Source organism: Staurois parvus, unplaced genomic scaffold (assembly GCF_062004578.1).
Source record: "Staurois parvus isolate SC_StPar_1 unplaced genomic scaffold, SC_StPar_1.0 ptg000131l, whole genome shotgun sequence".
Lineage (NCBI taxonomy): Eukaryota > Metazoa > Chordata > Amphibia > Anura > Ranidae > Staurois > Staurois parvus.
Genome location: NW_028317927.1, coordinates 7,977,386 through 8,121,564, shown reverse-complemented (window position 1 = coordinate 8,121,564; position 144,179 = coordinate 7,977,386).

The following is a 144,179-nucleotide window of genomic DNA, read 5'->3' as shown; positions in this document are numbered from 1 at the left end:
AGCAGTGGGGGCTAGCAGTGGGGGGCTTGGATGAGTATTAGGGGGGCTGGAAGGGATGCTGCACAGAGAAGCTTTTTTACCTTCATGCATAGAATGCATGAAAGTAAAAAACCTTGAGCCTTTACAGCCACTTTAAGTACCATTTACAGTAGTTGAAAAACACAGGGGGAGATTTACTAAAGCTGGTTCACTAAGAATCTGATGCAGCTGTGCATGGTAGACAATTAGCTTCTAACCTCAGCTCATTCCATTAAGCTTTGACAATAAAACCTAGAAGCTGATTGGTTTCTATGCAGAAGTGCACCAAATTTTGCACTCTCCAGCTATTGTCAATAAACCCCACAGTATGAATAATGTATACCTTGACTATTTTCTGTCAAAAGCTTAGAGACCCTTTTGCACCAGTGGTTGGGTTAAGCTACTGGTATATTTTGGTGTTGCGGGAGGACACCAAAATATCTAAACCTTGTAGGCAATTAACACAAAATGTGAAGTGCATACAACCTCCTTAAAGATCCTAATTTGGTGGATTTTAGGCCGAGGTCCCAAACACTGTAAGACAAGACTGCCAACCACATATCTATTGTGCTATTGTTGTAGCTTAGCAGATGACTTAACCTAGAGACAGTAATACATCAGTGTGTGTATTACAGCCTGTAATGCATAAGTAAACAATCAACCTTTAGTTTTTGTTTTACATGGTGGTCATATCGGAAAATTATAAACTGCCAAAGTTTGCAGTGCCATTGTAAACCTCCAATTTAAACAATGTATCTTCCATAAAACAGTTAATATTCATTAACCAAGTCTTTCTTTCAATTCTGCATTTTCAATTATCAGTTTATTTAAATTGGTCAGTGAAATAAAGTGTTTGGACTCATTGGCGAATAAAATTTTCCAAGGCAGCAATCCAGACTAATGGCCAAGAGTAAATCTGAAAACACTGAAGGCAGTGCCATTGATCTTGACCCAAGGTTGAAGTTTTTGCTCCTCCTACGTAAATTTTATTAATCTTATTCTTCATTGCTACAAAGCTTATTAGCTAAACAGCTAGCATATTTTACAATATATGTAATATGTTTTGGGCAAACTTTTGTTTTATTTTCTCTAATTGATAATTAAGCAGTTAGGAAATCATAAACGAGTAACAATGTGAACCGTCATTTGCAGTATACTTGGTCAACGCTGCTGAGGAACTCTGTAGGAGTCACAACCCCTCTGACTAGTTGATCAAACTCAGGATAATCTAAGGTTTGATATTTTTGTATAATTTTAGGCTCAAACAAGTCATTATAAACAACACATACAATAACCTAGCAGTGTATTGGTTCATTTCTAAATGGCAATGAGCACTTGCAAGTGCTCATTATCACAGCGATTTTCTAACACATTGTTTTGCTTTACTGCAGCACAGAAAATGTGCAACCTCATATTTCAAATAAAAATATATTTTTTATTACTTCGTAGATGGTTGTTATAAGCTACTGAGAGGGAATGGTTAACCAGTCCCCCAAGTTCAACTCTCAGCACTTTACATGTCATTTGAATTAAGCTTTTCACATGAAATAGTTTAAATGTTTCTTGCAAATTCAATCCTGCATTTTAAACAGAGCAGCATTCAGTCTGTGGGACACAGAGTAGAGTTTATAAAAATAAGCACAGTGCACCACGGTCCACAAATCTCATTTCAAAGAATTTTGGATTCCTAGAAATGTGCCGCTTCTTACCTACAAAAAACAGCATCATATTAAGAGCAGAACTGACACTGCTTTAACTTCAACAGCAGCAGAACAGAAAGGTGTTGTTCTCATGGGTCATGTTAAATATGACAGCTCTCCATAAAACCAGCTTCCTACTTGCCAATCGCTTAGCACAACTGCATATAAATGTTCAGGATTCTATGGTTTTGGAAGTGAAGAAAACCTATGCATTTGGTTGAAAATGCTTGTAATTCTAAGGGCCATTTATTTTGATGAATGAAGGTCTTAGGTTACAACATATTCCACATTCCAGGCATATGATCAAATGGAATACAGCTCAGGTTTCACTGAAGCTATCTTTAAAGAATTTTATAAATGGTTGCAGCCCTCCCCTGTGTTTGCAAATGACCACTAATTCAGCTCCTGAAAGTGGTTAAATACTGTGGATGCAATTTAAATATTTTTTCATTAAATTGATCATTTGCCGCCCTTATGGAAGGTTATTTAAGGTATTTTCATAGCAGTTTCTTTTTGGTGATTTGTTTACTTAGATATGTTTTAGCCATAGACTTCAAACCTAAATTTTTAGTGAATGGAAAAAACAGATGACCGCTTAAAAAGGTACAAAGCCTCCTATACCATAACTTTATATGATTACAATGTGTGCCTGTAAATCATGAATACTTCTGCCAGACCCATCCACCTTACTAACCATTCAGTGTCTCCTACTTTTCTCTGCCACTCACCCCACAAAAATAATTTAAAATACAAACAACAGCTTAAAAATCCATCCACGGCTCTGATCCCAGCTACATCACTAAGGCAGCCCCTAGATGGATCAGTTTTTTTTTCCGTTCAACCAGCAGATTGAATGAAAAAAAACTGACCTGCTTCCCCCGTCCATACATTTGAGGTGTATGGGGGATTCCTCCCCTCTGCTACATTGCATTCTGACAGCGGGGACACTTCCCCACTATCAGAATACACAGATCAGCATTGCAGGCTGCGCGCTGACCAAGCATGGAAAATCCAGCAGGGTAGTTGTATTGAAATCGATCAGTAGATCGACTTTTGTACACCCACAGTGCGCATACATGGATCGAAATTCATCTGGTCCCTGTTGAACTGGTGAATTTTGATTTATCTATGGGCCTTGTCTCAAAATACCAACCAAACTGTTCTCTTTGCTCCTTCCAAAACCTCCTGCTTTCTAGTTCCCTCATCACTTCTTCTCATGCTCGCCTAAATGACTTCTCCAGAGCTTCTCCCATCCTCTGGATCTCCTTACCCCAATTGGTCTGACTAATTCCTGCTCCAGCCACCTTTAGTTGATCCTTGAAAACCCATCTCTTTAGAAAAGTCTATCCCTCCTCCACCTAACAAATACATTTTTTATTTTCTCCATCAGCATTTCCCCCACAGTTTTTGCCTTTTATAGTATATCACCAAGCCCTCCCTTTTTATATTTCAATGTTTTTATTTTGTGAATAGTAAAATGAGAACAGAAAAAATACTCTTACCAGAGCACAGAATGTACAAGGTGTACACCAAATTGAAACATGTTCAGTGTGTACAGTTTTTGTTATGCCTTGCATAATCAGATCAGCAAAATTAAGTCCAGGAGCAATATCTGTACATTTAGGCAGTGATATAATTCTTATAGAAAGAAATTTCTAAAGCCCCACCGCAGCCAAGGGGGGCTGGTAACAGCCCCCCCCCCCAATCAGCAGAGGGGCAGAATGTATTCCATAGGAAATCTACTAAATTTGTTTCCCAGTGAAGAGGTGGCCAAATTTGGAGCCAACAATTAGTGAACCATGTAATTGCACAGTATGATATTCTGGGTTTAGAGAACAGAGAAGAAAAAAAGAAAAGAAGTAGTAAGGAAAGGAAGATATAAGACATTTTAAAGGGTGTTCCCATGACTGCTTTAATCTATTGACAAGGTTTCTATGTCCTATCAAATTTGGTTTGGTTATTGTGAAGGGTGCACATGATCTTGTCATCGATCATAATCCAGTTTTGTTTTTTTTTTTTACAAAATCAAGTGCACCTTGCAATAGCAAATAGTAGTATCATAGTAATAGCAATAGTATCATATAACCGATCAGTCTTTTAGCTTTCTTCAGAATTTCAAAAGGCAATTTAAAAAAAAAAAGCAATGTCTGATGATCTTGGAACCTTTACCTCTGTTGCCAATCAAATCAGACAGAATCTGAAGACTTTGGGGCATTGCCACAAAAGATGGTACATGGTGCCAATATGGCCACATGTTCTAGAGCAAATGGATGTTGACGGATCCATTTTCGCAATCTTTGTAGTCACCAGGTACCACCTCAATAATGGTTTCAGCTCAATCAAAGCAGTGTTAATAGATATTCTAGATAGGTTGTTCACTGTTTCCTGCCAATCAGAGAGCTCAAATCAGACACATGTGTCCAATTCCCATTGTTGCATGTATGGAAGTTTATGACTCGGGTCCGTCAACAAGTTATATAGAATAGAGATGCAGCCTTTGGTCAAGTCTTTAGATTTGCAGGATAGTTCAAACAACATAAGTAGTATTGGGCCTTTCCAAAGTGTAATTTTATTTCTAATATAGGATGTGATCTGATTATATCAAAATAGTTAAGTTGAGGGTATTCACAACTTCTTTGTGAAAATGATCAGGGGAGTACAGTTTGTTGCCATTAAGAAAATCTCCTATCCTTAAGGGGCCTTTTTTGCTACCAATAGAATTTGTTTGAAGTTAAGCTTGGAGTAAATTCTGGATTGTTAAGGATAGGAGCCAAAGGAGTTTGAGGAGAAGAGAGTGATCTCCTAGCTCTTTGTCGGTCCCAAACAGCCAATAAATAGGAAAGTGTGGACAAAGGATGGGCGGATGTAACCTGTCAGGAATCCACATCAAAGCTCCAACAGCAAAGAAGGGCACGAGAGAGCTTCTATAGAAACCCACTGGGGACAGGGTTCTATTATAGATGTGTAGCCAAATTGAGTAATTTGGACTGCCTGATGATACGCCAGAAGGTTAGGGAGTCCTAAACTTTTCAGAGCATATAATGTCACCCTATTTATTCAAGGATGTTTTTGAGCCCAGATAAATTGGTTGAGGTTGTTTTGTAAGCATAACATCTCTTGTCCAGGATCTGCAATGGGAATAGTTCTAGTTGTAAAGTAGTCTTGGCAATCGATTCAATTTGATAGAGTCAATTCTACCAAACCATGAAAGTGAAAGGTTGGACCACCTAGGTAAATCTTGTGTAACATGTTTTAAGAGGGGTGGGGAATTTGCAGAATCTGCCCCTAAAGGTGGAATCAAATTAGTCCCAAGGTAAGGTAAAGATTTGGGAGCACATTGAAAATCAAAATTACTTTGCAGTAAGTCAACTGTGGCTTGGGTTCAGTTAATATTAAGAGCAACAATTTTATTTAAGTTTAGCAACTGGTCAGAGAGTCTTGAGAACTTGTGCAGCAATCATATTAGGTTGGGTAGTCTTATGAGAGAAGAGGAAATATACAATGGCATTGGCTAAAAGACACATTTATGCTCACGATGACCATAGATTATTCCTCGAATATCTGAATTTTTGCTTATTGAAGTAGCCAGGAGTTCCATGGCTTTTGTGAAAAGTAACGGGGATCATAGGCAGCCTTGTTGGTTGCCTCTCTGGACAGAAATTGATGGAGATTTGTGCGCTCTAGTATATACACATGCATGGGGCAGATGATAAAGGGTGCGCAAAGCTTGGAGAAAGGATGTACCAAAAGCCATGTGTTCCAGTACATATAATAGATAATACTAAGACAAGATATCAAAAGTTGTGTGTAAATCTAACACAAATTGTTGGTGCTATATAAATATTGTATTATATTATATACTGTATATATATATCCTATAGTTAATTTTTGGGGGGTTATGGTAAATGGCCCTCAGTAATCTAAACAAAGTAACTTGGAGCAGAAGAACTACTACAGCCAGCATAAAACATTAACCATATGTTTGTAGATGCACACCAGTATAGAAATAATACAAGCTTTATATCAATGAGAACAATAATATTACAAACATTCAATGTACAAAAAGGTATTATCAGCAAAGGTCTCATAGGGGTAGTGGTGGAATTGTGCACATATAGTATATCTGGATATATACTGTATACACAGTAGTTATTAATAGAGAAACCCCCAGAAGAATGTTGCAGCAAAGTCCAGTTGCAGGAGTGCCTGAGGATAATGCGGTATATGTCTGTGTCAGAGACCTGAAGACAAGATCAGCTCTCACAGAGTATCCTTCAACTGTTGTCCAACCAGCCTGAAATGGAGCTTCTCACTGACAGGAACTACAGTGTGGCACTGTTCATGTAGGATAAGAACAATAGGACAGAGACACGTCTGTCACTAGAATTCCGAAATACACTCAAGAAGCTATTGGCAGCTGCTTTTAAACTATTAGAATGTAGGAATGCTTGCATGATAGTCACCACTTGTAATCTGGGAGAAAATACAGTAGCAGGTGCAGCCCATGTGTTAGTAAGGCAATGTGGCTCAGTTCTCTGCCTCTCTTCACTTTCTCCTTCTGGGGTTTTCAAAGTCCCTCCCTGAGACAGACACTGTGATATTAGAAACAGTAGAGGTTAATGGATCCCTACATACAGTATATATAACTAAAATCCTAAATCAGTTTTATTATAAGCATTTATATAGTGCAGCACTTACCTACTGTACATTCATATCAGTCTCTGCCCTCAAGGAGCTTACAATCTAAGGTCCATGTTTTACATATTCGCATACACACACACACCTCAATTTAGTCAGGAACCAATTAACCTTTCAGCATGCATGGAGTGTGGAAGGAAACCAGTGTATCTTGAGGAAACTCACACAAGCACAGGGAGAACATGCAATCTCTATACAGGCTACAAATGGCCATTACAACACACATTATGCAAGCATGGTTCTCTATTGTCACCAGCAGAAATACATACCGAGAAATGCAATACAAACATCACTGGAGTGCATGCATTTAGTCAGAAATTAGCTGCAGTTGATCAGACTTACTGACATAAAAAAGGATAAAAAAGGTGATTATTTTTATTTAAAGACATATTGTATGATTATGAATCATAGAGTTTCATTAAAGTGCTTTAGTAAAACAAATTTCATTCAATTAAGGTTTACATGCTGCTCTTGTTTTAGATCATCGGTGGTAAACTTTAGTGATACAGAGGCCATCGTATGCCACTCCTAACTGGGCTGTACACAATATTCAGTGAGTGTAGTATTTTTGCAAACTGTCAGAAACTGCAGACATGCAACAGGAAATTGTCAAAGACTGCAGGCATGGTACAGGAGATGGTCTGAGACTATAACCATGTTATAGGCGTTGTTAGAGACTAGGGACATCCATCAAGAGACATTCACAAATTGGAGACATTACATGAGATTGCTAGTGATCACTGTTGTTGCGGTCTCTTTACAAACCCATTCTTTCACATTTGTGCTCCCTACAGCCTAACTTAAAAATACATGCCGTAGCAAGATCAAGATTATACAAGATTAGAGGGAGAAAAAAGAAATAAAGTAAAGGATGGACAGCACAGAAAAAAGTAAGGCAGTGTGAAATAAACCAAACTATTTTACTTCTGGACGAAACTACTGTTTAGGACAGGTAGTGGGGCTATTTTACCTTAGAGAGAATGTATTAAGGTAAGAAATGTTTAATCTTTAGTACTACTTCAATATAAAATATAACATTGCAGAGTCAGCCTCCCAATTTTCCACTGCCATTTTTTAATTCAGTCTTTAAGTGTCAGCACTTTTAGCTATGAGGTGTAGTTTTGGCATAGTTCCTTTTTTAAAGTGTTGCTACTGTATAAATGTATTTTTGACCTTTGTAGCTTCCTTCCTATTGTCAGTTAAAGCTGACCCGAGTTCTTGAGAAACAATGTTCTTTTTATAATTAAAGTGATATTTCAGCTTTGCAGATACAACAGACACCCCTATTGGGACTTCTGAACTATTTTGAAATAAGATGCTCTACGGGTAGTATAGGTTCCTCTTCAAAACACATCTTCCATATTCCCCCCATGCCAATCACATTGTGCTCTTTATGCTCTCACCTTAAATTCTGACCCATTCTGGAGGGGAAAGCTTTATATGACATATGGGTCAGCATTAAAGGTGAGAGTATAAATGTACAGTATGACTGGCATGAGGGGAATATGGAAGAGGTTTAGAATTTAGAATTATATTCAAGACAAAAGTGGAACACTATTAACTGCTTCTCATCTGCCCATAGCCTGTAAACAGTGGATGGGAAGCAGTGCCGATACGGACTAACGTACCTGTATGTCAGCCTGCATCAGAGTGTGCACCCAGCAGCCCGACAATCCGTGCAGGCCCAAACTGGCCATAGGGCACACTGGGCATTTGCAGTCTGTGAGTATGCTGGTATGTCAGTGATCAGGGAGCTGGTGTGGTGTATGGTAGAGATCAAGGCGCTGGTATGGCATATGGCGATGAACAAGGCGCTAGTATGGAGTATGGCAGTTTTCAGGACATTGGTATGGTGGTGATCAGGAGATTGATATAGTGTATGGCAGTGATATTGTGAGTACTGGGACAAGTGACAGGTGCTGGCTGCATTATTTGTTATGACTACACTGGAGCAGTGATCAGGGACACTGGGGCAGTAAACAGGGACACTGGGGCAGTAATCAGGGACACTGGGGCAGGCTATCACTACAGTCTGTGAGTGTATATGTAGCCTGACAGGCTGCTGTACACTCACATGCTGCAGCATTCGTTCTCTCTGCTCTCACAGTGAGAACAGAGAAAACAGATGCTTACTTTCACAATTAAACAATTATAAAATGAAAGTAAGCATCAGTTTTAAAGTGGTTAAAAACATTTTTTTTTTTCTGTTTGCTGATATAATTTTGATGTTGGAACTAGATATATACAAAGAATGGTAATTTTAAGTAGTGCCACACTGACATACAGTTTGCCCAAGATTGGCAGGTCCTTATATGGGATCCAGAATTCAGAGGCTCATAGAGCCTCCAACTCTGATTACATGGACTTTTATCCTAACTAAGTAACCCACCTGTTGAGGCCTTGAAAAGAACAGGAGGGATTCGGCATGTGTCTGTAAGGTAGAGAGGAACAGGACACAGCTAGGTGATCAATGTGGACTGGCTAGTGACAGAGAAAATATCTCTTTTGGGACTTCTAAATCATGTGGGAATGTTCAAAACCCTATTAAGGAACACGTTTTATGGACAGTGAGCCAAATCTTAATTTTTATGTAACAGAAATTGATAGACTGTTTAGTTTGTTTTTTTCTCGTGATGAGCATAAGCTGTTTTCTGTTTGCCTGTTGTGAAAATAAAAGGACAGCTGGGTTTTAGGCTAAGTTTAGATGTGTGGTTGGAGGGCGGTAATAATGCATGGTTGGGCCATATTTTTAACCACCCTCCAACCACTCACCATTAAGCAGCAATAGGCAGGGGACAAGGTGTTTACATACCATGATTGTGGTGCTTCATGCTCGCAATAAAATCAACCCAGAATGTAGCAATCAGTGGGTGGTAAGCCCCCTGAATGCAACACATTCAGCCAAAAGGGGAAGCACTGCAAATGCCCTGCAACCACATGCGATGCACCTCATTCCTTTAAAACCGAACACATTAATTACGCAGATTCTGTGGCTGATTAAGGGGGTTAATAAACTCACTTAGTGCCTGGTGTGCATTAACTTAGCCTCAGAACCTGTGTAATTAATATGTGTTCAGTTTTGAAGGGATGGGGTGGCAACCCTGTGCAGGAGAAGAGTTTTCTTAGCTGGTGTCACAAGCCAAGACCGGTCACAAGAGAAGGTTGATTCCAAGTAGTAATAATGGTAGCTCAAGGCTGCGGATAGAAATACTGAGAGGAGCACAATAATCTGGCAACAGGAAGTGCAGAGGCATGGCTTAAATAAGGAAGTGCATAGGAGGTGAAAAGAGTTCAAGGTTCAAGACAAAACAAGGTTCAAGACAGGATCATTCAATGATTTGTTCAGAGAGCTGTCCATCATTCCAGGCGGCTCAACAAGAAGAGATCCTGGGTTCAAATCCAATCCTTGACAAGAGGTAACTTCCCTACTACAAGTTGTGGCCAGTAGGAATAAGGGGGATTGTTCCTCTAATCCCATGCATCCGGATGTGGAAGAGTCAAGGGGTGCATTTAGTACTTCCCAAATGTGGGACCCCCACATTAAAAAATTTCCGAGAAAGAGTCAAAGTGGTTAATGGGATATCACAAGTGCCTGGGGCCAAGAAAAGGTTTCAAAATTTTGTGGTCAATGGTGAGTTGCTATATCAAGTCACCAAAGTCCAGGGTGAGGTGTTCAACCAGTTACTGGTCCCCCAACCTTTTAGAAGCATGGCCCTTAACTTGGCTGACACTGATGCATTGGGAGTTCACCTGGGGGCTGAGAAAACAGAAGCACAAATAACAGACCAGATCGACTGGGTGGAAATCACTGCTGAGGTGAAAAGATATTGTAGCTTATGTCCCACTTGTTAGCTGAATGAGGAAAGAACAAACAGAGGGCGCACAGGCCTACTGCATTACCATAAAAAATGTTTAATAAGAAATAAAGTAGATATTGTACTCACAAACAACAATAAAGTCAAGGCACATCATAAAAGAACAGCTGGGTCAACACCGCGCTGAGTAACAGTCCGCAATAGGGAGTGTAGACATCCAATAGGCTGACGCGTTTCGACGACTTGCCTCTTCCTCAGAGCCACTGAGAGTGGCTTTTGGCCTGTGCACCCTCTGTTTGTTCTTTCCTCATTCAGTATATTTGGATTCCCCTGGTCTATTTGAGGGCAGCAAGGTGTGCATGTTCTAGGACATTCTTAATGTGGTTGTAGCCTGCATTGAGTCCATCCCCAAGTGCAGGAGCATTTGTGTTCGCTGGTTCTTTGTCCACTTGTTAGCTAACTGCTCCAGTTTTGCATTTTAGGAACCCTTTGATGCCTCTGCCTAATACTGAGGTGCTCAAGGGTTATTTAACATGTTCTCAAGAACTGTGTTTCCTAAAGAGATCTTGATGTACCAAATCACTCCGTCATGTGAAAGGTGATGGCAGACCTATACAAGTTGTTCGAGATTAAGTAAATGAGTACTTTGGTCTATCACCCGCAGACGGATGGACTGGTCAAAAGGTTCAATAAAACCATAAAATCTATGCTCAAGAGAGTGGTACAAAAGAATGGAGAGGACTGTGACAACTTATTGCCAGTGCTTATCTTTGCCACCAGGGAGGTACCTCAAGCATCTAAAGGGTTTTGAATTGGTGTATGGGTGAAGACTGCAGGGTTTGCTAGACCTGGTTAAGTCAACCTGGGAAAGTAAATCTTCCTTATATAAAGCAATGGTAGAGCATATCACACAAATGAGAGAGAGAGTATTGATAAGGTAATGTATCTGGTAAAGGAGCATTTACAGAAGGCTCAAGAAGCACAGAGAAGGGTTGGGGACCGGATGGCTGCAATTATACCCACAGTGGTAGAGCAAGTTCCTGACCAGGTTGCAGGGTCATTGGAAATGGTAGAAAAAGCAGGCGAGGTAAATTAAATTCCCATCTGGGAAGTGAAAGCCTTACCAAATCTACCTTGTGCATTTATTAAAATCCTGGAAAGACCGAGAGCAGATAGCTGCCCTAGCTGAGGTTAATCAGATTCCTCTGTAGGGTTGGACCTAGTCCCAGTTGCCACCACCCTATCCAAGCTAATAAATTATTTATTGTCAAAATGAATGTCTCCAGCAAAGGCTTACTTGGTGTCATCCATTACTGCAAATATTTATTAGTTACATGTTGTTATGCAGCAAATTACACACTAACATGTTTGGGCCATAGCCTTACTCTTGGGAGCCATTCTGTCTCAAAAGACACCCCATAGTCTTTCTTTGTATAATGTTGACAGCTAATGAGAGAAAGTACGCCACAGTGGAGCAAGAGTGCTTGGCCATTAAGTGGGCTTTAGCACTCTCTACACTATTTTCTGCTTGACAGGACATTTTGTCTGTTATCGGACCATGCCCCACTAACCTGGTGCTGAACGGGAGATATGTGTCCCCACTTTTTTGGTTATGGTACCTTTCAGGGAAATGATTTGAATGCAGTTTGAAGTACTCAGGGATTCTCACCCATGCAGGGTGAGGGGTTCCTGTTGGAGAGGGGTAAATTGACTTACAGTTTGCCTGAGATTGGTAAGTCCTTATATGGGAGTCGGAATTCGGAGCCTCTGAGAGATTTTGGGTGGAAAAGAGCCTAAAACCCTGATTACAGGGACTTTGGTCCTGAAAGGGTTGACTGCTTGCAGGAGAGCCCTGAAAAGGAACAAGAAGGTGTCAGCACATGTCTGTGAGGTGCAATGGAGCAGGACAAAGCTGGGTGATCAGTGTGGACTGGCTAGTGACTGACACACGGTTGCTAAACTTGTGGAAATTATTATTATTATACAGGATTTATATAGCGTCAACATTTTGCGCAGCGCTTTACAATATAAGGGAGACAGTACAATTACAATACATTTCAGTACAGAAGGAATAGGAGGGCCCTGCTCGTGGAGCTTACAATCTAAAGGAAGGGGGAGGTGATACAAAAGGTGATAGTTTGGGGGGGCGGAGGTGATTCAAGTACAGTTCTTAGGTGGAGGTGGGGTAGGATTCCCTAAAGAAGTGAGTTTTCAAAGATCGCCTAAAGGCAGGCAGGGTGAGGGCTGACTGGACATGCTGTGGTAAGGAGTTGCAGAGGATGGGAGAGGCTCTGGAGAAGTCCTGGAAGCGAGCGTGTGAGGAGGTGATGAGGGAGCTAGAAAGGAGGATATCATGGGAAGAGCGGAGTGGGCGATTTGGGCGGTATCTGTGGATGAGGTTGGTGATGTAGCTGGGGGCAATGTTGTGGATGGCTTTGTAAGCGGAGGTTAGTATTTTGAATTTTATACGTTGGGTTAGTGGAAGCCAGTGGAGGGATTGGCAGAGAGGAGCAGCAGTCGCTGATAGGTTGGTAAGGTGTATGAGTCTAGCAGCAGCATTCATAACAGACTGAAGGGGGGATAGCCTGTGTAACGGTAGACCAGTGAGGAGGGAGTTGCAATAATCGAGGCGGGATATAACCAAGGCGTGGATAAGTTGTTTTGTGGTGTCATTGGTCAGGAAGGGGCAGATTTTGGAAATGTTCCGGAGGTTGAGGCGGCAGGATTTAGCCAGGGAGTGGATGTGGGGCCCAAAGGAGAGGTCAGAGTCTAGGATTATGCCTAGCACCCTGGCATGAGGGGAAGGACCAATGGTTGTGCTGTTGATCTTAATGGTGAAGTTGTGAGTGGAGGATCGGGAGGAGGAAATATTACAAGCTCTGTTTTTGAAAGATTGAAGTAGTGATGTGACATCCACGCTGATATGTCGCTTAGTAGATTTGTGATACGTGAGGAAATTGAGAGGGTGAGCTGGGGAGTGGAGAGATAGATCTGGGTGTCATCAGCATAGAGGTAGTATTGGAAGCCATGGGAGGTTATCAGTTGGCCCAGGGAGGAGATATAGAGAGAGAAAAGGAGGGGTCCAAGAACAGAACCTTGGGGTAAGCCAACAGAAAGAGGAAGCGGAGGAGGAGGACTTGTATGTGAAACTGAAAGTGCGCTGAGAAAGGTAAGAGGAGAACCAGGAGAGAGCAGAGTCATGGAGGCCGATGGAGTGGAGTTTACTGAGGAGGAGCGGGTGGTCGACTGTGTCAAAGGCAGCGGAAAGGTCAAGGATTTCTCCTTTTTGGGATCCCTGAGGCTGGTAAGAACACTCAATATCCTGTTAAGAGACAAGTTTTACGAGCAGTTAGCTGAGCCTTTATTTTGTGTACCTGAAATTCAAGGATTATTTTGTTTTATGTATTCAGACCCTTTATTCAGTACTTTGTTGAAGCACCTTTGGCAGCAATTACAGCCTCGAGTTTTTTTGGGTATGACACAACAAGATTTGCTTACCTGCGTTGGGGAATTTTCTGCCATTCTTCTTTGCACATCCTCTCTAGCTGAGTCAGGTTGTATGGGGACTGTCGTGGACAGCCATTTTCAGGTCTCTACAGAGATGTTCAATACGTTCCAAATCAGGGCTCAGGCTGGGCCACTGTATGACATTCACAAAGTTGTCTGTAAGCCACTCCTGTGTTGTCTTGGCTGTGTGTAGGATCATTGTCATGTTGGAAGGTGAACAGTCGGCCTAGTCTGAGATCCTGAATGCTGGTGAAAAGGTGAATTGAGGATATTTCTGTAATTTGTTTCATTTAGCTTTTCCTCAACCCCAAGCAGTCTCCCAATCCCTGCTGCTGAATAACACCCACACAATATGATGTTGCCACCACCATGCTTCACTGTTGAGAGGGTATTGGGCAGGTGATGAACGGTGCCTGGTTTCCTCCAGAAAAAAAACGTTTAGAATTGAGGCCAAACAGTTCAATCTTGGTTTATTATCAGACCAAAGAATCTTGTTCCTCACATTGTGAGAGTCCTTCAGGTTCTTTTTTGCAAATCTCCAAGCAGGCTTTCAGGAGAGGCTTCCATCTAGCCACTCTGCCATAAAGCCCAGGGCTGAAATGATGATTGTCCTTCTGGAACTTTGCGTCATTTCCACACAGGATCTCAGGAGCGAAGTCATAGTGACCATCGACAGCTCAGTTTGTCCGGGCGACCAATTCTTGGAAGAGTCCTGGTTGTGCCAAACTTCTTCCATTTGAGAATTATGGAGGCTACTGTGCTCCTGGGAGCTTTCAATGCAGCAGACATTTTGTTGTAGCCTTCCTCAGATCTGTGCCTTGCAATATTCCTGTCTTTGAGCTCTGCAGGCAGTTCCTTTGACCTAATGACTTTTTTTTCTGATACAGTATGCATTGTCAGCTGTGAGGCCTTTTATAGAGAGATGTGTGCCTTTCTAAATCATGTCCAATCAACTTACTACAGCTGGACTTCAATCAAGGTGTAGAAACATCTCAGCAACAATCAAGAAAAACAGAAGGCACCTGAGCTAAATTTCAAGTGTTGTTGCAAAAGGTCTGAATACTTATGCCAGTTTTTCCTTTTTTCATACATGTGCAAACATTTCTAAAATTCTGTTTTCACTTTGTCATTATGCTGTACTGAATGTAGATTAAAGAGAGAAAAAAAGAATTTAAACAACTGTAGTATCAGGATGCAAAATAACAAAATTGAAAAAAGTGAAGGGGGTCTGAATACGTTTTGAATGCACTATATATATATATATATGCTGATGAGACACAAAAAACTAAAACTGAGCTCATACTGTTTCCTCCAGCCCGTGCCCCCTCCCCTGACTTCTCCATCAAGATCAATAATACAACCATCAGTCCCTCCCTTCCTGCCAGGGTACTAGGTGTAATCCTGGACTCCCATCTGTCCTTTCATCCCCAAATCCAATCACTGACCAAAACTTGCAGACTTCACCTCCGCAACATCTCCAAGATACGCCCCTTTTTAACCACTGAAGCAACTATTCACTCCCTTGTTGTCGCTCGCCTTGACTATTGTAACTCTCTGATCATTAGCCTAATAATCGTAGGCTATCTCCTCTTCAGTCTATCATGAATGCTTCTGCCAGACTCATCCCCCTTACCAACTGTTCCATATCTGCCATCGTTCTCTGCCAATCCCTCCACTGGCTTCCCATTACCAACGAATGAAAATCAAAACATTAACAATAACATATAAAGCCATTTACAACTCTGTCCCAAATTACATCACCAATCTTGTCTCCAAATATCACCCAAACCGTCCTCTCTGCTCCTCCCATGACCTCCTGCTCTCTAGCTCCCTAGACAGCCTTCCGTACCAGGTTTGGACATTTTGAGTATTTGGTCATGCCCTTCGGTCTGTGCAATGCCCCAGCCACCTTTCAACACTTCATCAATGATGTGTTCAGAGATTTTGTGGTCATCTATCTAGATGACATCCTGATTTTCTCTGCGTCCCTGGAGGAGCATAGAGGTCATGTTAGAAGCGTGTTGGGGTGGCTCCGTCAGCATGGGCTGTACGCAAAGGCAGAGAAATGCAGCTTTGAACAACGCAGCATCTCCTTCCTGGGACTAATCATCTCTACTACGGGAGTAGCCATGGACCCCCAAAAGATCTCTGCTATTTTGGAATGGCCGGTGCCGGCTGACCAGAAGGGTGTGCAGCGATTCATTGGCTTTGCCAATTTTTATAGAAAATTTATCAAGAACTTTTCAGGCCTCATGTCCCTTATCACCCAACTCACCAGACAAGGGGTCCGTTTAAGGTGGACACCTGAGGCACAGATGGCCTTTGAGTCCTTGAAGAGGTTGTTCACCGAGGCCCCCATAAGGAGCCACCCGGATTCCTCGATACCCTACATTCTGGAAGTGGACGCGTCTGAGAACGCGGTAGGGGCTGTGCTTTCCCAGAGGAAGGGCGTTAAGGAACTGATGCACCCTTGGCCTTCTTCTCCAGAAAACTCTCATCTGTGGAGAGGAATTATGATATTGGGGACCGGGAACTTCTGGCCATCAAGGCAGCATTAGAAAAGTGGAGGTACCTGCTGGAAGGAGCCACACACCCAATCCTGATCTTCACTGACCACAAGAATCTGGAATATCTGAGGACGGCGAAGCGCTTGAGGCCACGTCAGGCTAGATGGGCACTCTTTTTCTCAAGCTTTGTGTTCCATATCACATACAGGCCAGGATCAAAGAACACAAAACCCGACGCACTCTCACGTATGTTTGAAGACCCTGAAGAAACCCACAAACCAGACACCATCCTGTCTACAGGGAATTTCCTTGTTCTACAGACCGAGCTACGATCCCAGCTACAGGCTGTGTCCGTAGGGATGCCAAGTCCACCCGGGGTTTCTTTACAAAGTAAGGAAGGACTTTTGTGGAAGGAGGGACAGATCATGGTGCCCAAAGAAACCCGTACCGCAGTCTTGGGCCACTGCCATGATCACCCTCTGGCTGGCCACCTCGGGGTACGGAAGACCTTGGAACTGCTGCAACGTGTGTTCTGGTGGCCAAGCATGACTAAAGATTGTGAAGCGTACGTGAAGATCTGTGCGATCTTCCAGAGGAACAAGCCCACCAGGAGCAAGGCCTGGGGTCTGCTACGACCCTTACCAATACCTAACAGGACATGGGAGATGATTTCCATCGACTTCATCATGGAGCTTCCACCATCCCAAGATCACACTGCCATTTTCGTGATTGTGGACCGCCTGTCCAAGATGGCCCACTTCCTGCCCCTGAGAAACACGTCATCGGCTGCGGAGACAGCACAAGTCTTCGTGAGGGAAGTGGTGAGACTTCATGGGGTCCCAAAGGACATTGTCTCAGATAGAGGGGTCCAGTTCACTTCTAAATTCTGGAAAGCACTGTGCAAGACCCTGGGAATCAAGCTGTCGTTATCATCGGCATATCATCCACAGACCAACGGGCAGACGGAACGCACAAACCAGACTCTGGAGCAGTATCTCAGGTGCTACACCTCCTTTCTTCAGGATGATTGGCTGAATCTCCTGCCACTGGCCAAATTCACATACAACAATGCGAATCACTCTGCTACCCAACAATCTCCGTTCTTCGCCAATTTCGGATTCCATCCCACATTTCTACCCGACACGATTCCGGAAAGTCCAGTGCCAGCTACACAGGATATGCTACAGTTTTTCTCAGCAAACAACAAGGTCTTACAAGAAGCTATCACAAAGGCCCAAGAAGATAATAAAAAGGCCTTCGACAAGAGGAGGAGAGGCAAACTCGTTCTGCACCCTGGGGACCAGGTCGGGCTAGCCACAACAAATCTGAAAATGTCTTGCCCATCAAGAAAATTAGGACCAAAATTCATGGGTCCATTCAGGGTGGCCATAACCATTGACGAGGAAGTAGAATTTGAAGTAGAGGCAATCATAGATTGCAGGAAAAGGGGCGGGCAGACAATTCCTGATTAAGTGGAAGGGTTATGGTCCAGAAGAGAACTCATGGGAGCCAGCCCAAAACGTTCACGCCCCTATACTTGTCCAAGAGTTTTTTCGCAGCCACCCACAGAGGAGAGAGATCGGTTGAGCAGCCAGTGGCTGCCCGTAGGGGGGGGGCAATGTCAGGGATCCCTTAGACACTTAGACCCCACGCCCTGAGGAACCCCGCGCTGTGGGTTGCTAGAGACTCGCCAGGCGGTGCTTGACACCCATGCTCATCTCCAAGACTTCTCCAGAGCCTCCCCATCCTCTGGAACTCTCTACCCCAATCTATATGTCTATCACTTACTCTGCCCACTTTTGGGTGATCTCTGAAACCCTATCTCTTCATGGAAGTCTATCCTGCCTTTAGCTAGTAACCGAATCTTCTATCTCTCCTATCAGTTCATTCCCCACATTATTACCTTTTGTACCACCAGCCCCTCCCTCTTAGATTGTAAGCTCCAAGGAGCAGGGCCCTCCTAACCCTTGTGTATTGAACTGTATCATTGCTGTATAGTCTCCCTTTATATTGTAAAGCGCTGAGCAAACTGTTGACGCTATAGAAAGCCTGTATAATAATAATAATAATATTGCCAAAAGTATTGGAACGCCTGCCTTTACACGCACATGAACTTTAATGGCATCCCAGACTTAGTCCATAGGGTTCAATATTGAGTTGGCCCACCCTTTGCAGCTATAACAGCTTCAACTCTTCTGGGAAGGCTGTCCACAATGTTTAGGTCTGTCACCAAAAATCCATTATCTCCTGTGCTCAAAGAATCAGATCAAACCGGCGATAGTAACATCCGCTGGTGATCAGAGGTTGTGCAGCTCAATCATGAAGCTGGGGAAGCTATGTTTAGGAGTGTATCTATGGGAATGTTTGACCGTTCTTCCAAAAGTGCATTTGTGAGGTCAGGCACTGATGTCAGACAAGAAGTCCTGGCTCTCAGTCTCCACTCTAATTCATTCCAAAGATGTTCTGTTGGGTTGAGGTCAGGACTCTGTGCAAGCCAGTCAAGTTCCTCCACCCCAAAATCGCTCATCAATGTCTTTATGGACTTTGCTTTGTGAACTGGTGTGCAGTCATGTTGGAACAGGAAGGAGCCACCCCCAAACTGTTCCCACAAAGTTGGGAGCATTAAATGTCTTGGTATGCTGACGCCTTAAGAGTTCCCTTCACTGGAACTAAGGGGCCAAGCCCAACTTCTGAAAAACAAGCCTACACCATAATCCCCCCTCCACGAAGCTTTACACTTTGCACAATGCACTCAGGCAAGTACCATTCTCCTGGTAACTGCCAAACCCAAACACATCCACTGGATTGTCAGACAGAGAAGCGGGATTCGTCACTCCAGAGAACACTTCTTCACTGCTCTAGAGTCTATTGCTTTACACCACTGCATCCGATGCTTTGCATTGCACTTGGTGATGTAAGGCTTGAATGCAGCTGCTTGACATGGAACCCCATTCCATGAAGCTCTCTACACACTGTTGTTGTGCTAATCTGAAGGCCACACAACATTTGAAGGTATTTAGCTATTGACTCTGCAGACAGTTGGCCACTTCTGCTCACTGTCAATTTACTCTGGCCTACTATTTCGCGGCTGAGTTGCTGTTGCTCCCAGTTGCTTCCACTTTGTTATAATACCACTAATATTTGACCTTGGAATATTTAGTAGCAAGGAAATTTCACGGATGGACTTATTGCACAGGTGGCAGCCTATCACGGCACCACACTTGAATTAATTGAGCTCCGGAGAGTGACCTATTCTTTCATAAATGTTTGTAGAAGCAGTCTGCATGCCTAGGTGCTTGATTTTATACAACTGTGGCCATGGAGGTGATTGGAACACCTGAATCCAATGATTTGGAGGGGTGTCCCAATACTTTTGGCAATATAGTGTGTGTGTATATATATATATATATATATATATATATATATACACACATACATATACAGGCAATGTTATTCCCTTGTAACAGTAGCCACCTCCCTTTTGCCATGCTGCTGCTGCTGCTAAGGTAGGATGCAAATGTGAGGGGTGTTCTGAGGACCCAAATGTGAAAAAGCAGTGAGGACTTTGGGTTAGAGATGCTCTGAGGGCACTGATTTGAGGGGAGCTCTAAGGACTCTAGTTTGAAGGGGCTCTGAGGAAAATGGTGTGAGGGGGAACTCTAAAGACACTCTCTGGTGTAAAGGTGCTCTGAGAACTGAGGGGAGGGGAGCAGTGAGGTCTTTGATATGAGGAAGGCTCAGAGGACTCTTATGTGAAGGGGGCTGCTGATGAAAAGCCAGGACTCTGATGTTAAAGTGGGTCGCCTAATGTAAAATCGGATGCTGATGTGAAAGGGGGGCTTTGATGTGAAGGGACTCCTGGTATGAACATGGGGATAACTTACAGAGACTTCAGAGACAGAGGAGAGCATAAGCATTGCTAAGGCAAGATCGTTGAGTAACTGCACACAGTGCAGCTTAGATTAGACTGCACTTACAGTGCGCTGTGTTGGAGAATCATCCACTCTCTAGTATTGATATATTGTTAAAATAAAAGGTTAATGGTTTTGATTTACGTTTCAGTTGATGGTAAAGCTATCTAATATACAGATGTCAGAAGTTTAAACAGAGGCTTGAATTCAGTGCTTGTCATAGGAGCTCTTTTCTTGGAATATTTCTATTCATTCCTATACAAAAGCGTGGAGCTTGTTAATGAAACATCCTCTAAAAGCTGCTACCTTTTTTCATAACCATTAACAGTTACAGATGAAACAAAATCCAGTTCAACTACCCAAAAATATTCCCATCTTTCACTGCCCACCAAATGCAGTTCAATAGCTTTTTTATTAATACATTTCTTTCTGTGCCTGTATGATATTGCACTGACAGTTTCCTTCCAGATTGAATGTTTTTTTTCATAATTGCCACACAATGCTCATTCTTTCAGATTCTAAATAACTATTTTCCACATTGTGAAGTGATGATGAACAATTTAAAAGGTGAACATTTGTCTTTATGTACTGGCAACAACAGCCAAATTCAATTATTTAATTGCAAACAAGAGTCAAAAGACCTCAATTTGTGCATGTGGATTTGCTGAAAGGTCTTGTAGAGTTCTTTTTGCATACCAGTGTGGCCTAGGAAAGATGCCTTGTCCTGTTGGTAAATAGTAGAAACCAGTGATTTTTTTTTTAAAGGATAGTATTTTAATAGAAAGAACATTAAAAGTTTATGGGGTTTAGGGCCAGAAATGGCTAGTTTTAGGGAATTACTACATTTTGGGATAACCTATTTTATCTCAGGTTTATGTCAGGGAAAATTGTCAACATATACTGTATACTTTATATTTCTTCTTGGTTAATTAAAAGTACTCCAGTGAGACTGAAGGCCTGGTTACCTAGCAGCTCACTACGTTTCATTTGACATCTTTTGTAGGAGTCTAAGATTTGCATTATGCTGTCCTTTTAAATGCATCTAGAATATTTTCTTTGTAAAAAATTAAAGCATTGCTTGACATCATTGATCTCCAGACTTAACGGACAGCCTGTATAAAGGGACTTTAGTGGAAGCATATGATAAAGTATGGACACAGAATCTTCTTTTTCTTCCTGTTCAGGCTACACTTTTAATTTAAAGGGAAAGGCTGTTTCTAATAAGCATACATTTGAGCTAGTAGTACTTCCAACTGGAATGTTTCGAGTAAATATGGAAAAATACCTTTCTGTGTTTCTCACACTGTCTTCCTTCCTACCTTCCTAGTAAATCTCACATGGTCACCAAAAAGCCCAAGCCACAATTGCTGAAATGAGGATCTGCTAGCTTGGTGATGTTATTGTGTTTAGGAGTAATGTTACATTATTATTATACAGGATTTATACATTAACCTAAACTTTTGGTTGAACTCAATGGACATCTGTTTTTTTTCAGCCTGACAAACTGTGTAACTTTAGGAGCACAACAATATCATTGTGGACATCTGAAATATCTGCATAAACGCATATGAACTTATAATGAATATATAATTCAGTAGTACTATGCATACATTAGCATGTGAAAATAATGAAAAAAAATTTATAAAAATTACCTTGTTCAATGTATTCTTTCAAACATTAACATTATTCTCTGAAAGACAATTGGTGTTACAGCACCAATGTTTAGTAGAAAAATAGACTCCTCAGAGCAAACTGACCAACATATACACTCACTGGCCACTTTATTAGGTACACCTTGCTAGTGCCTAGAAAATATCCCCTACGCCATTACACCACCACTACCAGCCTCAACTGTTGATAAAAGGCAGGATTGATCCATGATTTCATGTTGTTTACACCAAATTCTGACCCTACCATCTGAATGTTGCAACAACCAGTCTGCCCATTCTCCTCTGACCTCTAACATCAACAAGGCATTTTCGTCCACACATCTTTGGCTCACTGGATATTTTCTCTTTTTTGTACCATTCTCTGTAAACCCTAGAGATGGTTGTGCGTGAAAATCCCAGTAGATCAGCAGTTTTTTAAATACCCAGACCAGCCCGTCTGGCACCAACAACCATGCCACGTTCAAAGTCACTTAAATCCCCTTTCTTGTCCATTTTGATGTTCAGTTTGAACTTCAGCAAGTCATGTTTACCATGTCTACACGGCTAAATGTATTGAGTTGCTGCCATATGATTGGCTGATTTGGCAATTTGTGTTACCAAGCAATTAAACAGGTATACTTAATAAAGTGGCTGGTGAGTGCATTTAGGTAATAAAGCACTTGCAAAAGCTGCCATTCTAACTCTGAAACAGTATCATGCAGCACCCTTCAAATAGCTTGCCATACTCAAGGTCCAGCTGGAAGAGATCACACACTTACGACTCCAAAAGGAACATATGCTTACATTTGTAAAACCTCCCATTGGAGCAATCAATGTGAAAAAGAGAATAACCAGACCATCATGTGATAGGTTAATTAAAAACTAGCACATTAAGATTATAGCTAAAAATTATACATGTACAACAGAACAGAAAAAGTGGCACGCTTATGCATTTCATCTGGTGTCTGCATGATGTTCATTAACTTTTTGATATAAGATGGGTTAATGGATGCCATAGAGACCATCTCTGATAAAGTCACAGGATGAAACACATAAGCATATCACTACTGCTGGTCTCCTGTGCATGTGCAATTTTATGGATATACTTTTAGGTGTGCCTCTACAGACATTCTCTATTGCACATGAAATTCTCTGGATATGCTAGTTTTTAATAAACGTATTGCAAGAAGAGCTGGTTGTACTCCCTTTTTCTCCTTGGTTGCACCTTTGGGAGATATTCCAAACTTGGAAGTGTATCTCCCTCTTGAGTTCAGTGCTTGACTTGCTTCAGCTGGGCCATGATCATGGCGAGCCAGAAAAGTGGTTCCACAGGAAGATACAGAGCCCTGTGTTGTGATGTTAGGCTGCTTTCAAAAGTGCCTGATGACCTAACTTAATGCTGGTCACATTGTTCTAGGAGGGGGTTGTTTTTCTGCTAGGCATTACAAGAAAGTTATTGGTGTCACTACAATAATTGTGTTACTTTGTATATAAGCTATACTGTAAGTGAGGTTAAAAACCCAGAACTGTCAAGGAGCAAAGTTATGATTGGCATTTTTAAGACATGAAGAAACCTGATGTTACATTACACTAGTCTGGATTAGTTGTTACAGTAGGTGTAGTCTACCAAGGACAAGGGAAGCCACCATTTAACAAGTGTAGACATGGGTTATTTAACTTTAGTAGGATATAGAAAAAGTTAAATGCTGATAAATGAGTAACAGATGATGCAGTGATTGCAGTGGATGTAAAATGGCCAAGGAACCAGTCATGTAAGGCTTTCAAATATATACACAAACAACTATAGTACAGGAAAGTACAACTGATTAGACTAATACACTAATTTAGACATCTGAAAACACTTTACTCTGATGTACCTGTGCTCTGAAAATATCATTATCACAAGTTTTTAATCTTCATATTGTTAAAGTTACAGAGCATAAGTCCAAGCAGATCAGTCTAGCCTTTCCTCCCACTTTAAATAGACTTCCTGGTGGATGCTAAGATATTATCAGGGCAGCTAATGGATTCTAACTCTGCATTCACACTTGAGTGTTTTGTAGCTTGAAGCTCCAAAAACGTTCAAACTTAGAAAATCAATTGTTCTCTATGGTGCATGTTCGAGCAATCAGGTGTGAACAGGCCCTATAAAGAACAATTGATTTTTTACTTTTGAGCTTTTTTGGAACATCAAGCTTAGGGCTTCAAGCTCCAAAACACTAAAGTGTGAATGCAGACGTAGTGTGTTGTGGGTTTGCACTTATGTAAATGAAAACAGTCCAATTGGAGTCACTATAGAAGCATCATAAGTACATCAAACTGCCAAAAATGGGTTCTCAAATTTAGAGGTTCTGCTCCAAAGATCTCAGGGATGACTGAACTTCTTATTTATCTATGAGAGTAAACCTGCCAGAAGATGAAATTGCCATTTCCACTGCTTGAAACCTTGTTGTTCTTATAACTGAGAGCTTTTGTTTCTTGTATCCAAGAGCTTAGGTTTAAGGAGGGATGTAGATTAGTAATAGACTGCAAGCATTGCTAGCAACCAGAAGGTCAAAATGTTCTCCAGCATCACTTTGTCCTTCATCTTTCACTAAATGTTACAGCTGTTTATCTTAGTAGGGTAAACTGAATGGCTTTCTTGTTGGTTGATCTGTGAATTATACAGATTATACTGCTAATATCTAAACTTACCTAGCCTGATAGCAGAGTATATTAGACTTTATACACAGGAGCATTGGAACCTATGAATTACCCATATGTCAGTGTTTCTGAGGCAGCACTGGACTAAGCATTATATCTCTCCTGTATAGGATCGTTCTTTGGACATGGACATTCTTTGGAGTGGACATTGAATAAGAACTGCAGAACCAACATTTGGAACTAAGGATATTTCATTTCAGTGTAGAGTAAGGCTAAAAGTATTCCATAGAAGGTGATGTAACCACATAAGTACAATAAGACTTTCACAGAAGCTTCATCTCCTGTGCATAATCATCTCTATACACTGTAAATACACATTGGAAAGGTTTAGTAGCTAAAAGAGGTGGAGAGCTACTGAGCTGAATACAATAAACTTGATTAATGGAAGTAGTTACTTGGTATGTGTTTATAGCTAGTAATTACCTCAGCACTGCTGTGGATTAATGAATAAAATGTGACTTAAATTATGGAATGAGTAATCTAGATACGAAGAAAGTTAGGTGTGAGCTCTCTAACTGGATGTGTTGGATGTAATTCAAAAACTTCATTTCATAATATGGTGATTTAAGCCTTCTGAAAGATGACTAGCAGAATGAAGGGAAAAGAAAATAGATCGTGTAAAAGGGAAATTGTGGATTTGAGGCTGGAAAGCGTCAGCTTGTTGGTGTAAGAGGGTTTGCATTCCATAGCTAGGATCGTTCACTGCGGGGAACTCACATCCCAAATGATGTACAATGATCTGAGTGTTGAACACATTTTAACTGAAAAAACAATGTTGAAAGATTAACTTAATTATAGACAAGCTAATTGCTCATTCATGAGTCTGCATTTTGAGGTAACCACCAGAGACTTACTTTGTGCATATTCGTAGAAGAGAGATTCGGATTCGGGTCAACATTTTATGATAGCCAATAAGTAACTAGAACAGCATTTTGATATACGAACCAAAGTACTGGAACTTTGTGTGTTTATTTTATGTTGGTCATTACTGAATCAGAAGGAAAGTGTAATTTGGTTTGGAATGTCGGTGTGTCCCAGGAATCTTTGTTGGTTATTGTTACAGAATGACTCAGCATTTTTGAAAGAAAGTATGTATTTACAAGTTTACAACTTCCATGCGAAATCTTGAGTCTACAACCCACCAGCCCACCAGTAAACTGGGTCTTGGTTTTTTTATCCACCACATATCTACTATTTCACTGTCACAGCTCTCAACTGAAACGAGTAGGTGAGCTCAGGTCTATGTGATATGGCAACAAGCAGAAATCTTGAACTTCTTGTCATCTTTGATAGACAGAGATGTAGAGGTCTGCATTCTGCTGTAACAATCAGAGACGAACTTATGTCACTAAATTTCTTATATTTCTGATTAGTTTTCTTTTCCCTATTCTTCTTGTTTTATGTATCTTCAGTTGTAACAGGCTTTTGAAACATTATAATTTTATCTGTGAATGCCATTATTGCCATTTACTTTGACTTCAATCAAAACTTATAAAATTTTTAAATAAAGTAAGAAAGAGTTAGGATATTGACACTGACATTATAGAAACAGCTGTTAAAGTAGAATTCCAGGCTAAACCTAACTAGTCTTAAAAATGTCCCCTGTCCCCTCCTAACACCTATGCTGACTAGCCTGTGTAAACAAGATACATATATTTACTTATTTTCAGCCCACTCTGGCCTGGCCACTTGACCTGATACCCTGCGTTAGCCAGTAGCAGCTGCAGGGGAAAGGAGAGAGAATTGACAATGGTTGGTACATGGGAGCCTATGGGTTATGCCACCACTCCAGGCTTTACCAGCCGTTGTCAAGCATTTTCTCATTTCCTATGCAACTGGTACTTGATAAACAAGGCAGGGCCTCTGAAACATGTTGTACATGCCCTCTTCGCTTCTTCCCAGTGGATGCCCTGTCCATTGAGGACGGCCATTGATGCTTCTGCTTTCCATCCTGTAGCTGGTCTGACACATACTGTAATTTTCCCCCTATGCCCAGCAGCACCTTTCTTACTTGAATGTAAGTTTGGATACTTGTTTAATACATGACACATTGGTTTTACTCATTCCTGCACTTTGGCTACCTTGTTGTCTTCCTCTGCAGCTGCCGCTGGCTGACACAGGAGATTAGGTGACCAGAATGGTGAAGGCTGCAAAATAGCTATTTACACCTTTCTTACACGGGTTTTTCAGCATAGGTGTTAGGAGGGGGAAGGGGGGATTTTAGGGCTAGTTAGGGTTAAACTAAAATTCTACTTTAAAGGTTAACTTTACTTTAGTGAGAAAAAGGCCATAAAACTGGATGTATACAATTGATGCACACATCATATTGTAATTGAATGTTAATAAAAACTACATTTCCTTTTCAATCTGCAGCACTGTAATTTGTAGAAATGTTATTTCCTGCTTGTGTGATTGGCTTACTGATTTTCCCAGAAGTCTGCGCAAAGACACAAGTCAGATTTTGGGTATCCCCTTGCAAAAAAATGGCATTTTTGGTGAGACACTCCCAAAGGGAAATCACATCTAAAGCAATGTAGGCTCTGCCACTTTCCTCATTCGAGCCTTGCAGGTGCAGCAGCTGATTGATAATTAAAAAAATCACTCCCATACAGATTCATTCAGCACATGGACAAACAAACAGCTATTTCTTTAGAATACCAAAAGGTAGGTATCGGCTGCAAAGTTTGTTAAATGATAAGTTCACTGTTTTTAGGGTGGAACATGTAACATGTTCCCAATGCTACAGCCACTGCCTGATTCCCCCTGTGAAAGCAGTACGGGAAGAAGTTCCCTGTACAAACTGTCACTATTTAACAACACTTCAGCCACGCGGTCCTCCGCCCGCCCAGCTGCATCATTCATTCACAGAGATCTGTGAATGAATGAACTACAAGTCCCAACATCCTTAGTGGCTGTCGGCTTGTAGTTCTCAATGAATTACTTTGGTGCTGTGGTAGTTCAGTGATTCTTCCTGTCAGTGTATCTGCTTGCCCGTACATCCTGTAATCATGTGTCATGTGATTTGAAACTGTTAAATTGCATGACAAGGTGCATCAGTGTGAGCCAGGGCTAAAAAGTTTTAATTTGTTTTTAGCTTACTAAAAATGAATGTAAAACTAAACAGTTATTTAAGACTACCCATTCCACAGGGTGACATTGCTGCTGAGTTATTTCACTGTAGAATAAACAGCACTGTCACCCTGTTACAGAAAGGGGAAAAATACCAGATCTACTGCTCATTGCTCTCCTTGCTGGAGGCTCTGACATGAAAAGGTAAAGCCCTGCCTCTACCAAGATGACCACTTCCACACAGGAACACAGGACAGAACAAGACATGATGGAGGAGATTTACTAAAACTAGAGCACACAGAATCTGGTGCAGCTGTGCATGGTAGCCAAATTCAACTTGTTCACTTAAACTTTGCCAATAGAACCTGAAAGCTCTCTGGTTTCTATGCAGAGATGCAACAGATTTCGCAGTCTCTAATTTAAGTAAATTTCCCTTAGTAGGTCAGTAATGGTAAAACAATCAGCAGCAAGGAGACCACATGCAGTACTATTGACTAGTAGTCCTTTCCCCTCTGCTTTTTATTCACTGCTCAAAATAATTAAAGGAACACTTTGAAAACACATCAGATCTCAATGGGGAAAAATATCATGCTGGATATCTATACTGATATGGACTGGGTAATGTGTTTGGAACGGAAGGATGGCCTATCATTTGATGGAAATGAAAATGATCAACCTACAGAGGACTGAATTCAAAGACACCCCAAAAATCTAAGTGAAAAAATGATGCAGCAGGCTAGTCTATTTTGCTGAAATTTCATTGCAGTAACTCAAAATGGTACTCAGTAGTTTGTATGGCCCTACGTGCTTGTATGCATGCCTGACAATGTCGGGGCAGGCTCCTAATGAGACGATGGAGGGTGTCCTAGGTATTTCTTCCCATATATGGACCAGGGCATTACTGAGCTCCTGGACAGTCTGAGGTGCAACCTGGCAGCGTCGGATGGACAAAACATGATATCCCAGAGGTGTTCTATTGGATTTATGTCAGGCGAGTGTGGGGGCCATTCAATGGTATCAATTTCTTCATCCTCCAGGAGCTGCCTACATACTCTCACCACATGAGGCCAGGCATTGTTGTATGCCTGGCAGTGAGCACATGGCCTACTAGAGAACATCGGGCCCTCAGGCCACCCTCAGGAAGTCTGTTTCTGATTGTTTGGTCAGAGACATTCACACCAGTGGCCTGCTGGATGTCATTTTGTAGGGCTCTGGCAATGCTCATCCTGTTCCTCCTTGCACAAAGGAGCAGATACCGGTCCTGCTGATGGGTTAAGGACCTTCTACGGCCTTGTCCAGCTCTCCTAGTAACTGCCTGTCTCCTGGAATCTCCTCCATGCTCTTGAGACTGTGCTGAGAGACACAGCAAACCTTCTGGCAATGGCATGTGTTGATGTACCATCCTGGAGGAGTTGGGCTGCATGTGTAACCTCTGTAGGGCCCAGGTATCACCTTATGCTTCCAGTAGTGACACTGACCCTAGCCAAATGCAAAACTAATGAAAAACAATCAGAAAAGATGAATAGGGGGAAAAAAAGCCAGTGGCTTTCACCTGTAAAACCATTCCAGTTTTGAGGGTCGTCTCATTGTTACCCATCTAGTGCACCTGTTGTTAATTTCATTAACACCAAAGCAGCTGAAACTGATTAACAATCCACTCTGCTACTTAACTGACCAGATCAATATCCCAGGAGTTTAATTGACTTGATGCTATACTCTGATTAAAAAGTGTTCCTTTATTTTTTTTGAGCAGTGTAGATGCAACTGACAGAGTTCAGTTCCTCTTTAATGCTTTTGACAGACTGCATCATATACAGGCCACAAAAAAGCAACTGAAACGCATGTAGTATGAACTGACCCTAAGGGATAGTTCACACTACATGTGTTTTAGTGCTCTTGTTTCTGCATCCAAAACGCATAGAAAATAAGTTATATGGTTGTCATTATCATAGTTCACATCAGTGCTTGCAGTTCCAGTGCATTACGGATGCAGAAAAAAAAGAACAGGCTGCATTTTTCCTGCACAGAACTGTACTGGAATGCAGTAAAACACATAAAAAATGTACTGAACACGCCAAAAACGAATAAAAAATGCACATGCAGAAAAGCATCCGGAACGCATCTGGACTGCTTTTTTATAGTGTTAATCAGCCCTAACCCTAGGTTCACACCTAAGCGTTTTCTGCAGCATTTTGCAGAAACACAGTATAGTTCATTTAACATGATTTACATAGTCTGGCTGAAAAAAGACAAAAATTCATCCAGCTCAACCATAAAAAAAACCTGTTATAATCCTATGCCCACAGTTAATCCAGAGGAAGGCAAAAAAACCCCCAGCACAGCATGATCCAATTTGCTCCTGCAGGGAAACAAAATTCCTTCCTGTTCCACCGAGAGGCAATCGGATATTCCCTGGAGTAATTTTACCTATAAATGTTAGTATCCAGTTATATTCTGTGTATCTAAGAAATAATCCAGGCCTTTTTTAAAGCAATCCACTGAGCTGGCCATAACCAACTCTTGAGGGAGTCTATTCCACGTTTTCACAGCTCTCACTGTGAAGAAACCTTTCTGTGTTTGGAGATGAAATTTCTTTTCCTCCAGATGTAAAGAGTGCCATATTGTCCACTGTGATGACCTCAAGGTGAATCCCTTACTACACCGAGTTCACTATCTGAACCACTGATGTATTTATACATCATATCCCCCCTTAATATCCTCTTCTCAAGAGAGAATAAATTCAGTTCCTCTAATCTTTCCTCATAGCTGATCTCCTTCATGCCTCGTATCAGTTTAGTTGCCCTTCTTTGTGCTTTCTCCAGTTCCCCAATGTTCTTTTTGTGAATTGGTGCCCAAAACTGAACTGCATATTCCAGATGAGGTGTTACTAATGATTTGTACAGGGGTAATATGATATCTCTCTCTCTGGAGTCTATACCTCTTTTAATACAAGAGAGGATTTTGCTCGCTTTAGAAACTGCAGCTTGGCATTGCATGCCATTATTAAGCTTGTGATCTACCAGAACTCCCAGATCCTTCTCCACCATTGATTCCCCCAGTTGTACTCCCCCTAGTATGTATGATGCATGCATATTCTTAGCCCCCAAGTGCATAACCTTACATTTATCAACATTAAACCTCATTTGCCACATAGTTGCCCAATTAAACAGTGCATTGAGGTCGGCTTGTAAATTGAAGACATCCTGTAAGGACGTTACTCCACTGCACAGCTTGGTGTCATCTGCAAAGACTGAAATGGGATTTCTAATCTCAAACCCTATATCGTTTATAAATATATTAAAAAGCAACGCTCCCAACTCTGAACCTTGGGGTACACCACTGACGACCCTAGACCATTCAGGGTATGAATCATTAACTACTACTCTCTGAATACAATGTTTTAGTCAGTTTTCTATCCATTTATATACAGATTTTTCCAAGCCCGTAGACTTTACCTTACACATGAGCCGTGTGTGGGAAGCTGTGTCAAACGCTTTTGAAAAATCCAAGTATACCACGTCCACTGCCACCCCTCTGTCCAAGGTTTTGCTCACCCCCTCATAAAAGAAATCAGATTTGTTTGATAACTTCTGTGTTTTATGAATCCATGCTATCCATTGCTTAAAATATTTTTTCCAGCAAGAACTCATCTATGTGGTCTTTTATTAAACTCTCCAGTATCTTCCCAACTATAGAAGTTAAACTAACAGGTCTATAATTACTTGGTAAAGATTTTGACCTCTTTTTAAATATAGGCACCACATTGGCCTTACGCCAATCCAGTGGTACTATGCTAGTTATTAAAGAGCCCCTAAAAATTAGAAACAATGGCTTTGAAATGACAGAGCTCAATTCTTTATGGACCCGTGAGTGTAGGCATCCGGCCTAGGTGCTTTATTCACCTTTATACTGTCTAAATATTTTTGGATCATATCAATTGTGAGCCAATGTGGATCATCTGGAGCTGTGTCAATACCATACCCATTATGGACAAGAGATCCTTCATGCTCCTTTGTATACACAAAGCTGAAGAAGCTATTAAATAAATTTGCCTTCTCTTTGTCCCCAGTCACCCACTCTAGATTATTTTGTAAAGGGCCTACATGCTCGGATTGGACCTTTTTACTATTAATATATTTGAAGAATTTTTGGGGCTTTGTCCTGCTATCTTTTGCAATCTGTCGTTCGTTTTCAATTTTTGCAGCCTTTAATTCCTTTTTGCATATTCTGTTATATATTCTTTGTTTTGTTTAAACGATGATCGCGTTCCTTCATTTTTATATTTAATAAAAGTTCTTTTCTTGTTACCTATAGCTTTTTTAACTTTGGCCGTTAGCCACATAGGTTTGATATTTAGCCTTTTAAACTTGTTGCCCATGGGAATATATTTTGCAGCTTACTGTTTACAGCTAACAGTAAATCATGTTATGGTCACTGCTACCCAGATGTTCTTTTTATATGGACATTCGTAGTAAGATCTGCATGGTTTGAGATTACCAGGTCCAGCAGAGCATCATTCCTAGTAGGGGCTTCTAAGAACTGTACCATAAAATTGTCCTGTAGCAGGTTTAAAAATGTTTGCCCTTTAACTGTTCCTGGGACATGTTCATGTCTGTGCATTTTCACCCGATGCGTTTTTTGGAAAGGGTCAGGGACTTTTTTGAAAGAAAAATGTTGCGTTTTTGATTCTATAGACCTCAATGGAAACGGTGCAGAAAAACATGTATTGCATTTTTGATGGGTTTTTGTCATGTTTTTGATGCAATTTTGATGCATTTGTGATGCATTTTGCGTTTTAAATCTGCCTAGCAACTAGAAAAATAATAAAAAATAAAAAAGTAAAAAAAGTTAAAAAAAACAACGCAAAATGCACCAAGTGCAAAAACGCAAAACACAATGCATACACCGCTCAAATGCAACCTACATAGGTGTGAACATAGCCTTAGAAAAAAATCCTGGTTGTATGCTTACTCTAAGTAAGCAATATGCACTTTTTTTAAAGATGTGTTAATGCTTATGTGTAACTTATTCTTCAAATGTTCTAAAACGCTATGTTTTTAATGTATTACTATTTATATGCTTATAACTAAAAATTGTGAACACAATGATTGCTATCCTGGATATACCATAAACATATGTTGGGACATGCCGGACTATACTGGAGTATAAAATGCTGCTGTACTGGCACCTGGTGAAAGTAGCAGTTGTGTATTAAAAAGAACTCTGTATGGGGGAGTTACTACTGACTTGATATGTTATACACATACACTGCAAACAAGCCAGAAGTTAGCAGTGCCACTAATGATACAGTAACACTCACTACTGCCAAGGCTTTGTGAATAACCTTCTTTGTTGGTAGCAAACTGCAAAATATATTTTCAGTACGAAGGAAAGATGTAATTTGTGGAAGACTGTGTTAGTTTTCACAGGACCTCTGCAAACAAGAACCAATTTTTATAAACACTGAGAAATATTTTGGATCAAAATAGCAGTAACCATGAAAACACATTGCCTCTCCTCTGAGGATTCGGTAGGACTGCAAACTGAAACAGGTTATCACTTCTGCTTAAAGGAAACCTGTACCCTGAAAAGAAAATAGATTGTGGACCCTTCCTTCTAAAAATGCTAGATACTATGGCTGTCTTGCTGGTTCAATGACATCAATGCTTTCTGAATCAATGGCCTGGAATTAGAATGCAGCTTCATAAATCTATCTTTCCTACGACTTTCTACTCTGCACGTTTGTTTTGGGTCAGTACCTGGGAAAGTACTGAAGTCACAGACAGCCATGCAATAACATTTTAAGAAGGACATCTCCAATGGCCACCTACATATGTCTTGCATTACTTGCAGCTCTTTTAATGTGTTCTGGTCTAATTAAAAAAAGTAGAATATTGTTTAAAATAAGAAGATGCTATACTCAGTAAAGGCAATCTGCTTAACATGTGACACTGTCTACCTGACACCCTCAAAAACTATTAGACTTTTTTTTTTTTTTGACAGTGCAGTATAAGATATAAAGTGCAGTATCCCAGAAAAACATGCAAAGCAATTGCTAACTTTTCTGTCTCTAAAGACCTAAGCCTAGACTTTGTTTTGTGTTCACCAGACTAAACTTAACAGTTTTGCTGATAAAGCTTGCATTGATTACAGTGCACTTTGGAGGAAGCTTCCTCTCCCTCCTTGCTCCAACCATATGTGGATCCAGGTGTGGCCTGGGATTCTGGGGCCTACCAGTCACAGTTATTTCTGGAGACCCACCTCGCAAACCCATCAAATATTTCAACATGACACAACCACAGTTCTCATCAAACATCATTGCCTTTATTTCTGATGCGTTAAGTTAAAGCAGACTTCCACCCAAAAGGGGAAGTTCCGCTTTAATGCTTTGTCCCCTGCTCCCCAATAAGGATTGGCACCTTTGGGGAGTGGGTACCCGAATTTGACAGGTACTCGCTCCCACTTCCGCTGCGATCACCTAGGCGGAAGTTGTCCTCCCCCCCCACGTAGTCTTCTGGGACGTATGACAGGTCCCAGAAGACTACGGGGCCATTCACAAAGCACGGTGCTTCTCGAGCATGAAGCCGCAAGCTGTCACAGCCGGATGCTGGCGCCAGGGAGAGAAGTTGGCCAGTGAAACCAGCAGTGATGAGGACAACGCTGGACCAAGGGACAGGTAAGTGGCTGTATTTTAAAAGTCAGGAGCTACAGTTATTGTAGCTGCTGACTTATTTTTTTTTTCTGCTGGAACTCCGCTTTAACACAAAATAATAGCAATTTGCATTGTATAACAGAATTGTCATAATTCCATCTTGTGTAACCTTCCTCAGGGCCACAGAGGGTGGTAATTGAACCATGGAACACACTTGACTATATATTTTTTTCAGGAAAATATTCAAGTCATTCAAAAATTAAGAATACTGGCAACCTCTTGAATTTACTGAATGTGACAGTCAGCTACACAGAGTATTTTCATATAGAATATTTTTCTATGTGGCTAGAACTGGTTGTCACAATATATATACTCATAGCCAGGTGCTCTCCCAGTTGTGTGCTGTTCTCTTCCACCCCATCCCCTACTGTGTTGCCAGCTAGAGGATAAGGCTGTGTATGCCTCCTATGTCCGTTTTCTTCTCTCTCTCCCTCGGTAGTGCTGCAGTGTAGCTGTGTGGGTGTTTCTACTCCCCCACCGACAGAGTGTCTACAGTGGTGGTGACTGGGAGGTGGATAGGGGCTGTGTATGGACTGCCTGACTACTCCTCTTTCCCCCTCTCTCCTGAAGCCAAAGGGGATCAGGAGAAGTGTAGTCTGGAAGGAGTACTGTACAATGCAGGGTGAAGATGCTGCGATTTACAACACCCGGAGATCCCTGCACATAAAGGAGGAGAGAATAGAGTTTTATCAGGCATTCCAGGACTGAAGGGGTTTTTTTTACTAGAGGAATCAGAGTTGTGGACATCTTGCCACTGGTGTGCTGAGAAAGTCTGATCCATTGAAAAATCTTTTGCCATGCTGGGACTGGAGCTGGAGGAATCTGTTGCTCTGTGTGTGTCTACAGCAAGGGAGAACTGGTGAGAGTCTGAGTGCTGGGGCTTAACCTTGTAAGCACCTGTTCATGAGGATTGTGCCACCAGGAACCAGATTCCTGGGGACAGCAGACCACCAGGTGTTCTGAATACAATTCACCATGTGCCAGGATTGGTGAGCGGAATCAACTGTGTTTATCCCGACACTCTCAGCAGTTTAATGTCAGTAGAGACTGCCCATTACTTAGCAACTCAACAGTCATTCACTACATGCAGTTCTAAAAAGACTGTAACAAGTGCACCACTGTACAGATAGGCCCCAGCATTGGCCAGCTTTAATTTGCAAGTTAGGCACCAGGTATTGTATGAACACCTTTCAGAATATTCCTTCTGAATATGAGAAATTGTGTTTTCATAATTAAATGGTTGCATTAATTTATTTGATAGGAAAGTAATACATTGATTATTACTTTTTAATTAAATAATATTCAATGCTAAAGTTTCTGATTATATTTGTTTATTAGAAAAGTAATACACTGAATATTATTTGTAAATAAATCATGTTAAATGCTGATGTTTCTACTGATTATATTTGTTTATAGTTTTTTCAAGTAGTACGAGTTAGGAGGAATTAGCGAAGGTTAATCTGCCTTAGGGTAGTTGTCTCTTAGTGCCCCTTTTTGGGGCAATTCTGTTAAAGTATAACAAAAGTTCTGTTTAGTCCACTCATGTTGATAGCTACAGTTGAATTTCTTCTGTTTATTGAATGGAATTGATGAAAAAGCCTGTTGTTTTAAGACAGAAAAGAAAAAATCTTAAATGTTATTTTTTCATAATGTGACTTGGTAGGTGTATCTCCCCACGGCATGCATTCTTTTATTATATTTCCCCAGGACGAAAGCTATACAAATATTGTTTTCTCACTTGCTGGTAAAATGAATTACCCCAGCATTGTCCTTTTGAACTGGCAAGAGTAAATGTACTGGAGCGTAACAAATAATGTACTTCACAGTTTAAAACAGTTAGAATGCTAAGCCGTGTCACAGGGACACTGAGTCACATGGTTCTACACTGTATGTTGTCTTCTGTTATTATCCCAGAGAAAGAAAATAAAAAAATAAAATCAGGAAAGATACAGCTCCTTCTAGGGATAATCTTTCACTGGTGCTACTCTCTTTTACTAGGCTCAATCCTTTATGAATATAAGAAACAGCATATGAAACATAGCACAGAAAATGTAGAATAGCAGAGGAAGAAGGTTTAGAAGACTTCTCCAACCGATTGCTGATTTCTCCCAGTGGCCATGTTATGATGGTTTGGAGATAGACATGCAATGGTTATTGTATGCATGAGAAAGCAGCCGTTGTGATGCTTCTAAAGAGCTGGAAGTGTCTGTGCCTAATAGCTGAGGTTGAAATTTTCTGGGTATTTTAACTACATTAATTCGTTTTTTATTGCAAAAACTGCCAAGCATATCAGGCCACCCTACCACCAACCTTATTGAACCCTGTCCCGAATCTGCAGAAACTCTGTGGGTAGCACCCTGTAGAAGAATAGGCTAAATACTTAAAGGCAGCAAGGGAAATCTTCACTTATTGCAAGGGACACTGGTGCCGCTGCTATCAAACACTTCCAGGTGTGTTTAATAGTGTGTCCCCTACGGTACAGTGTGGTTCCTCCTGTTGACCCATACACCACTAGTGTGTATGGTGGTGACATGGGGGTCTGCAGAAGGAACCACAGCATGCATCAGGGGACACACCATCTGAAATACACGTAAATGTTGGATAGGAGTGAAGATTAGGTATGGTAAGTATAACTAGAAAGGAAGCAGTCAATAATAAAATTTATAATTTTCCCCTTTATTATAATAAAATTGTAGTCAGGAGAACAAGCATTCCATGTCCCCTTCCCCCACCACCTTCTTAATTATCATGCAACACTGACTTACCAACATTAGATACTGCAGGACATTGCATTCTGCCACAATGAATGCAGATGTTTCTAAATACCATAAGACAATAATTAAAGTGTAGATTTAAAGAGCAGAAAAATGGAACTGGGGATAATGTGTTCAAATGTAAAGCGCAGTTCTGTGTTACCTTACACTAGCAGGATCTGACTGCATATAGTATGTGCATGAGCACGAGACTCAAAAGATTTTCAACAGTGTTTCATATTTTCAGACTGTCTAGAAGCACATTTTTGGTACTATAATGAAGAACTTGACCCACTGATAAGCATTAGGCAATTGTAATATGAGGTAGATTACACTTAACTGTAAACACCCCGCTAAGTCATGAAACAAGAGTAGCCTGACTGCAGATTTAGTGACCAATGGACAATCATTTTCTTAAGGGTGCAAAGGTGACCAAGGTGTTGATAATAATCTGTCTTGAAAATAACATGACCACTAGAATACTAACATACCAATGGAAAGGAATACATTTTGAACATAGATGTTCTCTTGTGAAAATTAGGCAGTCTATTTGCTACAACAAGATGGGATTTTCAGTTTTTTTAACTATAGCATAATCTCACTTTTTGGGGAACTCTTTGGAGCCAGGTCACTTTTACCCATTATTCCTTGCTTTAGGCTTGATGCATATAGTAGATCTATATAAACAAATACAAAACTGTTTATACATATTTAAATGTACAAGTGTGTGCACTCTGTAAATTAACACATTTTTATTTTCAAACATTAAAAAGAAAAAAAACATAGGGATTTTGCCAAATGCCTGTTTTCATTTTCTAACATACTCCAGAAACATCATGGAATTTTGTTGTTATAGGCAAGAGATTGTAAGCATTAGTGAGTTGAGTTGGTTTTCATTTGCATACTTTTTTTTCCCTTTGCTAAACCTGAGATTGTAGGTGTCTGTTAATGATGTCTATAAATGTATGTTTTGTCCACGTGTAGGTTAACTTTCAAACTACATGATTTGTGTTTATTATACTGCTGCTTGTTGGTGATTTTTACTTAACTGTAGATAACAGATAAATAATCGTGCACTTTGCACTACAGTTTTGCTGGGTAGTTTTGTAGGCTAAATAACTTGCGTGATTATCCCAGTTAATCACAAGATGCCTCATTGTAAGTAGAGCTTTGGTATTAGGAGTCTGCCTACTTTGTTGGCAACCCTGCCCCTTTGGTGAGATGCTCTTGCAAAAAGACATATAGGATGGTGGTAGGTAGCAGATCAAAAATGCAACAGAGCAATCTTATTCTTCTGTTGTGAAGTTGGAATGTAGAAGACCATTGGGAGGCAAACAACAGTGAAGCTTTAGGACTTTTCCAGTATGAGAATGAGATTAATTGCATTTGTGTGGTAAGAGGAGTGGCAGGAATTTTGAATAATCCCCTTTTCCTAGGTGACAGGTTACTCTTCACAACGTATCCCTCCTATACCTATAGATCATTTGCATCAATACCAGAAACCTACTGTTCTCTCATCTGGTCATAAATGACCTATGGATTATGTAGTTCTAATTGTAGATATCTTGCTCTAACGTTCATATGATCATTCAAAATAGATATCCAGTTAAAGACAGTCATCAAGCTCAAGTATGCAGTTTAAACATTCAATTTTGTTTATAATTCAATGTGATAGGATTGTCCTTAAAACTTCAAACAGATCCTCTACAGGAGGACTGATTGTGCCTTCTCATTCCTACTTTTTGGCTTGATCAGCTGTGACTGGTGTTTCTCCTTGAAAGAAACTCCTTCACATAAAGTACCACATACCAAAGTTCTGAACTTTTCCAATGGGCAATCTGTCCTTCTGTCATTTAAGCTGGACTTGCAAGTGTCTGGATGTTAGAGGTTTTTTTTGCAGAATACAAAAGTAGCTATCCTGGGAGTTTCACAAGTAATGATCAAAGAATCTGTCCCAACGACAGTAGTGATTAATGATTCATACTCTAGGGTTGTTAGTCGTGTACCCCAAAGTTCAATGTTGAGACCCTTACATTTTAATATATTTATAAGCGATATAGGGTCTGGGATTAAAAATTCCATTTCAGTCTTTGCAGATGACACCAAGCTGTGCAGTGGAGTAACGTCCTTACAGGATGTCTTCAACTTACAAGCCGACCTCAATGCACTGTTTAATTGGGCAACTATGTGGCAAATGAGGTTTAATGTTGATAAATGTAAGGTTATGCACTTGGGGGCTAAGAATATGCATGCATCATACATACTAGGAGGGAGTACAACTGGGGGAATCAATGGTGGAGAAGGATCTGGGAGTTCTGGTAGATCACAGGCTTAATAATGGCATGCAATGCCAAGCTGCAGTTTCTAAAGTGAGCAAAATCCTCTCTTGTATTAAAAGAGGTATAGACTCCAGAGAGAGAGATGTCATTTTACCCCTTTACAAATCATTAGTAAGACCTCATCTGGAATATGCAGTTCAGTTTTGGGCACCAATTCACAAAAAGAACATTGGGGAACTTGAGAAAGTACAGAGAAGGGCAACCAAACTGATAAGAGGCATGGAGGAGATCAGCTATGAGGAAAGATTAGAGGAACTGGATTTATTCTCTCTTGAAAAGAGGACATTAAGGGGAGATATGATGTATAAATACATCAGTGGTTCATATAGTGAGTGTAGAGTTATTGACCCTGAGGTCATGACAGAGGACAAGGGGGCACTCTTTACGTCTGGAGGAAAAGAAATTTAATCTCCAAACACAGAAAGGTTTCTTCACAGTAAGAGCTGTGAAAATGTGGAATAGACTCCCTCAAGAGTTGGTTCTGGCCAACTCAGTGGATTGCTTTAAAAAAGGCCTGGATTCTTTCTTAGATACACAGAATATAACTGGATACTAACATTTATAGGTAAAGTTGATGCAGGAAATATCCGATTACCTCTCGGGGATTTAGGAAGGAATTATTTTGTTTCCCTGCAGGAGCAAATTGGATCATGCTTTGCTGTTTTTTTTGCCTTCCTCTGGATCAACTGTGGGTATAGGATTATAACTTTTTTTTTGTTAATGGTTGAATTGTATAGACTTTTGTCTTTTTTTAGCCAGACTAACTATGTAACTATGTAACGTTTCGCCAGCATCCCTAGTTTTCTCAAGGAAAGCTACATCTTCTCCTTTCCTCTGCTATTAAATGCAACTATAGTCCAATAAAAGTATTTCAATTGTTCCTTATTAAAATCACCCCAGCTGTCATCAATGTTCAACTCAAAATCCACATTTCACATAAAGTTATAATGTCATATTTAAATATATATTTACATAAAATAGATGAGAGCACAGATACTTATATATACAATATTATAAATACATGTTAGCTTACTCACTTTCTAACAATATTATTGTCCAAACATCAGGGAATGAGTAAAAACGTTAACTGTGGTAGTTTAAAGAAACATGCTTCCTTACAATTATATCACCATTTTCCAGCTCCTACTTAGTTTTGTTCATGGCCACACATCAATGTAAAACAAGAAGAAAATAGTCTGAGAGTTGTGAGCTTTTTCACATCATATTTAATCCAACACTATGAATTAATTTATAAGAATTGGCTAAAATCCAGTTTATCATTTTAAGCAGATGATTTATTACCTTTTATCCTCTAGATCCATCTGCTTTCTGGTTTTAAAAGACTGCCATTTTGATCATATCCCCTCTGATAATTACTTATGCGGTCTATGACTTGAATTAAAAAAATCATTGGGTGTTCCCTCATTCTCGAGGCTGAATTGGCAGCTGATCATGAACTGTAGGTTCCCAGATAGTACATGATATTAATGTTCATAAATCATCTTTCTCAGTAGATGGATTGTTTTTCCAATATAATGTGTATCACATCTCATGCATTTTATTCCTTTTTCCAGCAAATTATCAAATTCATCACACTACTCAGGGTCTGTTTGGAGATCAATTAGTACTATTTAATCATATTAACCTAGTAAGTGTATTTTTTGTTTACCACATTGGATTATGCCCATTTTGAGTGCCTTTGGTACATATAGTAGATGCATTGCCACATATTGTTGTTATGTTTAGCAATTGGCTAAATAACACAATCTTGGTTGGTGGAATCAGAATTTAAAAGTCACTCTGTTTCTAATAGATTGCAACATTGTCATGATGTTGCCCCTGCCTCCCTGCTGTGCCTCTATGTCTGAACACCCACTTTGATGCATCTTGTCTCCCTCCGATGACTATCTACAATATGTGTTTTTATTGTTTATTTAATTCATGATTTAGTATGTGCACAAGTTCATTTTAATTTTTTTGATTATATATTTGTATATACATATCAATAACCAAAATTTGGTTTTATCATAGATGCACTTTTTTCTAGCTCCTGAGGAAGCGACTGAGAGTCACAAAACATGTAGAGTCACTGTTTAGTTGAAGTTGTACTAGCTCTGTACTATGACAATATATCTGTGTTCAATCAACTACAAGGTCATCCTAATCATCGGTGATTCATTTTGGTACCTTTCAGGTTATATGGTCATTTAGGAGCGGTAGGATTTCAAATGATACAATAATTGAGGTGCAATTTCTTTGTTATAATTGTGATACTTATTTAGTATCATGTTTTAGAAACTATTGTTATTTGTCTTGTTGTAACTATGTGATTTGTCAATAAAGAGTATTAAGATTTTACAAGATTTTGATGTTCAAGTGCCTATTAAGTCCATTTAGTTGAAATCACATTTTGACTAATGTTCATAAATCATCTTTCTCAGTAGATTGTTTTTCCAATATAACGGGTATCATATCTCATGCATCCAAAATAATTAATAGCAAATGTTGTCAAATGATCTCCTTCGTGACACAGTCAGGTCTCCTTGTTTCCTGGAAGTCTAATGGCACGTATACGCGGCAAGTAAATTGCAAAATCGCACACAAATTTCCATATGAGGAACAATTGGCTGATTATCTGATTGTTAGTACTGTCGACAGCTTATTCCGACTTTTTCGATGATAAGAACCTATGGTGCGAGCTAGAAATTTTTTATTTCATGTGAACACAACTTCTGATTTTTGTTTATTATGTAAAGTAATCGCATGGAAATAATCAAATAGAGAAACCTGCATATTATCAGAATTAAAGAACAATACACCTCTCCTCTTCTACTACACTAGTACATAGCTGAGTTAATGCTATTGTCGGTTACTTCATGATTCGCATCTTCCTGGAAAATCGGACAATTGATCATCAGATTTTCTCTTAGTGTATACTAGGCTTTAGGCAGGCCATAGATTATCATATTTGGTTTCCTGCAATTCCTGCAACAGTCAGTGTAGATGGGGGAATCCCACCCACGGAGATATTGTGTTCTCCCGGCAGGGGGTGCAGGGAGCAATCCATGCCAGGAGAACACAGTTATTATTGCTAGCGACTATAGCCGCTGGCAATAATCGCATGCTAGCAATCCGATATGCTGGTTGTACCCAATTTGATTGATAGAGCGACTTAGGTACAATCAGCCTACTCATACAGTCAAATCTTGGCTGGTCCCTGGTCCTTTTCATGAAAGTGACTCCCCACAAGTACATTTTTTAATGATTTGGCCCTTCTAAATCTTATCAGGGGTCTCTCGCCTAGCAACTATATTTACTTTTGAAATTCATAGTTTCCTTTTCAAAATCAGACTGTTCTGAACTGTTTCTTCTTGCCCTCAGATACTGGCATACTGGCAAGCCATTCAGAACATGATTTGAGTGGTGATTATTAGCCCTGAGGATGTTGTTTCTAGATGTTTCCTTATGATACACTTTATTTATTAATTGGCTTTTAGCAATTATTTCCAAAGTTAAATCCACAAACATCAAACATTTTATGAGTGGTTTATCATGCTACCTGTTAACTCCTTCCTGCTGGTTGCATGCATATATGCAGCCTTCTTTTGTTTCGGTATATGCGTGCCAAAACAAAAACTAAATTGTGCCGAGAGCTCTCGGCAGTTACAGGTTGCTAACGGAAAGCTCCTGATCTCTACTTACGATCGGGAGCTTTCCAAACATGTGACCATTTTTTTCTGGCAATCACGGTGGTTACATGATCACAAACCCCCGCCCTGCCTCCTAACATCTGAAACCTCTTAAAGGGCTGGGAAGTTCCGGCGCCAAGGGGTTAATTGGCTATTCATTTTTATTTTCTTATTGTTGACTGAGTTCTTCAAAGAATGACTAACCACTATCTATACTCTATTTATTAAATACACTCTTCTTCCTGATTATTACAAACGTGCATCACACCAGCTTACAAAGGTGGTGATGCATGTTTGGTAATAATCAAGAAGAAGATTGTATTTTAGGAACACTTTGGTGATTGGAAGAGTACAGTGATGATGAATTTATTTCTAAAAGTTTTTTTAATTGTATATTGTTGCGCTGCATTATTATCACTTTACTTGGTTATTTATGTGTGGTGAAAAACACATTTCAATTTATCTAATTTGGTTCACATTCATTTATGTTATTATCTTTTAGGGTGTATTGATTATGCAGATTGGCACATCATTTTTTAAAATTATTTATACAGTTTACCAGTCATTATATGTGGTGGCTGCATTAGATTTCTTTTTTTCCAGCTGTTTTCCTTCTTTTTTTTTTTTCTTTCACTTACAAGGCTTACTCACTGTACTGTATCTGTATGGAGCTGCGGAGTTGTCACCCTATTTTTATAGAGATGAGGAAAGGAGGGGGTGTTCTGTAGTTGTAAGAAGAGAACATTATCATTATTTGAGTTTTCAGTTCAGTACGCTGGAAGTTAAATGGATATTAGATGTCTGGCAAGGTCACCAGTTATTTTTTATACTTGCAGGAATTATACTTAGCCTGAAAAGAGAACCAATATAGCCACCACAAACTGGTAAGATGCAATATATTAAATTTTTTTTTCTTTAATTCTTTGTAGTTTAAAAATGCAAATTTGTTTTGATCCCACATAATATGTCTCCAGAGCTGTGAGTTTTATTAGGTGGCAGGTTGTACGACATATTTTATGCTTGTCTGTTTCTCACCATTTCAAGAAACATAAGAAATACTAAAACTAAATTCTTTGACAAATAGCTGGTAAATACATACAGCTGATGACTGCTAATACTTGTAGCACTGACACCATGTAAAATCATGGATGATTTATTGGAAAAGAAAACTGCAATTAACTACTAATTTTGCAGTTGTAAAAAGTCGTTATCATGCCCTGGCATGTCCAGGAATAAAATGTTCAAAGAGAGGCAATGGATTCTTACAGGGTGGAGAAAATATTATGCTATGGGCAAAGAGGAATTCATTCTTCCTCTACAGTTGTGTCCAAAATTATTCAACCCCCACTGAAATTGAGTGTTTTGGCCAGTTTGACATTGCTTTTGATCATTCAGTCATCTTGCTTACATTTACATTAAAGAGGCACTTGTAGGTCAGACAAATATAACATAACAGTTATAATGAAATAACCACAAATGTCTTTTCTGTGCTCACAGCATTATCAGTTTTATTCAACCCCCAAGTGACATTCAATCTTAGTACTTAGTACAGCATCCTTTTACAGTTATAACAGCTTTTAAACGTGAAGCATAGCTTGACACAAGTGTCTTGCAGCGATCTACGGGTATCTTCGCCCATTCTTCATGGGCAAAGGCCTCCAGTTCAGTCACATTCTTAGGCTTGCGCACTGCAACTGCTTTCTTTAAGTCCCACCAGAGGTTCTCAATCGGATTTAAGTCTGGTGACTGCGATGGCCACTCCAAAATGTTCCAGCCTTTCCTCTGCAACCATGCTCTAGTGGACTTGGAGGTATGCTTGGGATCATTGTCCTGTTGAAAGGTCCAACGTCTCCCAAGCCTCAGGTGTGTGACGGACTGCATCACGTTTCCATCCAATATCTCCTGGTACTGAAGAGAATTCATGGTACCTTGCACACGCTGAAGCTTCCCTGTACCTGCAGAAGCAAAACAGCCCCAAAGCATGATTGACCCTCCACCATGCTTCACAGTAGGCAAGGTGTTCTTTTCATCATAGGCCTTGTTCTTCCTCCTCCAAACATAGCGTTGATCCATGGGCCCAAACAGTTCTAATTTTGTTTCATCAGTCCACAGAACACTATCCCACAACTTTTGTGGTTTGTCCACATGGCTTTTGGCATACTGCAGTCGACTCTTCTTATTCTTTGGAGACAGCAAGGGGGTACGCCTGGGAGTTCTGGCACGGAGGCCTTCATTACGCAGTGTGCGTCTTATTGTCTGGGCTGAAACTTCTGTACCCACATCTGACAAATCTTTTCTCAGTTCCTCAGCAGTCACACGGGGACTTCTCTCCACTCTACGCTTCAGGTAGCGCACAGCAGTCGAAGTCAGCATCTTCTTTCTGCCACGACCAGGTAGCGTTTCAACAGTGCCCTTTGCCTTGAATTTGCGAATGATGCTTCCTAAGGTGTCTCTTGGTATGTTTAACATCTTTGCAATCTTCTTATAGCCATTGCCCTTCCTGTGAAGAGAAATCACCTCTTCTCTTGTCTTCCTGGACCATTCTCTTGCCTTCACCATGTTTGTAACCACACCAGTAAATGTCTAGAAGGAGCTGAGTATCACAGTCATTTTAAAGCTGCCTAATTGGTGCTTATTATGCTTGATTGCTGCTCGGTGACATCCACAGGTGTTTTCAATACCTGATGGAAAGCACCTGTATGAACCTCTGTTCTTCAGAGTGGTAGTCTTTAAGGGGTTGAATAATTGTGGCAATGAAGAAACCACATAAGAACCATTTACTACTGTATTACATAAACAATTGATGTCATTTTAGTTGCATTTGGGTAGTTACAACGTCCTTGTAGGATTTGATTCTGAATACAATTCCAAATGTACACTATAGTCCCTAAACCCCTTTACAGCATTGGGGGTTGAATAATTTTGGACACAACTGTACATGTCAGCTGTTCTTCAAATACTGCTGTTGTTAAAATGATTATATGAACAATGAATTGATCAAGATAGAAAATGAAGTTTCCAATTTGTTTTTCCATAATATTTTCATTGATATAAGTTCCTAGAGACCAAAACGGGGACTTTGGAAGATAAATTTTTATTTTAAATGCATTGTCGTACATTATTGCATGATAACATATTTTTAAATGTATTTTTAAAGAAAATAATAGTCTTGGCTTATCATAGGCTCAAAAGATGCTGAAGACAAGGGGCATCAATAAATAAATTTGCTCAAAATGATCACCAGCTCTTTAAAAGACATAGACATTTATTGAAGTCAAGGCACATGAAAAGTACCAGAAGACTGCCTATCAATATTCTATATTGCTATGCACTTCATCACGAGTTCTTACTGAAAAGTTGATCAGATCTAGCCTGTGGATTCAAGTAAAGTAGACTTTTCAGACTTTTTAGGTCTGCATGAATAAATTACTTTTACTTAAAGCAAATTACATTAGAATTGATACAAAGATGCTAGTCAGAGAATTTCTTTCAGTTCCCACACCAACATACCAGTATATGTTTAGACATTCAAAATTGGAAAGTATAACAGTGCTGTGGAGAAAACAACACTTCAGCACAAAATACTGTATACAGTTACAAATACATTTATTGCATATATTGTCTCACTTAAAACTGAGTACTAAAGTTTGCTAACAAAGGGAAGGTTCTGATATATACATCAACTGATAGAGTTTATACTCTCCAAGATATACACACTCTCAGGCCCGGACTGGCCACAGGGCACACCGGCATTTGCCCGGTGGGCCGGGGCCGCATGTCCTAACAAAAGGGTCTGTTGATGACCAGGCCGTGTAGCAAGAGGTAAGCGGCGGCCGTAGTCCGGACAGACCGCGGTCGCCGCTCTCCTCTGTTGTCATATATTAATGAAGAGGATGGATGACGGATGATGAGTGTATATTTTATAAAAAGTATTTTTCCCGCAGCAACTAGTCCAACAGTTCTTTTCCAGAGAGATGCATTTAATCAGTTCAGCAACAGTTCATAAAACAGAAGTACAGATAAGGCAGATGACAGGGTATTTAGAATATTCATGCAACCATCAGAAACCCTCAGAGGACCCACTTTCTGCTGTCACAACTTAACCAAATGAAACTTCCCTAATATACACCTTTTTCCCATTCAGTACAATGACAAGCACTCTGATTGGCCACTTTTAGGAGCCCCTTTGATCTTCTGGGTGACAGGTAATACCCTTTGGGCTTGGACAGATGCAGCCATAATTCTAATCAAAGTTGTCCAGATATTTCCTAAACTGCATTCTTTTACTATTAATTAGATAAACAAGTTACCCTTTGAAGAATGCTATTTACCATACTTAATACCTCTTTTCATGTTATTAGACAGTAGATGTTGACCAAGTCCTTTCAGATCTGACTGAGCAATCTGCATTTTATCACCCTTGCAAGTTTGCAAATTATCTCCTTTGAAATGTAACAAGTTGGCCCGCAAGTGCCAGGGTGATGTTAGATGAAAATAACATAGCAAAGAGTCCTTGGCTATCCTTTGTTGTGTAAAATACTTGTAGCTCAGTTCTATGCTGGCTCAATAACATGACAATACACCACATACAGTATATATATAATATATCAAATTACAATATCCTACAACCGGCCATTCCTGTGTCTCGTCTTTCGCCCTGTCAAAGATGTCATCCTCAGCCAGCGAATACAGAGAAAGAGGAGGGAGGACCGGTGGAATTTCAGTGCCCAGATGTACAGAGAGCAGGAGGGAGAGGACACACATAGTTATCCAATCATGTGGCTGGCTTTGCAAAATTTTCTTCAGTTTCTTTAGCCCGACCACCGCTAACAAAACAATAAGGAGTAGCAGATGCCTGGAGAGCCACAAGCCCCACCCCGTGTGTATCATTGGATTAATCATAAGCCCTGCCCCCTGTGTATCATTGGAGCAATCATAAGCCCTGGCCCTGTGTCTAATCACTTGCGGCTCCTCTGGGTCTTACAAACCGTGATTGGTTGGAGGGGATGAGCACCGATCTGGATCCCAATGTGACATTAGAGGCACAGGTTATGTTATTTCATGGGTGCAACACAAACTAATTACTCTGGGTCATTCTGAGTGGGAGGTCAGTAGTTGGGTGTTAGTGTCTTGGGGAGTGTGCATCTGTCAATCTGGGGGGGTGGGGATGTCAGTAGTTTGTGGTGAAGGGAGTCAGTCTGGGTAGATGAGGGTGGGAGGGTCAGTCTGGGGTAGATGGGAATGGGGGAGGTCAGTCTCGAATAAATGGGGGGTGAGGGGGTCAGTCTGGGGTAGATGAGGGTGGGGAAGGTCAGTCTCGGATTGGGGTGGGGTGGGTCAATCTCAGATGGGAGTCGGGATGGTCATTCTGGGGTAGATGGGAGAGGGTGGGTCAGTCTTGAGTGGATGGGGGTGGAGTAAGTCTTGACAGTCTCTTGAGATTACAGGGGAGTGCCCCTTTACAGTGCAGTCCCCTTCATATCACAGTGCCCCTTTACATTACGGTGCGGAGGACCGACTGCATGAATATCCCAATCTCCCCCGCGAATGATCACCCCCCCCCCAATCCAGTCCCTGTTATTCTATAATACTTTAAGCCCCAGTTTACACTGTTACGACTTTTCATACAACTTGTGACACATAAAGTCGCATGACAAGTAAAAACACATTCATTTTAATGGGTGCGGTCTTAATCAATATGACCCAGATTGCAGCAACCAAAAAAAAAAAAAAGGTTCCTACACTACTTTTCTGCAACTTCGGTGAGACTTGAATGCCATAGACTGCAATGTTATATCACAACAGTGGCAAGCAAGTCACATGACTTTGGGGACGCAGCAGTGGGAACTGAGCCTTAAGTTACTTGTTCATGGTGCTACTTCCAACGCATTTCTCAAAACATAGTGCGTCTTTTCAAGGATACATACACATATGACTAGGCATATTTTATATCAGAACTGTTTTTATTTGTGCAAATCAGTTTTTATTAGTAGGAGGCAAGCAAGGAAAACTATATCCAGTACAGCAGTAGGTCATGTCTGAAAACACAGAGAATGAATCAGCATTATAAAAACAAGAAGGTGCAAAAGAGTACAAATAAAACAGATAACCTAGGGACAAACTGTTTTTTTTTAATAGCATAAACATTGTATTTATATCTTTAATTAAAAACATGGGAATATCCTGATTTCCTGATATGGAGCTTGTCCCCACAGTCAGTTCCGCCTCCTCAAATACAGTGAAGGAAATAAGTATTTGATCCCCTGTTGATTTTGAATGTTTGCCCAATCACAAAGAAATGATCAGTCTAAAAATCGAATGGTAGGTGTATGGTAACACTGAGAGACAGAATAGCAACAAACAATTCAAAAGAAATGCATGTCTAACAAATTATGCACTGATTTGCATGTTCATGAGGGAAATAAGTATTTGATCCCCTGCACAAAACATGACTTAGTACTTGGTGGCAAATCCCTTGTTGGCAATCACAGAGGTCAGACGTCTCCTGTTGTTGGCCACCAGGTTTGCACACATCTCAGGAGGGATTTTGGCCCACTCCTCTTGGCAGATCCTCTCCAAGTCATTAAGGTTTGGTGGCTGACGTTTGGTAACTTGAACTTTCAGCTCCCTCCACAGATTTTCAATCGGATTAAGGTCTGGAGACCGGCTAGGCCACTCCAAAACCTTAATGTGCTTCTTCTTGAGCCAGTCCTTTGTTGCCTTGGCTGTGTGTTTTGGGTAATTGTCATGCTGGAGCACCCATCCATGACCCATTTTCAATGCCCTGTCTGAGGGAAGAAGGTTATTACCCAAGATTTGATGATACATTGCCCCGTTCATCGTCCCTTTGATGCGGTGCAATTGTCCTGCCCCCTTAGCAGAAAAACACCCCTAAAGCAGAATGTTTCCACAACCATGTTTGACAGTTCGGATGGTGTTCTTGGGGTCATAGGTAGCATTCCTCCTCTTCCAAACACGGCGAGTTTAGTTGATGCCAAAGAGCTGCCTGTAGATCATTGAAAAGATCCTCACCTGTGGTTCTGGGATGATTCCTCACTGCTCTCATGATCATTGACACTCCACGAGGTGAGATCTTGCATGGTGCACCAGACCTAGGGAAACTGACAGTTGTTTTGTATTTCTGTCAGGAATCTAGGAATGACCAGAAAGGTGTGGACTGACACAGGGAAACGCAGGCCTCAGGTACAGTATAATACAGTTTATTATTAGCCACCCAGATATATATATAAACGCACAGTGAGCAAACCAACCTTCCAGATATATATATATAAATGCACAGTGAGCAAACCAACCTTCCAGATATATATATATAAACGCACAGTGAGCAAACCAACCTTCCAGATATATATATATAAACGCACAGTGAGCAAACCAACCTTCCAGATATATATATATAAACGCACAGTGAGCAAACCAACCTTCCACTAATTTTAGGAGGTGCAGGAACACAGGCGTAGTCAGGGCTGGAGAGGTGGAACGGTCAGGCCGGCCGTAGGGTTCTATACTGACCGTTTGGTGGTACCTCTAGCGGCCCTCAGGACAGGATTCCCCAGGGCGCGGAGTCTAAGTCCCAGTCTGCTTATTCACCAGGGCTCCTGATGGTGGGGATGGACTTGGAGCAGACAGGAACCAGGTCGCGGCCCCTGAGTACACCTGCTAGTGGTAGAGGGATCCGCCAGAGGTATGTGCAGGTACGGCTGGATCCGTGCAGGATGGATGGATGGCAGAGTAGTTAGCGTGGTCAAACGGGCCAAGTCAGCAACGTGCGGGCAGCAAGGTACCAAAAGGAGCAGGCAGAGAATGGTCAAGGTCACAAGCCGGGTTCAGTAACTCACGGACAGCGCGGTACAGGGGATCAGGCAGAAGGATGGTCAGGCAAGCCAGGGGTCCAACAGGAGACGGTCAGCAGAGGTCAGGATCAATCCGGGTCAGCAACAAAGCAGGAACACAGGATACCAGGTACAGAGGCTCATGGGAAAACATACACCAAGGCCCAGAGCACAGGCCTGGTCATGCCTTATATACACCTTTCTGCAATCAGCCCCAGGTTTTGGCTGATTGTGAGCTTCTGGCTGCTAAGAGCACCCGCTGGTCAGCTCTGGTACTGCAGCCCACACGGCAGGTGAGTCCCACCACCAGTGCTGAGAGCACCCGCTGGTCAGCTCTGGTACTGCAGCCCACACGGCAGGCGAGTCCCACCACCAGTGCTGAGTCCATTCCTGACAATTTCTTCCATTTGCGAATGATTGCACCAACTGTTGTCACCTTCTCACCAAGCTGCTTGGCAATAGTCTTGTAGCCCAGTCCAGCCTTGTGTAGGTCTACAATTTTTTCCCTGACATCCTTGGACAGCTCTTTGGTCTTTGCCATGGTGGAGAGTTTGGAATCTGATTGTTTGATTGCTCCTATGGACAGGTGTCTTTTATACAGGTAACAAAATGAGATTAGGAGCACTCCCTTTTAGAGACTGCTTCTAACCTCAGCTTGTTACCTGTATGAAAGACACCAGGTAGCCAAAAATCCTGCTGAATGATAGGGGATCAAATACTTATTTCCCTCATAAACATGCAAATCAGTGCATAATTTGTTGGACATGCATTTCTTTAGAATTTTTTGTTGCTATTCTGTCTCTCAGTGTTACAATACACCTACCATTCGATTTTTTAGACTGATCATTTCTTTGTGAGTGGGCAAACATTCAAAATCAGCAGGGGATCAAATACCTATTTCCTTCACTATAATATCTACTAGAGATGAGCGAATCGAAGTAGGCGAAGTGGAATTCGTTTCGAATATTAGGAAAATTTCGATTCGCGTCGAATCCGAAAATAAGCAGACTTCGGATGCGCGAATCGAAATTTTTCCTAAAATGGCGGCGACATGTGCGGCGACGGAGCGGGGATGTCTGGGAAGGCGCGCAGACAAGGCGCGCTGACCCATAATGCATTCATTCATGACATGTGATCGCATTAGCCAATCAGCAGCCAGTCAGCCAGCACAGTGTAATGGTCGAGCTATAAATGGCGGCCATTTTAGAATTCTCCATTTGCCTCCAGTCATTCAACAGAGGCAGACCTGGCTGTATTCAGGGAGAGAGTTAGGGACAGAGAAACGTTACTTAGGGACACAGAAACGTTAGTTAGGGCCACAGAATCGTTACTTAGGGCCACAGAAACGTTACTTAGGGCCACAGAAATGTTACTTAGGGCCACAGAATCGTTACTTAGGGACACAGAATTGTTACTCAGGGACAGACAGAATTGTTACTGAGGGATACAGAATTGTTACTGAGGGCCACAGAATCGTTACTTAGGGCCACAGAAACGTTACTTAGGGCCACAGAATTGTTACTTAGGGACAGACACAGAATTGTTACTGAGGGACACATTTGTTACTGAGGGCCACAGAATCGTTACTTAGGGCCACAGAAACGTTACTTAGGGCCACAGAAACGTTACTTAGGGCCACAGAATTGTTACTTAGGGACAGACACAGAATTGTTATTGAGGGACACAGAATTGTTAGTGAGGGCCACAGAACCGTTACTTAGGGCCACAGAAACGTTACTTAGGGCCACAGAATTGTTACTTAGGGACAGACACAGAATTGTTACTGAGGGACACAGATTTGTTACTGAGGGCCACAGAAACGTTACTTAGGGCCACAGAAACGTTACTTAGGGCCACAGAATCGTTAGTTAGGGCCACAGAAACGTTACTTAGGGCCACAGAATTGTTACTCAGGGACAGACACAGAATTGTTACTGAGGGATACAGAATTGTTACTGAGGGCCACAGAATCGTTACTTAGGGCCACAGAAACGTTACTTAGGGCCACAGAATTGTTACTTAGGGACAGACACAGAATTGTTATTGAGGGACACAGAATTGTTACTGAGGGCCACAGAACCGTTACTTAGGGCCACAGAAACGTTACTTAGGGCCACAGAAACGTTACTTAGGGACAGACACAGAATTGTTACTGAGGGACACAGATTTGTTACTGAGGGCCACAGAAACGTTACTTAGGGCTACAGAAACGTTACTTAGGGCCACAGAATCCTTACTTAGGGCCACAGAAACGTTACTTAGGGCCACAGAATTGTTACTTAGGGACAGACACAGAATTGTTACTGAGGGACACAGATTTGTTACTGAGGGCCACAGAAACGTTACTTAGGGCCACAGAAACGTTACTTAGGGCCACAGAATTGTTACTTAGGGACAGACACAGAATTGTTATTGAGGGACGCAGAATTGTTAGTGAGGGCCACAGAACCGTTACTTAGGGCCACAGAAACGTTACTTAGGGCCACAGAATTGTTACTTAGGGACAGACACAGAATTGTTACTGAGGGACACAAATTTGTTACTGAGGGCCACAGAAACGTTACTTAGGGCCACAGAAACGTTACTTAGGGCCACAGAATCGTTACTAAGGGCCACAGAAACGTTACTTAGGGCCACAGAAACGTTACTTAGGGCCACAGAATTGTTACTTAGGGACAGACACAGAATTGTTACTGAGGGCCACAGAATTGTTACTGAGGGCCACAGAACCGTTACTTAGGGCCACAGAAACGTTACTTAGGGCCACAGAATCGTTACTTAGGGCCACAGAATCGTTACTTAGGGCCACAGAAACGTTACTTAGGGCCACAGAATCGTTACTTAGGGCCACAGAAACGTTACTTAGGGCCACAGAATTGTTACTTAGGGACAGACACAGAATTGTTATTGAGGGACACAGAATTGTTACTTAGGGCCACAGAAACGTTACTTAGGGCCACAGAAACATTACTTAGGGCCACAGAATTGTTACTTAGGGACAGACACAGAATTGTTATTGAGGGACACAGAATTGTTACTGAGGGCCACAGAACCGTTACTTAGGGCCACAGAATTGTTACTTAGGGACAGATACAGAATTGTTACTGAGGGACACAGATTTGTTACTGAGGGCCACAGAAACGTTACTTAGGGCCACAGAAACGTTACTTAGGGCCACAAAATCCTTACTTAGGGCCACAGAAACGTTACTTAGGGCCACAGAATTGTTACTTAGGGACAGACACAGAATTGTTACTGAGGGACACAGATTTGTTACTGAGGGCCACAGAAACGTTACTTAGGGACACAGAATTGTTACTGAGGGCCACAGAACCGTTACTTAGGGCCACAGAAACGTTACTTAGGGCCACAGAATTGTTACTTAGGGACAGACACATAATTGTTACTGAGGGACACAGATTTGTTACTGAGGGCCACAGAAACGTTACTTAGGGCCACAGAAACGTTACTTAGGGCCACAGAATCGTTACTTAGGGCCACAGAAACGTTACTTAGGGCCACAGAAACGTTACTTAGGGCCACAGAATTGTTACTTAGGGACAGACACAGAATTGTTACTGAGGGCCACAGAATTGTTACTTAGGGACAGACACATAATTGTTACTGAGGGACACAGATTTGTTACTGAGGGCCACAGAAACGTTACTTAGGGCCACAGAAACGTTACTTAGGGCCACAGAAACGTTACTTAGGGCCACAGAATCGTTACTTAGGGCCACAGAAACGTTACTTAGGGCCACAGAATTGTTACTTAGGGACAGACACAGAATTGTTATTGAGGGACACAGAATTGTTACTGAGGGCAACAGAACCGTTACTTAGGGCCACAGAAACGTTACTTAGGGCCACAGAATTGTTACTTAGGGACAGACACAGAATTGTTACTGAGGGACACAGATTTGTTACTGAGGGCCACAGAAACGTTACTTAGGGCCACAGAAACGTTACTTAGGGCCACAGAATCGTTACTTAGGGCCACAGAAACGTTACTTAGGGCCACAGAAACGTTACTTAGGGCCACAGAATTGTTACTTAGGGACAGACACAGCATTGTTACTGAGGGACACAGAATTGTTACTGAGGGCCACAGAACCGTTACTTAGGGCCACAGAAACGTTACTTAGGGCCACAGAATTGTTACTTAGGGACAGACACAGAATTGTTACTGAGGGACACAGATTTGTTACTGAGGGCCACAGAAACGTTACTTAGGGCCACAGAAACGTTACTTAGGGCCACAGAAACGTTACTTAGGGCCACAGAACCGTTACTTAGGGCCAAAGAAACGTTACTTAGGGCCACAGAATCGTTACTTAGGGCCACAGAAACGTTACTTAGGGCCACAGAAACGTTACTTAGGGACACAGAATTGTTACTCAGGGACAGACACAGAATTCTTACTCAGGGACAGACACAGAATTGTTACTCAGGGACACAGAATTGTTACTGAGGGACACAGAATTGTTACTGAGGGACACAGAATTGTTACTCAGGGACACAGAATTGTTACTCAGGGACACAGAATTGTTACTCAGGGACAGACACAGAATTGTTACTCAGGGACACAGAATCGTTGAATTAAAGAGTATGTCAGACAACATGCAGAGGAGTGGCAGAGGAGGCAATGTTTTAGGAGCGAGCAGACGTGGCAGCAGAGTAAGGGGTCGAGGCAGCACTATTCGCAGCCAGAGGCCAGTGCTCCCGGTGTCATCCAGTAGAGTGAGGAAGAGCTAACAGAGGGCGGTCAGGAACGGGGGGAGACATCCGCCTCTTCAGCAGCCAGGCGAAGAAGTAGTGGCGAGGAGAGTGGCTCGGTAGCCGGTCTAGAGACAGGTCTGTCTCCTGACCCACACGCAGTCGAGGGGGCTAGTAGTGAGGCGGAGACCCTAATTGATGATGATGAGGCTGATCGCACTTGGCAGCCTCGTCGTCATCAGGCTATTGCTTCCGCATCATCAGGAGAAGAGCATGGCAGCTTGGCAGCGAGCAAAACAGTCGGTGGGTTGTCTCCATCGCCACACTCTGCCATGTGCCACTTTCAGGTCTCCTCACACACTGCTGGTGTGTTCCATTTTTTGTCATAGGGTGCTGGCAGATTACAGGCCTCCCATAGCTGCTGCCAGGCCCCTAATCTGCCATGGGCCCTGTACCGCCTCCTCATGCTGCTGCCAGGTCCACAGTGTCTCATGCCATGTGCCACTTTCAGGTCTCCTCACACTGCTGGTGTGTTCCATTTTTTGTCATAGGGTGCTGGCAGATTACGGGCCTCCCATAGCTGCTGCCAGGCCCCTAATCTGCCATGGGCCCCTATAGCGCCTCCTCATGCTGCTGCCAGGTCCAGAGTGTCTCATGGGTCCCTGTACGGCCTCCCATTGCTGCTGTCTCCATCGCCACACTCTGCCATGTGCCACTTTCAGGTCTCCTCACACTGCTGGTGTGTTCCATTTTTTGTCATAGGGTGCTGGCAGATTACGGGCCTCCCATAGCTGCTGCCAGGCCCCTAATCTGCCATGGGCCCCTATAGCGCCTCCTCATGCTGCTGCCAGGTCCAGAGTGTCTCATGGGTCCCTGTACGGCCTCCCATTGCTGCTGTCTCCATCGCCACACTCTGCCATGTGCCACTTTCAGGTCTCCTCACACACTGCTGGTGTGTTCCATTTTTTGTCATAGGGTGCTGGCAGATTACGGGCCTCCCATAGCTGCTGCCAGGCCCCTAATCTGCCATGGGCCCCTGTACCGCCTCCTCATGCTGCTGCCAGGTCCACAGTGTCTCATGCCATGTGCCACTTTCAGGTCTCCTCACACTGCTGGTGCGTTCAATTTTTTGTCATAGGGTGCTGGCAGATTACGGGCCTCCCATAGCTGCTGCCAGGCCCCTAATCTGCCATGGGCCCCTATACCGCCTCCTCATGCTGCTGCGAAGTCCAGAGTCTCTCATGGGTCCCTGTACGGCCTCCCATTGCTGCTGTCTCCATCGCCACACTCTGCCATGTGCCACTTTCAGGTCTCCTCACACTGCTGGTGTGTTCCATTTTTTGTCATAGGGTGCTGGCAGATTACGGGCCTCCCATAGCTGCTGCCAGGCCCCTAATCTGCCATGGGCCCCTATACCGCCTCCTCATGCTGCTGCCAGGTCCACAGTCTCTCATGGGTCCCTGTACGGCCTCCCATTGCTGCTGTCTCCATCGCCACTCTCTGCCATGTGCCACTTTCAGGTCTCCTCACACACTGCTGGTGTGTTCCATTTTTTGACATAGGGTGCTGGCAGATTACGGGCCTCCCATAGCTGCTGCCAGGCCCCTAATCTGCCATGGGCCCCTATAGCGCCTCCTCATGCTGCTGCCAGGTCCAGAGTGTCTCATGGGTCCCTGTACGGCCTCCCATTGCTGCTGTCTCCATCGCCACACTCTGCCATGTGCCACTTTCAGGTCTCCTCACACACTGCTGGTGTGTTCCATTTTTTGTCATAGGGTGCTGGCAGATTACGGGCCTCCCATAGCTGCTGTCAGGCCCCTAATCTGCCATGGGCCCCTGTACCGCCTCCTCATGCTGTTGCCAGGTCCACAGTGTCTCATGCCATGTGCCACTTTCAGGTCTCCTCACACTGCTGGTGTGTTCAATTTTTTGTCATAGGGTGCTGGCAGATTACGGGCCTCCCATAGCTGCTGCCAGGCCCCTAATCTGCCATGGGCCTTTATACCGCCTCCTCATGCTGCTGCGAAGTCCAGAGTCTCTCATGGGTCCCTGTACGGCCTCCCATTGCTGCTGTCTCCATCGCCACACTCTGCCATGTGCCACTTTCAGGTCTCCTCACACACTGCTGGTGTGTTCAATTTTTTGACATAGGGTGCTGGCAGATTACGGGCCTCCCATAGCTGTTGCCAGGCCCCTAATCTGCCATGGGCCCCTATACCGCCTCCTCATGCTGCTGCCAGGTCCAGAGTCTCTCATGGGTCCCTGTACGGCCTCCCATTGCTGCTGTCTCCATCGCCACACTCTGCCATGTGCCACTTTCAGGTCTCCTCACACACTGCTGGTGTGTTCCATTTTTTGTCATAGGGTGCTGGCAGATTACGGGCCTCCCATAGCTGCTGCCAGGCCCCTAATCTGCCATGGGCCCCTGTACCGCCTCCTCATGCTGCTGCCAGGTCCACAGTGTCTCATGCCATGTGCCACTTTCAGGTCTCCTCACACTGCTGGTGTGTTCAATTTTTTGTCATAGGGTGCTGGCAGATTACGGGCCTCCCATAGCTGCTGCCAGGCCCCTAATCTGCCATGGGCCCCTATACCGCCTCCTCATGCTGCTGCCAGGTCCAGAGTCTCTCATGGGTCCCTGTACGGCCTCCCATTTCTGCTGTCTCCATCGCCACACTCTGCCATGTGCCACTTTCAGGTCTCCTCACACACTGCTGGTGTGTTCCATTTTTTGACATAGGGTGCTGGCAGATTACGGGCCTCCCATAGCTGCTGCCAGGCCCCTAATCTGCCATGGGCCCCTATAGCGCCTCCTCATGCTGCTGCCAGGTCCAGAGTGTCTCATGGGTCCCTGTACGGCCTCCCATTGCTGCTGTCTCCATCGCCACACTCTGCCATGTGCCACTTTCAGGTCTCCTCACACACTCCTGGTGTGTTCCATTTTTTGTCATAGGGTGCTGGCAGATTACGGGCCTCCCATAGCTGCTGCCAGGCCCCTAATCTGCCATGGGCCCCTGTACCGCCTCCTCATGCTGCTGCCAGGTCCACAGTGTCTCATGCCATGTGCCACTTTCAGGTCTCCTCACACTGCTGGTGTGTTCAATTTTTTGTCATAGGGTGCTGGCAGATTACGGGCCTCCCATAGCTGCTGCCAGGCCCCTAATCTGCCATGGGCCCCTTTACCGCCTCCTCATGCTGCTGCAAAGTCCAGAGTCTCTCATGGGTCCCTGTACGGCCTCCCATTGCTGCTGTCTCCATCGCTACACTCTGCCATGTGCCACTTTCAGGTCTCCTCACACACTGCTGGTGTGTTCAATTTTTTGACATAGGGTGCTGGCAGATTACGGGCCTCCCATAGCTGCTGCCAGGCCCCTAATCTGCCATGGGCCCCTATACCGCCTCCTCATGCTGCTGCCAGGTCCAGAGTCTCTCATGGGTCCCTGTACGGCCTCCCATTGCTGCTGTCTCCATCGCCACACTCTGCCATGTGCCACTTTCAGGTCTCCTCACACACTGCTGGTGTGTTCCATTTTTTGTCATAGGGTGCTGGCAGATTACGGGCCTCCCATAGCTGCTGCCAGGCCCCTAATCTGCCATGGGCCCCTGTACCGCCTCCTCATGCTGCTGCCAGGTCCACAGTGTCTCATGCCATGTGCCACTTTCAGGTCTCCTCACACTGCTGGTGTGTTCAATTTTTTGTCATAGGGTGCTGGCAGATTACGGGCCTCCCATAGCTGCTGCCAGGCCCCTAATCTGCCATGGGCCCCTATACCGCCTCCTCATGCTGCTGCGAAGTCCAGAGTTTCTCATGGGTCCCTGTACGGCCTCCCATTGCTGCTGTCTCCATCGCCACACTCTGCCATGTGCCACTTTCAGGTCTCCTCACACTGCTGGTGTGTTCCATTTTTTGTCATAGGGTGCTGGCAGATTACGGGCCTCCCATAGCTGCTGCCAGGCCCCTAATCTGCCATGGGCCCCTATACCGCCTCCTCATGCTGCTGCCAGGTCCAGAGTCTCTCATGGGTCCCTGTATGGCCTCCCATTGCTGCTGTCTCCATCGCCACACTCTGCCATGTGCCACTTTCAGGTCTCCTCACACACTGCTGGTGTGTTCCATTTTTTGACATAGGGTGCTGGCAGATTACGGGCCTCCCATAGCTGCTGTCAGGCCCCTAATCTGCCATGGGCCCCTATAGCACCTCCTCATGCTGCTGCCAGGTCCAGAGTGTCTCATGGGTCCCTGTACGGCCTCCCATTGCTGCTGTCTCCATCGCCACACTCTGCCATGTGCCACTTTCAGGTCTCCTCACACACTGCTGGTGTGTTCAATTTTTTGACATAGGGTGCTGGCAGATTACGGGCCTCCCATAGCTGCTGCCAGGCCCCTAATCTGTCATGGGCCCCTATACCGCCTCCTCATGCTGCTGCCAGGTCCAGAGTGTCTCATGGGTCCCTGTACGGCCTCCCATTGCTGCTGTCTCCATCGCCACACTCTGCCTTGTGCCACTTTCAGGTCTCCTCACACTGCTGGTGTGTTCCATTTTTTGTCATAGGGTGCTGGCAGATTACGGGCCTCCCATAGCTGCTGCCAGGCCCCTAATCTGCCATGGGCCCCTGTACCGCCTCCTCATGCTGCTGCCAGGTCCAGGCGAACGTAGTCACACAGGGGAGGAACTTCTCAGTGTAATGAACAGAGAAATCGACAGATGGCTGTCTCCGCGCAAACTGAAAATCGGAACCATGTTGACCGACAACGGAAAGAACATGGTGTCTGCTCTGCGTCAAGGAAGGTTGTGCCATGCGCCATGCATGGCTCACGTGTTCAATCTGGTTGTCAAGCGGTTCTTAAAATCCACCATCCCACTGCAAGACATCCTTAAAATGTCACGTAAACCTTGCATGCATTTCAGTCATTCCTACACCGCAAAGCACACCCTCCTTGAGCTGCAGCGGCAGAACGGAATTCCACAGCATCGCCTGATCTGCGACGTTGCAACAAGGTGGAATTCAACCCTACACATGGTAGACCGCCTTTACGAACAGCGAAAGGCCATCACCGATTTCATGATGTTACAAGCGGATAAAGGTACTCCCCTGTGTAACTTCGATGTCAGCCATTGGCAGCTCATGCGTGACACCTGCCGCTTGCTCAGGCCCTTTGAGGAGGCCACGCTATTCGTGAGTCGGCAGGACTATGGGATGAACGACGTCATTCCTCTGTTGCACGTCCTGGAACAAATGCTGTTAACAATGGCTGGTCAGGGTGCGGTAGACGTGGCGCACAGATCTCAACGCCACATGACCCCTGTGGGGGCAGGACGGGAAGAAGAGGAGGAGGTAGAGGAGGACATTTGTGCTCAGGATTTATTGAGTGAAATGGGTGGTTTTTCCACTCAGCGGACAGGAGTGGAGGAGCAGGAGCATCTGGTAGAGGAGGAGGAGACAGAGGACCCAGACGCACCGTGGCAGTATGCTGTGGAGATGGAGGCAGGGAGTCCCTCGCATTCCTTGGCACAAATGGCCCATAGCATGCTCGGTTGCTTGCGTAGCGACAGCCGAATAATAACCATCAGACAGAGGGATGACTTTTGGCTGTCCACCTTGTTGGACCCTCGCTACCGTTCAAAAATGGTGGCCTTTTTCACACCTGCTGAGAGGGAGGCCAAAATAACGTACTATAAAAACCACCTATGTAGTCAGTTGGTCTCTGCCTTTGTGCGCCAACGTCCATCCTCAGACACTGTGGGCCCTGTGCGCTCGCGTTCCGCTGCCATGGCAGCAAAGGAGGGGTGGGGTGGTATGAGCAGTGGCAGCTCCACCAGCAGCGGCTGCCTCAGTCTGCAGTCGATGATGAGTAGCTTTCTTCACCAGCGCAGTGAGGAAACTAGTAACCAGCCGCAGCAGCAGCAGCATCAGGTGGACCTGGAGCAGGACCTCAAACAACAGGCTTGGGCCTACTTGGACAGCACCCTGCCAACCGAGGTAGACAATCCCCTTGACTACTGGGCAACGAAACTTGACCTTTGGCCCCAACTAGCTGAATTTGTCCTTGAAAGGCTGTCATGCCCGGCCAGTAGCGTGGCATCGGAGCGCGTGTTTAGTGCGCCAGGAGGTATTGGAACTCCGCGGAGGACACGACTGTCCACCCAAAGTGTGGAGAGACTCACGTTTGTGAAAATGAATCAGGCGTGGATTAGTCTGGATTTCAAACCACCAGTTCCTGACACAACTGACTAAATCCGCCATGAATCATGCCCCTGCCATGTGCCACTTTCAGGTCTCCTCACACTGCTGGTGTGTTCAATTTTTTGTCATAGGGTGCTGGCAGATTACGGGCCTCCCATAGCTGCTGCCAGGCCCCTAATCTGCCATGGGCCCCTGTAACGCCTCCTCATGCTGCTGCCAGGTCCAGAGTCTCTCATGGGTCCCTGTACGGCCTCCCATTGCTGCTGTCTCCATCGCCACACTCTGCCATGTGCCACTTTCAGGTCTCCTCACACACTGCTGGTGTGTTCCATTTTTTGTCATAGGGTGCTGGCAGATTACGGGCCTCCCATAGCTGCTGCCAGGCCCCTAATCTGCCATGGGCCCCTGTACCGCCTCCTCATGCTGCTGCCAGGTCCACAGTGTCTCATGGGTCCCTGTACGGCATCCCATTGCTGCTGTCTCCATCGCCACCCTCTGCCATGTGCCACTTTCAGGTCTCCTCACACTGCTGGTGTGTTACATTTTTTGTCATAGGGTGCTGGCAGATTACGGGCCTCCCATAGCTGCTGCCAGGCCCCTTATCTGCCATGGGCCCCTGTACCGCCTCCTCATGCTGCTGCCAGGTCCACAGTGTCTCATGCCATGTGCCACTTTCAGGTCTCCTCACACTGCTGGTGTGTTCCATTTTTTGTCATAGGGTGCTGGCAGATTACGGGCCTCCCATAGCTGCTGCCAGGCCCCTAATCTGCCATGGGCCCCTATACCACCTCCTCATGCTGCTGCCAGGTCCAGAGTCTCTCATGGGTCCCTGTACGGCCTCCCATTGCTGCTGTCTCCATCGCCACACTCTGCCATGTGCCACTTTCAGGTCTCCTCACACACTGCTGGTGTGTTCCATTTTTTGTCATAGGGTGCTGGCAGATTACGGGCCTCCCATTGCTGCTGCCATGCCCCTAATCTGCCATGGGCCCCTGTACCGCCTCCTCATGCTGCTGCCAGGTCCAGAGTCTCTCATGGGTCCCTGTACGGCCTCCCATTGCTGCTGTCTCCATCGCCACACTCTGCCATGTGCCACTTTCAGGTCTCCTCACACACTGCTGGTGTGTTCCATTTTTTGACATAGGGTGCTGGCAGATTACGGGCCTCCCATTGCTGCTGCCAGGCCCCTAATCTGCCATGGGCCCCTGTACCGCCTCCTCATGCTGCTGCCAGGTCCACAGTGTCTCATGGGTCCCTGTACGGCCTCCCATTGCTGCTGTCTCCGTCGCCACACTCTGCCATGTGCCACTTTCAGGTCTCCTCACACTGCTGGTGTGTTACATTTTTTGTCATAGGGTGCTGGCAGATTACGGGCCTCCCATAGCTGCTGCCAGGCCCCTAATCTGCCATGGGCCCCTGTACCGCCTCCTCATGCTGCTGCCAGGTCCACAGTGTCTCATGCCATGTGCCACTTTCAGGTCTCCTCACACTGCTGGTGTGTTCCATTTTTTGTCATAGGGTGCTGGCAGATTACGGGCCTCCCATAGCTGCTGCCAGGCCCCTAATCTGCCATGGGCCCCTATACCGCCTCCTCATGCTGCTGCCAGGTCCAGAGTCTCTCATGGGTCCCTGTACGGCCTCCCATTGCTGCTGTCTCCATCGCCACACTCTGCCATGTGCCACTTTCAGGTCTCCTCACACACTGCTGGTGTGTTCCATTTTTTGTCATAGGGTGCTGGCAGATTACGGGCCTCCCATTGCTGCTGCCAGGCCCCTAATCTGCCATGGGCCCCTGTACCGCCTCCTCATGCTGCTGCCGGGTCCACAGTGTCTCATGGGTCCCTGTACAGCCTCCCATTGCTGCTGTCTCCATCGCCACACTCTGCCATGTGCCACTTTCAGGTCTCCTCACACACTGCTGGTGTGTTCCATTTTTTGTCATAGGGTGCTGGCAGATTACGGGCCTCCCATAGCTGCTGCCAGGCCCCTAATCTGCCATGGGCCCCTGTACCGCCTCCTCATGCTGCTGCCAAGTCCACAGTGTCTCATGCCATGTGCCACTTTCAGGTCTCCTCACACTGCTGGTGTGTTCCATTTTTTGTCATAGGGTGCTGGCAGATTACGGGCCTCCCATTGCTGCTGCCAGGCCCCTAATCTGCCATGGGCCCCTGTACCGCCTCCTCATGCTGCTGCCAGGTCCACAGTGTCTCGGGTCCCTGTACGGCCTCCCATTGCTGCTGTCTCCATCGCGACACTCTGCCATGTGCCACTTTCAGGTCTCCTCACACACTGCTGGTGTGTTCCATTTTTTGTCATAGGGTGCTGGCAGATTACGGGCCTCCCATAGCTGCTGCCAGGCCCCTAATCTGCCATGGGCCCCTGTACCGCCTCCTCATGCTGCTGCCAGGTCCACAGTGTCTCATGGGTCCCTGTACGGCCTTCCATTGCTGCTGTCTCCATCGCCACACTCTGCCATGTGCCACTTTCAGGTCTCCTCACACACTGCTGGTGTGTTCCATTTTTTGTCATAGGGTGCTGGCAGATTACGGGCCTCCCATAGCTGCTGCCAGGCCCCTAATCTGCCATGGGCCCCTGTACCGCCTCCTCATGCTGCTGCCAGGTCCACAGTGTCTCATGGGTCCCTGTACGGCCTTCCATTGCTGCTGTCTCCATCGCCACACTCTGCCATGTGCCACTTTCAGGTCTCCTCACACACTGCTGGTGTGTTCCATTTTTTGTCATAGGGTGCTGGCAGATTACGGGCCTCCCATTGCTGCTGCCAGGCCCGTAATCTGCCATGGGCCCCAGTACCGCCTCCTCATGCTGCTGCCAGGTCCACAGTCTCTCATGGGTCCCTGTACGGCCTCCCATTGCTGCTGTCTCCATCGCCACACTCTGCCATGTGCCACTTTCAGGTCTCCTCACACTGCTGGTGTGTTCCATTTTTTGTCATAGGGTGCTGGCAGATTACGGGCCTCCCATAGCTGCTGCCAGGCCCCTTATCTGCCATGGGCCCCTGTACCGCCTCCTCATGCTGCTGCCAGGTCCAGAGTCTCTCATGGGTCCCTGTACGGCCTCCCATTGCTGCTGTCTCCATCGCCACACTCTGCCATTTGCCACTTTCAGGTCTCCTCACACACTGCTGGTGTGTTCCATTTTTTGTCATAGGGTGCTGGCAGATTACGGGCCTCCCATTGCTGCTGCCAGGCTCGTAATCTGCCATGGGCCCCCGTACCGACTCCTCATGCTGCTGCCAGGCCCGTAATCTGTCATGGGCCCCTGTTGTCGCTTGTTGGCATATTCCACTCGTTCAGATGCTCCTTCTCCTGCTACTCCTCTTCACGGATTCCGTCAGCAGTCTTTCTTGGAATCTGTTTCCAAGAGACAACAGTTTGCGAGCACGCAAACGACGGTGCAGAAGCTGAACGTCCTCCTGTCCAAGTTGCTGCTGCCAAGCTCGTAATCTGTCATGCGCCCCTGTACCGCCTCCTCATGCTGCTGCCAGGTCCAGAGTGTGTCATGGTTCCCTGTACGGCCTCCCATTGCTGCTGCCAGGCCCGTAATCTGCCATGGGCCCCCGTACCAACCCCTCATGCTGCTGCCAGGCCCGTAATCTGTCATGGGCCCCTGTACCGCCTCCTCATGCTGCTGCCAGGTCCAGAGTGTGTCATGGGTCCCTGTACGGCCTCCCATTGCTGCTGTCTCCATCGCCACACTCTGCCATGTGCCACTTTCAGGTCTCCTCACACTGCTGGTGGTTTCCATTTTTGTCATAGGGTGCTGTATGGCCTCCCATTGCTGCTGCCTCCACCGCCACACTGTGGCTCCACACTCTGGTTTTGGCCCCGTGACTGCCCAAATGAGTGAAGTGTGCGGTGATTCTAAGATCGACGGCACTCATCTGCATGTCATACTGACTGTCAGTATTATTTCTCTTCCCCAGCAGACTCCAAGGGCATTTAAATTAAAGGTACAGTGTTCTGCACTAATATAAAGGCTCTCTGAAGCCTAGAAACACCCTTTTATAAGTTAAATTCGCAGCGAATATATTCGACTCGAATTGAAATTTTTCCACGAATTCGCCGAATCAGTCGAATCGAATTTTTGAATACTTCGCTCATCTCTAATATCTACTATTAAACTTCATCAGTATACTGGTAAATGTTCCCATAGGTTTATAAGACATTACATATTTCCAGTATATTTACAATTGCTTTTAGGTTACTGTAGGTAGGTGTTCTGTTCTACGTTACCAATGGAAAATGAAAATTCAGTGAAGTTTAAAAATCTTCAGTTCTGGTTGCTCAGATAATCTGGGCCTGTGATCTCTTTTGTCAAGTTAGATATTCGAGATTTGCTGTTTTTCCTATCTTTTGTTAACTTAAAGACCCCTTAGTATTTAATTTCCACATTTCTCTATTCAGCAAAATAACTAAAAATTGGCTGAGAGAGGAAATTTTGATGAGTTTAGGATTCCACTAAGAAGATCAGACATATCTCTTGTGAGTTCTGGTCATCTACAGCCAGCCTTAGCATGGACTACATACAATCAGGGTAATTTATAGGGAGTATCTAAGACACTCTTTAGAATTCTATGAATAGCCTCCACACCACAAATATTGGTGCAGGTGACAGATTAATATACCTGTTGTAGACAGGCACATGAATCTGTGGCATGCACTGAGCATGCGGGCACACTGAGATGTAGCCTTCCCTATGGACATCTTCAGTGAAGCTGAGCCTTTACCGACACCGTACCTGTCAGATAGCACAGCAACAGGAAGTTCTGTACTTGAGGGGGATTCACAGACACTAGATTTCCATCAGGTCTGCTCCACTTGTGATTGACAGCAGGCAGATCCTAAGCCAACAGCAGAGCTGTGAAGAAGAGGGTACTTTCGATCCTCCTGTACAGGGCCCCGGCTAGAGGGGGGGCCTAGCAGTAGGATGAAGCAGTTGTGGGCAGTGAGTGTGTTCGAAGCGGCAGGGGGGCAGTTACTAGAACTGATCCCCCGTATGGCTCTCTTTGAAGCAGCTGAAAGCTGGCTTCTTCTCCTCTCCCTCCCGCCTGCTTTTAGCTGCTGCTGAGAGAGGCATACAAGGGATCGTTCGAGAAATTGCGCCCACGCCTCAACCATCACCCTCCCTGTGCACCATACATTTCCCCCTGCTGCCCATGCCTCCCATTCCCCACTGACCCCAAAGTGCTTCTAGCTTCCCTCCTCTCCTTCCTGTCGGCAGCTGTAAGCACATAAGCTATAAGCACTAGATGAACTTGTGTCTTTTTTTAACCAGACTAAATATGTAACTATGGATCCTTCAGGATGGAGAGTAGTGGAAGGGTTGAGTAAATATGTCATATTTACCAGCCATGTCATTTCCTGAATGAACACAATGAGTGATTGATACCGATCACTCACTGTGTTTATTCATAACTAAATATAGTAAAATGTGTTTATTTGGGGGAAGGGGGGGGCTGTCAGGTTAGCTGAATGGGGCACCGTGGTTTCTAACAGCAGCCCTGGCCAACAGTCTGCATGCTATTGGCTGTAGAATCCATCCACTGCCTGCTGTTCATTGCAAGGTGACAATGGATCGAATGGGAAACCAGTGTCTTAGCTTTCTTATCGGGCTCTGTTCACTGCTGGCTCACAGGTTGCTAAAAGGTTGTTGGTCGTGAAGCCAATGACATCCTTAATAACCTGTGAGAGGGAGAGGGTAGCAGTGGCAAATATGCTGTTCTGTTAAACTGCGTAGAGGCATAGCCACTTCTCCCTGTCTCTGCATGCCAAGTTGGCAGGTGTCTTAAATACCTGTAATTTTGTTATCTACAAACTAAGGGTAATTATTTTTGAATTTGGTGCATTAATAGTGCAAAAGTAGTGCTATTACCTGAATCTGGCACGTGTCAGTAAAGATTTCGAAACAGGCGCTAGAGCTAGAGATTTTTGAATCTGGCATAGACCATTTTAAAGGGCCATAGTACCATAAAACTGTTGTTGGCGCTTCATTAAATTCCCCTAAATGTCCTTCAATGCAATTATGATTAAGGTACTCAGACGTATTTAAAAAATGTTTCAGATCTGAGTATCTTCAGGTCCATAGATGATCAGATGTTCCTACTCTCCCTTGCATTACAACCCCTGGCAAAAAGTATGGCATCACCCCTCTTGGAAAATGTTCATTCAATTGCTTAATTGTGTAGAAAAAAACAATCACAGACATGCCTCAAAACTATTTTCATTTAACATTCCAACCTTCTGGATTTAAGAAACACCTAAAAAAATAAAAAAAAGAAAGAAAACTGTAGTCCACAGGTGTCAAACTGGTGGCCCTCCAGCTGTTCCAAACTACAATTCCCATGAGGCATTGCAAGATTGACAGTTGCAAGCATGAATCCCAAAGGCAGAGGCATGATGGGACTTGTAGTCTCACAACAGCTGGAGGGCAGCCAGTGAGTGTAGTCAATTGCAACTGTTTTTGCAGATCAAGCAGAGGAAAAAAATATGGAAACACTCAATTCTGAGGAAAATATTATGGAATCGCCATGTACTTTGCAGTTCTAAAACAAACATCTGCATCAGATTACATCTGCTAATTACTCAGCAGTTAAAGAAGAGTGCTTGCACACCTTGGTGAGCTGTTGTACCAAACGGATTGACATGACTCATGGCTCCAGCACCAGAGATGTCAGTTGAAACAAAGGAGAGGATTATTCAACAAGGTAAATCATCACGAATGTTGCAAAAGATATTGTTTTTTTCCAGTCAGCTGTGACTAAAATCTGGACCACGTACACATCAAATGGGAAGGTTGTGAAAGGGAAGTCTACTGGAAGATAGAAAATTCAAAGTAATATAACTTGAAAACAGAAAATGCACAACAAAACAAATGAGGAACAAATGCGCAGAAACTGGAGTCAATGTCTGTGACTGAACTGTAAGACATTGACTAAAAGAAATGGGATTTACATACAGAAAAGCAAAACGAAAACCATCATGAACACCTAAACAGAAAAAAACAAGGTTACAGTGGGCTAAAGTAAAGCAATCATGGACTGTGAATGACTGGGTGAAAGTGACATTCAGTGATGAATCACGAATCTGCATTGGGCAGGGTGATGATGCTGGAACTTTTGTTTGGTGCTGTTCCAATGAAATGTATAAAGACGACTGCCTGAAGAAAACATGCAAATTTCCAAACAATCATTGAGGATCTGGGGTTGAATGTCAGGTGAAGGTACAGGGGAGATGACAGTTTTGATGAAAATAGTTTTTAGGGCATGTCTGTGATTGTTTTTTCTACACATTTAAACAATTGAATGAACATTTTCCAAGAGTGGTGATTCCATACTTTTTGCCAGGGGTTGTATTTCCTTTTCTTCCTCATGTGATACATGTATTGTTAAGGGATCATTTATGGAGATAAGAGGATAATTACTATTCAGTGCACTGCCTCTGCAGAATATGGGAAATGCAGCTATATTTGTGTATACAGTCTGTACTGTTCTTTAGTTCATTGTTTTTGATTATGTTGCCAACTTCTGAGCATTTTTGTATTACTTTTAATACAAGTAATCATTCCTCCTCTCAAAACACACATTGGGGCTAGGAAACTCCATACTTATTCTGACTGCCTAAATGCTTGAATATAGGTCTAGTGCATTTATTTTGTTTAACCTCGTACGCTGTCTGTCTTTGTTGTACTGTGCCATGTATTGTCCCCCCCTATTGTACAGCGCTGAGCAAACCCTTTGGCGCTATATAAACTCGTAGTAATAATAATAATAATAACCTCTACATTCTGCATACAATAAAGATATTTGTGGATTCTAAGTGTTTGGTGAGTTCAGCTATCTGATGAAGATTGTCTGCAGAGATTGCCCCTGCTATATTCAGGCCAGCTATACAGGTCTCAGGAATAGTGATGGACTGAACAACCCCCTGTTCGGTTCACGGTCGAAAATTCAAACCTAACAAAAGTTCGACAATGAACTTCGAACAGGGACAATTTACTAAGCAGTATCTGAGTAAGTGGTAAGATACCACATAGATACTAAAATACTGCATGAGTTATATTATTAAGTCATGTGGTATTTTAGTAGTGAAAATATTCTTTAATGTTTCAGCTGTCACCTGGGTTCCCCCTGACAGCTGAACGTAAAAAGAATTGCCGGCATTGCCTGGCAATTAATTAAAAAAAAAAAACAGCATGGGGCCCCTAACCTCATCCATAACAAGCCCTTTGGGTCTGGTATGAATTTGGAGGGGAACCCCCCATACCAAAATTAAAAAAAAAATGGCATGGGGGTCTCTGCCAAAATCCATACCAGACCCTTATCAGAGCATGCAGCCCAGCAGGTCAGGAAAGGGGGAAGGACAATTGAGCCCCCCCCCCTCCTGAACCATACCAGGCTACATGCCCTCAACATGGGGGGGGGATGCTTTGGGGCCAGGGGCGGACTGACCATTTGGAAACTTGGGCACTGCCCGAGGGCCTAGGGTCAGTAGGGGGCCCCATGAGATGCCCCTGGTACCTTTTTCATAGTCTTTTTTGAGTTTGGGCAAGGACACAGGGGCCCCATGATCCCCTTTTGCCTGGGGGCCCCATGAGTTTTCAGTCCACCCCTGTTTGGGGCCCTCCCCAAAGCACCTTGTCCCCATGTTGATAGGGACAAGGGCCTCTTTCCTACAACAGTGGCAGGCAGTTGTGGGGGTCTGCAGGCATGGGCTTATAGGAATCTGGAAGCCCCCAAAACCCCCCCCATGTGAATGAGTATTGGGTACATGGTACCGCTACTCATTCACAAAAAAAAAGTGTAGTGTAAAAAATGACAGAAGACAGTCTTTGACAAGTCCTTTAAGAAATACAAAAATAACAAAGATGTCCCCCGGAGTAGATCCAACATCAATCACGATACCCGCCACCACCGCTGACCTGAATAAAGAACAAAAAAAGTTCATGACGCTGGCTCCCACCGTCTGACAGCTTCGCCAGCCTGACAGTTCTTAAATACTGTGATAATGTCACCCCACCCCTTTCATGCACTGTGATTGGCCAAAGCAATGCACCTGACCTGTGTGCCCAATAACAATTCACTGTCAGGATGCAGTGCATTGTGGGGCTCAGTGGGTGAAGAGCCCACTGAACGCCCTTACTGTTAGTGTGTTCATCGAACACACAAACAGCTGATGTTCGAGTTGAAGTTATGTTCGACTCATACATCAAACCCAACCCTACTTAGGAATGGATAGTCACTATCACGATGGTTTGAGTCAGAATAATCAGTCACGGAGTATTTCAAAATCTCTTCACTGTGCAAATGATTGTTATAACTGGGATGTCAATTCTTTTCTTTTTTTGTCAATTCTTACTTTGTCTAGTTGTTAAAAGCAATGCACAAAGTGACCACATTGCTTGCACAAAGGGCTGTCCTTACACTAACACCTATATATTCTTTGGCCAGTTTAGAAGACACAGCCATTCAGTGCTCAAGATAACATTTTAATCTGCTGTAACTGTTAAACTACTTATTGGGCATCAAAATGAACAAAAAATTACATATGACTGGGGTCCATAAAGAAAAGTTGGAACTCATTGTTATACCAAAAGCTGGACAATACAGTATCCAAAATAAAAACATTTTTCTGGAATATTACATTCACAGATCTAGGACAACAGTAGAGTAAACTGCTGAGAGAAAATAGCATTTTGTCTTGCATTCTGTAGCCTTCCGTCTGTTGTATCCCACCATGGTCCCTTTGCAACATTGTCTGTTATATCTGCTACCTGTGAATGGAGCTTTTATCTCTTTACTATGGTGAGAAAGCATTACAGAGCATAAAGCATGAGCTTCAGCATTAAGTGATAAAAAAAGCTTTATTAAAAACTGACTGTTGCCTATTCCCTTGTGTGCTACAAAGATTTTAAATTACACGGAAAAAGAAAACAGTTCTGAGAAAACAAGAGTGGTGGATTAAATGGGATTTTCATATTTATTTGTGAAGACAGATAACGCATATATTAAGTTTTCTTTCTCAATAATGCAATGCTTTTTTATGAACAAAAATTTCACAAAGTGTTTTCACGGCCCCTCAAAAGCATTTATGGTATTAACACTGTGCAAAATTAATTCAATGTTTTAGTGTGATTTAATAAAGACCTAACAACTTGAAATGAACCTTAAGGACACAAAACAGTACTTAATATATTGTAATTGCCATAAAATTGATGAATAGTAATAATATGATTACATTGATTCTACTGTGACTGAACAGCATCATCTAAGATTTGTGTAGATCCATATACACCCTTATATTTATCTATGGTTCTGAACTATGAGTGTTGTACAAAAACAAGGATTGAGCCAAGCTCATTTTCAGTGATGCGTAGGATGAACTGGTTAAAAAATCTTCTGATGCTAAAGTAGGCATATACTGTACAGTTGTTGTTTCATAGCACTATACTGCTTTGAAAGAAGATAGTACAAGATGTGAAGAACATGGGGAGAGCCGATTTCACCAGGACAGAAAGTGATGGGAAATCTAACATTTTATAGTTGTAGGCAGAACAGGAATTGAAGGGATATCTTCCAGTTGCTGACATCTGTTCTAATGACAGCTGTTAAAGTGGGGGTTTCCCTCACATTAGGGAGACTTTTACTTATTTCCTGTTTTGTATGGGGGAGAGGAAGTGAAGGAGAATTTATTTGATGGCGACACAAACAGTAATAATGGTCTTCTCCTTATCCAAAAGCTAAAATAAAACTCAACAGTAGAGTGACTGAATGGCATGTTGGGAGTAAGACCTTTGGGGAATCTATGTGTAATTCTCTGTTGCTTTTGGGAATTACTGTCTTTCTTTCTGTGTTCTCATTCATCAAATATTGACCTTTATATTATATATATATATATATATATATATATGGCACCCTCCTAGATACAGTGGGGATCGAAAGTTTGGGACCCCAGCTAAAAATTTGTATTAATGTGCATAAAGAAGCCAAGGAAAGATGGAAAAATCTCCAAAAGGCATCAAATCATCAAATTACAGATTAGACATTCTTATAATATGTCAACAAAAGTTAGATTTTATTTCCATCATTTACACTTTCAAAATAACAGAAAACAAAAAAATGGCGTCTGCAAAAGTTTGGGCACCCTGCAGAGTTAATATCTTGTACTGCCCCCTTTGGCAAGTATCACAGCTTGTAAACGCTTTTTGTAGCCAGCCAAGAGTCTTTCAATTCTTGTTTGAGGTATCTTTGCCTATTCTTCCTTACAAAAGTCTTCCAGTTCTTTGAGATTTCTGGGCTGTCTGTCACGCACTGCTCTTTTAAGGTCTATCCATAGATTTTCAATTGTGTTGAGGTCAGGAGATTGTGAAGGACATGGCAAAACCTTCAGTTTACGCCTCTTGATGTAATCCGCCGAGGATTTCGAGGTGTGTTTAGGATCAATATCCATTTGTAGAAGCCATCCTCTCTTTAACTTCAGCTTTTTCACAGATGGCATCAAGTTACCATCCAAAATTTGCTGAAATTTTATGGAATCCATTTTTCCTTCTACTCGTGAGATGTTCCCTGTGCCACTGGCTGCAACACAACCCCAAAGCATGATTGATCCAACCCCATGCTTAACAGTTGAACAGAGGTTCTTTTCATTAAATTCTGTGCCCCTTCTTCTCCAAACGTACCTTTGCTCATTCCGGCCAAAAAGTTCAATTTTAACCTCATCGGTCCACAGAACTTGTTTCCAAAATGCATCAGGCTTGTCTATATGTTCATTTGCAAAGTTCAAACGATGATTTTTGTGGTGAGGACGTAGAAGAGGTTTTCTTCTGATGACTCTTCCATGAAGACCATATTTGTACAAGTATCTCTTTATAGTGGAATAGTGTACCACAACTCCAGTGTCTGCCAAATCTTTCTGGAGGGATCGTGCAGTCAAACATGGGTTTTGAATTGTTTTTCTCACAATCCTGCGAGCTGTTCTGTCTGATATTTTTCTTGGTCTTCCAGATCTTGCTTTAACTTCCACTGTTCCTGATGACTGCCATTTCTTAATTACATTCCGAACAGAGGATATTGACATCTGAAAACGCTTTGCTATCTTCTTATAGCCTTCTCCAGCTTTGTGAGCATCAACTATTTTCAGTTTCAGTTTTCTAGACAACTGCTTAGAAGAACCCATGGTGCTGATTGTTGGGGCAAGGTCAGATGAGTCTGGGCATTTAAAACCTTTGAGATTGACATCACCTGGTCTTCCCAGACGATGATTGAGAACAATCCATGACACTGGCAGGTCTCAGCTTTGCAAAGGGGGCAGTGCATGCTATAAATTCTGCAGGGTGCCCAAACTTTTGCAGACGCCATTTTTTTGTTTTCTGTTATTTTGAAAGTGTAAATGATGGAAATAAAATCTAACTTTTGTTGACATATTATAAGAATGTCTAACCTGCAATTTGATGCCTTTTGGAGATTTTTCCATCTTTCCTTGGCTTCTTTATGCACATTAAAACAAATTTTTAGCTGGGGTGCCCAAACTTTCGATCCCCACTGTAGGTGCTAGGTTAGGTAAATGTAGTTTTCACTGTAATTAGTGTGTAGCTGAATGTGATTAGTTAGGATTCGTCTGTGTTTCTCCGACTGCAGTGTTGACTGTTTCCCCTTGTCTGGCTGGAAATGTTCTAGAACACGGGTGTCAAACTGGCGGCTCTCCAGTTGTTGCCAAACTACAAGTCCCATTAGGGATTGCAAGATTGACAGTTACAAGCATGACTCCCAAAGGCAGAGGCTTTGTAGTTTCGCAACAGCTAGAGGGCCACCGGTTTGACACCCCTGTTCTAGAAGATAGAGGGCTGAAAAAGTAAAATTAGCAGCTGAAAATTTATGGAGCCTATTCTTGGGGAGAGTTGCCCAGATGATGGCAAGGAGTATGTATAAATACTTTGAGACCTGGATCAGAAGTGTCTTGTGCCTGAGGAGGAGATCACAGCCTGGGGGGGGCTGTTTGCCCCTAGGCAAGCATGACATGTGTCTGCTGTTTGTTGAGGTCCCACCTGGGCTAGCTGGGGAGGCCTACTTTGCTGAAAGTTGCTAAAGCTGACTAAAGGTCTTTTCGTCTGAGGATCTAGTCTGGTATCACTGGGAGAAAGTGTCTGGGAGATATTCGAAGGAGGCAACCAATCATCCAAGGACATCAGTGAGTACAAACCAATGTGAGAGATCCTAGAGAAGGTGTGCTGTTACCACCCCTTTGGTGTTATAATGTCAGCTGTGTTTAAAAGGGACATTATGTCTAGTATCCTGAAGATCTCAGTCTATTTAATTCCTAGTGAAAGGACTCTGCTCAGAACTCTAAGAGGAAGATTAATATACAGAAGTTGCTACTACAAAGCTCAGTCCATCACTTACTTGTGCAAGAGCTTATAGCTCTAAAGAAAAAAGCTTAGTATCCTCAAATTGCTACTAAAGGTTACGAGAGTATCCCACAACTACCCTATTAATATCCAAGTTCAATTTCTACATTAAAGTATCTGAAAAAGCATGCCTCTAGACTGCTCTTTTAGCCAAAGGAGTGACTGTGTGCCTGGATACACAGTAATACCGGGGAAAGACTTAAGGGACCTTTAATACTGCAGGCTCCTATGGGGGTACTGATATATATATATATATATATATATATATATATTATTCTCCTTTCACATATAAATGTAATTGAATATTGCAACAGCTGGCTACGATTCATGGAGCTGAGATCACCTGCATCATGTGGCAATCATGCAGTCACTAATTGACTTCAGTTGCTGACATCCCATGTGATAAGAGATGAATTCCAATCATTGAGTTTTCCTTACGGTTTTTCCACATATGAGCTCTGCTTTTGCCTGAGGGGATTACAGCTCACTTCCAATAAAAACAAAGGGATAATGTGCAACTTGAACTTCTTGGTGTATGACAGAATCATATAATTATCGAAGGAATAGCTTTTAAATTATACGTTCTGAAAAAAGTGGCATCTGACCTTGTACTCTTATATTTACATTCCACTGCTACAGCACGTGGGGGCATTCAGGAATGCTTGCACAATTCAGATTATAACGTTATAAATATGCCACATTTTAGTGCACATCTTTAATGTATATTACACAATTCAGAGCCATCCTTTCTGTGTTTTAGAATGTGTTCTGCATTTTTGAATATTGAAGATGAACTCTCAGGCACATTATTTTCCCAATTCATCTAGCCTTAGATCATTTTCAGAACTGTACTAGAAAAAAATCCCTTCAATTTATCACTAGAAAATTTTAATGCATTACACAAGAAAAATAAAACATTTTCAGAACCACACAAGAAAAATATAATTTTTAGTGGTATAATTTGCATTTTTAATGACTTCTTTAAGTAGATCTCAGTGATTTCCATCCATATAGCCACTATAGTGGAGGTTTCCTACGCTTTCTTGGGTTCCATCAGTTTTGGGACCAAAATGACACCTGTGTACCAATTCTACATTGACATCCTGTTTCCATGGATTGTTATGAAGCAAACACAGTTCATGCATACACAGCTATTACCTCTTTGCAATTTCTGCAGTCTCATGAAAAACACTACTCCAGTATTTCTTATATACCATTTCCTCCCAAGATCCTCTTGTCTACTCATGATTAGCCTTCCTGTGCCCTAGGCAGGGAGTCAGCATTTTGATTAAAAAAAAAAACATGCACCAATGGAAGGAATGCCAGACCAAAGGATAAAAGAGTCCAAATTAATTTATTGGTTTACACTAAATAAAAGCCAATGCATTTTGGGCATCAGGAAAAACTCCCCCTTCATCAGGGCGTAAATTTAAATTAAAACCTTGAATAGACTCAAAATATGGCTCAGATAGGCACTGCTGGCCAGTAACTCTCCTGGTTCAGCAATTAGCTTCCCTATGTAAGACTCACAGAGGAAAACGCTATTTTGAGTCCATTCAAGGTTGCTATTTTAACTGATAAATTAGTATTTTTTTTGGACCAAAATCTTGGATGTTCTTTTTCCTTCATTGCTGCATATGGATCAACTTAATCATACTTAGATGTGACCCTTACAGCAACTGCTAGTCCATAACCTAGGTGAATTGTAGATTGGCAGCCTGATCTACAAATTTTCTCATCCCCGTGCCCATTCATACTTAGTGTTTACCATACTTTGGCTTCATCTCTAGCCTATTACAGTTCCTTTAATAAGAATTCTGTCCCTAACGTCTACTGGTTAACAATTAAACACATAACCATGCACTTTTCTAATTATAAATGATGCCACAACTGTCTTTATAACGTCTAACCTAATCATAAACTGTGGAAGTATATGTAGATACTTTACCTATTGGAATAGACATCATCATAGTTCATATGATTATGCTATATTAAACAGTTTATTCCAATAGGTGGGAAAGTTAAATCTCAGCAATATAAACATAAGACATAAGCTGACATTGGTTCTTTCCCCTTCCTTAAAAAAGGGAAAGGGATGAGCAGGGACAGGAATGTGATTCTTGTAGAGGCAACTCCATAACCTATGGGACTACTCTCAGCTCTCTTAGAAATGTGGTTCATCTTCTTCTTTCTTAGCTGTCATTCAGGAACCATAGTGACACTCATGCTACAATGGTCTCTGTGGTACTAATTGACAGCTAATGAGAAGGTGATGACCTACAACATCAAATGAGATATGCATAAGCCTGGGAGGGTTATCTTTACAGCTTCTGTCTGAAGGCTATATAGGGACATGTAAAACACTTTTGTGCTTATTTGATGCACTTTTGTTGTCGAAGGTCTAATTAATTATATATCTAATACATTTACCATGGTACAGTGTAACTATATATAAAGTAATTACAGTACTTAAACAGGCTTTCCTCTTCATTTCTTTTACAAAAAAACAAAGAAAAGATTTTATTGGGAAGTATAATAGAGTAATCATATTTCTGAAGTGATTAACCGCATTTTAATTATCCCTATTTAAATTGCTCAAATGATAAACCAATAAATAAATCTGTAGATGAGAGATAACATATGGTTAGCAGAACCAATGTTCTAAAGAGATCACACATAAAACTTCAAAAAATTGACGGCAATTTAATAAAGCATGTGAAACACATTTCTGATGTGTGTTTGTAGTTGGAAGTCATGTGAATACACAGCAGCATTTTAAGTGTTAGCATCAACACGTGCAGAAATTCATGTCGTTTTTTACTTGCAACATTTTTACTGTATCAAGAACATACCCAGATCCATGGCTCCGCTCAAGACTTGTTCCTTTCATCACAAACAGACAACATGGTTGCTGATTGCCAGTTTCCACTCTTTGTCAAAATTAAAAATATTAATTTCTTCCCCTATACTTGTGATCAAGCCAAGAGCGGTGAAACACATCAAGAAAGCTTGGCTTTCAGATATTTTTTGACAATCAGTAAATACAGAATGAAGGTAAGTTCTGAAGTAGGCTCATATTTTCATATTTCTTATCGAATGTTGCTATTGTTGCAAAAAGTTAATATAGGAAAACTGCTACAGTTGCAAGAAAAAGTATGTGAACCCCTTGGGATTACGTGGAGTATGTGGTCTGAACGTCATCTAAGTCACAACAATAGAAGAACACAGTCTGCTGAACATAATACTACACAAACATTAGATGTTGCCATGGTTTAATTGCACATAACATGTAAACATTCACAGTGCAGGGAGGAAAACATATGTGAGGCCCTAGCTTAATGACTTCTCCCAGAGCTAATTGGAGCCAGGAGTGAGCCAACCTTCACTCCAATCAGTGTGATGATATTGGATGTGTTGCTGACAGCTGTCCTGCCCTTAAAAAACACACACCTGTTTTGGGTTTACTGCTTTCAAGAAGCACTGTCTGATGTGAACTATGCCTCGCAGAAAAGAGCTCTCAGAAGACCTACGATCAAGAATTGTTGACTTGCATGAAGCTGGAAAGGGTTACAAAAGTATCTCCAAAAGCCTTGATGTTCATGTGTCCACGGTAAGACAGACTGTCTACAAATGGAGAAAGTTTAGCACTGTTGCTACTCTCGCTAGGCGGGGTCGTCCTGTAAAAATGACTGCAAGAGCACAGCGCAGAATGCTGCATGAGGTAAAGAAGAATCCCAGAGTGTCAGCTAAAGGCCTACAGAAATCTCTGGCACATGCTAACATTTTTGTTGACACATCTACAATAAGGAAAACATTAAACAAGAATGGAGTACATGGGAGGACACCACGGAGGAAGCCATTGCTGTCCAAAAAGAATATTGCAGCACGTTTGAAGTTTGCAAAAGAGCACCTGGATGTTCCACAGCACTACTGGCAAAATATACTGTGGACAGATGAAACCAAGATTGAATTGTTTGGGAAAAACACACAACACTATGTGTGGAGAAAAAAAGGCACAGCACACCAACATCAAAACCTTATCCCCACTGTAAAACATGGCGGAGGGAGCATCATGGTTTGGGGCTGCTTTGCTGCCTCAGGGCCTGGACAGATTGTTGTCATTGATGGGAAAATGAATTCCAGAGTTTATCAAGACATTTTGCAGGAAAACGTACGACCATCTGTCCGCCAACTGAACCTCCGCAGAGGATGGGTGATGCAACAGGACAATGACCCAAAGTATACAAGTAATTCAACAAAACAATGGCTGCAACAGCACAGAATACGCCTTCTGGAGTGGCCCAGTCAGAGTCCTGACCTCAACCCGATTAAAATGCTGTGGCATAACCTTAAGAGAGCGATTTACACCAGACATCCCAAGAATATTGCTACACTGAAACAGTTTTGTGAAGAGGAGTGGTCCAAAATTACTCCAGATCGTTGTGCAGGTCTGATCTGCAACTACAGGAAACGTTTGGTTGAGGTTATTGCTGCCAAAGGAGGGTCAACCAGTTATTAAGTCCAAAGGTTCTGTGGGAACTCACTTCAAAGTGGTAGAGCTTTTAAACGCACACAGCTACTCGCTTTCTTTTCAGGGCCTTTTTAGCCCACTTTTATTTAAACGAAAGTTCAAAACAGAAGTTTCCCACACAGGGGTATCCACCATCAAACAAAATTCAATGATTCAGCCTCCTGGCTTACACTCAGCTTGATGTCTGTCTCCTGCAGACTTCTTCAAGAATTATGGCCACTAGCACACAGCTAGTCTCTAGCAGCCCCTTGCTGCTTTTGGCTTCCACCTCTCCTAGGTGAAGCCCACCTGACTCCTAGCTGCCGGGGTGGAGCCTAGAACTCTGGTCCTGACTCTATCTAAAGCCCTGCTCACACCTGTGCAATCAGTCTCCTGGCCTTTCCCAAAACCTGGTCCCAGGATTGGAGATTTCATCCCTCACAGATCTCTTTGAAATCTCCAGGCTCCAGATCCCAAAACAGACCTTACAAACAAAGGAGGAAAGTGAAAAGCCACTTTCCTCCGTATCAAACACTTACCCTGGAGCCCCTCAACCTGCCTTGTTGAGAATCCAGGGTGACAGATCGCCACACTGTCACAGTTCACATACTTTTTCCTCCCTGCACTGTGAATGTTTACATGTTATGTGCAATTAAACCATGGCAACATCTAATGTTTGTGTAGTATTATGTTCATCAGACTGTGTTCTTCTACTGTTGTGACTTAGATGATGTTCAGAGCACATTTTATGCCCAATTCATGCAAAACTCCACGTAATCCCAAGGGGTTCACATACTTTTTCTTGCAACTGTATATCATTGATAAGCACAGTGGAGGTAAATAAGACCTCATCCATGTTGGTGTGAATTGATTAAGTGTTTTTTGGTGGTTTTTTTTTAACATCCAGAATCATTGTCTATTGTAATAATGGCATAGTACAATAATAGCAGAGTACAAAACAGTACAAGGCAGTACAGTGCCACAACAGTATCTAAGCACATGTAACAGGAGATACAAATCAAGGCAGTGCAACCATTCAAAATGCAGGAAGGACAGGGTTCACATAAAGGAGGGGAGAGAAAACGCCCAAAAGAGGTATCAATTACACTGTCAAGGTCAATGCAACCAATTTAAAGAAAACAATAACAAGATAACCTGTTTATTGTGCCATCCACTGCTGCCATACCTTATCATATTTTCCAAGGCAACCCCTATGAATATATGTCAATTTGTACATAGGTAATACTGCATTAATGGAAGCTTCCTATGAGGCCACCGAGGATGGGGGTTGGAGGGAGGTCCAATTACGCAGTATCTCCTTTTTTGTATAGTACAATAGTTAGGAATGAAGCAGTTTAATATAGCGAGGCCTTTGCTCATCGTCCTGTATACCCAACAATGCAAGCTCAGGGGAGAGTGAGAGGGACAGCTGTAGATGGGCGTTGATACAGGTGAACACCTCTGTCCAGAATTGCCCCACTCTAGGACAGGCCCAGAACATATGAAAATAAGTGCCTTCATAGGAATGACAGTGGGGACAGTCAGCCGATCTCTCTGGGTAGATTCTTTGCAAGTGTTTTTATTGTGTCGCATCCTTAAGACAATTCTGTGACAAACTTTGTCTTTAAGTTCCTTTGGAACTGATATTTGATACATTCCCATTACTCTCCCAACTTCTCCAGAAAGTTTCTCTATCAGTAAAACTCTACCACTTTGCGGAAAAGATCCTTGTGAGAGATCATTTGTGATTGATTAACATACACCTTACTGACACATGTGTAGCCCTACCCCAACAGGAGCCGCTGGTATACTTGGGTCCTCTGTTCGTCTCTAGTCCAAAGACAAAAACCACACCCCTGCTGACACCACCAAAATACCTTAGTCAGGGATTCTCCCGGCTGCCACACAAAGAAAATACTCACACAATATTGTAAAAAAATGAATATGTTGTATTAAGATCAATAAAAAGGAAGGTAGGCAATTTAATGGTTAACAAAGGTACACTATGACACAAGGTGAGTCAGCACCGAAAACCATCAATGCAGTACAAATATACTTATTAGTATGGCCACTTGTCCTGCAGGACTGAGAAGATAAACCTTAAAGGCTAAGTTCACTTACTTTTAAATAAAATCCAGCTCCCCTATGAACCAATATACCATTAACATACCTCAGATGTAAAAATATACAAGCTCTCTTTGATCTGGGGAACAAGGCTTTACCTTAGCACTTGGTCAATTTCTTAGAAAGCTTTTTCAATTCCTGTTATGTAGACAGAGGACAGAAGAGCCAGTAGGACCCCGGAAGCAGATTGCCAGATGATCTCATTAGCACACACATCCTGCACTGACCTCATTAGTACACAGCCTTCAGCCATCAACTATTTTTTTACAGCATCCCTGCGATCTCTCCCCATGTGCATTTGCCTGGCTACCCCAGTATCCCTTCAGGCCGCATTTAGCCCATGGGACAACCTTGATAAAATGCAAGGGCCTGTTTGATTGGATATAGAGTGGTAGGATAGATGCTGTGTCCTGCTATTATATAGTTTTGGTAAATCTAAAGGAGATTGTACAGAGATTGTACAATCAGATTGTATAGTGTATGGCCACATTTATACAACTAAAATGAACTAGTTGCACTTTCAGTGTCATTAATTGTTAACGGCACACCAAACACAGAAACAAGCACACATTTTGTGACATGAAAAAATGGGAGACAAATGCAGCAAATCGCGCTGTAAAAAAATGTGCAACTTGCATCATGTCAAAATGTCCAATGAGCTACTTTGCCACGTGTATTACAGCCCATTGAAATCAATGGGCTGCCCTATGTGTGTCACTGGAAAAACAAGTCAAAAAACATGCGCTCCTGCTTCTCTCAATGTGAATGGGGCCTGAAAGTGAAATTAGTGCATTTACACAGAACAAAGAGGCTCCTTTTACATCTGTGTGTTTCCGACTACCTGGCAATCTGCACAGAAAATGCGTGCTTTGCCATGTGTTTCAGAAATACTCTGCAAATGTGCATCATGTTTGTGTTGTCATTACATGTTAAAGGCACCCCAGGTGTGGCAAAAAAACTTCAGTAATGCACCATGCTCCACTCCCAAAAGAGTTCTGGAGCAATTGTTACGTGCATAGCAGCCCGTTCAAGTGAATGGGCTGCCTAATGCGTGACAAGTGAAAACGCTCCAAAACACCCAAAAAAAATGCATGCGGGGATGTGAGTCTGCACTATGTGGAGTTGTGATTGGGGCCTGACAACTGAGTGTCTCCATCCACTCCCTCCATAAAGATGGCCATACACTATGCAATCTGATTGTACAATTTCTGTACAATTTCCTTTAGATTTACCAGAACTATGGAATAGGAGGGCACGCCTGAACAGTCTATTCAGTTGGTATCAAATCAGATAGGCCCTTATACTACATAGCTCTTGGGAGGAAGGTAGTATTGTGATAAAGGAGGTTTGGTCCAGAATGGTGATCACATACTATCACACCCTCTTCTGTGATTCAACAAGGAAGTGAAGACTTCTGGGAAGTAGTCTACAGGAAGGGAATGCTGAAAGACCACCTACAGGAATTTATGCAATCTGAAAATTCATTCAAAATCTCACATAAACTAACAAAAATGTTCTGTAGATGAGATAAGTGAGAGAAAAGCACATTGGGATGGCTGGGCCAGAAATTACATTGGAAAATGCTTCTATTTATTAAGAAAAGTGAAATTCTGCCCAAAAAGGTGAACTTATCCTTTAACCCTCCAACTGAGATATTACTCCCCAAGTGAGACAAGTAGGATTAGCATGAGATTCAGGCCAGCTCACTTATAGGCCCTCAATCAGGAGAGTACAGACTTAAGCTCTAAGAAATGTGTCATATCTCCTGCACATCAGTACTTTTAAAAAAGATAGTCCCTGAGCACAAACAATCTGGAAGGCAGATTCTTCTGCCGGCTTAGTTGGGGCCCTTACGTTGGTGCACAGCGGAGGGGGCTCCTTTAAGATGTGGAGTAAATTCCCTTTAAAAGGCAAAGTGGTTAGCAGAGTTCTCCTGAATATGTGAAGTGGTGGGAAAGGTCACTTTAGGATATTGAATTGTAAGCAACAGTCACTAGAATGGTTGGATTGCGGGTAATCGGGTAATGGTCACTTTAACAGGAGAAGGGGAGGGGGGTTTTGACAGGTGTATGTAACTTTAAAGAGTAAAATTGAACTTAAGCAGCAAAATTCTTCTCCTCCTAGATTGTAAGCTCCAAGGAGCAGGGCCCTCGAACCCCTCGTGTATTGTATTGTTACCGCATTGTCTCATGTACTGTCTCCCACTCTAATGTACAGCGCTGAGCAAACTTTTTGGTGCTATATAAATACTGTATAATAATAATAATAATAGATAGATAGCTTGAGCTTAGATGTCTGTAGTTACAGGGTTCTGTCTTGCAGGGGGCCAAAAGGTTCAGTATTCTGCAGGCAGTGATAACAGTATAAATATGGCAGTCTGTAACAGTGAGGGGCACTGGAGCATGGATCATGCTGATGCTGAAGAGTGTCTGAAACTTGAAGAACCTGAATGGCAGCAACAGTTTGTAATTGCAAATGTCCATAAGTGGGTTAGATCCCTCTCACCAAGTCCTGTTGTAAACTATCAGTGTAGTGGTGAGGGTCCAATGATGAGGGTCCCCTCTTTTCTCTTGAAGATGCGGCTATGCTGGTAGCGAACTTCACTTTTCGGAAGCGGACAGGTCGCCACCTGTCTGCTTCTTCCCCTTGGATGCTTGGATGAACAGTGTTCTCTGTGGTTTTGCAGCCTAACCTGATCCGGTCCAGGCCATGCCACAGCTCTCAACACATACGGTCCTTACACAGCAAAGTCTCCAACTCCCTGTTGTCTTCCCAGGCTTTTGCTTTTATATCCTCCCTCCCCTGTTGAGTGTTCATGGGCTTTGTAGTTCAGTCCCAACTTTACTGTAATAAAAGTTCTTTCAGCATACAAGTCCCAGCAGTCTCTGCTCACAGGTATTGTGCCTATGACCAGCCAAAATGCTACACACTGCCATCTTGTGGTCAAATATAAATCTGCATTACAGTAACAAGGCACAGTGTTACACATACATGAATCTGTCACAAGTTCCGTCATTTGTTGCACTACTGCAAGAGAGAATGCTAAAGAGTATCTATGAATTTCAGGAATTGTATTCCTTTATTTATACTCAAAAGGAAAATATATCAATTCTATTTGATCTGTAACAGCTTTATTTGACCATGTGACTTGCCACACGAATCTATGCCACAGCACAGCTCTGGAAACCAAGAATTATTTTATTTTAACATGGATTAAGTGTTCTTACTATTTTCTTTAACTTAATAAAGATAAACATACAGGAGTTCAGTAAGTCTAGTTTCCCCTCCCTGAATATATATAGTTTTCTCCTGCTTACACAATGGCTTTTTAAACAGTCTTTACATAAGACAATTGCATTATTGCCAGCAACCTGATGCTGTCTTTTCTTCAATAATAAATCAAGTAAGTCACTCTTTTAATCATCTGTGGTTCTAGACGGACAAGGTTTTGCAATGTTTGCTTTGGTTTAAAACATATCTTAACAGAAGAATAAAAATGTAATATATGACAGCTTACCAGTTCTTAGATGTGGAGCCTGCATTAGTTTCCTTATGTTCAGTTTTCGTCCAATTATTTTCACCTTGTGTTCCTATCAGTAACACACTGACACTGGGGTCGCATGAAGGGATGTTCCTTAGTTCACAGAGGTAACCTGAGTAGGGCTAATAAAACTGAGACAACACTGCACAGGAACTTGTATTGCAAGCTTACTGGATTTTTTCGCAAGATTAATAGGTATTTATGAGCACTTTAAACAAATATAACACAGCACTTTCAATGACATATTTAACAAAAAAATAGGAGCAATTGGGGCAGCACAGTGGCTAAATGGTTAGCAATAACAGCACTAAGTGGCTGGTTTGAGTCCAAACCTTGGCACCAGCTGCCTGGAGTTTGCATGTTCTCCCTGTGCTTGTATGGGTTTCCTTCGGGTACTCCAGTTTCCTCCCACACTCCAAAGACATGCTGGTAGGTAAAATGGCCCCTGTCTAAAATTAATCATAGTATGTGTATGTATGAAAGTGATTTAGGGACCTTAGGTTGTAAGCTCCTTGAAGGCAGGAACTGATGTGAATGCACAATATGTATGTAAAAGCACTGTGTAAACTGATGGTGCTATATAAGTACCTGTAAAAATAAATCAGAGAAGTTAATTGCTTGGGTTTACACACAGCTTAAGCATACCCAGCAGCTATCACTATTGTCCTAGAACAGATTTTTTGATGGACAGGTTGTGGTTTTGTCTATCAATTCAAAGGCTTGTTGTTTGCTCTGTAAGGGGCAAAACCCTAGAGCACAATTTGTAGTTTATTGTAAATGTCATTCAGTTTATCTCAAAGACAGAATATATTCATCCTAAAAATCAAGTTTTCAAAACAAACAGGGTTATTTGTCACACATTTGTTTTTTTCTTTTGTTGTTTTCCTTTTGCTGTTTGTGGTGGGTGACTTTCTGGCATCTGTGGCCATCAAAGAGGAATATCTATGTGTTCCCTTATTTCCAGCACATCAGCAACTATAGTACCTTGCTGTGGAACCTATGCATTACCAGTTTGTAGTTCTGCTTTTCAAACTCTTGTCAGCACCTTTGCTATTCATTAGGACTATGGACCCAGTCAGGAGCACTGTTCAAAATTCAGGGGGCACTGTGCAGCCTATCTGACAGGGCCCCCTTCAACCCCACCCTTGAACCCACCCCAGGCCCCTACCCTGACCCCACCTCACAACAAAATGGAGCTTTGTCTTCAGGGGGCATACAATGCAGTGGTTGTGGAAGTGATCAGGTGGTGACAGTTGCCTTTACAAATATACAGCAGGCTGGGGCCGGGAGGGTATATAGAAACACGTTTGCAGCATGGTCCCATTTTAAAATGGTGCTAGGACTGAAGTGGTTAAAAGGGAGTGTTTGGGTGGAAGTAAAAATGCAGCTCAATTGCAAGTTTTTACTGCGCCCCAAACACAAGTGTAAAGTAGCATTTCATTGTGTCTTATGATCTTTAGCATTAGGATAATCATTTACACAGCACACCAGGTGCTCTATGGCTCTATCACAGTGTGTCACATGGATGTTGGGTACTGACTTTGTTATGGCCATACTGTTTTAGAGTCTGTAAATTAAAGTGAGCACCCAACAACCATGTGATTAGTGATAGGGCCATAGAGTACCTGGTGTGCTGTGTAAATGATAATCCTAATGCTAAAGATCATAAGACACAGTAAGGATTCTGCAGTACTTAAGATATTAGAACGTGTAATTCAAGTTCCCACTCACTGTGTGCTGCCAGTGCCACACTACCCACTGCAGCTATCAGGATTACTTTTACCACTCCCTACCAGCCGCCTCACATAAGTCCCAGCACCTGAGAGGAGCAGATACAGTACATTACAGTCAGATCACTCTGCCGCCAGGGAAGGAAAAGAGTAGCTGGTCAAAACTATTGAGCATGCAGCATGGCCCTGATTGTGTACATACGTCTGAAAAAGAAGAAAATTCCTTGCAATGCTCCCAATGGGCCCCTCTGTTGACCTTATTGGGCCAGGGAAAATGTAATTAAAAAAACAACACTAAGCAGGTAGGAGCGGGGGTGTAATTTACTAAGAAGTGCTAGTAACAATTTTTTTATTTGTCAGAAATTAACTATAAATCTGCCTGGACCCCTCTTTTTAGCTGATGGGGCCCAGTACAACAGGACTCATACTACCTTATCAGCAGCCCTGGACCCAGTACTTACCCTTTTGAGCTCCTGCAAAATCTCCATCATAAAATATTTTGATAAGCTCCTGTTTGGGCAGCAGGCAAACAGAGGCTTTGTGTGTTTGTTGACTGCCCATGAAGCATTAGACCTTCTTAATGTAAGGTTATACAATTTGAAGTAAAGCAGACAGTGACATGGTGGTGGCATATATTTAATAAGCTTCTGAAGTTTTCTGCAGCAAAAGACCTATATTGGGTCCTGTCCTGGGCAGAACTTCACGTTCCAACCAGAGGTTTTCCAGGATGTGTGTTGCAGATAGGTAACTCCAGAGGTTGACTTTATGGTCTCCAGGTCCAACTAGGCAGTTTCATCTCAAGTGCAGTTGTCCTCTAGTGGAAGCAGTAGATGCTCTTGTAAATCCATGAGATCAGTACTACCTGGTCTATGCATTTCCTCATTTGATTCACAGGTTTGTGATGGAGAGCATTCCAGCATTCTTCATGGTTTCAAGCTGACCCATGCAGATGTGCTATGCTGCTCTGATAGAACGCTAGACAGTTGCTTTACTGGGTCAGGATATTCTATTCCCAAGGGCCAACATGCCATCCAACTTCATGGTTGCAAACTTTAGTTGCACAGGCCAAGGTTTGAGGGACAAGGGCATCACTCAGTCTTTGAATCCCTCAAAGCTAAAGATGTAAAGCTGGACATGCAAGGCATACTTGGCTTGGGTTAGGCCTCTAAGCATACTCCCTAGAATTTTCTCTATGTGATGAATCATCTGCTTCAGCAAGGATTGGGCCAGCATTTGGTTCTTAGGTCTCCCATGTAGTTCCCCCTTATGACTTTGTGGGATCTGAATTTGGTTCTGTCTGCACTCAAAAGTACCTTTAAATCTCATTAGAGGCATTAATCTCTCTACTGTCACTTACAGAACAGTTCTCTTTTAGCCTTTTGCTTTGATTAGATAACTGGCAGCCTTAACTCAATCAGAACATCATCCAACCTCATGGCCTGATCCATTCCTGAAAAGGCACACTATACTACATCTATGAGTGCTTCCTGAGCTGTTAGCTACAGATGACTGTTTCTCAGATCTGCAAAGCTGCTACCTTGTCTTCTATCTCACTTTCTCTAGGTGGGTATTCAGCCCCATCTGAAACCAAATTTGGGAGTAAGACCCTCAGAGTAAGCTTTTTGGTCTGTAGGGAGCTCCCAGTTTTGCTGTTGTTGTGTCTTAGGTGTTTTTTAGAATTTGTTTGCTGTTTGCCCAATCTGCAGTTAGACTGTCCTTTGCTTGTTAAGGCCATGTACAGTATGTGTTACGTAAATTGTGAATCAGAGAATTAGTGGCAAAAGGTGACAATAAATGAAGAGAGTAGGGATCACTGGTACTGCACATTAGTTCTACTGTACTCAAACCAAGGGTAGACTGACCATTCGGGCATTGCCCGAGGGCCTGGGGTCATTAGGGGCCCCATGAAAGGCTCCACACATTTCAGACAATGGCAGTATCTTTATGTCTGTCTGAATAATGTGTCCTCCTGAAACCAGGACACATTATTTAGACAGGAATGTGGCTCAGAGTGGGGAGTTCGAGATGGGAGCAGATAAGGAGCCAGGACTGTCAGTGACGGTGAGGAGAGCAGGGGTGGAGGTGGCAGCAGAAGAAGCCCCCGATCCAGGAAGTATCTCTCTCTCTCTCTCTCTCTCTCACCCTCTCTCTCTGTTACCCTCTCCCTCCCTCTCTTTCTCTCTCACCCTCTCAGCCTCTCACCCTCTCTCCCTCTCTCATCCTCTCTCTCTCACCCCCTCTCCCTCTCTGCCCCCCCTCTCTCTCTCTCACCCTCCCTCTCTCTCCTCCCCATCTCTCACCCCCTCTCCCCCCCCTCTCTCTCCCACTCTCCCACTTTCACCCTCTCTCTGTCTCTCTCCCTCCCTCTCCCTGTCTCACCCTCTCTCTCTCCCTCTCTCACCCTCCCTCCCTCTCTCACCCTCATTCTATCTCCCTCCCCCCCTCTGCCCCCCCTCTCACCCTCTCTCCCACCCTCTCCCCCACCCCCCTCTCTCTCACACCCTCTCCTTCTCTCACATCCTCTCTCTATCACCCTCTCTTACCCTCTCTCTCACCCCCTCTCTCTCCTTCTCACTTTCTCTCTCACCCTCACCCCTCCCTCCCTCCCTCTCTCTCTCTTACCCTCTCTCTCTCACCCTCTCTCCCACCCTCTCCCCCAAGCTTTCTCCCACCCCCCTCTCTCTCACACCCTCTCCTTCTCTCACATCCTCTCTCTATCACCCTCTCTTACCCTCTCTCTCACCCTCTCTCTCTCCTTCTCACTTTCTCTCTCACCCTCGCCCTTCCCTCCCTCTCTCTCTCTTACCCCTCTCTCTCACCCTCTCTCCCACCCTCTCCCCCACCCTTTCTCCCACCCCCTCTCTCTCACACCCCCTCCTTCTCTCACATCCTCTCTCTATCACCCTCTCTTACCCTCTCTCTCACCCTCTCTCTCTCCTTCTCACTTTCTCTCTCACCCTCACCCCTCCCTCCTTCCCTCTCTCAGCCTCCAACTCCCCCCTCTTTCTCACCTTCTCTCTCTCTCACACCCTCTCTCACCCCCCTCTCACCTTCTCTCTCTCATCCCCCTCTCTCTCACCCCCTCTCTCACTCTCTCACCCTCCTCACCTTCTCTCTCTCCCCCTCTCTCTCTCCCACTCTCTCCTTCTCTCAGCCTCTTCCTCTCTCTCACCCTCTTCCTCTCTCTCACCCCCTTCCTTCCTACCCTCTTCCTTTCTCTCTCATCCTCTCTCTCTTTCTCTCTCTCACACTCTCTCTTACTCTCTCTCCCTCCTTCCCTCTCTCACCTCCCCCTTTTTGTCTTCTTCTCCCCCCACCTACTTTTTCATCTCTCTCTCCCTCCCCTCTTCTTTCTCTGTCTCGTTACCCCCTCTTCCCTTCTTAGATTCTAAGAGGAGTTTCTGCCATAAAATTTGGCAGTTTTCCATGGTCTGTCAGGAAAAAAAGGGTTGTGGGGGTATGGAGTCCCTGTCAGGAAAGAGTGGGAGCTAAACAGCCGCACAAGGCAATTAACCTCTCAGTCATTGGGCATCTTTACTGTAACCAGCAGGCATTGCCTACAGCCCCCCAAAAAGCACGTCCATTTTTGTGCATGCCGTACTTCTTTCTGTGCTGTCAGGGCCCAAATTATGATCTTGCACACAGGCCCACTGCTTTTATAAATTGCCCCTAGTTGTGTCATAAAGATGACTGCCATGCCACAGCCATCTTTAAACCTAGAAGTGCTCAGCGGCTTCTACAGAAAGAGGCCAGGAACTTTCTTGCAGGCTGTGCTGCAGAAGATATTTAAATATCCCCGTATGCAGCTGAGCTGCAATATGTAGGTGGGGCATTGTGTGGGTGTGGCTTGAGTGTGGGCAGGGACACAGGGGACCCATTATATCCTATTGCCCTGGGGCCCCATGAGTCGTCAGTCCGCCCCTGATCCTAACTATAAAAAAAATGGTAAAACACACCATATAATTCAAGTTGTCACCAAGCACGCAAAAGTAAAATATCAGCTTGGGATTGACCTGGTATTTAAAGTGTATATTTAGCCAAATTGCTTTTTTCCCCTTGGATATAGTGGTGAGGAGTTAGAACACTTGTCAGGTTTTTATTGAAAAACCAATAATGAAAATCAACCTCTTCATTTTTTCCTAGTGCCCACTGTCACTGGAACTGACAAGAAAAATAAAATAAATTAAGTTGGAACCAGACTAGGAATAGATGGAAAAACTTCCAATCCAATATGGTCTAGTGACAACTGTCTAAGAGGGTATTTCTTTCATTTTGAAGAAATTTCCTTTTACTTCCTGCTATATGTTTGAGACTTGGGATGAAAGGATATCTCCTCCATGGGACACAAATGCCAAAAATTCTGACAGACATTTTAACACTTTTGGTAGAAAATGCCTTAATAAACCTAAAATCACATTTTTTAGCTTAATGATGCCCATACAAGCAGACTGTAAATGTTACACATTGTTTTTCTAGCTCCATAAAATAATTTTACAAGCTCCTTGTTGTTGCTTGATTTAATGCTTAGTAACCTTATATTACCCTTTTCACCCACCTATGTCAGTGCCTGTGTGCTAATTCCCCAGGAAGATAGGTAGATTTCCTTTACTTTCTGCTGTGCTTGTCTTGCAAGACTTGGGCTGCTGGAATTTGTTAATAGTATGGGTGTGTATTATTGATCTATGCCAAATTACATGACAGCCTGTGTGAGGAAATACCTTAAATTACACATTTGTGTACAGCTAGAGTAAATCAGCTGTACAAAGGCTTACTTACACCCATTCAGTGAAAGGTATGCATTTCTTTCTGACTAATCAGAAGGTGTGGAGTGAGTCAGTGATAAGTCACCTTAATGGGCAATGGAAACACTACCATTGCTTTAGGCTTGACTTGATCTTAAAGCTTTCTTAAAGAGCAACTACAACAGGTAACATTAGTCTCTTATCAGCTAACACTATCCAGGATACACTGTGAATGAGGAGAAGTCCACATGAAGTGAATCTGTGCTGTGCATAAGCAGAATAAAGCAATAGGTTCAGTTTAAGGCCAGACTCCGGCTTTTCGTTTTCTTTGCTTCACTCTTCCATACTACTCTATTTGTTGCTGGGATCCAGGAAAAAAAACCATGTGTACAATTCATGTAGATTGTAGTTGAAGCTTACACAGGCCTATAGACTTTATTTTACCCACGTGACAGTGATGGGAACATGAGCAACCAATTGCCAGTCACCAGCGGTATCACTTGGGAAGAAATGAAATCAGTTATACATTATATTCTTCCAAACTTGAAGGTACTGGACATTTCTCTACTGTGCAGCTTGGAAGCCAAGGGCATAAACTGTTGCTGGATCAGCATTAAAATTAATCTGCTGTTTGCCTGCATAAGACCTTGTACATATTTAGGCTCAGGTTTCTCATATGAGCATTGGGTGGGTCTGGTACCATTTGTCATACAATTCTATGTTCAGCAGTACATTTTAATACTTTAATGCGAGGACAAGTCTATAATGGGCTCAGAGAGAGGGTGGTGCTGGAAAATACACTGCATATGAACATATAATAGGCCACTGAGAAACTGTTGATACCAGCAATTACTGTACATTGATATCAGGCTAGCAGGACAGTCAGACATGCTAAATTAATGTAGGAATTGCAGTCATAGACAGGTAAGCTGTGTTTCAGGTGTGTTTGAAGGTTAATGTCTTCTCCACAGCTCAAAAAAATGCAGTTTTATCAGCAACAGCATACACTGGTAGCACATATTTGGCTGTTGAATTAACTTTTAGCTTGGCTTATATACTGCAACAGTGCCCCGATCTGATTCAGTTCAGTTTGAAATGAAGGGCTTTTTTTCAGAAAGCTTTAGCAGTGGCACATGCTTTTTCATCAACTGGTACAGTGCCTTGCAAAAGTATTCATACTCCTTGAAATTTTCCAAATTTTGTCATGTTACAACCAAAAACATAAATGTATTTTTTGGGATTTTATGTGATAGACCAATGGTCTCCAAACTGAGGCCTGGGGCCCAGATGTGGCCCTTTGCTTGCCTCTATCTGGTCCTTGGGGTATTATTCCATCAAATGACACCAATGTTGGAGCACCAGTCCACCTACTGACATCATCAACTGAGTACTATCCTTCTCATTTATATTAACAATGGGGCACTATTCCACCCATTACAACCAAGGATGGGGCACTGATGCCGGGGCATTTTCTGCTGCCACTAGCCACAGACCAGCCCTCCTAAAGCCTGAAGGACAGTAAACTGGGACTTTGCTTAGAAAGTTTGGAGACCCCTGTGATAGACCAACACAAAGTGGCACATAATTGTGAAGTGAAAGGAAAAAACTTTGTAGGACCACCTTTCACTGCAATTACAGCTGCAAGTCTTTTTGAGGATGTCTCTACTGGTTTTACACATGTAGAGAGTGACATTTTTGCCCATTCTTCTTTGCAAAATAGCTCATGCTCTGTCAGATTGGATGGAGAATGTCTGTGAACTGCAATTTTTAAATCCTGTCACAGATTCTCAATTGGATTTAGGTCTGGACTTTGACTGGGCCATTCTAACACATGAATATGCTTTGATCTAAACCATTCCATTGTAGCTCTGACTGTATGTTTAGGGACATTATCCTGCTGAAAGGAGAACCTCCGCCCCAGTCTTAACCCTTTTGGAGACTCTAACAGGTTTTCTTCTAAGATTGCCCTGTATTTGGCTCCATCCATCTTCCCTTCAACTCTGACCAGCTTCCCTGTCCCTGCTGAAGATAAGCATCCCCACAATAGGATGCTGCCACCACCATGTTTCACGGTGGGGATGATGAGCAGTGTTAGTTTTCTGCCATGCATAGCGTTTTGCTTTTAGGCCAAAAAGTTCAATTTTGGTCTCACCTGACCAGAGCACCTTCTTCCACATAGTTGCTGTGTCCCCCACATGGCTTCCTGCAAACTGCAAACGGGACTTCTTATGGCTTTCTTTCAACAATGGCTTTCTTCTTGCCACTCTTCCAAAAAGGCCAGATTTGTGGAGTGCACGACTAATAGTTGTCCTGTGAACAGATTCTCCCACCTGAGCTGTGGATCTCTGCAGCTTCTCCAGAGTTACCATGGGTCTCTTGGCTGCTTCTCTGATTAATGCTCTCCTTGCCCAGCCTGTCAGTTTATGTGGACGGCCATGTCTTGGTAAATTTGCAGTTGTGCCATATACTTTCCATTTTTGGATGATGGATTGAACAGTGCTCTGTGAGATTTACAAAGCTAAGGATATTTTTTTATAACCTAAACCTGCTTTATATTTCTCCACAACTTTATCCCTGACCTTCCTGGTGTTTTCCTTGGTCTTCATGATGCTGTTTGTTCACTAATCTTCTCTAACAAACCTGTGAAGGTTTGAACAGCTGTATTTATCCTGAGATTAAATTACACACAGGTGGACTCTATTTACTAATTAGGTGACTTCTGAAGACAACTGGTTCCACTAGATTTTAGTTAGGGGTATCAGAGCAAAGGGGGGCTGAATACAAATGCACTCCACACTTTTCAGATATTTATTTGTAAAAATTTTTGAAAACCATTTATCATTTTCCTTCCACTTCACAATTATGTGCCACTTTGTGTTGATCTATCGCATAAAATCCCAATAAAATACATTTACTTTTTTGTTGTAACATGACAAAATGTGGAAAATTTAAAGGGGTATGAATACTTTTTCAAGGCACTGTAAAAGACCTGCTTTGATTGATGGAAAGAAATTGTCCAGTAGTTAGCTGTGGATGTCCCTGTTCTTGATTATACACAACTGTCCTGCTGCTAATCAATTTCTATCCAACTCCCATAAGGAACTAGTAGACATCAGCACTGGAAAGTCCTTTATGTGTGCAGTGAGGGAGGGAGCCCACTGTGAATTTACTGCACACATTGGAGATCTATTTCAGGAAGCATGCCTCTCCACCATGTTGTCCCTTAACCCTTTCACTGCCTCTATTGTTTGTCATACCTCGGTGGCAGTGTGGAGGTTTGTCACTGTAGTGTGTGTATGTTTCACAAGCTGATTGTCGGCTTTCTGCTAATGGCGATTATACAACTTTACATCTGCCCAATTGCTTTCACTCACCCCCTACAGAAAATAAAATATTGAAGTGTGTCATTTTACGGGCACACGCAATTTTAAAGCTTGACAAGTTGAGTATATATTTTCTTGGTGCAACCTCATATTTTTAAATTTACATATAAATTGGGTAATATATTGCTTTTGTGTCCATGGTGTCTGCTTTCAAAAAAATATATCATGTTTGGGGCTTTAAAATAGTCTTCAGGCCTAAAAAAGATTTTTTTTAAAACCATGGAAAAAAAGTGCATAAATGGCCCTGGCAACGAAAGGGTTAAATTTGTGGCTGCAGCTCAAAGGAGGTCTGCATATGCTGCTACTACACCCACTCTCTGAAAGGCAAAGTGTCCTCGCATCTAAACTAGTTCAGTGGATGAGTGGGCCAGTTTTTTCCTTGCCAGTCCCCACAAATGATTCCAAATAATAAAATGTATTTATAACACCCAGTAAAACCAAGGAATAACATGCCGTCTAAATGTCGGAGGGATGAGGGGCACAAGTGTTTTCTGGGCAAAGTCAATGGCTGGCTCTGGTGCTGATCCCATTTAATTGTTCTCATGAGTGGTTACAAGCTATTAGCGCATCTGACCATGCCTGGACACAGATGGCTTGCATCCAGGGTCACTAGTTCTGGCCGTATACATTCTGGAGGGTGCTAAATGCCCAGAGTTTATGCATCTATGGCATAGCATAGAGGAAGGGGGCCCAACTTATGATCTTGCACACAGGTCGAATTCACTTAGAAAATGTCCCCAAACTGCAGATGATACAGCAGTGTAAAATTAGCCAGCAGCAGTGTCAGAGATGCAGACATCCAGAAAGGATAATTAGATCAGTTGGCTGGACCTAAAGGAATCAGGGATCAGACTGAGGTAAAGTTAACTGCTTTCCCACCACCCTATAGCAGAAATACTGCTACAGTGCAGCAGGGGTGCACAAAATCATGTATATATACGTGATTTTGCATTTCCAAGTAGGGGGAGAGCACACGAGCTGCGCACATGCTGTTCACGGCCTCAGCTGTCAGTCACTGGGTCCCGCTGCTGATTTCTCGCCGGCACCCATTGATCAACGAGTATTACCAACAGTGGGGAGAGAATCTTTACGTGAACAATACAGTTCTCTCCCCTGTCAGCTCCAGCACACTGTTTTGTAGGGCTCTGCATAGCAGAGCCCTACAAAGCAGTGTGCTTACAGTTGAAAGCACACACACAGCTTTCTGTGAAACAGCACACAGTTAATGGGGATGTCAGTGACACCAAGTCAGTTTTCCCCAGTGTCAGAATGCCCGCCGCGGTCCCGCTATAAGTCACTGATCGCCACTTCTACTAGTAAAAAAAACCCAAAATTCCAGTATCTATGCCGCCATTTGTAAACGCTATAACATTCACGTAAACCAATTAATTTACACATATTGTGATTTTTTTTAGCAAAGACATGTAGCAGGATACATTTTGGCCTAAATTAATGATTTTATTTTTTTTTTTGTTCCATAAAAGTTTATTGGTGAATTACAGAATTACAAAGGAACTTGTAAAATACAAGAGGATAAGGCAGTCGTCAATAGGTACAACATGAGAAAACAGAGATCATATGCAAGAACATAGACAGCGACAAATAACTAGGCCACAACCGGGTTATGCATGTAATACTCAGGCAGCATGAAGAGGCTGATAACAGTGAACCTCATGTAGATATACCTCAAGGCATAGGCCCGCATCGGGGGGGCGAATGTAGAGCACATGCAAAACATGTTGCAACAGTCGTTATGTGGCAAAGGTATCTGAATACAAATGAAAGCTGTCGTAGAGACTCTAATAAGTATAAGATAATATTGATGTAGTTATGCCCAATGATCTCTTGAAGACTACATAAAGTACAGAAGAGTGTGTGAGAAGAAAAGGAAAAGAGTGTGGGAGATGGGAGAGATGAAAGAGGAGAGAAAGAAAAAAAAAAAAGGGGGGGTAAAGGAAAGGGGGAGGAAGGACAAAGGGAGAGGGTGGAATAAGGGGAGGAGTAACATGCGAATTAAGCATCATCGTCTATACGTTAGGATATAAACAGAAGTAGACAGAACCTGAACCGCCACAGGGGACATGCAAATGGGGGCAAATACACTTAAGGGAAACACATTGCCAGCCGTTCAAAAAAAGAGAAAGGGGTGTCGTAGGAGGGTGAGCTGAATTAGACCAGGTAGATTGGTCCATGAGGGACCAATATGCAGGGGTGGTCTGAAAGTGAGTCCAACAGACCCAAGTGTGGGAAAATTTGGTTGGGGTATCAAGTGCAGTCGCAATCAGTTCTTCCATCTCCGCCACTTTACCCATGCGGATAAGCCAATCTCGTATAGAGGGAGGGCGAGTGGAGCCCCATAATACAGGTAAGCAGAGTCTGGCTGCGTTGACCATATGCATAGCTAAGGATTTAAAATACTGTCCCCGCGGAAGGGAGGAATAGTTACGGACACCACAATCCAATGGACCTCTTGCCAGAATGGTTGAATGATCGGGCAAGACCACCAGATGTGGTGAAATGACCCATCTGATGTCCCGCATCTCCAACAGCTGTTGGGCAAGGAAGGGTTGTAGCGATGAATTCTTGAAGGAGTTCGGTAGCAACTGGAGGCCAGTTTGTAGCCGTTTTCTTGCGTCGAAACATTGAGGGATCATTTGTGGGAGTACCTAAAAATTAGGTCCCAATCTGAATCCGACAGGTTAGCTGTAGGTGCTACTCCCAACAAGGAGGGGGTGCTTTCGGGGTTCAGCTTTAGAACATATGGATTCGAAAGGGGTAAGAGGACGGGCCCAGTTATGACGGTCTTTATGCGAAAGCAAGAAGTGTCTAATCTGGAGATAAGCCTAGAAAGGGAAATCACGGATACGCAGGCTGTCTAGTAATTCAGCAAACGATTTCATCCTGCCTTTATGAAGAAAGTGTTTTACTATAATCTGAGGCTGCGGCCAGTGTTTGGACAGGAAGGCTTCATGCATGCCAGGAGGGAAGTCTGGGTTAAGGTGAAGGGAGGTTAAGGAGTTGGGCATATCAGAAATGGATGCAGACTTACAAGCCAAGCGGAAAATTTTTAAGGTGGGCCCCAGCAGAGGGTGTGTGAGAAGGACTTGAGGTGTATGCCTCGGTAGGAGCCATGGGATCGACACCAAGGGTGAAAAGGCATTCTCCAAATGGACCCAATCTTTGGTAGCAGAGTGGACGTGCCAATCGATTATGCGGGAAAGGTGACATGCCCAATAATAGCGGCAAAGGTCAGGGAGCCCAATTCCTCCTCTAAGTTTAGGAAGGATCAGTTGGGAAAATGCAATGCGTGGACACTTATGGTCCCAAAGGAATAGGGAGCACAATTTTTTACAGGAGGTAAAAAAAGTGAGTGGCAGAAGAATCGACAATGTTTGATAAAGATAGAGGAGACGGGGGAGTATATTCATTTTGAGTATCGCCGCCCTTCCGAACCAAGAGAAGCAAGGGCGATGCCATTTAGTGAGAGCCTCCTGTATAGAATGAAGGGCGAGAAGGAAATTTTTGGTGTAGAGGTCGTCATGATTGCAGGTAAGTTGCACACCAAGATAAGAGAGGGCCTCCCTTTCCCACTGAAATGGAAAGTGAGACTGACAAAACGAAACCAGGTCAGGGGGAAGAGAGATGTAAAGGGCAAAGGACTTAGATAAGTTAATTTTAAGATTCGACAGAAATTGAAAGAGAGCAAAGTCTTTCAATAGATTCGGCAATGTGGTACGGGGGTTGACAAGAAACAAGAGGATGTCATCCGCATAAGCAGCAAGCTTATATTCTTTGTCTGCTGCCTTGATCCCTTTGATATCAGGATTTGAGCGAATTTTCCTTAACAAAGGCGCAAGGGATAAGACGAACAGGAGCGGGGAGAGGGGGCAACCCTGAAGTGTTCCGTTTCTTAGGTGGAAGAGGTTTGATAAGTGTCTGTTAACCCGGACTCGAGCTGTTGGATCAGGATACAGGGCCATTATGAAGTTTAGCATCCTCTCACCCAAACCCATCGCCATCAAAGACGCCTTCAAGTAGTTCCATGCAATCCTATCAAAGGCCTTTTCTTCATCCAAAGAAAGAAAAAATCCAGGAGTGTTAGATTTACGAAGCCAATGGTGGAGATTAAGGGCCTTAATGGTGTTGTCCCTTGCTTCTCTACCAGGGATAAAACCCGCCCGGGAAGCAAGGGGAAGAGCCGGTTTGCAAGAATTTTCGCAAACAATTTGATGTCAACATTCAGCAGGGAAATAGATCTGTAATTGGGAACCAGAGTATCGTCCCTACCGCTTTTGGGGATAACCGTAATGTAAGCCTCTAAAAGTCGGGAATGTGACTGGGGAGACTAAGAGAGAGTATTGAAAGCAGAAAGAAAGGGGGCACCTAGGATGTCTAGGAAGGATTTATAATATGCTACTGAAAAACCGTCAGGACCCGGGCTCTTACCAGGTTTCATCTGCTTTACAGCGCACTGTAGCTCATTCAGGGTCAGATCTTTTTCCAGAGAGTGAGCCTGTTCCTCAGAGAGAGTAGCTGGGCTATAAAGATGAAGGAATTCAGAGATCAGGGAAGCTTTGGATTTGTCGGTCTGCAGAGGGGGACGTTCAGGAGTGAGATTATATAAGGATTTATAAAACTGTTCGAAATGGGAGGCAATGTCGGGGTTGGATGTAGCCACCGTGCCGTCGGAGCTTCTGATTTTATGTACCATCATGCTGGACCGTTTCTAGCGAAGAGCACTAGCTTGAAACTTCCCGCTCTTATTTGCGAATTCATAGTACAATTTTTGTAAAAGAATGTATCTTTTTTTGACCACCTTACCCAATTCTATGAGAAGTTGTACACGGGTGTTCATAAGTTCTGACAAGGTCAACGCAGCCAGAGTCCGCTTATGGGCTTTTTCCAAAGATTGAATCCTGTCTGTAAGGAGTTTCAAACACTCTTGTCTGTCTCTTTTCCGTCTTGTCGCTATAGCTATGAGTGTACCGCGAATTACACACTTATGGGCTTCCCACATAAGGGGAGAGGTGTCTGATGAGCAATTCAAGGAGAAATACTCAGTCAGGTTGGAACGGATCTCTTGTTCAAAAGCAATGTCCGCAAGAAGGGAAGCATCCAGGCGCCAGTACTTCAAGCATATGTGTTTTTCGGGAAACCGCAACGTCATGGTTATGGGATGGTGATCGGAGAGGACCATCGGTTCTATGGAGGTGGCGTGAAGGAGCGGGAGATCTGACTGCGACAAGAAGAAGTAATCTATCCTAGAGTATTTATTATGTGGTGTGGAAAAAAAAGAAGGAAGACAAAGGGGAAAAGGAGTATGGAAGAAGGATAGTAATAATAATAGTAGCTGGAAAAAAAAAGGTTTCAGTACAAGCTCGCAGAGCCTACTGTGTGGGGAACGGAGTAGGCGTTGAACCAGGAAGAGAACAACCGCCGGCCAGTAGCTTCTTACAAAGAGTAAAAAAAAAAAATGTAGGGTTCAGAGGGGAAGGGTTTGAGAGGGGCAAATGTAACAATGGGCCCTCGGCACCAAATATGTAGGGTAAAGTCACGGACCGTCTCTGGAAAAACGGCATGTCTTAGAGCATACAGGGATTGCACACGAGGAGGGTGGAAAATGGGTGCCACAAGGGGGGTAGGGAACCAGCAAAGGAGCAGCGCTGCTTGTTACAAAGGAAAAAATACCATGGTGCAGGTGAAGCAGGTACATAAGTGAAAGTCAAGTGTGCCTAGACGAGATCAGGTCTGGTATAATAAACAAGTCTGTAATTGGTGTTGATAGGGGCCATAGTGAGTATAACAGGCATACCTGAAAGAGAGGCAGAAGTATAACAATGTGACATATGCAATGCATGTGAAAAACAGTGCAATAACAGGAAAAAATAACATAAGGCCCCACGTCTACATACACTGGCCAACTGTGCTCCATAGGATCAAAACTTGACAATGTCCATATGCAACTGGGAAAAACTGAGCAGTATATAAGAAAAAGTAGATTAGTTAAGGCCCCTATCGTAGCAGAGGAATCGAGCATCACCTCTCGCATGTCTGAGAAAAGGGAGCAAGGAGGCAGGGGATAATTACATGAAAAGTTGAGAAAGGCATGGGAGGCCCTGGGCCACTCTCCCCCACAGGATCAGACAATGGTTGCAGGCCGGACGGAGAGGAAAAAAAAAAAAAAATTCTAATAGGAGTTATCAGGCAGGGGGCGGAGAGAAGTGATGCTCGTTCACAAAACCAAAATCATGTTAACTTATTAGCTGCAGCAATCCCCTAGGAGCATCTCTCTGTGCCTTACATACAGTATTCTCGCCTCCCCAATCCCTCAATCAGGAAAAGCAAAAGACCTCCATTACATTCACATATGTTATTATATTATACAGGATAGGTAGGGATAGCTTCTAGCCGAACAGGATGGGCAGAGTGACATGAAACCAGAGCAGGATGGGCCGAGTGCACCCGGGCGTTCCCATGGATGCAGCAGGGTGCCTTTGGATGCAACGGAATGACGTTCTAGAGTCTCAGGGAAAATAAGGCAGAGGATGATGGTTGTCCAGGAAGCTTTCTTGATGTTGAAATGTGGATGAGCTTGAATAGGGATGTGTAGCGGAAGCCAGATGGATGCAAAAGGTCCCGTAGTGGGACCAGGACTACTCGGTACCAGCAGCGGATGTAGAGTTTGGGATTGGATCTCCGAGGCGGGAGGCAGAGCTTACTGCAGTATGGTTAATACTTTTCCCCGTGGAAGGGAAAGATGGAGGAGAAAGGCCCATAGGGTATACAAGGGTCAGTGACTGCGGGTGGACCTTCTGGAGGGTTGGTTACATACTTTGCAGGTGTATAGGATATTTAAGAAATGGAAGTACATGAGCATTGTAAGGGAAGTAGAGAGGCTCTTGGAGCAAGGCAGTAATGAGACGTGAGAAGTAATAGTAAGTGTCTATCACCTGTTGGAGTGTGCGCAGGAGGATCAGGAGTATGGGTGGATCTAGGGTTGCTAGACTTCATGTCGCGGCTTTCTATGTGTTGGTGAAGCCATCGGGCTGGAGGTGGCCGCGGAGCCCCCTCCAGGGAGTTTCGGAGGAGTCAATGGGACTGAGTGGCGTCTGCAGGGGAGTCGGCTTTGTCAGTCCATTGCACTAGCTTCATGACTCATGTCTTGAGTAGATGGCAACCTCATGGACCTATACCAGTCAGGCAGGTCAATCAGTGGGATATCCAAGGATGTGCAGAAGGTGGGCAAATCTTCAGGGACTCGTAAGTTGGAGGTGCGCCCGTTAGCTTGTGCAGAGAGGCAGAATGGAAACCGCCATCTGTAAGGTATATTGCGTGAGCAGAGGGAATCCAGTAAGGGGCGCAATTCTCGCCTTTGGTGCAAGGTCATATTGGATAAGTCCTGAAATAGATGTATTTCTGCCCCCTCATAAAAGAGATGTCTTCTGTCTCTGGCACATCTAAGGATATCCTCTTTGAGCTGAAAACTGACAAGGCAGCAGATGATATCTCTGGGTGGGTCTGCGTCTCCCCCCCTAGGTCGGATCACCCTGTGCACATGCTCAAGATCAATTGGGGTTGCTGGTGGGCGACCGAGGAGGTAATTAAAAATGGCTACTACCGCCCTAGGAATATCATTTGATTCCATTGAGTCTAATATTATGTCTGCGTCCATGGTTGTCCAGATCCTCTGATTCATTGATAATAGAAGTGTGTAGCACTGACTGTTGCTGTATATCAGCTATGGCGGACGTAATATGTCTGGAAGAGAACTCCACCTGATCCAATTTTGAGCCCAGTGACTGATTATCTTCACGTAAGTCATTTAGGGCAGTAGTGAAATTGATCTTTATGTCCGCGGTCACAGCGTGAAGATCCCTTAGTGATAGGGATTGGGTAGCGGAGGAGAGATTGTGCTGGGGAACTGTGTCTGGTGCTGAGTGCGTGGCAGAGCAGAGAGAGCTGGGGGATAGAGAGGGAGAAGGCTGCGGCCCTTCCTTCTGTTGGGAGTGGAAAAGATCCTTTATGTGTCTTCCCTGGTGATTTGGGCCCCGTGGGGACCGTGACCGGGCACCGGAGGTCATCCGGTCTGATTTTCCCTTAGCTGGGAGTGTCTGTCGCATCCGTCCGCTCAGTGCAAGGCTGAAGCACGATCCGGCCGGCGGGAGCTCCGGGACTAAGTGGCCATCACAGCTCACGGCAAACCATGCCCCCCCATGATTTGATTTTTTACATTTTTTTACTGAATATTTTTAATAGCAAAAAAGTTAAAAATATTGTCTTTTTTTTGCATAGGCGATCAAATACCACCAAAAAAAAATCTCTATTCCTGGAGTAAAAAAGGACGTAAACTTCATTTGGATGCAGCATTGCAAGAGTGCCCAATTGTCAGTTAAAGTAACACAGCACCATAACGCAAAAAATGGCCTGGCCAGGAAGGGGAGTAAATCCTCAGGAGGGCAGGAGGGCAAGTGGTTAAAATTAGTTTATTGAGACAAATGACACACTTCCAACATCAACACCAGTAAACCATAAACAATGCAAGTGACACAATAAACGTGATTGTGCAAACCCTAAATAACAACCTACCAACTATATACAAAATGGAGGGAACACAGGATAAGGTCAGGACAGGGACAGTAGAAAAGGGGAGCAGGGAGCTAGGTACCAAGAGCAGCCAGCAGGATACAGGGAGCAGGTTGTAGAAGCAGGTCTCAGGAGCAGATCTCAGGGCAGGGTACAAGGCTCAGGCAGGGATGTGGCATGCAGGAAAAATACTGAAGCCCTGAACCTCAGTTATGGGCAGGCGTATATAACTCCCAGCAGCCCACATCAGGTGCAGCCCAGGAGCGGACTGACCATTTGGAAACTCGGGCACTGCCTGAGGGCCCGGGGTCAGTAGGGGGCCCCATGAGATGCCCCTGGTACCTTTTTCATAGGCTTTTTTGAGTTTGGCAAGGACACAGGGGCCTCATGATCCCCTATTGCCCAGGGGCCCCATGAGTTGTCAGTCCGCCCCTGGTGCAGCCTAATTATTTGTACAGCCTAGCTGCTGGGAGATGCCTTCTGTTGACCACCGGAACTGTGTCCTTTGACGCTGGAAACCACAGTGCCACCAGCAGGTGACCCAAGTAATGACACAGGTCCTGACAAGCAGAATAATTTTATTGAGAGAGAAATGATCAAAATGTACTGGAGAAGAAGAGTGCAGGCAGGAGTTTTACTACATGAATAAAAGAGTACAAACGACACTAACTTTAGGCCTAAGATACTAGAAACAAAGAGCAATGGCAGGGTCTTTGCTAAAATAATTGGCCAGTAGCAGGACAGTTTTAATCAAGGATATTAAGCCAAAATGTACTAGAGAAAAAGAGTACAGCCAGGTGTTTTACTACAATAATCAAGAGAGATAATACTGTAGTGGCCAGCAGCAGGACAATTTTAATGCAGTATAAGGCCCAAATTGACTTGTGACAAAGAGCACAGGCTGAGATTTTACTACAACAAATAAGACTGCAAGGGATACAACAATGTAAAACTGGACAACAGTATGTTTTAATCAAGGATAATAGAACTAACTGGTGTATGCCTAACTTTTCTTTAAATAACAGTGTAGCACTTCCTTAAAAAAATTAACACATCCTAATTATAAACATATATAATTTATGTACTAAAAGTTCATGAATTATATATGTTTATATCTAGGATGTATTACCGGTAGTTTTTTTAGGAAGCCCTACACTGTTATTTAAGGATTGTTTTGATTCTATTTAAGGATTGTTTTGACTTTGTGTTTGCAGTGATTACAAAGGGATATTTTAGCTGCTTCTACCATATTAGTATATCAGTGCTGCTCTAAATTTGAATGGTAGTAGAGCAGGTGCTTGTAATGTTATAGTATATGCCTAACTTTTATTTTATCTATGGGGATAAGAGATGCGGTGAATGTGAGTGATGTAATATGTTCTTGTAGTTAGCTTTTTTAAATTTAACTATTTGCACTCCTGAGGATTTACCCCCCTTAATGACCAGGCCTCTTTTTGCTACTCGGCGCTGCACTAATTCAACTGATAATTGCGTGGTCATGCAATGCTGCACCCAAACGAAATTTACGTACTTTTTTTCACACAAACAGAGCTTTCTTTTGATGGCATTTGATCACCTGTGCGCTTTTTATTTTTCACGCTATAAACAAAAAAAGACCAAAAAGTTTGAAGTTAGTTATAAATTTAGGCCAAAATGTATTCCGCTATGTTTTTGGTAAAAAAAATCCCGATAAGTGTATATTGATTGCTTTGTGTGAAAGTTATAGCATCTACAAACTATGGTATAGATACTACAATTTATGCTATTTTTTTGCTATACAGTGCTGCGCTAGTTTAACGGACAATTGCGCGGTCATGCAATATGGTATTCATGACTGCGGACCAGTACAACCGCAATTAATTTCTTTTAGTAATGCCCATGTTGAGGGTTATGCCCAAAAAAATGTAAATTCCGAAACCGTAATGAGTTTCCAGGTGTCACATACCTGATGGGAGACTGAATTGATGAGGTCGGCCTCACTTGTGTCACTAATCCTGAGCCCACTGAGTTTGGAACAGAGGGCGTCTAAGGACCAGGGGGACAAGAGCGCCGGGGTTTTGCTTGCGGCTCTTGCAGATGATGACCTTGGTAAGCAGGATATCCACTGATTCGGATACTGTAGAAATAGACCAGGCAGGTACAGTGGAATGTCAGATGCACAGCAGAGCCAGGTTTGCAGCCAGGACACAGGACTGGAGCGGAGTCGTAGGATAGCCAGGGTCATAACAGTCGGGCAGCGCGGTACAGGATCAGGAGGAAAATGCCAAAGTCAGGAACAGAGCCGAATCAGGAACCGGGGGGCAGAAGAGTCGGGTCAGGAACAAGCCGGGTCAGCACCAAAGGAACCGCACAGGAAACAAGCAGGACACTGGGGGAGCTGAAGAGCAGTCAGCACTGAATCAGCACTGAGGTGCTCTTTAAATAGCCCGCCCAGCACCGACAGGGGCGCCTGGGTCCTAGTGCCTGCCCGGTGCCATCATTGATGACAGGCGCGCCTGGGTCTTAGTGCCCGCCTGCCTGTATGCCTTGTTGGGATCCTGTGCCTGCGCAGATTCATGCTCTGCGGCAATCTTCTTGTTCCCTGATACCATGCGACTGGTCTGGCAAAGTTTAAATTTGGGTTGGCGGCGATAAATTGTTGTGCATATAAATTGTTTTGATCCACAATCAACGCATACAGATATTCCGTGAAAAACAGCTCCAAAAATTGAGGTGTGTGAAAGACCAAGATGTACTAGACCGCTGGTACTCGCCAGTTCACCAAAAGGTAGCGTGGCACTAGTACTGGCACTCTGCTGCATAAGAGAGTCATCAAAATTTACCGGCAAGTGCTAACAGAGATCAGGCCTGATTCTGCGAACACTGCGGTTTTGTGTGCAAGTTATCAAGTGACAGTGACCTACTGACACTGCACTTACTGGGGGAGAAGGGGGGGGTAAGCGTAGGGGCTAAACGCATGTGCTGGCAGGTGCCGGGGCTGATCCCGCTAATGCTGCATTTTAGGGGATTCTATAATAATGTTAACACTAGTATAGTGCTGATCTGATCAAAGATATTGATCCGTTCAGACACTATACTAGCAATGCAGGTTTATTGTGCATGAGCGTGTTCCTGGCAATCAAGGGGTTAAATGTGATGACTGGTGTACTGACGGGCAATCTGACGCTATCTGGGAGGGGCGTGAAAACCACGGGAGCACAAATCATGTATATATATATGATTTTGCGCACCCATGCCACCCTGTAGCAGTATTTCTGCTATAGGGCAGTCAGGAAGCGGTTACAGAAGCGGTTTGTGTTACGTCAAGGCGTTACTTTAACTGACAAATGCGCGGTCATGCAACACTGCACCCAAATTAAATTTACATCCTTTTTTCCCAGAAATTGAGCTTTCTTTTGGTGGTATTTGATCGCCGTTTTTTATTTTTTGCGCTATAAAAAAAAACGCTGCCAATTTTGAGAAAAAAACTATATTTTGCACTTTTTGCTATAAAACATGTCCAGTAAAAAAATGTAAAAATCAAATTTCATCATAAATTTTGGCCAAAATGTATTCTGCGACATGTCTTTGCTACAAAAAATCCAAATACGTGTAAATTAATTGGTTTACATGAAAGTTATAGTGTCTACAAATGGCGGGAAAGATACTGGGATTTTTTTTATACTAATAATGGCGGCGATCAGCGACTTATGGCAGTGATCTGCGATTTATGACAGTGATCCGCGACTTATGGCGGGACTGCGGGACTGCGGTGGATATTTTGATACTGGGGGGAACTGACTTGGGGTCACTGACATCCCCAGTGACACCAATACTGTGATCAGTGCAAAAAAAAACACTGACACTGTACTAATGGCACTGGGGAGGAAGGGGTTAACTTTTTTTAGGCAATGAAAGAGTTAACTGTGTGAGGGGAGTGTTTTAATAGTGGGCGGGGGTGTGTACTTCTCAGGAACATTCTGATCCTGAGAGATAAACTCCTCTTTCAGGATCAGTGTGTTAGGAACTGACAGGGAGCAGAGCTGCATTGTAAAACATGCAGCTGTGCTCTGTGTCACTGTTTGCCGGTCATTGCTCGCTGGGACCCAGTGAGTAATGACCGGCCGGGACCCGGTGATTGACACCCGCGGCCACGATTGGCGGCACGGGTATTTCGGTCGCGCGCCTTGGGCACGCCCCCTACCTGTTTTGAAATATAACGTTTTAAAATGTGATTTTGCCCAGCGGTGCCACCTTGTGGCCGATTTTTCTACAGTGGCTGGACGGCAAGCAGTTAAGATGATTTAGAGGCATATTACAAATAAAAGTAATCTCCAAGAACATATGATCATTAACAGGTGAATTCTCCACTTTAAGCATTCCAAACTAAGAAAAAGTTCAATCAACTAACAAAAAGTCCACTTTATTAAGAATATTAATCAGCCAAGATACTGTGTGCTATATGCCCTTATCCTTAGATTCAGCGTATAAACAATACATATGTAGCCATGGACTTTTTTGATAAACATATAGATGAAGAAGAGCACTGCATTTATAAAACCACAAAGTTTATTTATACATCAAATAAAAACTAGTTGTTAAGGAGCAGGGAGGCCTATTCCTTAACAACCAATGACTCATTCAGCTGTCAGCTGAGTTCCCCTGTTGACAGATGAAGTGTAAACAAGTTCAGCAATTGGAGCTGTAAAAGAAGCAACCTGACAATGTTTATCAACAACATTGCTCAGCCAAAGATAAAAGTAAACATTGTTTTATTTTGTATCCTTCTGTTTATTTATCTACAGATCAAAGGGATAAGCTTGGATCTGCAGATGAAGTCCATTAAAAGTAGCCTGTCAAGTAAAAAAAGGTTTTTGGGGGGTTTTTTTAATTAAATGTTCCTCTGCCTAACTCCTTTTTAACCTTTAATTTACTCTAGTCCGCTCTAATTAACTCCTTATTCTCCTTCATTTAATTATTAATTTCCTGCTGATTTTTTTCATTAATTTCTATTTTATAAAGTATTAATAATTAAACTTTTTTGTTTTTGTTTGCTTTGTTTGTTAATATTTTTACACCTTTAACATAAATCTACAAGTTTCACATCAAAAAAGTGCAACACTGACAAAAATACATTTATTTCATTTGTAAATAACTTTTCAATGCTTTGTACCATTATCATAACTTTAGTGTCATTTTAAACAGGACAAATTACAGAATAAAATATACACTTTTTATGTGCAGTACCACTATTTATTTTAAACTAACACTGCTCAAAAAAAGAAGAAAATTGCATCTTTTTAGTTTTGTTACATTTAGTTGTCTAAGGATTGTGAAAGAAATATAGTTGCAAGACAATATTCACAAAAAGAAAGCCTTGTTTGCCCATAAAAAAAATATGTGTATTACGTTGTTATCTTAAGTAATGACAAAGTTATCACAGAATAAACAGGTCCATAGCAGAAATGTAATAATTGCTCTGGTCTATTGGTCAATGGGTAATGGGCATCAGTGAGTACATCAGGCCATAAGGAGGCAAAGTGCCACACTTGTACCCAGGGGCAGACTGACAACTCATGGGGCCCCCGGGCAATAGGGGATCATGGGACCCCTGTGTCCTTGCCCAAACTCAAAAAAGCCTATGAAAAAGGTACCAGGGGCATCTCATGGGGCCCCCTACTGATCCCGGGCCCTTGGGCAGTGCCTGAGTTTCCAAATGGTCAGTCCGCCCCTGCTACCAAAATGGCTGTATCTGCACAGAGACACAGTGCAAAGCAAACTATTGTAAGTCTGCTGCAGATAGTCAATAGACAATACTGGTGACTACTCATCTGACCACTGCTGGCCTTTTTGAGCACAGCGTACCTAGTTCAGTTTTCCTTTAAAATTAATCTCTTGCAGATTCTTACCTGGTTTCCTTGATACCTGACATGCCATTGCAACATTCCACCATTTTTCTGCTAAATAGGAGGCTCTGCCTTTTATAACCAAAAATTCAGTAAAAAAAAAAAAAGGTATGAAAGAAAATCTGCATTTCAGCATTCCTTCAGATGTACAATATCCTTTGGCAAATATCTCTTCAAAGATGACAAACTCATTAAAGCAAGCTGAAGTACTGGGATACCTGACATTTTACCTCAAGCTGGGGAAAGCAGTAAACAAAGAAAACTAAAAATAAGGTTTATGGGGCATTTATAGCTGGTCGCAGATTGAACTTAGGAGGTTATTTGCAATAAATTACAATATGGCTAATGTAGTACATATTATAGATATATTATGTGTATAGGTTATATCAAATATTTTTTGTAAAGTGGAATTTCCTTTTAAGAAGCTCGTATATTTTGTACGAAGATTGAGAATTGAAGCGTACGCAAACCCCAAACAGCAAGTTTATTATAATGTGCTCTCTTTTTATCTGCTAAATACACCCTTAAACATACTTTGTTATATTTGTTTGCACATAAGTGCAAAAAAAATAACTATTGACCATACCAGAAATACAGTGAGCTTGTAATGTCCTCTAGTCAGCTCACAACAAAGTGCCTCTGCTGGGGATTCATTGTTATCAGCCCTGCCTTCGTTTCCTCTGTGAACAACAATTCCCCTATGTTATGGATGTAAGGAGAGGGAAAGATATTCTGTAGCCCCTACTTCCTGCTGTAAGGCAACAATGTTACATGTTACTTTTCCATATATAAAGTGCAGTGTGGGAAGTCCCCCTAGGACAGGTTATTTTCAGGATCACCACCATCAACAGAAAACTAATGCAGCCACCACATCTAAGGACTGGTAAGCTGCAATATATAAATATATTACTTTCAGGTTTATAAACATTTTTATGTAATGATTCAGTCACCACAGATCTTATTGTTTCCCATAGTCACATGACCCTAGATTTTATAGTTTAAATGAGTCTTATTTATTAAAAGTTCAAATTGAACCAGAATGTACTATGTTGAACCTAGAGCAGTACTTTACAAGTGTTAGTGTGCCATTTATGCTGAATAGAACCCCAACAATCCTTGCCAATGGACATGCGCTGCAGCATAGCGCAATGCAAAATACACTAATGCATTAAAGCAATTATAAAGGTTCATTTCTTTTTTTTTTTGGAAAATAACTAATGTCTATATTTACCTACTGTGTGCAGTGGTTTTGCACAAAGCAGCCTGGATCCTCATCTTCTTGGTTCCCCCGCAGGCTCTCCTGGACTCTCCCTCCTGCCGGGTGCCCCCCCAACAGTGAGCAGTTTGCTATGGGGGCACCCGCTGCTCTGTGTGTCCATTCACACAAGGAGTTGCAGCTTGGCCCCACCCCATATCTCTCCTCATTGGCTGATTGGCTGTGATTGACAGCAGCGGGAGCCAATGGCTCCCGCTTGCCATCTCAGTCATTGAGGAGGTGAGGACCCAGGACAGCCTAGGCTGTAGTGCACATTGCTGGATTGCGATGAGGCTCAGGTAAGTATTAAGGGGGCACTGCTGCACATGGAGGGCTTTTAACCTTCATGCATAGAATGCATGAAGGTAAAAAACCTTCAGGCTTTACAAGTACATTTTGGTCTGCTGTCAGAAATGTTACATGCATCTTTTTTGGTGTATTAAACACCAATTCAGTGAAATAGGCTGCCTTAACGCAACACACATTAATGAGAAACATAGCAGAAATAGGTTCTACAATAAAAAGAGGAATACGTTTCTTGGCAGAAAAGACTTACAAACTCTTTAAAAAAAAAATAACCTCTCAGCAACGTTTTGCGGTTTAATTTTTTTTCCAAGAGGGTATGTGTCCTATCAACATATAAAACATAGCAGCATGACAAGAGCAACACTGCTCACAAAGAGTGGTTATTAGAAAATCCAAGCGGAGAAATGTAATTTAAATGTTTAACAAACAAGTTTTATTTGATCACATGGATCATATTGAGGTTAGACAGAGACATGGTAAACAAATCTTTATAAAATCACTGAATTAAAAACATTCGGCGTCTCCAGAAATAATATCCGGCAATCAGGAATCCACATAAGGCAATAGGGTTCCTAACTACTAGATCAAAGGATTTCCATATTTTCCATATAGTGTCTGCATAGGGGGAGCATTCTTCAAAAATTGTTTTGGTAACCACCACCTTAAATAGAATGACCTCCTGAAAATGGAAAACCAGAAAAAAAAAAGAAATCCATATTGCCGTCAAAAACAAAAGAATTCTCTGGTTTGAATTTGTTTATTTATGGTGATTCTTTGTCCTTGAAATAAGGCTTTCTCTCAATGTCACCATTAGTCCTGTATGATTTGTTATTTTAAATGTAGTGATGGTTTTCTAACACAAGAGGGCGACAAAGATAAGAATGCAAGCAATTAGGGCACTATATAAGGCAATACAACACTAGTCCCCTCCCAGTTCTGACGAAGTCTGCGGTGATTGGCGGATGAAATGCGTCAACATGATGACATCATTACGCTCGGCTTCTCCATAGGGCGCGGTGCCCACGAGGAAGGAAGAAGCGGTTTGCTTCAGTTCCACACTGGAAAGGCCAGGAGACACTCTAATTATGATGAGGACATCATCTAAAGCAGCCCGCGCATGGCAATCCTGAATTACAGCCTACTTCCACCAGTGGCAAGTTTATAGCCGTTAGGCTTAATTAGGCTTTAGTGTTATCAATATCTGTGGGTTACATATTCTCACTTTTTTGGTAACCCCATGCCTATTTACCTCTTTTTTTTTTTCTGGTTTTCCATTTTCAGGAGGTCATTCTATTCAAGGTGGTCACCAAAACAATTTTTGAAGAATGCTCCCCCTATGCAGACACTATATGGAAAATATGGAAATCCTTTGCTCTAGTAGTTAGGAACCCTATTGCCTTATGTGGATTCCTGATTGCCGGATATTATTTCTGGAGACGCCGAATGTTTTTAATTCAGTGATTTTATAAAGATTTGTTTACCATGTCTCTGTCTAACCTCAATATGATCCATGTGATCAAATAAAACTTGTTTGTTAAACATTTAAATTACATTTCTCCGCTTGGATTTTCTAATAACCACTTTTTGTGAGCAGTGTTGCTCTTGCAATGCTGCTATGTTTTATGTAAAGCTTTTGGGTTTATAAATCCACACTAATCAGTGAGACAGAGATATCTATATGACACATATTTACGTGTCATGTTAGGTGGCTACCCCCTCCTTTTTTCCGTCCTGTCAACATACCAGTCTTTACTTTTAGAATCTCAGCAAGTTAGTGATCTGATGATAGCACTGAAAGAGATCTAATTGGTTCAAATTGGTTCTAATTGCTCAAAAGTGTCAATTTACACTCTTACCTACATTAAACGGCCTGACCATGACAGAACAATTACCGCTGCTTTACCTTCTGTTTAATGCTATTGATGGACAGTTTTAAGATTTTTTTTTTACTGACCTTTGTCAAGACCTTTGTCAATCATGTATATGTCCAGGAAATTTCAGAGGTTTAAAGTCACTGCTGAAACCGCTACCCAAATCACACCATTGACCGATGTGCAAAGTGCAATAACCTATAGTTTGCCAATAGAGTTTCTTTTTTAAAGATTAGCAGTGTGAAATCTGATTGGTTCCTTTGGTTTACTGAATTTTGCTTTATCATTTCTAACTGAACTGCCTCATTAAATAATCTTCATTGTTTGCACTATTGTAGTAAAATCTCAGTGTATGCTCCTTGAACCTTAAGTATGTCCCAGTTTCCTCTGCACAGTCCAGCCCTTTAACCACTTGCCCTCCAGAAGATTTACCCCCCCCCCCCCTTCCTGACCAGACCAGTTTTTGCGATACGGCGCTGTGTTATTTTAACAATAACATTAGTCCCATATGACAGTCCCATATACTATTTGGAATTCTTATTTCTCAGACTGTCATATAGCAGTTTAGTGTGCCAAGCAGTCCATGGGTTCTACATAAGTAGGCCTGACAGTTTGAAGACTAATGCATTGCAGTTATATTGTTAAAGTGTATCTGCATTCATTGCACAGCCTATTCCTGTTTCATTGCTTTGTATGTAAAGCTAAAATGGTTTTGTTTTAGCTTTGGATAGGGTAGGGTAGGGTTAGAATGCCCATTAGTTTTTTTTTATGTTTTTGTTTTTATAATCAAAGAAATTCTTTATTGAATAGTGAACAGGTTTCCAGGGCAGTCACATACATACATTAATGTGTACCGTAAGATTATATGACAAATAAGACTTGTGTCTACAAGTTTTTCCAAAATTTTAAAAATTTGCCTGGGAGCCCCTATACTGGTACATATAGCATTTACATCTAAGAGTGTCCCCAACATCTGTATCAGGTTTTTAATGCTGTTCTTTGCTCCCAGTATGGAAATGTACCCCATGGTGACCATTTAAAGTGAAAAGAAAATTCACAATTTTGAGTTGTCACTGAAACTGGAATAAAGGGGCAATCTTTCTATCCTAAAATTTGTTCTGGTGACAGTTGTTTAAAAGGTGATTGCCCTTTATTAGAGAGATATCCTACTTATTTTTGGTTAATGTTACGTTACCTTAAGCGGTAGTAAAGCCACTTTGTTAATTTTTACCTACAGGTAAGCTTATAATAAAGCTTACCTGTTGGTAAAATGAATATCTCCGAAACATGCACCTTTTAGAAAATATTCAATATTTTTTACAGCTGGCGCATGTACTCTGAAAGAATGGCATACCCATGCCATTCCTTCAGAGCACTGTGCTTTGTCCCAAGACTCTTGTGCACATCTGCAGGATTGATGTCATCATGGCTCAGCCAGCCGGACAGGGCTCACAAACCCGGAAGGAAGACCAGGTGAAGATGGAAGCCTCTACAGTGGTGACAACGTGCCACTGGAGGGCTACATTTTAACCATTTCCCTCTCGACCTATGGCCAAATGGCGGCCGGCAAAAACCCTCACCTTGGAAACCATATGGCGTCCTTTCGGGCATGCACAGTTTGCGCACCTGCAGAGCCGCGCAGCGGCGCGATCTGTCACCAACTGTGTACCTCGGACACGGCCGATGACAGATCTGAGTACCAGCCATGTTTCTGGTACCATGTGACCTGCTGTAACCAATCACAGCAGGTCACATGACAGTTGTATACAATGGATGGCTTCATTCATGCCATCCATTGTATACAAGTGTGTTTAGCTGTGAATGGTCACGGCGATCACATGCACAAGCAGGGCCAATCACAGCCCAGCTGTGTCATGTGATTAGCCATGGCCAAATCACAGCTAAGCACAGAAAAAAAAAAAAAAAACTCTGAATGAATTGATGTCATTCAGCTAAATGCTTGCTTATAGCAAAGTAATTCTTTGCTATAAGCAAATTGTGTAAAAAAAAAAAAAATACTGATCACTTCCCCAAAGTAGTACAATGTTACTATGGTAACATTGTACTACTTTGGTCATAGTGAAATATGAAAAAAAAATCTTAAAAAAAAGAAATACAAAATTAAAAATAATAAAAAAATAAAAAAAAATGATATATATTTTTTTCATACTGTCACCAGTCAGTGTCCCTAATCACCGCCATGCCAGTTATATGATGATGCTGTACTGCACTGGTGACAGTGACAGTATGTAAAAAAAAAAATAGTGAAAATATTTTTTTTAAATTTTTTCATTTTCCAAAAAATTATGACAAAAAAAAGTACAACTTCAAAAAACACGCCATGCCTCTTATGAAGTACGTCGGACTGTCTACTCTGCAAAAAGGGGTCATTTGGAGGATATCTGTACTGTTCTGACATTCTTGGACCTCAAGAAATTAGATTGGCTGTCAGTACTTCAGGATTGATCAATATTCAGATCTATACCATAGTTTGTGAACTCTATAACTTTCCTACATACTAAAAAATACATCCTAATTTGGGTTATTTTCACCAAAGACATGTAGCAGAATACATCTTGGCTTAAATTTATGAGGAACAATTATTTATTTGCAAACTTTTATAACAGAAACAAAGAAAAACGTGTTTTTGTTTTTCAAAATTTTCGGTCTTTTTTTTGTTAATTTAGCAAAAATAAAAACCCCAGTGGTGAATAAATACCACCAAAAGAAAGCTCTAGTTGTGTGAAGAAAATGATAAAATTTTAGTTTGGTTACAAGGTTGTATGACCGCGCAATTGTCATTCAAAGTGTGAGTGCGCTGAAACCTGAAAAATAGCCTGGGCAGGAAGGGGGTAAAAGTGCCCGGTATTGAAGAGGTTAAGGTAAATTTTACAAAATATGCTAGTATGCAATGCATACTAGCACATTATTCCTTTACCTTGCAGGGGACTTTTTTTTGGACACTGTTTACTGCCACTTTAGTTATACCCTGTGGGACACAGATGGCAAAAAACTGAAGGCCTTAACTTAATAAAAGTCTTGAATATAGATATTTTACAGTAAATCTGTCAGAAAGCTTTGCAATTCAAACTCAGAATATGAAGAGTTTATTTTCAGTGGATTGCTTTTCAAATTGGCCACACATTTTAAAATCTGAGTGTTCAGTCTCCTTTATGATTATATGTTAGCCATACACATTCGCATTGATTAAAGTATGAACAATCATAAATGATCCATCATCAATTAAAATACTGAAGGATGCAATATGTATGGCATTTTTCTGATCTCAGCATCGACTGAAAATACCAATATGATCTATCAGGTATAAATCTAAAACATCTATTAAAAACAATTGTTTATTCAATCTTTACTATGATCAGTTTTCTGGCATATAAGAAGATATTTGTGTAATCAGAAGCGATTGACTAAATTCTGCTATGGGTGATCCTTAAAATTGATCAAGAGTTCACTAAACTAACTACATGGAGGGTTTTTGCATGGGATTTTTAATCAACTTGATCAGTTTAGTCACAATAAATTATTATATGCGTGACCACCATTAGAGTTGCCATCAAAGTTTTTTTTACAATGGCCTACCTGATTGGGTATAAATAGTGAATAGTTTTTTTCTGTAGGCACTAAATAGTTAGTTAAAGAATAGCTAAAGCCAAAACTTTTTTTTCCATTTTGGATGGTCATTTGGTTTTTCTTTTATTTATACTCCATTTATAAAAATACAGGAATCGTTACAAACACCCTATGAACAAAGTGTTATTTTATCTCACTGTTTATGTTATAGCTATGAAGAATGCTTTCATTTACTGCAACATGTGATACTGTGAACAATACATTTCCATTGCTTATTGTTTTGGAGCTGAGCAATGTTTGATTTGAGTCCATACTCTGTTCTTGAGGTGACTTTATAGAAATGTCCCCTGTCGGTAGCATCCTGTCTGCTCTCTGTGATTTCCGTTTATATAGCTTTAGCTAGAAATGTCAGCTATAGAGTTCATGTTTATGTGATGTAAATGATTTGTGAATAATTTCTATACTTGCATCTTACAGACAAAAAACAAAGTGCATGATACAAATTATTATGTGATAATAAACACTTGTTGTCAGTGAAACAGAGTGAAATTGGCTGAGAGTTTGAATAAATGGGTTTGCATAAAAAGCAATAGTGATACAACGCATGGCACCCAGCCAAAAATCACATCACTCCGGTGGAATCAGACTATTGTAAACAGAAATGTGATTTGTTGTTCTAGGTATTGGCAACCCATTATTGTCTGCTAACCAAAAACAATATTTCAAGCCCAATTAAAGCAGAACTCCTGTTTTAGCTTTGGAAAGAAAAAGGATTGGAACCTCTGTCGTCTTTTTACTCCTGCTTGTATTTTTTTAAGTATGATTTTTAATTCATTTTAATTTTTAGATGTAGTCATACATAGTAGAGTGTATAGATAGACAATAGTGGACTATGTTGTAAAGGAGGACCCCAAATTTTGTCTAACATCTGGGGAGAACCCCTGTTAGTATATGTGACCTGGTATAAGCAAGTGGCAGAATTATTCAAATTTTACCATTCAGTTTCAAATGGTGAAGACAAATGCTTCCAAGCGAGTAGATGTTTTGGCATGAAAATACAAAGCCTATAGTAATTGCTTGGCAGGTGAAGGACACAGACGATTATTTAGGCCTAACGCTGTTTTACTAAAGGAATTGACCTTTATCTGGGATGACCTACATGGGGACTAGACTGCAATGCATGGAAGAAACCATCCCTTTACCACAATATAACTTTTATTGTGATTGTAAAATAAAAGTTTAAAATGAGATTTCAAAAATATTTTCCTCAATAAAAAACATAAACTATACTAAACACACCCACAAAAAACATTTATAAGAAATAAATAATAAACATACTTAGTATAGCAAACAGTAACCTCTTATGAGTTTGCTTCCCAACTTGAACTTTACATTTACATTTATGGCTTTAAGGAAGCCCTCAGAAAAAAACTTTCTCTTAATTTGTCTGTCCTTACCTTAATACTCCTATAGCACTTACCATAAAGCAACAATTAAAATAAATGATGGCCAGAATGAGATAGATCATGACCAATTTGCTCCAGTCTGCAAAGGCAACAGGACTGCTAAATTTCAGCTAGGGTGGGAGGTTTAAAGCCCACATTTTTCTGACGTGCAGCCCTATCAGCCAATGAGCAAAAGCAGTACAATATCAAACTGCAGTTTGCCAATGTGCTCTCAATAGATAAATGATAGATGATTTCTAATACCTTCTCCCCTAAACCACTTTTCCTAAGTAATCTTAGAAAATTTAGGCAATGCTGAGATTTGCTAATTACAGCATTTACATTTATTGACTATGATAAGTTTTCAGAGATATGTACTCATAGAAACCTGATGGCAGATATACTCTCCACACATTCACCCTTGATGAAAAGTGGAGCTATGATAGTCTTGTTTTTCCTAAAATCCACAATAAGCTCTTACTTTCAAAGTTTGATTATTTTTGCGCACTACTCAACTATCTTTCCAAGCTCAAAAATATGGGGAGAATGCATAAAGTGGTACTAAAGGCTCTGCTTTTTACCCTAAAATAAAAAAGATGTTATGCTTACCTGCTTTGTGCAAGGATATTGCACAGAGCAGCCCCTTACCTTTTCTTCTGGTGTCCCCTGCCAGTGCTGTCTGCTCATCCTTTTCTCCATGTACCACCAAAGCGGCCGGTGTGTTATGGGAGCACACATGTGGGCTTGCTCCTGAGTAGTCCCATAGACGCACACAGTGCAGCTGGGCCATGCCCCCACTCCCTCCTCTCAGGATTTGACTGACAGTAGCTGGAGCCTATGGCTCCCTCTGTTCTCAGTAAAACCTTTGAGACCAGGAAGAGGAGAGAGAAGATCTGCAGCTGGGCACAGCTAATGCAGATATAGCATTAGAGTAAAAAAGCTTTTGACTTTAGAACCACTTTAAGCTTCAGTTTATAAAATCGTATAAAATATTTTAGGATAAAGTTTTTGCTTGATGAATTTGTTCCTAGAGGAAATAGCTGAGGACATGTATGATTCCTCAAAATCCTCCCAGTCCTTTACAATCAGTTGGGGCAGGGTGCTGTGCTATTTGGATTGGATTGGGAGAATGGGGTTCATATTATTGAAGCTAAAGGTACTTGGAGATCAGTTTTCAGTTATCAGGAGACATCAGGAGTTTCTCTAGAGGAGTTTGCGCATTGCATGTCACTGCAGTGGTTTTGAACTGGACTGTAATAAAAAAAAAGCAAAACTCATCCTGCGCTAAATGAATAACTACATATATACTGTATTATAAACCCCTAATGAACCAAATGATAAAAAATGTGCAAAACACCAATAACGCTGCTGCACTTAATAACCAGCAAAAACTATAAAATAAATTAAGTCTATAATACCTTGTATAGTACAGAGCAGTAATTTATACCTCACAAACACTGAGTGATCCTAATAACTTGGTGTCAATGAAAACACAAATAAAGATAAAATTACAATGGTGTCCTGAGCTTACATACAAAAAATGAATCAAATAGTGATACAAAATGTTCAATAAATAGATGTGAACAGAAAAAAAGTGTCCATTCTGTGATAAATGTCCTCCTGTGCACCGCAATAGAACATTCTACAGTGATCCCTTTCATCACAAAGATCAGACTCAACAATCACACTCAACAAACTAAAATGCCTTTTTTTCATATGAAAAGGCACATGAGCCCAAGCTGTCTAACAAGAAGTCCTCCTCTGCTAGTATACATGGCTGCTTAGGACTACAGACTGCAGTGTCTCCCCTTCTCAATAGAGTGAAAGCAGGTTCAAGCTCTCTCTCAAGGGATCCTTCTTTAGTGAAGGACTAAAAGGTAAGGGGACAGGGTGCAGTGCTGCCTAGTACCATAAAAAAACTTAGAAGTCAAAAATAGTAGTATTTATGTGTATTGATGGAGAGCACTGCTCTGCCCTTATTATGAGGGTGTGGAAATTGCAGATTGGTGAATAATCAATTAATATTTATACAACTTTTCTATTGGGAATGAAACCAGCCTGATCAGAACCAACCAATTGACCCACATATTAATTCAATCTAATAGCTAAGGCCTTGGCCAAAGTTTTAACATCAAAAATTATATGGGAAATAGGGATATTCGAGTCGCACAAAGTGGGGTCTTTCCCTGATCTTTACAGTAGATGCGGCTGGACTGTCCATTTGTGTGGCTACTTACATTCCTTAAGGATGAAGAATTTCTATGTCCTCACCCTTGCCATGGCTAATACAAGAGGGTCTCATTCATTCTCCCTGTTTACAATTTACCACTTCTTACTGTCATGCATTTCAAAATGTGGAGTGGTAGAAACATATTTATGGTGTGTAGTCATAAAAGGATTCTGCAGAAAACACACTTGGGCTGCTAGTGCAATCATGAATGGCATGATGTATAGATTCAATCAGAGTACCTTGTGATCACTGTAAACCAATCACAGCCATTACAAGTGTAAACACTTTAGTGTTTACTTACATTTAGATTATTCGCAATGGAGAAAACTCTTGTAAATAGGTGGAATGGTTGTAAATAAAGCAGGATCACAGCTGACTACTAAAGATGGTGGTGGTGGGGGGGCATTTAAAGTGCCACTAACCACCATTGATTGTGGAATCCTTTGTGGGGGGGTTGTTACTTGGGATTGTTTTTCTAAAGGTAAAGAAATGAAAACTAAATGTATACAAACCAAAATATTTATGCTTTTTTCTTTTTAGTAGTATGAAACAAGCTCTATATGTGTTAACAAATATGCAACATTTAATAGTTATAGTATTGAATGACAGAGTACTTGTCAGTCAATCTTTGACATCACTGAAAACTGAAAAAATGGCCTGGTATTGGCAGGGGTACACAATTGGTACATTTATTTTAAAGTGTGAAATGCAGCACAAGGAATGACATTTGCTTCAGCAAAAAGATGGGATACATGACTGCCAAGAAGCATAGGCCTAAACTATACCCATTCACAATATGTAACCTTGGCCAAAGATTACACAAGAACTGATTAAAGTGGTTACAAACTTTAAACATTTTTTACCTTAATGAATTCACTGTGTTGTGTCCCTCCCCCTTTCTAAACACTGAGTACTCTATCAATCCAAAGCTGTGCCTTGCTGCATCTCTGCTCTCTTCACTCCCTGCTGTCAAAAGAGAGTCAGGCAGTAGCTGGAGCAGTTTGCTGCTGCTGCTATCAATAAAATCTTGTGAAAAGGGAGCAGGGGGTGGGGCCAAGCCTCACTGTGTGTGTCTGTGGACACACACAGCATGGCTCAGGAGTGAGCTTGCATGTGTGCCCCCATAACACATGGCTTGTTAAGGGAGCACATGCATGAGAGGAGGAGAGCACCTGCAGGGGACTCCAGAAAAGTTAGTAAGGAAACACTCTGAGCAATAGCATTGCACATCGCAGGTATGTATAGCATGTTTAGTATTTTAATAAAAAAATATCCTTTACAACTTTGAATTGGAAAAAGGGTAAGGCCACAGCTTTATTGAATTTCCAACAAAACAACATAACCTGTGCTAATCACAGTTATACTATGAGCACACATGCACAGTAACCTTATATAGTTTAAAAGTCTGTCCTCACTATAAGTTCTGGGCACACATTTGACTAACTATTTTTTTTAAATTGAAATATTTATTGATTTTTTTTCAGATTAACAAGTTATACAAAAAAAACATAATCACAATCTCAAAAACCTTTAATCTTTTCATTTTATCCCCCCCCCCTCCCAGACACTCCCCTCCTACCTATTCACCACCCCTCTCCCCCCACCCCTCCAACCTCCCCCCCCCCCCCACCACTCTACAATTTCCTATTCCTTTCTAAGAATCCCATCTCAACAAAGGAAGGGGCAAGTAAAAACTTTATTGTTCTATATTAATCCCCCATCAATTACAAGTTTAACTTTATCTTTTTAAATTCATCCCATTTGTTCCATCTTATATTGTGACTCTCCATCTTATCTTCATTCATTTGGTAAAGTTCCTCCAATCTACATATTTGATTTATCCTGCCCACCCAATACTTTATTTTCGGCACCTCCTGTCTCCTCCAAAACTTGGGTATCAATCGCTTTGCTGCGTTCAAATAATACAATAAACCAGATTTTTTTTATTTTTTGACTGAAAGCTTGGTACTGTGAAAAAGGCAAGTCTCTGGGTCTTTTATTACTTCTACTTCTAAGATTTTTTTAATTAAACTTACTATTTTTCCCCAATACTCTTGGATATTAGGACATTCCCACCATATATGATACATTGTACCTCTACCTCCACATCCACGCCAACACAAAGGTGAATTATCCCCACTTAATCTATGTGCCACACTCGGTGTGATATACCATCTTGCCAAACATTTATAATTCATCTCGACCTCCTTCATATTTACATTCCCGTGAATTATTCTATACATTTTCCTCTGTTTTTCTGCATCTAGTGTTATTCCTATATCCCTTTCCCATTTTTCTATAAATAAAGGCCTTATGTCAGTGTTTATATCAGTGAGAATCTTATATATTTTAGAAGTTCCGTGTTTCCCATCTCCCCGTGTATCTAACAAATGCTCAAAAGGGTTCCAAAGCTTTTTTATTCTTAAAGGCTTTGGAAGCTTCCCTATAAAGTGTTTCAATTGAAAGTAACGCCACTCATCCATTTTTGTGAAAACATATTTTTTTTCCAGTTCCTTAAGTGATTATATTTCCTCCCCCACCATTATGTCCCTTAATTGTGCATCTTCCTTCTTTATCCACTTCCCTGTGATACCTTCTTTACCCGGGGGGAAAAACTCTGTGGACCCTATAGGCATTAATAACAAATTAAATTTCCATCCCATCTGTTTGTGTAAAACATCCCACGCTCTTAAAACATTTAATGTGAACAAACTTGTGCTATCTACTAATCCTCGGTATTGTGGAGGTAACCATACGATTCTACTTAAATTGGTACCACTTAATGTATTTTCTATTTCAACCCAACTTTTCCCTTTTGCTTTATGTGTACAATCAAAAATTCTCGCCATTATTACTGAGCTATAGTATCTTTTCAAGTCTGGTACTCTGGTAAATATACTTCTGGTAATTTTATTGCTATCATTTGAAATTTATGTAGAATTTTTGGAACGATCACCATTTTTATCAAATTTATACGTCCTATCCACAACGGGGTACCTCCTCCTAATTTCCTTAGTTCATCCTTAATCTCATTTAACAAAGGGATGTAATTCATTTTATACTAGTTCTTGGGAGATTGTCAGGGCTCTGGGTATGACCAGAGGTGTGTGGACTGACACAGGGAAACGCAGGCTTCAGGTATAGTGTAAATAAGACAATTTATTAAGACTAAACAACACAAACGCAGTGCAAGGTAAACATAACACAGTGCAACCAACCCAACCTCCAACCATAACCATATATACAATCAAACGTAGTCGGGCAGGCCGGGTCGGTAGCAAACGGGCAAACAGGGTACCAGGAGCGAGCGGAAGAGTGGTCAGGAATAGCCGAGGTCAGGACAGGAGGAGTTCATTCAGAGTCAGGATCAAAGCAGAGTCAGGATCAGGGAGGAAACAGACAGGATGCAGATACTCATGGGAAACATACACCAAGGCCCTGACTGCAGGTCTGGCCATTCCTTAAATACACCTCCTGCAATCAGCCTCAGGTGATGGCTGATTGAAGGAGTGAGCTTCTGGTTGCTGAGAGCACCCGCTGGCCAGTCCTGGTACTGCAGCCCACACGGCAGATGAGTCCCACAACTAATGGTGAGTGCATTCCTGACAGAGATATAGTTAGTTTTATTTCTAAGTATTTTAGTTCTTTTCCTCGCCAAACGAAGGGGAATTCCTCCTGTAATCTATTTTTCTCACTATTTGGAAGATTTATATTTAAAATCTCTGTTTTTGTTGGATTCATTTTAAAATTTGATATCTCCCCATACTCTTTCAGTGCTCTCATTAAATTTGGCAATGTTATCCTTGGGTTTCCCACATAGAACAGCATATCATCTGCATAAGCTGCCACCTTATGCTCTGTGTCTCCTATACAGATTCCTTTTATATCTATATTATTCCTTATTGTAGCAAATAGGGATTCTAATGACAAAACAAACATAAGTGGAGACAGGGGACAACCCTGTCTTGTTCCGTTTTGCATCCCAAAATATTCTGATCATTCCCCGTTGACCATGATTGCTGCAGAGGGTTGACTATATAATTTCCTTATCCACTCTCTCATTCTCGGACCCATCCCCAATACTTCCATTGTATCCAACATATATCCCCAATCTACTCTATCGAACGCCTTTTCAGCATCAATCGAGAGAACCACAAAATGGTTTTTTTCTTGCTTACTTTTTTGTATGAAAAACAATGATCTCAGTCCATTATCTCTACCCTCTCTCCCTGGGACAAATCCTACTTGATCTATCGCTTTAGCTTTATCTTTAGTTGAATACACTAATTCTCCTTTGGGATCCCTTATTTTCTCTATATAGTTCCTAGTTTTCTTTTTCCTGATACAGTGAGTATCATCCTTTCCTTCTTTATGTATGAGAACTACATGTGCCTGTGGGGATTCCTGCCTCATTTCCATCTCTCACCCAATGCATTCATATATATCCTCAATTTAGGCACTAATAGTTCTTTATATTTTGTATAATACCTCATAGTATATCCATCTGGTCCTTTTCCCCACTATTGTACTTTTTAATGCTGTTTTTATTTCTTCCTGCGTTATTTCTAATTCGAGAGATTTTAATTGTTCCTCACTTAGTCCCGCCTTTTTTAAGTATGTCCCTCTTTTTCTATTTTTTCTACCTCTTTATTTCTAGAACTGTGGGGAATAATAATATATAGGTTATTATAATATTCTTTAAACACTTTAGCTATATCTTTAGTTGAATACACTAATTCTCCTTTGGGATCCCTTATTTTCTCTATATAGTTCCTAGTTTTCTTTTTCCTCTGAGCTCTCATTAAATACTTTCCTGGCCTGTCTACCCATCTATATCTCTCACCTATCATTTTATTAAATACTCTTCTCTTCTCCCAGGAAATTATTTAATTCTTCTCTTTTATTTGTTACCCTCTGCATAATCTCTTTTGTTACTCTATGTTTGTGTGTCTGTTCTAGCTCGTAGAGTTCCCTAAGGAGCATATTCATTTTTTCTCTTCTTTCCCTCTTCTTCTTTGCTCCTATCGCTATCAGAATTCCTTCAATATACACCTTATGGGCCCCCCAGACCGTTACCACAGACACTTCCTCCAAATCATTCTCTTCAAAGAATTGCTCTCTTTTTTAATTTTCTCAACAGTCTCCTGATCCTGAAGAAGTGTCTCATTTAATCTCCAACCATTTCCCCCCTTCTGCTCCTTCCCCCATAGTAGTTGCATTGTGACAGGAGAGTGGTCCGATATTGACATCGCTTCTATTTTTACTTTGACCAAAGACTCAAGGAGTCGATGTTCCAGCAATATATAATCCATTCTTGAATACTTCTCATGTGCATGTGAGTAATTCACTGGCAAGGTCAAACAACCAATAAAGCTGTGACAACAATGCTCATAAAATTGGAGGGTGGGTGGGTAACTCTTCTGAGGACTAAAGGTCTTTAGGTCAGTGATGGTTTAATTAATTGTAGCTCTAACGAGAGCTCAGATCCTATCCCTTCATCCCATTTCAAAGTAGCTGATCTTGATTGAGCTACTTCAAACTTAGTGTAATATTCAGTACTGTAATAAACCATGTTTCCATCAATCAAGCTTCTCCTTCATGAAGGGTACAAGGGGCCTTCATCCTTACTTGTCATTGTTATCAACAAGAATTAAAAAAAATCAGTTCACCAGCTTCTAAAATTGCAATACAGTATATGCAAACGTTACACAGAAAATTGTTTTTTTACCTATCATTTTTTTTATTTGTACATAACAATATGATGAGTTCAATCAAACTAATAAAACAGCCAAAGTTCATTTAAAAAAATGTCTACATGTATATTTTCTAATTAATTGTACTGTATAAGGGAGCAGCAATATTTGCTCACTACATAAGCAGGTTATTAGTGGGACTAGACAGTAATTGGACCATTCTGTTCCTTTCTTTCACTAGTCCATTGGTCCATTCAGAAAACAAATAATATGTTGAGCAAACTCATTTGATCCCAGTAGTTGTTCAGCAGGGATACTGACTAAATGTTTGATATACAGTTAGCCCGCAGACTGAAAAGATACTAGTCTGAATATAAAATATAGAACATCAAACAAGTATAAATATGGAATACATTTTAGTTTAATATTTTAATAATAAATCGAGGTGTGTATGCAACAAAGATCATCATCAGTTTTGTTTTAAATGAAAGCAGCATGGTTAGAAAGCAAATTCAGGTAACTTGGAGTAGATGGAGATAAAATAAAAAGTGAATAGTTTGCTATTCAGTGGCATGATCTGTAAGTTGGCCACACACTCAATACCTTGAGTGACCTTAAGATAAGTGCTCAGATGTGGTTACTTTTGTTTTGACTTTTACTATTCAGACACCGGAGACTGTCTGAAAACTTTATAATTTAATAATACATTCATCTACAATCTAGGAACAGATCAAGAAATTCATGCTGTGCAACATTCTACACAAAAAAGAAAAATAAATCCTTAACACCAGCACAAAATAGCCAATCAAACCAAAGTCTAAACATATCAATAAATGTTTGTTAACCCCTTTGTGATGAAGGGTAAAATGACTGAACACAATTTTGCAACTTTGACATGTGTTAGTAAAACTGTACATATAATTGAAACTTACTTAGATACTTAGGGATAGATTTAGTAAAACTGGTGAACTCAGAATCTGGTGCAGCTGTGCACAGTATCCAATCCGCTTCTAAATTCAACTTGTTCAGTTAAGCTTTGGCAATAAGACCGGAAAGCCGATTGGTTTCTATGCAGAGTTGCACCAGATTTTGCACTCTTCAGTTTCAGTAAATAAACCCCATTGCATTCTGACAGCGGGACTTGCTGCCACTGGCTAATTGAGAACATTTTTCAGACAAGCCCATATAAAAAAGTTGATCTAATCTAAACAGGCATGGACACACGTGAATCAAAATTCGGCCAGTCCCTGTTGAAGCAGCCAAATTTCGATCCATCTATGGCTAGTTTAAAGTGATACTAAACAGATATTGTTTAATTTACATTATCCCTTCTATTACTGTATGTGGATGATGTCACTGTAATTATTTTAATTAAAAAAAATCTAAGTACCTTTTTCCTAATCGATATACATCTGTCACATGACCCAGTTCTTTCCCAGCCTGTCTGCAGGGAAACATAAGCAGGAGGAGCTTCTAGTCCACTGCTGCTGGTCACATGTTAAAAATAACAAAAAACAAACAAACAAAAACTGCCTTTGGAATACAGAGTTAAAAGAAATAAATAATACCAATGAACTGTTTTAAATTGGCATACAAATATATATTTGAAATTAAATCTTTATTATTTTGTGGAAATATCATGGCATGGATGTATTTCTGCCAGTCACAGACTGTGTAAAGCACCTCCAGCCTGTGTCTTAAAATAGCAGGGAGGTAAAGCCTCCATCAATCTACATATAATATCCCACCCCCCCTGTGTTTTGCTGATTAGTATGCATGTAGGAGGAGGAGGGAGCTGTTATTCGCCACTGTGTATACACCCACATGTGAGACTCTATAGTCACATGGGCTGCTCAGATGTGATAGGGAGGAAATGCTGAGCATAGAAACTCAGTGAAAACTGAACATGTGCAGTAGCTGCCAACACTGCTCTGCAAAATCCCCAACTCTATTGGGGACATGGACAGGAGGGAGAGCTAGAGAACAGCAGGATCAACCTGTTTTTTTGCAGAATACAGAAAATAAATCACATAGTTACTGAGTGAGTATGAACAGCATGTAATAAAGCATTTATTGATAGTTTTCTAAAATGTAGGTTTAGTGACACTTTAAGAATGACCATACAGTGTTAGTTTTTTTCCATTCAGCCAGTGGTTATTCATTCCCATACCCCCAACTGTCCCTCATTTGGAGGGGCTCGGTGCAATGTTATGCCAGCACACCACATATCTTCAGGATAAGTCTGAATGTTTTTTTAATAAAGAAGGGTCACATCCTAAACAAAATGTGCAAAGTTTCAGAGCTGCGCAGGACCCCTTCCTCAGGCATGTGATCACATGCCTAATGAAGGGGTCCTGCGTGACTCAAATGTTGCACTTTTTGTTTGTGATGTGATCCTTCAATAAAAACAGAATTTAAAAGATCCATGGTGTGCTGGCATATATTTACACTGTATTGTGCATGTTCCAGTCTCCAGCTGGTAGTTGCTGCAGCACCTGGTACTTTGGAGCCCATTCCAGTGTATGATGAGAATATAGACTATCATTTGGAGGGGCTATCCCTCTTTTATAAGTAATGCCTCTGATCTCTAAAAAAGTATTATTTAAAACAGTTATTTATTTCAAAAGTTTAAAAAAGAGTTACTCTACTAAATGTATAAACCTTTAAATATTCTACTGCTATGAAAATTCAAAACAAAAGTAGCAATAAAAAATGGGTTATAGCAATAATGTTTTGTGCATTAATTCTTGTGGTATGTGTTAGTAGAGCTAGGGCAGGGGTGTATCATTTGCCTATATACTACATGCTATAATTGCTCGCTACTAGCATGTCCGCTCTCCTCCCCTTCTTGCTGAAACCTGGAAAGTGACGTGTATGATGTCACTTCCGGGTCATCTCTATCACTACGATCTGCATTGCAATACATTCAGGGTCTGCATTTCTCCTTAAAGAGACCCTGTCACCTAAAAATCATCACATAGGGGACTTTGTGTCCCCTAGGTAATGAAAAAAAAGGTTACGCAATAAATATTTTTTTTTATTGCAAAAAAATAAAGTTACAGCCAAGCACATGACACATTTTGGAGGTCCTCAACCCCACATATACGCATGTACAAAAATAACTCAAGCGCCAGGGGAGCCTACGCATAAAAACGTTGATTGCGATATACATGTTACACGTTGGAGTGAGAGCAATAACTCCAGCACAAGATGTCCTCCATAACATTAAACTGATCACCTGTAGAGCCTTTTAAAGCATTGTCTATAGAAAATATAGGGTACTGTATGATATCTATTTATTCAGTGCAACCTCATCTTTTATATTTTACTAAAAAATGAGGTAATTTATTGAGTTTGTTTGCCCTAAAGTTCACTTTGGTGTGTTTTTTTACTGAAATTATGTGTTTCTTAGACCTTTGTGGTAATGTCGTGTGGCATAAAAAATTGGAACTACCACTGTTTTAGTCTGTAGGGTATCTGTTTTCAGAAAATATATAATATTTGGGAGTTTTGTTTCATCCTCAGGCCTAAAATGATTTTCTAAACATGTCTGCAAAAAAATGCAAAAATGGCTCTGGCAGCGAAAGAGTTAAGAGAAATAAATTAAATAATTGACTTCTGTAATGCAGGGGAGGCCACATCAAATTTTGATCAGTTCCTGCTGGACTGGTGGGATTTCAATCAGTGTATGGCCAGCTTAAGCTGAAGTCTCAGAGAAGATGCAGTCATGTAAATCCTTTTACAGATCCAAATCCAGATCAGCCCCCTGACCTTGTATCTAACTACGAGGGGCGTTCAAGTCAAACCAGGACTTTTAATTTTACTGGCATTAAAAAGGATGCTAGCATGGCAGTACTACATGCAGTAGTAAGTGGCAAGTGTGTCCTATTACTGATAGGCGGCACACATGTCGAGGACCAGTCCAGAGACTGTTAATCAAGATGGCAGACAACAATGTCAGTTCGTGCATGGAACAGCATGTGGTGATGAACTGTCTTGTGAACGAAGGTGTAAAACCTACGGATATCTACCAAAGACTTTGTCATTCCTTTGAACATTTAGCTTGTGGAATGCCTGATCCTGGATAATCGACGCATAACCTGTCATGAAATTGCACAAGAGATGAATCTTTCTGTGAGAATTGTGAACACAATCATTCATGAACATTTGCATTTTTTAAAAGTTAGCTGGGTACCAAGACAGCTTTCCGCTTTTGACTGGCACAGAAGAGTTGAAGTCTGCACTGCACTGAAGGAACATTTTAACAGGCAAGGCCAGTATTTTCTGGATTGCATCATTACAAGTGACGAAACCTGGGCACCATTTCACTCAGGATTCAAAACAAGTATTAAAGCAGCGGAAGCATGCAGTCTCACCATCACCAAAAAATGTTTTTAAAAATTGCATTTTCTGGGATTACCCCGTGGTGCCACTATTAACAGTGAATATTAACAGTCATGTTCTGAGTGATGCGCATACACATATGTGGAAAAGACAGCAAGCACCTGGCAAAGAAACCCAAAGGGGGTAGCCTGCAGAATATGTGGAGAGATTACGAAGTGCCCACAGTCATAAGACTGTTTCCCAATCTGGTTTGGATGAAAATCCTCTTATCTCTGTGGATATTTTTATGGTTACTATAAACATTCTGATTCCACTATTTTATGACTAATGATTTGATTACAGCTTTCATAGGAGGCAAACATGATCATTGGCTATTGAAATCATATACTACCAAACAAAAAGCTTTTAATTTTGTTGGAAACCTTCTGCATAAGAAACCTGATCACTCCCTTCTCTAAATGTAGCCCATGCTCTGCTTATCTGGTAGACGCTGGTAAGACCCAATGAATTCAAAGATGGCAAATACCTTAATTTAGCTGTGGGTAGTCCTGTTGGTACCACCTATTTTGTGAAAAGCCATTTTTTCAGTCAACTTTTGTCAAAGGAGCCAAGTTGAAAACTGTTGACCAAACATTGACTTCATTTATAAATGATCAATTTAAAAGTGACTTCAGCTTTATGGAACCTTACAATAACAGAATTCTTTGCAAGCCACATTGTGTTTTAGTTTTCTGTCACATTTCAATACTTTACTTTTTTTTAAATTAACATTTAATTTTTCAGGACAAGCTTTCGGAGGTCCACTCCCTTCTTCTAGTCAAAGAAGTAGAACTACAGACCTCTGAAAGCTGGTCCTCATACAGTACTTTAACTGTGTTGTTACTAGTGCACTAAAATCACCTACATCACCTAATATGCTCCAATAGGGCAAATGTGAACATTTAATTGTCTTCTGCAATGGTTTTTAAAATGTGTTGGTGCCTTTAAATGATTTTAATGTGATAGTTTCAAGGAATGAGTGCACAGCATCTAAACACATTTTAATATGACATTTTTCAGCTGTTGAATTCATCTGCATGCTGTTTGATAAAAAATTGTGATGCATCATCCCCGTTCCAGACACAAATGTATATGAGTAAGAGCCAAATATAATAAATGAGCTACTTTGAAGCGTTGGTAATTGAAATGCAAATGTTCTCCTTAGTCAAGAATAATATGCACTTATTTTTAAAGGGCATTGCTTAGAAAGCAAGTTTAGTTCTTTTTAATAGTGATCAGCCTTAATTGTCTTTAAGGGATTTTCCAGCAGCAATTGCAGTACAGATAATTGAGCCATAACCAGATTAAAATGACATACACTGCCTGATGTTTACCCTTTTGAACCTAAGCAAGGGTCTTCAGATAGAATTAATAGAAACATTCAAGCAGATTTAGATGATTTAACGGAATCTTTTGTTATGACTTTTAAATTTACATGGGAATGTATTTAACCTATGTGAGTGTTTTTGGAATGGTTTTCTGTTACATGTTGTACAATGGTTTTTAGATTTGCTTTTTATTTATATATGTGGTGCTTCTCGTATGAACAATTAACAACTGATTTACCATTCAACCGAACAACCCCAAGCATAAAGATGGTGTTGTTGTTCACAACAAACATAAAGATAATATCTGTTCATTTATTAATGGCTTGTTCACAATGACAAACTCTGAAGAGCAATCCATAGAGGATCTTTTCCAGAGGGAATTTGACAGATGGTACGGAGGTTTTATTTTGCCTCCTCAACTCCTCTTTTAAACTCAATTACCCTGGCCCCCTTTGTCTGTCTGACGCATGTTTCTCTCCCTCTCGCTCTCTCTGCAGGGTTTAGAAACGAGACCGCTGAGGTAAAAAAAAAAACAGATTCAGGGGCAGGATACTGACATGTGCACTTAACGACCAGAAGACACGTTCCTATGTATCGACTCTGAGAGAGGGGGTCTAGTTCACACCTCAAAGGCGATTGCTAACAGATACAGGGTCTATTATCAGGACCTTTATAACTTGGCCAGCTCATCTGAGGACCCTTTCTTTCCATACAGGCTCAATTGTAATTAATCAGATTTTATTAGATTCATGCCTCCCAAAGTTGTCAACAGAGAATTGTCTCTCATCCTATCATAGTGGAAGAGTGGTACTGGGCCCTTAAAGCCTTTAAACTGCACAAGACCCCTGGTCCAGATGGCTTCACCCTGCCATATTATAAAGCCTTTTCTACAATACTTGCTCAGCCTTTTATTAATTTCCATTCTAGATGACAAAACCTTCCTGAACGATACCCTCAGAGGTACTAGTGCTGAAGAAAAAAAACGTAAGGACCTCATTCAGTGCAGTAATTTCCAGCTTATTTTGCTGCTGGATAAGGATTTAAATCTTTTCATAAACATTTTATCAAATAGATTAATGTTACTAATGCCCAAGATTGTCCACCAAGACCAGGTTGGCTTTGTACCACTGAGGGAGGCCAATGACAACACTACGAGAGCCATCAATGCAATACATTGGGCCCACTCCAAAGCTGTGCCTACTATATTACTATCGACTGACACCGGAAAGGAGTTTGATCGCATTGATTGGGCATTCATGTCCTCAGTTATGGCCTTCCTGGGACTGGGAAACAACTTCTGTAAATGGCTATTGGCAATCTACTCGCATCCAACTACTATATTTAGGATTCATGGGATGCAGTAGACCTCATTTGCTCTTCGTAATGCCACGAGACAGGGCTGTCCACTCTCTCTGCTTATATCAATTCTGACTTTGGAGCCATTTCCCTGTAGAAACAAAAACAACATTAAAGGACTAGTAACAACACTTGGCAAGCACAACATAGCTGTGTATGCCAGTAACTTCCAATAACCCTCTCAGTTTCCGTTCAAGTGGGCTATGCAATGCCCTAAATATATGGAAATTTTTCTCACGTCCAAGGTGCAGAACATCCACTCTGCAAACTTTTCACCCTACCTCTCCAGCAACAGGATGGACTTGTTTAACTGGTCCTTCAAATTACTGTCTTGGTTTGGTAGGTGTAGTGCTCTAAAGATGGCAGTTCTTCCTGGCCTGTTCTACCTATTCCAAACTCTCCCAATTCTGATCCCTGGGACCTTTATGAAACAACTCAGAAGAGAATTTAGAAAATTCTTGTGGGCAGGGAAGGCCTTAGGCTTATCCCACATTTAATGATAAGGTTGAAAGATTTAGGCGACATTGGTCTACCGGACGTTAGCAAATATTACAGGGTGTTCCACATGGCTCACATTATAAATTGAATTAAGTAAAAGATGGATTTTACCTGAACAATCATTCTCGACCTGCTTACTGGGAGACTTAACTTGGTTATTCCATGACATTCCCCACTCTCTCTTTGCTAACGCAATGATTAGAACCACCCTCCAAGTAGCCAATGCCCTTACAGGCTCCATATTGTCTGCCCCGATCCATAGTTCATGACTCCAATACTTACCCAGCCATCATTTGCACTGGGAGTTACTGACAGGTTCTTTCTTACCACCATCAGAGAGCAGAAATTCCGGGTGCATGACGTCTGGTCAACAGGCCATTGGCAATCTCCTTCAAGTATCCAAAACAAGTTTGACCCTCCACTCTCCTTGTGGAAAGCAATGCAGTTGAGACAGTTTTTATCTCATCACTGTGGCAAGGTAAAGTCCCTTGCTACTCCTACTTTTTAGCGACTTTGTTGCTTGGAGGATCTAGTGACACATGATCTTTCTCAGTCTTACTGAATATTGACTCCGACATTGACTGGCCTCTTACCCCTGAAATACATGATGAAGTTGGAACAAGATCTGCAAACTATGGTACTTTCACCGATTAGCAGCAAGAAAGAACAATTCAAATGACATACAACGCCTCGATATCTTGTAAAAATAATGAGATGATCTATAATATTTTAACTCTGTGGTATAGAGTCCCATCGACCTTGGACAGGTTGTTCCCACAGAGTTTTCCACTTTGCTGGTGGTGCCAAGAAGAAGAGTGCACCACACTTCAAGTCTTCTGGTCTTGCTCTAGGCTGTCTGCCTTTTGGACCCAGGATCACCACTGGATCTTTAAACTGATGGACATACAGATGCCCATGGAAGCAGCAGCCTAGCTCTTACATTTAACACCTATGTCACTGAAACGGCAGAAACACTTGATTTTATTGCATTTATTAAACGATGCACAGGCTTGTGTAAGGCTGTGTTGGAAGCAGACCACTGCACTATCTATCCAGCTGTGGTTCACAGGATAAACAAGACTAATCAGATGGAGAATCTGATGGCCTTTGCTAATCACAGGGAAGAACAATGTAACAAAACCTTGTTCTACTGAATGGAGTTCTTGAGCTCCCCCGATTATCAAGTCATCATGGGCTCTCAGGCGTAAGACACATTTTATCTTTTCCAAACCCCTTTGGGGTTTCCAAGCTTTGGTTTTAACAATGCCACCACCTGGATACTGCACAATTCTCTTCTCCTTCCCCACCACTCTCAAATACTCCTTATTCAGAACCCATTCCTCTCTCTCTTCATCCTCCCCTTTTTTTAATCTTTTCTTTTGTTTTTCCCCCATTTTCAGTTTGTTCCCTGTTCTGGGCATATATGAATACATTGTGCATGCAGTTGTGGTCTCATTGAGGCTTGACAGTGCTTACTGTGCAAATCTTATCTTAGATATGTCACTCTGAATAACTTTTGGATCTGATACTGTATGTAAAATGCACTATCCAGACTAATTGTTGTTGTCAAGCTGACACCTAATCAAGGTGCTCTATGACGCTATATATGAAAGTGTTTTATGTATAGCTTGATACATATTCCCCTACTGAGATTGTATCTCACATGAGCCTTTATAAGTTTAAAATAAAGAATTGAAAAAAAACAGATTCAGGTGTGTATGTATGTACCTTTTGGATGTAGCCCTAACTCATCAGTTTTGACTCTCCAATCTAAGACCAATGTACTTCTCAGCTGACTTGCTAAAGAATCCACTTTCAAGTCTAGGCCCATTATGCAAGAGACTTTTCCCCTTCTAACCTCTGCATCTCTAGGTCACTTAGAGTACCTTACTTCAATATTATTCCATCACCTCTGTTTCCAAACATCCTTGGAATACAATGGTTGCATCCCCACATCCCCAGCATCATCTGGTCCTCATAAGAGAATGCCTTCAATTCAGAATAATGTCAGTTTGGTTTCTCTAATCATGGAAATCTCTTCTGCCTAGACATAAAGATGGACAATATTCCCCAAATGCATGTGCAGATAACACCAAGAAAACTCCTTGATGCCATCATCAGCTAAATGAACCCAGTATCTTGTCTCATAAGAAATCCCATTGTTTGATTTTTGCTGCTGCCTGCTCCCCCCCTCGCCAAAGATTTCCCCACTCCCTCTATTTGCTGCTGCCTGCCCTTCCCCTGCATTGCAGAAGGATAGATAGCCTTTTTTATTTTTATTTTTACATAGAGACATGATGGTATATTGGTCTAGAACTTACGTTTTTGTTAAGGAAGTACCTAGGTTGCACTGTGGCCCCTGCTTCTGTTTGCTTTAGCAGGACAGGGACAACCTTACAATTTAAAAAAAATACAAGATGTATAGAACAGCCACAATCACAACATCCAGTCAATGACATCTAAATGACCCACCTCTTGCCTGTCTTAGGAAAATTGCAGGAAGGGCAGTCAGCCTTTGGTCATAGGCTTGCCCCTGGCCACATGGATTCCCCTCTCTTCTTACTGCTTCCTGTCCTTCCCCCTGCAGTGTGGAAGGACAGAGGGCCCTTTATTTTTCCTATACTTCTCCTCCCCCTCAATGATAGAACCACATCCCTTCTCCTCACCAAATGCACTCCAATCCCCCCCCCCCCCATAGCAGGAAAGGAGGAGGAGGAATAGGGCAAATGAGCAGTCCTCACAATAAAATGGCTTCTTTGTGCCCTTAAGGAGGAGAGGCAGAAAAAAGAATATTAGCAGCACTGCAGATCACAGTTGAGCTGTTGGAGACTGATATATCAAAAAAGACCCACACTGGTAGATAAGGTATCCAAATCAATAAAGTTTATTTTTGAAACATTTTGTGTTTATTTGGAATAGAAGGGTGACAGAGAGGTTTAATAATGTGAGGATGTGGTTTTGATGTGTTTTTGTGCGCTGTGTTTTGATATCTATAATACACTTTGGAGACAATACAGTGTGATACAATTACAAAAGAAGCTCAGAAACTGTTTTATTACTGGTCAATTGGTACAAAGTTGGAGGTTTTATGTTTTTTTTTCTCAGCTTTTTGTTTGCATTGCTACATGTTCCCCATGGGAATGCCCAGCTCCCCATGCTCTTTGTTTGACACCCCCTTACCCATTAGCCTTGAAATTGGCCAGCATTGATTTTCAACATCCCCCCCCCCCCCCCATAAACGTCTATGGGGTTCTGAATTAAGTTTTTTTTCTGAATTAAGGCAATTTGTACACTTAACGATGGGTTGAATGAATTCTCATAACCTGAACCCAGGCACATTTGCTTATCTACAATAGGCCCCATAACGCAAAGTGCCCAAACAAAGACCTTTATATCAATATTACCAGTTGTTATTTTTATAAACGCTAACTAAATAAAAGTACGTTTTCCAATATTTCCAATATTATCATTTTAAACCCCTACCAGGATTAGCACAGTGAAACCTTTCTTTGTTTCAAAAGCTTCCTGGCCAAGTAAGTGAATGGGGCGAGTAGTGTCACTGATTGTCAATGACTCTGCGGTGCCTGCATCCACCGGCGTCCTTAACAACCATTGACAGTGAGAAGCTGTTATGTATAATAGTGGAAGTGATACCTCTATTATACATGATGTTTGACTCCTGCCGAACAAGTAAATGTTCAGTCCAAACATGGTTGCTACTTTCACTGGTCATTTCAGATCTGTTACCGTTTGCTGAAAAATAAGCTGTTGTAGCCAAAACTTTCTAAAAAAAATTTTTTTTTCAATTGGTAATGCATCAGATTGGGGTGCTGCTGTATTTAAGCCAATCTAAATGTAAAATTTTGAAAATCAATTATAAATCCAAAATATGTAAAGCCAGAATGCAATGTCACCAAACACAGCTTAAAGGAATATCCCAGTCATGTTTTTAAATGTCCACCATGGCAGTGCCTAGTTACCCGTGCTCTTTTTTTTACAATAGCTTGCATATTGGCCTTGAAACAACCAGAATTTAGTATCAAGATTTGCCTCCCAAACACTTCAATGGAATTTGCAGTTTAGATTGTAAGCGGTAATGAACAGGGCCCTCTGTTTCCTCTTGTACCAAATTGTATTGTAACTATAATGTCTACCTTTTTGTAAAGCGCTGTGCAAACTGTTGGCACTATATAAATCCTTCATAATAATAATAAAGTGGTTGTAAACCCTTCCATATACCCAGTGAAGTGACTGGTCTAAGGTAATACACAGAGATGAAACAAATCCTCCTACATAAGTTGTACCTGTCTATCTGTAGTCTTCTCTACATCCATTCAAAATGCTGAATTTTAAAGCTTGTCTGAAAGTTAAGAAAAAAGGGGGTGAAGATCTGAAGTTACTCTCTGCAGAGCTCAGTGGGGAGAGTTCTGAGAGCTGGTTGGAGGGAAGGGACAGACGTCCAAGGGGTTAACTGAGACAAGTACATTCTATCAAGGGATATGCTTTGTTCATAATTCATGTCTGAATGGTTTACAACTACTTTAAGTTAGGATTCCAAGCAGGATTCAATTAACTACCCGCAAATCGAACCTGGGCAAATTTTGCCATCCTTAGTTTGTAGCTGGTCTCGGCTAAATTATGTGACAGCCTGTATAAGGAAATACCTTACATTACACAGCAAGAGTAAACCAGCTGTACAAGGACAAAAATTACACCCATTCAGTGCATGCACTAGTTCTGACTAATCAGAAGGTGTGGAATGAGTCAGTAACAAGTCACCATAATATTTGTGGACAGAAAACCCTGCCACTGCTTTAGGGTTGACTTTATCATAAGTTTTCTTAAAAAGTAACTGCAACAAGTTAAAATAGTCACTGAACAGTTCATGCTATCCAGGAAACACTGTCAATGACAAAAAGTCCACTTGAGTAAGGTGTCTTGTGTTTGTGCAAAGCAATAGGTTCACTTCAAAGACAGACCCCAATCACACCACTCCATTCACTGCTGACATCAGGGAGAAGAAATTCTGTGCAACTTCCATGTTTAATGTAGTTGAAACTTACACAGGGCTAAAGGCCCTCTCTGCACACACATGTGACATTGATGGGTAAATAAGCAGCCAATTGCTAAGCTCCAGCAATGTCACATTGGGAGAAAGTAGAGTGGGCATATGTTCTTTCATATATGGAAGTACCAGACATTTCTCTAATGAACGGTAGGGAGATTAGCTGTTATAGGGACGGCATTAAAATTAATCTGTTGTATACCTGCATGGGATCTTTACTCGGGTTTATATAATCCTGTACACAATTCTTAGGATTTTTCCATTATTATTGGACAGAGCTGCTGCCACTTATCACACATTTCTATGCTAAGTAATGCTTTATAATACTTCATTGTGAGGACAAGACTATAGCGTACTCATAGAAAGGCTGGCATTGGCTGACATTGGAACACACTTTGCATTTGAAAAACTTTGAAATAACTATTAGCTTTGAAAATGGACTAAGTACTAATGGACTTAGTACTAAGATTCACCCTCTAGTCCTCAGTGGGATTCACTGCTAAGTTCAGGTTTCACAAATTTCAAATAGGATTCAACAAACCCCGGTGAATCAGACCTGAGCAGATTTGCCCATCCCTGAACATCAGACAAAGCAACCTATATTGTCAGACTGCAATATTTCTGTAAACTGTTGCTGTACAAAAATAGGTGCTGTACTGACCATTAAAGCTACAGCTCAAGATGTTATTAAACTCTTACATTTTATTAACAATTCAGCTGAACTGTGTACTTTCCTTAAATATTTAAAAGAAAAGGCATTGATAACTATACCATATCCAAAGATGTTGTCATCCTTCCAATGCAAATACTTACTTTGAAAGTTATACACAGGACACTGGGACACATTGACAAAACAAACCAAAATGACAAAAACACAAAATGTATTCATACAGCTTAAGACACTTTACATATTTAAAAAAATTTCCCATTAATAAAATAAGTATACATATTCCACAAATTAGCTATTCTTTAATTACACAACAAGATGAACAATGTGCTTTGCATGCTCCATCAGGACCGTGGTGAAATAGATGATATGCACATTCAATAATGTGGTGGTAGCATTCCCTAAAATGACAATAAATAACAATGAAAATGAATTTATTTTGTTCTCAACATTGGAGGAGTAAATATATAATAGGAGGAAAATATATAATAGCCTCAAAGAAAACCCATCCCTTTATATAAAATGTAGCACTACCCCGTCAGGGGCCTCTAAGTAATTTTTGGGTTCCCTGTCTTTCTTGACCCCACTCTGGAAGCCCAACCCCTGCTGACACCACAACTGGCTAGAAGAATTCTCTGTCTGCACCATGAAATAGACTCACACACAATTTAGAGTGAACTAATATTTTGGTTGCATTGAGATCAAATGTAGGCACAGTAAAGCAACAGGAAAATATGTGCATAAGATAACAGCTGTCACTCTAGTAACTTCAAGTAAAGGTCACAACTAGAGATGAGCGAATTATTCAAAAATTCGATTCGGCTGATTCGCCGAATTTGCGGAATAAATTCGATTCGATGTGAATTTATTCGCTGCGAATTTAACTTATTAAAAGGGTTTCTAGGCTTCAGAGAGCCTTTATATTAGTGCAGAACACTGTACCTTTAATTTAAATGCCCTTGGAGTCTGCTGGGGAAGAGAAATAATACTGTCAGTCAGTATGCCATGCAGATGAGTGCCGTCGATCTTAGAATCACCGCACACTTCACTCATTTGGGCAGTCACGGGGCCAAAACCAGAGTGTGGAGGCAGCAGCAATGGGAGGCCATACAGCACCCTATGGCAAAATGGAACCCACCAGCAGTGTGAGGAGACCTGAAAGTGGCACATGGCAGAGTGTGGCGATGGAGACAGCAGCAATGGGAGGCCGTACAGGGACCCATGACACACTCTGGACCTGGCAGCAGCATGAGGAGGCGGTACAGGGGCCCATGGCAGAGTACGGGCCTGGCAGCAGCATGAGGAGGCGGTACAGGGGCCCATGGCAGAGTGGCGAAGCGTAAGCAGCTTAAATTGAAGGCCATACAGAGGCCTATGTTAAAAAGTCCCCCCAGCAGCAGTGTGGGGAGACGACTATCAAGAGTCCAATGGCAGAGTGGCGGAGCAGAAGCAGCTTCAATTGAACGCCATACACAGGCCTAGGTTAAAAAGTCCCCCCAGCAGCAGCGTGGGGAGACGACTATCAAGAGTCCAATGGCAGAGTGGCGGAGCGGAAGCAGCTTCAATTGAAGGCCAATAGTGGTTGTGAAGCAGAAAGTCAGTTTATTGTACACAATCGGTCAATTGCAGCTTGCCGTTGGCTGGAAACTGTACGTTTGTGTCACTGGAATGCACTAATCACCCAAAAAATATTACCGCCAGCCGGCGTGTAAATGGATTTAACTCTTTGAACGTACAATAGTGGTTGTGAAGCAGTAAGTCAGTTTATTTTGCACAATCGGCAAACTGCAGCACCAACTGTGCACGACAGCCACCAAAAAAAAAAAGGGTGTATGTCACTTTAAATTTTCGATTCTTTGATAGCTGTGGCCCTAAGTAACGATTCTGTGTCCCTGAGTAACGATTCTGTGTCCCTGAGTAACAATTCTGTGTCCCTGAGTAACGATTCTGTGTCCCTGAGTAACGATTCTGTGGCCCTAAAGTCTCTGTGGCCCTAATGCAGGCCATAGATGGGTCGAAAATCGGCCGATTTTTCGGCCGAAAATAAAATCGGCCGATTTTCGGATCGTTAGTGGGCTATTTGGTCGGCCGTTTTTCGGTATTTTGGCCGTTTTTTTTTTCTGTAAAGTTGGAAAAAAAATCGGCCGATTTTGCCGATCGGCCGATTTTCGCGGCAATAGTGGGCAAATCGGACGATTTTTTGCCGATAAAAAATCTGCGCATGAGCAGTGACCTGCAAGAGGAAGACAAAAAGAAGAAAAAGAAGAAGAGGAAGAGGATGAGGAAGAAGAGGATGAAAAAGAAGAGGATGAGGAAGAGGAAGAAGAAGAAGAAGAAGAGGATGAGGATGAAGAAGAAGAAGAAGAAGAAGAAGAGGATGAGGATGAGGATGAAGAAGAAGAAGAAGAAGAGGATGAGGATGAAGAAGAAGAGGATGAGGAAGAAGAAGAAGAAGAAGAGGATGAGGATGAAGAAGAAGAAGAAGAAGAGGATGAGGATGAAGAAGAGGATGAGGATGATGAAGAAGAAGAGGATGATGGTGAGGAAGAAGAAGAAGAGGATGAGGAAGAAGAAGAAGAGGATGAGGGTGAGGATGAAGAAGAAGAAGAAGAAGAAGAAGAAGAGGATGATGAAGAAGAGGATGAGGATGATGAAGAAGAAGAAGAGGAAGAAGAGGAGGATGAGGATGAAGAAGAAGAGGATGAGGATGAAGAAGAAGAGGATGAGGATGAAGAAGAAGAGGATGAGGATGAAGAAGAAGAAGAAGAGGATGAGGAAGAAGAAGAAGAGGATGAAGAAGAAGAAGAAGAAGAGGATGAGGATGAAGAAGAAGAAGAAGAAGAAGAAGAAGAGGATGAGGATGAAGAAGAAGATGAGGATGAAGAAGAAGAAGAATAGGATGAGGATGAATAAGAAGAAGAAGAAGAGGATGAGGATGAAGAAGAAGAAGAAGAAGAAGAGGATGAGGATGAAGAAGAAGAAGAAGAAGAAGATGAGGATGAAGAAGAAGAAGAAGAAGAAGAGGATGAGGATGAAGAAGAAGAAGAGGATGAGGATGAGGAAGAAGAAGAAGAAGAAGAAGAAGAAGAAGAAGAAGAAGAGGATGAGGAAGAAGAAGAAGAGGATGAGGATGAGGATGAAGAAGAGGATGAGGATGAAGAAGAAGAAGAAGAAGAGGATGATGGTGAGGAAGAAGAAGAAGAAGAGGATGATGAGGATGATGATGAAGAAGAAGAAGAAGAAGAAGAAGAGGATGAGGATGAAGAAGAAGAAGAGGATGAAGAAGAAGAAGAAGAGGATGAGGATGAAGAAGAAGAGGATGAAGAAGAAGAGAATGAGGATGAAGAAGAGGATGAGGATGAAGAAGAAGAAGAAGAGGAAGAGGATGAGGATGAAGAAGAAGAAGAAGAAGAGGATGAGGATGAAGAAAAAGAAGAAGAAGAAGAGGATGAGGATGAAGAAGAAGAAGAAGAAGAAGAAGTAGGATGAAAATAAGAAGAATTCCAGTCCAGCAAAAAGAGTATCTGCAGAGAGCTCCGCTATTTCTGACAGTTCTCTGACAGTTCCTTCACATTTACAGCGGTTGAAACATTGTATCTATTTGTTTCCGAATAAAAACATCTGTATCCTAAATGGAAACAAATAAATACAATGTTTCAACCGCTGTAAATGTGAAGGAACTGTCAGAGAACTGTCAGAAATAGCAGAGCTCTCTGCAGGGACACTTTTTGCCGGCTGTAGAAGGGATGAAAATCGGCCGATCGGGGAAAATTCGATTTGTGCATCCGAAGTTTGCTAATTTTCGGAATTTGGCGCGAATCGAATTTTTCCTAATATTCTAAATGAATTCCACTTCGTCATGTTCGATTCGCTCATCTCTAGTCACAACATAGCACAATCTCAATCAGTTCTAGAGGTCCTGCAATTCAGAATTTAAATGAAAGCCCCAGTCCTGAGTGGTTTTTTCCCAGTGAATCACAAAAAAACTACTAAGCAAGAAGGCTAACTTTGGGCTCTCAGTGGCTGAGGGCTGAGTCCAATTCTAAGGGAAAGAAGATCTCTTCAATTAAACAAACTAATGTCTCTTTAGCTGCAGTGTCTGATCTTCAGCGTGCTTGATGAGGCCCTAAAAGGTGCACATAAGGATTCAAATCCTCTTTGAGGCAAAAGGGTAGATGTTCCTTAATAGAGGGCAAACACAAAGGGAAGGAGCTGCCCCATTAGGTGATGACCCAACCCGTACTCTTCGCTCCTCACAAGACCTCCTACTTTCTAGCTCCCTGGTCTCCTCCTCCCACGCCCGACTGCAGGACTTCTCCAGGACTTCCCCCATCCTCTAGAACTCACTACCCCAATCCATCAGACTGTCACCTACCCTCCTCACCTTTAGGCACACCCTGAAAACCCATCTCTTCAGGGAAGCCTACCCCACTCTCACCTAACAGCCGATCTCCTCCACTCCTCCTACCACTCCATCCCCCACAGCCACTTCCTCCTGTACCACTATCCCCTCCCTCCTAGATTGTAAGCTCGAAAGAGCAGGGCCCTCGAACTCCTAGTGTATTGTTTTGTTACTGTATTGTCTCATGTACTGTCCCCCACTATATTGTACAGCGCTGAGCAAGCCTTTTGGCGCTATATAAATACTGTATAATAATGTTGCATTTAAATAGTATCCCTTTGGCACACACAGTGTGCAAAATTTTGCAGTAAGTAGAAATGGTTAAAAAAACCACTTCTGTGGAGTTGCGTCCT